The sequence below is a fragment of the Quercus lobata genome, chromosome 9 (assembly GCF_001633185.2).
Source record: "Quercus lobata isolate SW786 chromosome 9, ValleyOak3.0 Primary Assembly, whole genome shotgun sequence".
Taxonomy (NCBI): Eukaryota; Viridiplantae; Streptophyta; class Magnoliopsida; order Fagales; family Fagaceae; genus Quercus; species Quercus lobata.
This window is the reverse complement of record NC_044912.1, coordinates 42,234,380-42,378,558: the sequence shown is the minus strand read 5'-3', so window position 1 is coordinate 42,378,558 and position 144,179 is coordinate 42,234,380. Positions and strand designations below refer to the sequence as shown.

The 144,179-nt window shown below is 35.3% G+C and overlaps 9 protein-coding genes across 18 annotated transcripts; 6 read left to right on the top strand and 3 right to left on the bottom strand.

Moving 5' to 3' along the window:
* The first annotated feature begins 15,147 nt into the window (after window positions 1-15,147).
* On the top strand, window positions 15,148-35,886 carry LOC115959702. 3 transcript variants are annotated; one of them, XR_004084969.1, is made up of 20 exons: window positions 15,148-15,359; window positions 15,636-16,331; window positions 18,811-19,011; window positions 19,823-19,906; window positions 20,107-20,166; window positions 22,144-22,188; window positions 23,083-23,282; window positions 23,414-23,917; window positions 24,250-24,346; window positions 24,452-24,631; window positions 25,057-25,146; window positions 28,133-28,195; window positions 28,373-28,447; window positions 29,668-29,718; window positions 30,403-30,480; window positions 30,986-31,120; window positions 33,598-33,705; window positions 33,838-33,903; window positions 34,909-35,299; window positions 35,444-35,886. XR_004084969.1 is itself a non-coding variant. In XM_031078211.1 (19 exons), exons 2-19 carry the CDS (start codon window positions 15,963-15,965, stop codon window positions 34,981-34,983), a joined length of 2,481 nt encoding a protein of 826 aa, XP_030934071.1. In that variant the 5' UTR covers window positions 15,148-15,359; window positions 15,851-15,962; the 3' UTR covers window positions 34,984-35,439. The 3 variants fall into 3 exon arrangements, 2 of the variants coding, with proteins under 2 accessions (XP_030934071.1, XP_030934070.1); XM_031078211.1 differs by lacking the exon at window positions 35,444-35,886 and having other exon boundaries at window positions 15,851-16,331; window positions 34,909-35,439; XM_031078210.1 differs by lacking the exon at window positions 35,444-35,886 and having other exon boundaries at window positions 34,909-35,439.
* A 17,908-nt stretch (window positions 35,887-53,794) lies between these two features.
* On the bottom strand, window positions 53,795-58,242 carry LOC115960643 (WD repeat-containing protein 70). Its single transcript, XM_031079586.1, has 8 exons — window positions 57,712-58,242; window positions 56,846-57,058; window positions 56,527-56,727; window positions 55,627-55,734; window positions 55,322-55,459; window positions 54,955-55,206; window positions 54,297-54,617; window positions 53,795-54,189 (listed from the first exon to the last, which is right to left on the bottom strand). The coding sequence occupies exons 1-8, from the start codon at window positions 58,213-58,215 to the stop codon at window positions 54,016-54,018; spliced, it is 1,911 nt and encodes a 636-aa protein (XP_030935446.1). The 5' UTR covers window positions 58,216-58,242; the 3' UTR covers window positions 53,795-54,015.
* A 5,606-nt stretch (window positions 58,243-63,848) lies between these two features.
* LOC115962146 (trimethylguanosine synthase-like) lies at window positions 63,849-66,941 on the bottom strand. The gene is made up of 3 exons (XM_031081031.1): window positions 66,771-66,941; window positions 66,262-66,677; window positions 63,849-63,989 (listed from the first exon to the last, which is right to left on the bottom strand). Exons 1-3 carry the CDS (start codon window positions 66,808-66,810, stop codon window positions 63,864-63,866), a joined length of 582 nt encoding a protein of 193 aa, XP_030936891.1. The 5' UTR covers window positions 66,811-66,941; the 3' UTR covers window positions 63,849-63,863.
* A 9,526-nt stretch (window positions 66,942-76,467) lies between these two features.
* LOC115959212 (trimethylguanosine synthase-like) lies at window positions 76,468-86,477 on the top strand. Of its 7 annotated transcripts, none has more exons than XR_004084801.1 (9): window positions 76,468-76,638; window positions 76,732-77,147; window positions 79,420-79,511; window positions 82,197-82,320; window positions 82,523-82,599; window positions 85,272-85,349; window positions 85,444-85,470; window positions 85,576-85,601; window positions 86,120-86,205. XR_004084801.1 is itself a non-coding variant. In XM_031077528.1 (7 exons), exons 1-6 carry the CDS (start codon window positions 76,599-76,601, stop codon window positions 85,579-85,581), a joined length of 705 nt encoding a protein of 234 aa, XP_030933388.1. In that variant the 5' UTR covers window positions 76,468-76,598; the 3' UTR covers window positions 85,582-85,601; window positions 86,120-86,205. The 7 variants fall into 7 exon arrangements, 3 of the variants coding, with proteins under 3 accessions (XP_030933388.1, XP_030933387.1, XP_030933386.1); XR_004084802.1 differs by having other exon boundaries at window positions 85,253-85,349; XR_004084799.1 differs by lacking the exon at window positions 85,272-85,349 and having other exon boundaries at window positions 86,120-86,464.
* A 7,445-nt stretch (window positions 86,478-93,922) lies between these two features.
* On the top strand, window positions 93,923-94,519 carry LOC115961782. The gene has a single exon (XM_031080704.1). It carries the CDS (start codon window positions 93,923-93,925, stop codon window positions 94,517-94,519), a length of 597 nt encoding a protein of 198 aa, XP_030936564.1.
* Window positions 94,520-94,569: 50 nt separating this feature from the next.
* Window positions 94,570-95,019, top strand: LOC115961781. Its single transcript, XM_031080703.1, has one exon. The coding sequence runs from the start codon at window positions 94,570-94,572 to the stop codon at window positions 95,017-95,019; it is 450 nt and encodes a 149-aa protein (XP_030936563.1).
* A 13,816-nt stretch (window positions 95,020-108,835) lies between these two features.
* On the top strand, window positions 108,836-112,285 carry LOC115959867 (calcium-transporting ATPase 12, plasma membrane-type-like). The gene has a single exon (XM_031078502.1). The coding sequence runs from the start codon at window positions 109,022-109,024 to the stop codon at window positions 112,046-112,048; it is 3,027 nt and encodes a 1,008-aa protein (XP_030934362.1). The 5' UTR covers window positions 108,836-109,021; the 3' UTR covers window positions 112,049-112,285.
* Window positions 112,286-112,619: 334 nt separating this feature from the next.
* LOC115959869 lies at window positions 112,620-140,804 on the bottom strand. 2 transcript variants are annotated; one of them, XM_031078505.1, is made up of 3 exons: window positions 140,596-140,804; window positions 115,332-115,438; window positions 112,620-112,925 (listed from the first exon to the last, which is right to left on the bottom strand). In XM_031078505.1, exons 1-3 carry the CDS (start codon window positions 140,717-140,719, stop codon window positions 112,881-112,883), a joined length of 276 nt encoding a protein of 91 aa, XP_030934365.1. In that variant the 5' UTR covers window positions 140,720-140,804; the 3' UTR covers window positions 112,620-112,880. The 2 variants fall into 2 exon arrangements, with proteins under 2 accessions (XP_030934365.1, XP_030934364.1); XM_031078504.1 differs by lacking the exon at window positions 140,596-140,804 and having other exon boundaries at window positions 115,332-115,682.
* LOC115959868 (calcium-transporting ATPase 12, plasma membrane-type-like) lies at window positions 135,286-138,798 on the top strand. Its single transcript, XM_031078503.1, has one exon. It carries the CDS (start codon window positions 135,455-135,457, stop codon window positions 138,479-138,481), a length of 3,027 nt encoding a protein of 1,008 aa, XP_030934363.1. The 5' UTR covers window positions 135,286-135,454; the 3' UTR covers window positions 138,482-138,798.
* Window positions 140,805-144,179: the final 3,375 nt, after the last annotated feature.

Genomic DNA, 144,179 nt, shown 5'->3' with positions numbered 1-144,179 from the left:
AGTCTATATTTTTAGGTTGATATGGACCTCCTTTGAGATAAACTCGTCAGATTCATCTTATTTATTAATAGGAAATTCACATATTTGTTTACGTGATCCTGGATCACAATCTATCTCTTCAGATTGAATTCTTGAATATTTGGAAGGGTGTTTATTAGGCATTGAAGTATCAACATTTATATCTATAACCACATTTGTTTCTACAACCATAGGTGTCCTAAATTCTAAATTGCTAACATCTTTTTTCTTAAAGAATGCATCAATTATTTTTCGTTTGCTCATAATTCTTTAAGTTTTAAGAATATAACTCAAAAATTAACCTGAAAAGAACTTAAAAAATAAACTCTTAATTAGAAATTTTTACTTAATTATATGGATGTTATTCGTACTTAAGAAAAAAAAATTTTCCACTGTAATTTAAATAGTCAACCTATCATCATTCCTATTATTAATTATATGGATGTTATTCATACCTCCCCATGCCTTCAATCATATATTTCTCTAAAAATCTATGAAAAATTAAAGTGCATGTAAATATTTAAGTAAGCGTATATAGTTGAGAAGAAGAAAAAAAAAAACACTAAAAAAAGAGATGAAGGTGTGCTGAAGAAAGAAAAGAAAACTGAAAACTTATCCTCTGAATGATTTATTTTAAGAAAGCAAGAAGAAAGAAAATAATGGTCAAGTTTTTTTTTTTTGGATCGTGAGGACTGAGTTTGAAAGGAGGGCTAAGCTGAGGTTTTGTTTTGTTTGGGGGCTGCTGGTACTAGTGGAGTGGGCGGTGGCGTGTACACTGAAGACAAGAAGAGAAATGATATGTCTACAATATTTTTATAACATTTTTACAACAAATTCTAAGTGGCAAGTTGTTATTGATTGTTATTGTTGGAGCAAAAAAGTAATCTTAGTGTTAGATTCAAATTTGAACCAATAATAACTAACCACTTATGATTTGTAAAAATACTGTAAAAATTTTGTAGATGTAGCAACTCTCTAAAAAAATAGCAAAAGAAAGGGTTCTAATTTTGAGATTGAGAATGGGTGATAAAATGTTAATTTGTTGAGTAGTGCCTTTGGGTATTTAAATATAAGAGGGCTATGTTTTGTTTTATTAGAAGATAAAAGAAGCCTACAATTGAAACTAAAGCTGCTTGGGTCTGGGAGTGAAATGAACAGAAAAGGGAGGGGGGGCCGGATGTAAATAATTGGGGGGGCCCAATTAAAATTTCAATATAACCTGCTGGACTTTTTTTTTTTTTTTGCAGGGGCCACGGCCCCCCCAAGGGGCAACGTGGCTCCGCCCCTGAATGTTAGAGGTATGTGTTTCTCTTTTTTTTCTTTTTTCTTTTTTTTTTTCATATAAGAAAGGCACTTCAACGTCCATGGGTTGGACTATCTTGCTCACAAAAAAAAAGACCTAACAGGTAATTTTGATTCTACATAATGCATTGCTATTTTCATAACTATCACAAAAAATTTGATTCTACATAATACATTACTATCTTCATAACTAACAAAAATTACTAAAGCCAATACACTAAAAGATAGAGGTGGTGGGAAAAAATGGGCAAACCTAATATTGATTAATATATTATTTAGATTTGACACATTGTATCAAGAGATAATATTTTAATTAATTTTTCAACAAATATTTTTATGCAAGAGGGAGAAAATATATTATTTTTTTGGATATATTTGTGGAGGCCATTATTAGAAATATATGTTATATATAATGTTGTATATAATGTTATAGACATTATAATTATAGACATTAAGAAAAATGTTAGTAAAACTGTACAAGTTTAAAATTAATTAGTTTTAATAGCTAAGTTTATATTTTCTTAGTGTCAAAAATTTTATTTATATCTTCTCAATTAAATTAGAAGTCGTGCATATTATGAGTGATGAATATAATGAAATCAGTAGGCTGAATGTCTCAGGCATCAATGATCAGAGAGCACTTGAAAGTCCTGAAAAAGCAAACACAAAATCAGAGGCGACCGGAGAAGACCGGCCAAGAATCCTTCGATGGTAAAGTTAGTATTTCTGGGATTCCAATTTTTGTGGAAGTGTCTGAATGACTTATCCTCTCATGGATGAATGCTTATATAGCACACACTTTGGGACAATTACTTGTTTAGTAACTTCTCCTATCATTGAGGAATTCGGAAGACTCAGAGGTAACTTTCATAACTACTATGGAAGTTACCTTATTTGGGCTTGTTTTCCATAACTGTCATTGGAAACTGGCTATGGTAATGAACCTTGACCTTTGCGTTTCGGGCTAATTGAGAAGCTCGTCCTAATCTTGAATGGGAAGAGGCGTCAAAAATGCAGGAAGGTCGTCTAGGTATTTCTTTGGACGGATGACCTCATCGTGGATGAGCATACTATAATGCAATTCATCTACATTTGCTTCGTTTGCCTTGTTTTCCTTGGATGATCTCAATGGACGAGTTTGGAGTTGGTGTATTATTATACACCATCAATGAGCATAATATATTTTCTTTTTCTTCTTGATCACTTCTTCTATACTCTATTGATTCTTTTGACCTTTTCAGGTAGCTTCCTTGAGCATTACATCAGTTCTTTATCTCAAAGATGAAGCTTCCATTATTACCGGATCGGTATATATGTAACCCTTGCAAGCATACATGAATTTTTTTTTTAGAAGAAAACATACATGAAATTAAAAGTTATTCCAAAGTGTGCTCACACAAACATGCTCTCACTCTTAGTCATACAATATCATTATATTGCAGCTCCATTACATGCACAACTCATATAGATCACCAACTATTATGCATGTGTAAACATGATATATAAGTAAGTAAATTATAGCTATCTGTAAAATGAAAAATAATAATCTAATTATTTTTTCTATAAAGTTTTTATTAGATTTTTAAAATATATATATATATATTGTTCTTATCCTCTTCTCCTATAATTTCTAAGTTGATAAAAATTTCAATTTGAATACAATCCAAAAATTCTTCATCTAATCTTTTTATTATTAATTTATCTATAATTTCTAAGTGATTTATTTAATTAGCAATAGGAGATTTATGAGTTCTAGCATTCTAGGGGATTAGAATTTTGGTTTCACACTAATAGTTCATATCAACGTTAATTTAATACACGTATACAACTACTAATATCAACCTTTAATTTTATTTTTATTTTTTTAAAACACCTTATTGATAAACACAAAATTATAATTGTTCTTATTGATTTTTTTTTCTATACATCTCTATCAATTTTTTAGATAAATATAAAAACTTAGTTGTCATTATCTTTTATTTAAGTTACATATGATTTTTAATTAAACCATGCATTGCACGAGCATAATACTAATAGGGTAAAATTATTTGTCCTTAATAATAATATCCAAAGTTTAAGCTCTTTAGTCTTTACTTTTTCTAAAAGCAGGGGAAAAATAATTGCGTGTGAGTTACCCTTGCAAGAGAAGTTAAAAACTAGGGGTTCATGTTTGAAAGGAAAGGGGGTTTAATTAACGTGGGTGGTGGAACACGTTGTCACTAGTGTTTCACTGTTTCCAATCTCCAAAACTTTATGTTGGGGAATCTTTCTCCTAAAGTTACCATACGCACTGCCACCACTTTGCAAATTCTTTCTCCTCCGATATTCATTCCACTTCCACAGTTAAAAAAAAAAAAAAAAAAAAAAAAAAAAAAAAAAAAGGAACACTTATCGATAAGTGGACGGCGACTATGCCATGTGCATGTCAGCATGTGCAACCTAGGAGGAATTTCCGCATGCAATTGGTGTTATCCACCCGCGCGTTGCAGCCACCGCAGCCTTCTCCGTTTTACTTATTTGCCTTTTTCAAAATATATAATTTATAAAATATATATATTTGGGAAAAGGCAAAAAGCTTTTTTTGTTTTTTTTATCTTCATTTTTTTTTTCAAATAATCTTACTTTTAAACTTTTTTTATTAAACAAAAAAAAAAAAAAAAGTTAACTTTTAGCTTTTTGTCTTATATTAAACATAAAAGTTATAAAAATCTATATTTTTTTTTATAAATACTATTCAAATAAATAACCTAGTGAAAATTGCTAAATAAAAAATAAAAAATAAAAAAAACTAAGACAAAATGTAAAAAGCTAGAAAGTAAAACGTATTTTTTGAGAAGCTAGACACTAAAACTTAGTTACACTATTAGTTGTAGTAAATTAGATTAATCACTTAAATTTAAGCTAGTTTCATCATACATGGCATGTGCGTGTGAAGAGACTTTTTTTTTTTTTTTTGGTTTAGTATCATTCATCTTTTTTCATGCACTGAAAATCTATGGTGAATTTGAGTTTGTAGAATGCCTATAGATTTCTCTGTAAAATAAAAAAAAAAGATAAGACACGAGGAGCAGTGGTGGTTCTAAGAATATTTTTCAAAGTGTCATTAAGAAATTTAAATTAAACAAAATTTAATAAAAAGATAATTTGAATATATTGAGTTATCGACCAAAAAAACAAAATAATTGCAAAAAATTGAAGTTTTACAATTTCATTATACGGGTTTTCATAATTTGAAATTGCCACATAGTAGTTTATTATTAGTTATCATTAGCTATTGTCAATGTGGGTAAGTATAACCGATTTATTTTGTTAAGTTATCTTTATTATTTTTATGAAATTTCCATTATCTTTTTCTCATTGTTTTTATGAACATATTTTAAACTAAATGACAAAACTCAACTTACTTGCACTATATTAATTATTGACCCACATAGTCACACTTGTCCATATATAAATAATACACTAAGTGTCTATTTAACCAATCAAATTTTTGAATAATCATTGACTTTATAACAAAAAGTTATTATAACATAATAACAATATACACATGTGTAACAAATCTTCTATATTTTCTAATTATTAAATTATATAGAAGGCGCGTTTGTTTGAATTTCAAAAAAGATAAAAGATAAGGAGATTGTAACCAGAAAGTGTCAACTGAGTTACAAAACTTTTGACCACAATGTATAGATTTTTAAGTAACATTGAATGTCAAACTTAAATTTAGTTCAGTAATTCCCCAGTTGTAGTATTTTACAATTAATTCATTTATGTGGTTGTATTGACTAATACAGCACAAAACAAAAGCTAATATTTTTCTTCAATTACAACTAAATTCAAATATATGACTCATTTGGCAATGTAATAACACGGTTAATTTAAAAAAAAAAAAATTTTGAAAGACTGTAAGTAATGAACTTAGTTAATTTCAGATAGGATTTTTACTCCATATTAGTTTAGAAGAACGTTCATTCAACTAACTAGATAATAACTCAAAAGACTATCCACCGATGCATGTGAATGACCTTATATAACAAATTGGAAGAAATTCCTCCGTTCCAAAGGGGAAAATCTTGTATAATACCTTAATTACTGTACATTAAGTTCTCCAATTAAATTCAAAGTCCTAGATGCATTGAATTTAATTATTTTTAAAAATGACAACAATATTTGTATTTTATTAGATAGTGTAACTAAGTATCTATATCTATACTACTACTTATGGGGCTTCCAAATTGTTTAAGCTGTGGAATCTAAGTCTTGGATATCCCAAAATATCTCTTCCTTGCTCACTGTCAAGTCAGTTAAAGGAGACAAATTCGTAAAATAAAAGCTCACATTTTAAAACCTCCCACTTATCTCACGTTCTCAGCAGTTTACAATCTCCTTATCTTTGAAATTTAAACAGACGCGCCTTCTATATAATTTAATAATTACAAAATATATAGGGTTTGTTACATGTGTGTATATTATTATAACATATAAGGTCATTCTCATGCATAAGTGGATGGTCTTTTGAATTATCATCTAGTTAGTTGAATGAACTTTCTTCTAAACAAATATGGAGTAAAATCCTATTTGAAATTAACTAAGTTCATTACTTGCAATATTTCAATTTCTTAAATTAAATTAACCGTGCTATTACATTGCCTAATGAGTCATGTATTTGAACTTAATTGTAATTGAAGGAAGATATAACCTTTTGTTTTGTGTTGTATTAGTCAATATAACCACATAAATGAATTAATTGTAAAATACAACATCTGGGGAATTATTGAACTAAATTTAAGTTTTACATTCAATGTAATTGAAAAATCTATATATTGTGGTTAAGAGTTTTATAATTCAATTGCCACTTCTTGATGTTTCCAACAGAGTTGTCTAAGGTTAAAATCCTTCATACCCATTCTACTATCAAATTATAAAAAATAAAATAAAAAATTTATACATTGTGCACAATGAATTTCTTGAATAGGGTTTAAACAATTTGACAACTATTGTTTATATTGAGGTAGTTAAAATAGTGTGATTCGGAAGTTTTATACTCTAATTTCATCTATTAATTAATAATATTATAAATACCATTTCCTCAACCTCATCTATTAATTAATAATTAAAGATGTGGGTTCCAGATACCTCAACTAATAAAATCTCTTGTTATTGAATAAGAGATCTTTCTATTTGCATCCCTTTGCCTCAATTAGTAGAAGAAGTTGAGGCATTGGTATGTTGCAAAGCTATTTGGTTTGCACTGGAAATTGGATCAAGGGAGATTATATTTAAAGGTGATACTATTGCAATGATTCAAGTACTAGAGAAAGAAAAAAAAATAGAGTGTGTCTATTTAAATTTATATGAAAAAAGATAAGACATAAGGAGCAGTGGCGGCTCTAAGAATATTTTTCAAGGGAGGTCATTAAAAAACTTAAATTAAACAAAATTTAATAAAAAGATAATTTGAATATATTGAGTTATTGACCAAAAAAAAAAAAACTGCAAAAACTTGAAGTTTTACAGTTTCATTCTACGAGTTTTCATAATTTAAAATCGTCACATAATAGTTTATTATCAGCTATCAAAATCTATTGTCAATGTGAGTAAGTGTGACCATTTTATTTTGTTAAGTTATCTTTATTATTTTTATGCAATTTCCATTATCTATTTCTCATCGTTTTTATGAACACATTTTAAACTAAATGACAAAACTCAACTCACTTGCGCTATATTAATTATTGACCCACATAGTTACACTTGTCCATACATAAATAATACACTAAGTGTCTATTTAACCAATCAAATTTTTGAATAATCACTGACTTTATAAGAAAAAGTTATTATAACATGATAACAATATACACATATGTAAAAAATCTTCTATATTTTCTAATTATTAAATTATATTGAAGGCACGTCTGTTTAAATTTCAAAAATGATAAAAGATAAGGAGATTGTAAACCGTCGAGAACGTGGGATAAGTGGGAGTTTTTAAAATGTGAGCTTTTATTTTACAAATTTGTCTCCTTTAATTGAAAACTTGTAAGTAAGCAAGGAAGGGATATTTTGGGATATCCAAGACTTAAAGTCCACAACTTAAACAGTTTGGAAGCTCCTTAAATAGTAGTATAGATATAAATACTTAGTTACACTGTCTAATAAAATACAAATACTGTTGTCATTTTTAAAGTTAATTAAATTCAATGTATCTATGTGTTTGAATTTAATTTTAAGGTATTGTACAAGATTTTTCCCTTTGGAATGGAGGAATTTCTTCAAATTTGTTATATAAGGTCATTCACATGCATAAGTGGATGGTCTTTTGAATTATCATCTAGTTAGTTGAATGAACTTTCTTCTAAACAAATATGGAGTAAAATCCTATTTGAAATTAACTTAGTTCATTACTTGCAATATTTCAAATTTTTTAATTAAATTAACCGTGCTATTACATTGCCTAACGAGTCATTTATTTGAATTTAATTGTAATTGAAGGAAGATATAACCTTTTGTTTTGTGTTGTATTAGTCAATATAACCACATAAATGAATTGATTGTAAAATACAACATCTGAGGAATTATTGAACTAAATTTAAGTTTTACATTCAATGTTATTGAAAAATCTATATATTGTGGTTAAGAGTTTTATAACTCAATTGCCACTTCTTAATGTTTCCAATAAAGTTGTCTAAGGTTAAAATCCTTCATACCCATTCTACTATCGAATATAAAAAATAAAATAAAAAATTTATACAGTGTGCACAATGAATTTCTTGAATAGGGTTTAAACAATTTGACTACTATTGTTTATATTGAGGTAGGTAAAATAGTGTGATTCGGAAGTTTTATACTCTAATTTCATCTTTTAATTAAATAATATTATAATTACCATTTCCTCAATCTCATCTATTAATTAATAATTAAATATGTGGGTTCCAGATACCTCAACTAATAAAATCTCTTGTTATTGAATAAGAGATCTTTCTATTTGCATCCCTTTGCCTCAATTAGTAGAAGAAGTTGAGGCATTGGCATGTTGCAAAGCTATTTGGTTTGCATTGGAAATTGGATCAAGGGAGATTATATTTAAAGGTGATACTATTGCAAAGATTCAAGTACTAGGGAAAGAAAAATAAATAAATAAATAAAGTGTGTCTGTTTAAATTTATATGAAAAAAGATAAGACATTAGGAGCAGTGGCGGCTCTAGGAATATTTTTCAAGGGAGGTCATTAAAAAAATTATATTAAACAAAATTTAATGAAAAGATAATTTGAATATATTGAGTTATTGACCCAAAAAAAAAAAATTGCAAAAACTTGAAGTTTTACAATTTCATTCTATGAGTTTTCGTAATTTAAAATCGTCACATAATAGTTTATTATCAGCTATTAAAATCTATTGTCAATGTGAGTAAGTGTGACCATTTTATTTTGTTAAGTTATCTTTATTATTTTTATGCAATTTCCATCATCTATTTCTCATCGTTTTTATGAACACATTTTAAACTAAATGACAAAACTCAACTCACTTGCACTATATTAATTATTGACCCACATAGTTACACTTGTCCATATATAAATAATACATTTTTTTAGAATACTAAGTATTTTTAACACACACTTGGGGAGGGGATATAAATAATACACTAAGTGTCTATTTAACCAATCAAATTATTGAACAATCACTAACTTTATAATAAAAGGTTATTATAACATGATAATAATATACACACGTGTAACAAACCCTCTATGTTTTGTAATCATTAAATTATATAGAAGGCGCGTCTGTTTAAATTTCAAAGATAAGGAGATGTAAACTGCTGAGAATGTGAGATAAGTGAGAGGTTTTAAAATGTGAGCTTTTATTTTACGAATTTGTCTCCTTTAACTGACTTGAAAGTGAGCAAGGAAGAGATATTTTGGAATATCCAAGACTTAGAGTCCACAACTTAAACAATTTGGAAGCCCCATAAGAGATATAATACTTTCACTATATTTTCACAACAAATTATAGGTGACAAGTTGTTATTAATTCTATTGTAGGTCTACCATTGAATTTACTATTTTGCCAATCAATAACAGCTAATAACAACTTACACTTAAGATTTGTTTTAAACAATAATGTTGATGTAATACTCCCTCCGTCTCACTTTGTTTGTCCTTTATTCCATTTTAGGATGTCCCAAAATGTTGTCCTATTTCTAAAAATAAAAGTCATTAATATGCCAATGTTTCTATTATACCCCTATTAATTTACTAATTCAATTTTTTGATAAATTTATTTAAGGGTAGTTTTGAAAACTTATACATTTTTAAAAGGTAGACAAGACAATAAATAATGTTTCCTTAAAAATTTTGACTTTTCAAACAGGACAAACAAAATGGGACAGAGGAAGTCCTTCTCTAAAAAGACTCATATTAACGGGTACCCTTAAGACATTTATTGATTGATAATTAAAAAAATTAATATTACTTTTATTAAGAAATATAAGAAGTGTAAAAAAAATTAATTATTATTTTTATCCATAAAAGTTTCTAAAAAAATGCAATCAGACATTAAAGCGTGTAAGAAACGCGCTAGAATTGACAGTGACATAATCAAATTGTGTGTCCCTATATATGCTTCAATGCATACAATTCACATATGTCACTATCTGATTTTCCTATTAAGAGCATTTGTAGCAGTGGAGCTAAATAGCTATAATGCTATTTTAGCTCCACAAAAATACCAAAAAGGGCCACGCAGCAGAGGAGGTAAAGCAATAATTTTTAGATGAATCGCTACAGTGCACATCTATCTATAGATGTGCACTGTAGCAATCATCTAAAAAAAATAATCATTCTTTATTCAGCACCCCAATTAAAATAATGTTTGGTTGTTTATTTTTTCTCATTCTTTTATTCATCTCAGCGCCCTCTCTCTCATCACTCTCACGCTCCCACCTCTCCATCTCACCTCTCTGAAACTCCTCGGTTCACTCTCACCGTCTCACCATCTCACCATCTCTCAAGCTGACCGGCGCCGGATCCGGTTCACTCTCACCATCTCACCATCTCTCAAGTTGACCGACGCTGTCCCAGCCGAGGCTCTACCCACCGCCGTCCCAGCCGAAGCTCGACCCACCGCCGTCCCAGCCGCCGATCGCCTCAGACCTCACCATCCCAGCCGCCCATCTCTCTCAGACCTCGCCGTCCCAGCCAATCCACTTCAGGTCAGTGAATTTTTTTCATCTTTTTTTTTTTTTTTTTTGATGAATTAGTGAATTTTTTCATTTGGGTATTCGTTGTTTTGGCTTAATTTTTCTGGGTTTGTGTCATCATTTTTGGTGTTATTTTGTGGTGAAAAATGTTGTGTTGTCGGGTTAGTGAATTTTTTCATTTTTTTTTTTTTGATGAATTAGTGAATTTTTTCATTTGGGTGTTCGTTGTTTTGGCTTAATTTTTCTAGGTTTGTGTCATCATTTGGTGTTATTTTGTGGTGAAAAATGGTTTGTTGTTGGGTCAGTGAATTTTTTTTTTTTTTGATGAATCGGTGAATTTTTTCATTCAGGTGTTCGTTGTTTTGGCTTAATTTTTCTGGTTTTGTGTCATGGTGTTATTTTGTGGTGAAAAATGGTGTGTTGTCGGCTAAACTTGGTGTTATTTGAAAAATATAGCTATGTGATATGGCGTGTTGGCAGTTGGCATTATTTTGGATTGTTTGCAAGGATGTTGAACTGTGTGAGGAATGTGATTTTTGATTTGGCACTATGGGATTTTTTTGCTGTTTTTGCTGGGTATAACATCTGAATGGACAGATTGTATTTGTATTGGAATGGACAGAATGTATTTGTATTGAAATGTATTGGGAATTTTCTATTTGCAAGAATTTGTTGCGTAGTTTTCTTATAATAGAAGTGCTTGTATTCTCTGTAATTTGTGCAGCAAAGTTTACATTTTTTGTTGTCTCTGTAATTTATTGTGTTGCACAAAACCACAAAGAGAAGCACACAAAGGATTTCTTGTGGTCATTTTAATGAGATTAAATAACATGTCAAGTTTTGATATAAATGTTAGTTTGAGAATTTTCTGTGTGCAGGGAAATTTATATATTTTTTTTTCTAATTTTATGGAGTCGCATGGCGGCGGCGGCGGCAGCAGTGATGGTGGCGGTGGAGGTAGTGGCGGCGGCGGTGGCGGTAATGGTGGCAGTTGAAGGTGGTTGTGATTTTTGTTTATTGTATAGGATATATTATTTTATTCTAGTGGATATATTATTTTATTGTAATGGATATATTATTTTATTATGTTAAAAACTAAAATAGATCCACTGTTGTAGCATGTATGTAGGTAAAATAGATAAAGTAACTTTTGGTGGAGCTAAAAAGCTAAATTTTTAGCTCCACTGCTGTGAATGCTCTAATGTCATAATGTTAAACACCCACGTTACACGTGCCATAAATGCAGATCCAACGGTCCAGAACTAACTATAAGATTATAAATAGGCTAAGAAGAGAAGACGACAGACGCAAATCAAAAGATTTTAATAATTTAAAGAGTGGAGCCCACTGGGAAAAAAGTTCAGGCACGGCACCTGACCCCCGACATACTGAATTTGAAAGTCAAACTACTTTCTCGTTATTGGAAGTTATTCATTCGTATCACCATTCCCTTTTTTATTTAAGTTTATCTAATACCACATGTTCCAAAATTCTTAAAAGTGTTTTATATAGAAACTCCCTCAAGTTTTCATTATATCATTTCCCTCCCCTCTTATCTTTGATGATCAATAAAAGTGCAAACATTATCTAACTTTTTTTTTTTTGGGGGTATTTTAAGTTTTAACTTTGAGTAATGCTGGCGTTACATAAAATAGCACAACTTGTGTCACAATTTGTCCATGAAGTGTGATGGTGAATCAATATGAAGACATACTTCTATTACTCACAATTCGCCATGTAGGCGAGTTGTGCCATTTTTTGTGGCATCAGTATTATTCTTTAACTTTTATTTGTTTTCGATGTAGATTTTTCTATCCTCTTTGTTGAAGGGGTTGTTGTTAAGGGATTCATAATTTTGGATTCCATGCAATAATTTTATGGTGTAATTACCGTGAAATTGTGAGATGTAAAAGTTTTAAAATAAAAAAATTGAAAGGTTAAAAAATTTTATAATCTTTGAATTGAGATTAAAAGTGAAAATTTTAACTTTTAATCTCGCCCATTGATTCACTATTGCATGGCTCTAGATCCACCGTTACAAGTTTTCAAATGATGTAATTTTAGCATTTTTTAAAAAAAAATTTCAAAACAACTTTTTTAGGACACCTAACAACACAATGTGATGGAATTAGACAAAAAGACTATATTAAGTAAAAGTTATAAAACTAAAATTAATTAATTAAAAATTGCATTTTAATCTTGCCCATTGATTCACCATTGCATGGTTCTAGATCCACTGTTACAAGTCTTCAACTGATGTAATTTTAGCATTTTTTTTTTTTTTTAAAATTTCAAAACAACTTTTTTAGGACACCTAACGACACAATGTGATGGAATTAGACAAAAAGACTATATTAAGTAAAAGTTATTAAACTAAAATTAATTAATTAAAAATTGCAAATTAAACTGAATTTCATGCAAAATAGATGATGTAGTATGTAATTAAAAAAATATTTATATTTCCAGATTGCATGAAAGAAATTGCAATTCATCACATCATTAATTAAGACTACCATACCATCATTAGTCACCAATGGATCTATATGTGTGTGTATATATATATATATTTTCCGTATATTTGTGTGAATTAATCATTGCCAATACGCATGCAACATTAACATGGAAGTGATTTTCTAATTGCTTACGAATAGAAGTTTGAGCATATCTTGAGCACGATACGTAGTGTTGAATTTTAAAATAGGCACTTTAGTTAAATTTGTATTACACTCTTTTTTAGGTCTTGATGAATTTGAATTATGGTATTTACTATTTTTTTTTCTCTGAATATGGTATTTACTATTTATATGCCAAAAACAAAAATCTATGATATTTTCAACTTTTTCAAAGCCAATTTGCAGTATTTTACTTCAAAATTGTTGATGAGGGCCTTAAATAAACTTAGACTTGTTATGTTTGTCAACTAAAAATGAATTGGACGGTTGGACCACATAATGTGAAGATTGAAACAATCGAGGCAATTTCATAGTGCAATTGAATGATGGTTTACACATGATGGTGTGTCCAGTTTCAGACAGATAAATTTAAGGTAGAATGTAATTTGGGAAATGAGCTGATTTTAAGGATCTAAGCTTTTCTTATAACACCTCTGTAATCAGTATACTAATGCATGAGATGAATCCATACAGAGTGAGTTTTCATGGGACTGCCTCGAAAAAATCATTTTGCCAATGCATGATAGTCAATCACGGAATAATATAATACTTGTCAGTTATCATACTCAAGCTTGTGGATTACGAAAAGGGAAAGGGGTAACTGTTAGATCACACACTTTATTGTATACATGGCATATAATTTTTAAATTAAAAATCATTACTTTAAGTCAAAATTTTAGTTTAAAAACTAAAATATAGCGTGGGTTCAGTTAACTTCACTGATAAAGTCCTTAATGGTTGAATAAAAAATCTGAAATTCAATTCTCACTTATAAAAAAAATTGATTAATGTCTTAATTTGATGATAAATAACTATCATAAAAATAAACATCAAATTAAAACTATTAAAAAAAAAAGAAAAAAAAAGGGCAGCATAATTCTTGGCCTAACAAATTCCACGTTGACTTGAAAAGCCAGTTTTAAGTTTGAATCTGCACTTCAATCCAAAAACTCTCATAATTGACAATGCCTTGGAAATTTCAATAATGTTGAATATAGATGGAAGTTAGAGAGACAAAGGGAGAAAGCAGGGTTTGGTTGGTCGGATTTGTCCTCGGAATGGTGCACATCAAAATTGGACACTAGTGGATGTTGCTGTGAAAATTTGGGCTGGGTTTGCTCAAACATCGGTATTTTCCATTTCAAATATTTGAATGGACAGATAGATGCAATATTTATAACAAATCTTAAATTATAGGTTGTTATTAGTGAGAAAAAAATAGTTTTAATGATAGATTCAATTTATAATCAATAATAATAAGTAACCACCTATAATTTGTTGTAAAAATATTATGAGAATATTATAAACGTAACATAATAACATGACTCATGTCATCGTTATTGTATAATAAAAGTGATGGTTGCTGAGAAACTATTAAAATAATGTTGTTCAAATTACAATAAATTAGGTTAATAATTAAGAAAAATATTGTTTCCTTAATATTATTTTTTACTTAGTAACTTTGATACAACTTTGGGCAATTTTTAATAATTTCAAGTTAAGTTGAGGGATATTATTGTTATTTTAAAAGAAAGTTAGATTGAGAGACAACGATAGGGATGTGATTTGACTCCAAAGGCGCAAAATTTATATGCATGTGCACATTTTTATTTTTATTTTTATAACATATGCATGTGAACTTGAATATAATTTATTTATTTAAGTACTTAAGACTAATATGAATATAATTGCAAGTTTGAATTTAGTTAAAAAATTTAAGGGGTAAATTTCCTTTTGTCTTTTTTTTGCAAAAAAATCTGAACATGATACTTTGAGACCTATCCATTCAAATATTTGAAGACTGCTAAATAAATTTAATATATATAGACGTGGTTGTAACTTTCAAATTTCCCAGGGTGACCAATGGTATTTATGAAAATGTTGGGGAGGTGACTGATATTATATATGTTGTGCTCTTCCATTACAGTTTTGTTTCTTATTACAAATTGCTATTCCATTCCATTCCTATCTGACTGAGAGTTGTGTTGAAAAGATTATACTATAGAATTATATATAGTTGTCTCTCAACACTAGCCACAATCTCTCTCCCTCTCTCTGTCATGCCAAACTTCCTCTTACTTTTTGGCCAATCCCATCTCTATTTTTAGTATCTCTCTCTCTCTCTCTCTCTCTCTCTCTTGTGAAGAACAAGACCGGAGAAACCCAAAACTGGTACAAATATATCACAATTTTGACTCTCAGATATTTTGTTATGCTTTCTTTGCTTTAATATTTCAATTTTCTGGTATTTGTTCTCTTCATGCATTTATTAATCTCACCGGTCGTTATAAATGTTCCATTTCGGTTTTTATATTGTGATATCTTTAACATTATTATGAAATGTTTGGAAAAACCAGTGCTTTATTTTCTCTTTTTTGGTCTCTACTTTATTGATTTGTATTGAAAGTTTGCAAATTTCTGTGCTGTATTTGTTCTTTTTGCCAACAGGGTGACAACTATATGCATTAAAAGGTTTGAATTCCATTTATTACACGTGACAAAGGGAGAAAAAGATAAATTTGTGGATGTCTTGAGCTTATTTGAATATTTTGTTGATTTGGGTATATTCATGGGTAGGATCATGAAGAATTAAAAGAGAACCCATCTGAAATTTGGACTTGTTTTTTCATTTGGGTCTGCCTAACTAGACTGATATCTTGTAGATTGGGTCAAATTCAATTGAATGGTGTGAATGTTGGGGTGGCTAGTGTAATGGGGTGGTAGTTGTGATTTATTGGTGGAATGAGCATAATAGGATGAACAAAGTTGTTAAAAATGGATAAAAAGGAAGATGCAGAAGTGCAAGAAGAGAATTCGGCATCACCAGTTTGGGTGTTGCAGCATTTATCTGCGGAGGTGGTTAGAGTGGCCGGTGATGCACTGCATAATGTGTACCCAGTTAGTCCGAACTTCCAACCATTGAGGCCGGAGCCGGGGCTGGGGCAAGGACACAGACGCAGTCAGAGTGATGTTGTACCGAAATTTAATGGTCGTACTAATAGCTTTCAGAGATTGAAGACGCGGATGCAGAAGGCTTGGAAATGGGGTAGCAATTCTCAGGAAGAAGGTAATTGGCGGAGTTTCAATCCTGAGGTCTTGGCAAACCAAAAACGCCAGTGGTATCAGCTTCACTCAAAATCTCTGGTATTCTATCTTAATTTTCTCTTCTTTTTTTTTTTTTATTTTTAAGTTCATTTAGTTAGTACTTTGTTTATATTTTTCCTGAGGTGGTAAAATGTTATTCAATATGATGTTTTACGGAAACACCAACTGTTTATACAAATTCATTATGACACAGAAAGGTTACTAGTTATAAATGAGACACGGCCTTGTAATTACGAGTTTCATCTTTTTGGCTCAAAAGATGCAGAATCTGTCATCACTCAATTTCTGCATCCTCTGTTCATTTATGCAGTAATGTATAGGCCTTGTGACTTTGTTACCCAGAGGAGCGTGTTCTGCATAATTTATCTCAGAGACCTCTGACCTAGGAAGCTGAATACGTACTTGAGTAAATTTTTGGTAAATAATAAGACCTTATTAGAAAACTTGAAGAGGGCATAGCTCTAGTACATGGGAGGTATATTATTGTTCATATACTATTGCTCAATAGATTTTAGTGATTAGGCTATTTGAAAATTCTTCTTATCAATAAAAAATGCATTTTCTGGCTAAAAGATACTAATAACCTAGCCATATCTGTTCTGCCTGCACAAGCAAAGACTGCAAACCATAAAACATTTGGTCTCCTTTTGTTTATCAGTTTTCCTTGAAGGTGAAGCATCAAGAATAATTAACATAACTTATCTCTCCGCTTCCCACCCACCCCACCCAACAAAAAAAAAGAAAAAGAATAGAAATACAATAATCCTTATTGAATATGATTATCACATAAAATATATTACCGAATGATGTTATGCTGTCTCAAGGGCATGAAAAATACTTTGTCCATTTGAAGTGGAAGTTTGTAAGCTTATTTGCTTCCTATGGTTTATTTGGAAGGGGAACTTCACTAGAGTGCCAGGTTTGTCAAAGCTAACTAGGAATGAATTATATGATGCCTTTCCTAATTTGGAATATGTTATGAATGATTTTGGTAATATAAGAGGATGTGATGTGATGAAGATTACATAAAAGCTTGAGACCAATAAAAAGCCACAATTTTGTGGTTTGGTCGTCTCATGAGGTTCTTCAGCAAGGTTAGAGCAATGCTTTCCCTTGGCAAAATATTTGTGATTTGGGGTTCCCTTGAACATATCCTTCTTAGGTTCATTAAAGCTTTGTTGTATATCCTTATGGTGGAAGTATGATCAAGAGAGGTCATTTTATCACTTGTTGGTGTTCCATGCATTGAAGTGATGTTTTGTGCCATCTTTGGGTCCACTCTACAGTTCTAGGAATTGTTTTCTCTCTTTTTTGTTTTGGTGCCTGTGTCTGTGGCAATATACCTAGATCACTGTTGGATTTGGTGGCTAACTACAGAGGGAGGTCCTTTGTAGTTGGTATGGTGTATATAGAGGAAGAGGGAAAAGCTGCGCTTATTGAGGGCAGGGAGCTTCCTGTTTACTGACTTGAGATGGTGCTATAAAGGTCCTTTTTTAATGGCTTTTGTTTATCTTCTTCTTCCTTTTTATTTTTATTTTTTATTTTTTATTTATTTTTAAATGGGTAAGTCATACACGACCCAATGGGTTTTGAAACCACAACCTCACTATCCTCCTGCTTTTAATGGCTTTATGCCACACCTGACTTCTCTTTTCTTATTGTTTGAGGAAACCTTAATTTGACTGGAGAAAAATCACTAGCAATAGACTGGTAATGCTTCAAAAAATGCAAGGTGGAAAACCCATGCTCATCTGATACATATAATGACAACCCCAAGGCAACCTGCGGAACACAAGCTGATAGCTATACTATAGTCTTTTTGTGGTCTATGATTATGTTTTGTGTAGGCTACATATATTCTGATGGGAAAAAAAATTTCAGCTTGTTATATGTTTTTAGTTGTGTGTGTAGATTTGAATTTTTTGATTGCGTATTGATTAAGTTATTTCTTCAAAATTTTAAGGGTATTTATTAACGCTTTAACAAAAAATTTAGGGTTGGAAACACCTTTTATATGAATTATTAATGTCTGTTTAAAGTTAATGCTCCATAATATTTCCAAATTCTTCCATCCTTTCTCTGTGTTTTCACAAAAAGTTGAACTTTTTCTTTTTTATTCCACCGTATTGATTTTGTGGCAAAGGACTACTTAACTAAGGTCATTGTCACTTTGTGTTGAGCATTTGAACTATTAGTACTTATTTTTTTAATTACATTTTCAAAGTTCTTATTTGTTATAATAATGGAAACCTGCTGTTTGGAGATGCATCATACAAATTTTTCTACTCTCATAGATACAAGTTTGCCCATATTGAGTGCAATTTACTTAAAAGTGTGTGGATTGAGGATTTTTCTAAGTTGATATGTTCCATTATCATGTAAGTTACACAGTCGGGACATTTTTATTCTGAAGGTAACAATAGTGCTTGCTTTAATTATGTCTTTTAATCTGTTCTCATGCCAATTATTTCATTTTTATTTGCCTATTTAAGTAAGTTATCTGAGAATCTTATTGTAGGACCTCACTAAATACAAGGAGCCTACCTCACTCTTTGAACACTTTATTGTTGTGGGGCTTCATCCAGATGCTAATCTTGAGATTGTGGAGGATGCATTTGCTAAAAGGAAGAAATGGCAGTTACAAATGGCAAATTCTGAAATATTAGAATATAAAAAGCTGCAGCATCGGGCGCCTTCAATTCCAACATTGGAACCTCAGGTTGACTGCATGACTAAATTCTTTCCTGGAACCATTTTATATTTTTTCTATTTTCAACAGTATATGATCTGATCTACTGGGTCATTTTATTTATCACACATATGCATTCAGGTTCTTTTAAAAAAAAGTATTTTAACTAGCTATCTTCTATGTTGCTTTATTACTCGCCTCATTTGATATTCTAGTTCTATAATTTTTTTCAAGATCTTTACTTGTGGCATTTGTACAGTGATCTTGTGTCTGCTTCATGTGGCACATGATTTTATAGGCACTGCATTAATAAACAGTTAATTTGCTGGCGAGAATTTTTTGCCGTAATTCAAATTTTTTATTTTTATTTTTATTCTTTATGGGAAGGCTGGTTTGGTTGTCATCAGAATGGTCATATCTGGTTGGTTATCCATCATTGTTTGATGTGGTGCATATGGAGGGAAAGGAATAGTAGGAGTTTTGAAGACATGGAAAGTTCTATGCCTAATCTCAAGTTGTTCTTTTTTAGAACATTATTGGATTGGCTATCAGCCATGAGGAGCCTTTCCTTTTTTTCTATTGTTGATTTATTAGATTTATGCAATTTTGTAATTGATTGTTTACCCCATTATACTTCTTGTGTACTTGGGTGACTTGTTTTCTTGATTTATATAATTTTATTACTTATCAATTTTTATTTTTATTTTTATCTGTTGTGTTTTCTGCCCTTTTAAACTCTGATGATTTATTGGTTGGTATATCTTGAATAATGAGTTTTTGGTCCTCTACTCATATTGGCTGACATAACTATTGTTTTATCTTTCATCTTCTCGGGTCATAGATACTTTTTAGATACCCTCCTGGAAAGAGGTTAGCCATTCGTCTGAAGGATCTAGCAGCCTTCTGTTTTCCTGGAGGTGTTGAGGTATGATCTTTCTTATTTTCTATGGTGCTATGTGCAGCTCCCCCCCCCCCCCCCCCCCCCCCCCCAAAAAACCACAACACTCACACACACACACACAGCCTCTCCTAGACCCTGTAAAAGTAGGAACTTCTTGCATTGGGTACAACCTTTTTATTTATTTATAGTGACGCTTGTCTCATTCAATGATTATCATAGTACAGGCACGTTTGTTGGAGAGGACACCATCACTAAGTGAGCTAAATGAACTTATTTATGGACAGGTATGCCAAACCAATGTCTTGTCTTGTCTTCTATGATATAAAATATTCACCACATTTGCAAAATCTTTTTGTTCCTAATTATCTTCTTTCTGTTAACAAAACATGTTCTTTTCAACAAGGCACATTAATAGCAGTATGTTAGATGTTGTGGTGTATCTAAGGTAGTATAGGTACTAAAAAATATTGAGAAACCATAGAGCTATATCTTTCTTCTCCTGCCTTTTCTCATCTTGTACATGCAAAATCAAATTGGTCTCAAAGCTGAGGAAAGTTACATTTATCAGGTTTTATATCTCTTTTGCTCCAAGAGACTCCTTTTTTTTTTTTTTTTTTTTTGGGGGGGGGGGGTGGTGTTTGTTTGTAGGGTTAATACTATCCAATCAGATCCACAAGTCATTTTTCTTTTATTATTTTTCCCCCTTTTTATAAGTTGTTCATCTGGTTTGATTTTAGAGATTATACTAGGAAATTTTATACACAAGGCTAATAATTAAAAGAAGGAAAAGAATGTTTAACTTGTTTGTCAGTTATCCCGTGCAAGTTCAATGCTCCTTGGGCACTGGAAACTGACTTGGTAATGGATTAATTCCTGCTTCCCCACTTTCTCTCTAGAAGCTGTAGCAGCTTTGCAAATACCTCCTATTCTGGATGTTCTTCAACATTATCCATCTGCTGCACCAATGACAGCAGCTGTTATTCAGTTGTTCTATATAATAATTCTAACACTCTCTCACGTGTGGACCTAAACTCCCCCTTAATAAGTGGAGCCTAATACGTGGAATTTTAATATTTTAAATGGGTGGTAGAGTAAAGCTAGGGATCGAACTTAGAACCTCCTGCTTTGATACCATGTTAAATTACCAATTCTCCCAAAAGCTTGAACTATTAGGAAATGATGAATTTAATGATTTGACCATAATTCTAACACTATTGCTGTCTCTCCTTCATCCCACTTCCACTTAGAGGTTTGATGACGAATTATTTGGTTGGAGAAGTATGGGAGGGTTTCAAGTTGTGGGGGGAGATGAAAATGAGATTTGTCAAGATATCTTCTCTGGGGTCTCAATTTGTCCTTATATCACATCTTCATAAACTTCTTTTTAATCTGTATTACTTATGGCTTTTTAGATGATTTATACTTAAGGAGTTAATTTCTGTCCTTCTATTTTTTTTTTTCCACTTTCTTTCTTTTGTTTTCTTTTTGTGTCTCTAAGACAGCATTGTTTATTCTGCTTTTGTACTTGGGCTGTTCCCCTTTTTTAGGTGCCTTTTAGTTTTATTGATAAGAGACTATCTAGCAAATTTCAAAATTTTAGCAATTAAAAAAATAGTTGATAAATTACCAATTGTCCCAAAAGTTTAAGTTGTTAGGAAATGGTGAATTTAATTACTTAACCATAATTCTAACACTTCCTCTCATGTGTGGGTCCAAACTCCCCGTAATAAGTGGAATCCAACACATGAGATTTTTAACATTTTAAATGGGAGGTAGAGTGAAAACAAGGGTCGAACTCATAACTCTTGCTTTGATATTGTGATAAATTACCAATTATCCTAAAAGCTTAAATTGGTAGGAAATGATGATTTTAATCACTTAACCATAATTCTAACAGTACTCATACATAAAATTATTTGGATTTGTTAGGGGAGCCTATATTTATGTTTGTCATCCTTGTTCTGAGTTGTCATTCATAATGTACTTAGTTTTTTAAGATAATCTTCTGCAGTCATCTTCATGTAGAAATTTGTTGCAAGTTTATTTTTATTTATTTTAAGATTGAGAGATCCTTGAACCCTGGAAACAAACCCCACATGAGGGGCGGAATGCCATCAGGCCATTGGCATATTTTGTTGCAAGTCAATATGTTAATTTTATGTTTTATCGCCATTATATACAAGTAATTAAACTATTTCTTTCTACACTGTCTCTCTACCTTCCACCAAATAAATGATTTTTTTGTTATATATTCCCAACAGGAGCATTTAGGCAGAGATGATTTAGCATTTATTTTTTCACTTAAGGTGAGTATTGCTTTTGTTTCTCTGTGTCATATGTATATCTAAGCTTTTCTATTGCTTTCACAATATGCTTACTTACTAGCCTTGTGTTATTCATTCACTGTGACATTAATTTACACGACTTGGATTTATGACATATTGTGCTGTCAGTTTTAGTGAAGCGGAAGCCTTTTGTTTATCCACTTTGTTCATTTTAGCCTATGAAATGATTTTCCCCATGCACTAGTATTTCTCTGTTCCTCATTTGTGTCTTGCACATTATTGTTTGACAAATATATGATCATACATTCATGCTTTGCAATACTTTTTGGTAAGTCTTGGAAAGTGTGTTTGGGTAAATTAATTTACCCTAACACACATGCTTGGTATTTATACTAACAACTTTAGTACATTAGTACAAATTTACAACATGTGAATGCTACTAATAACACTCCCCTTCAAGCTGGGACATATAATACTGACTTGTTAAGTAGTTATTTAATCTAGTTTTGCAAAAGGGTTTAGTAAACATATCCAAAATTTGAGCTCATGTAAAAACATTTGGGGCAGCAATTACTCTATTTTCCACTTTTTCCTGAACAAGATGGCCATCCATCTCCGGATGCTTAGTCCACTAATGAAACACACATTTCAAAGTAATATGAATTGTCATCTGGTTGTCACAACACATATTCAAAGGTAACTTTGCATTAAGTCTCAACTCCTCAGTAGGTGCTTTATCCACCTAAGCTCACATGACGTATGAGCCTAGCTCTATACTCAGCTTCCTGCACTAGACTGGCATACAACACTCTGCTTCTTACTTTTTCCACTGTTTTGAATTTATTTGTTGTGCATTATTTTCTGCCAGAACCAAGAGAAGGTGGTTACTGGAAAATTTCATGTTTCCTTTGTCAGGTGGCAGGCAATGCAACACTTTATGGTGTTTGTTTACATGTTCCTGAAATTGTTCAAAGGTCACCTGGTATCTTAGGCACCTCATCACCTCTTTCTCATTCATCTGGAGGATACAAGCGTTTTTTGGTTTCTGCCCCTCGTTGCTATTGTTTGCTTACAAGACTTCCTTTCTTTGAGTTACACTATGAGATGTTGACCAGGTTAGCTGAAATTGGTGTAAAACTTAGAGACATTGGTTCTCCTTGAAATTTAACCGAGATGTTTAAACATAATGTTTTTTTTTTTATTTTATTTATCTAACAATTCAATCTGTTTTACTTATCCAATGCAGTATCATTGCTCAGGAGCGTCTGAATCGAATAACACAGTTTGTCAGTGAATTGGCTCTTAATGCTTATGTCCCTTCAGTAACCAAAGTACATGATCAAATGAATGGGAATGTTGACTCCCCTGAGAGGGAGTCTCTTAGTGATTGGATGGCTTCTGCCATACCTGTTGATAGTGCACTGGCCCTTACTGCTGCTGCTGCAGGAATTTCTCATGATGAATTCATCTCACCCTCGTCATTGAAGATATGGGAGCCTCACTCCCCTGAAAGTGTTACCACCAGTGAGGCTTCAGATTTTAGCCAAGTAAAGGAAACAGACAAAGATAGTAGTAAGAATTCACAAAATTTTGAAGAATGTACTTTTGAGGCCTCAGAAACTTGTTCGCAACCTTCGGAAAGAATGTGTGGATGCTTTGAAAATGATCAAATTTCTCCAGAGGTCAGGACATCATTCACCTCTAGGAATCTTGCACTGGGGCATCTTGGGAGTTCTGAATCCCTATTCAGGTGGTAGATTTATTGTTATATTACGATTATTTGTGTTGTTTCATTTTAGATAAGACAAACATCAGTGGAATTTTGTTGTATTGTGTTCAGATATGTTTCTTACATTGCTAGTACTTGATAAATCGTTGCAACTTTGATTTAAGTAAATGCTTTTCATCTTTGTTCTAATTCTTCTGTTTTGTTTTTACTGTGTCAGATAACTTGATAGTTATGTAATGCACTTTGTATTGATTTAAGTACTTGCTAGCATCTAATATACTCCCTCCCTTCCTCCCCCCCCAAAAAAAAAATCTCTGGTATTTGTCTCAGTAATATATTGTTATTTTTGGCAGTCCAGTTAGAAGCATGGAATCAGAGGATTATGATGATGAAATTTTTGCGAATTGTGATAAAGCTTTTGGGGATGACCTAATAATGGAATGGGCCAAGGTTAGTTTATAATTGCCAATATTTACACATTATTCAGTGTGGGTGGTACTGTGGTAGTATGATTGTCATTTGATTGTTTTTGTTTTTTTGGTATTCTTGTGATAGGAGAATAAAAACGATTTGCTACAGATAGTTTGTGGATATCATGCTCTGTCTCTTCCCCCAAGAGGAAGTGAACTACTTTTCCAGCCTCTTGAGCATTTACAGGCTATTGTGTATATGCGGCCTCCACTTGCTGCCCTTGGCTTTCATGAAAATAATTTAGATTCCCTTGAAGTTGCTGAGGTATTTATTTGTTAATGATCATCTAGGAGGCATGGACATATACACAGCATCATGCACCCACACACACATGTTTTGAGTTATTATGGAATCTGATTTTTAAATCTTTATATATATTTGAAACATTCCTCACCTTTCCAAATTACTACCAAAGGCCGTGTATTTTAACAAGGGAAGGTATAAAATGATTTCAATGTGTTGCAATTGTGTCCAATCTGTGTTTAATAAGTGTCCAATATGCCTGTAATGATTTTTCCCCCTAAAAGTATTATCTGAACGTTTGTCAGACATGCACTGGAGGTATGTCTAATGCCTTTTGTGTCCAACAGTGTCTATCAGACATGGGGAAACTCCATTTCTAGCTGTTTATTGTTAGGCTCTGCTCCGTCATAGATTATTTTCTTACTGTTACTGAACTTTGATAAAAGGTTGATGCGAAGTTGGCTGCTGCTGAGGAAGCTTTTGCGCTATCCATATGGACAACTGCAACAATTTGTCGAGCGCTCTCCCTCGAAAGTGTAAGTATGACTGTCTTGGGATCTTTTCCCAAATCTGTTTTGAGTAGTTCTTTGAATATATCTTCTTCTTCTTTTCCTTTTCCCTTTAAATTTTTTTAGGAAAATATACATGTTTTGGGGCTGTCATCATGTGAATTGTGTGTGTTCTTTTCTTTCTTCTTCTGATCAATATTTCTTGGGAATAAGGACCATAATTGGCAATTTGCTATCCACTAAGGAGTTTGTTAAAAAGGGTGAAAAGCCTTCAATGAAAAAAACTTAGATATTACTCGAGAACCTATACAGCTTGTTGGACTAAAGATCAAATGCAGCCCTTCATTATGCTTGAAGTCTCATCATTGTTACAATGCAAACATTTTAAGCCAGAATTTTAAATAAGGAAGCAGAATTGGATACCTGATCTCATAAATAATATGGTATCACATCTTCTGAGAAGCAATTGATGCTTGAATTAATAAAGTTAATCTTCTGTTAGAAAACAAGAAGCTTATATTGTAGCTAATGTTTGGAATCAAATTGTAGAATCATCACCACAGTTACACCTAAGGTCATAAATGGAATTTGCATTAACTTTTGTGATTTTTAAGCCCACTGATTTTCTTGTCAAACACCATAGATTTGTCCTTTTGTTACTTCTTAAATCAAGGATGCAATCAAGTGTATTTAAATTGAGTTCTTCAATGGATAATTGGATACTTCTTAGACCTTTGGTTGGCGATTCTTATCTAGGAAGTCTTGGTGTGGGATGATATAGCTTTTTCAATATTTTCTTATACTCACTTAAATAGTATTTCCAATCTCAAGGAGAAAATAACTCTTTCCTCATATTGCTTCATTTGTTTTTTTGGTGTGGACGCAAGATATAGGCCTCCAATTACGTAGACTTATGGACATAGACACAAAAAGAAGATGACCCACTTGTGGCCTTATGCATTGAGCCTGCAAGTAATTGGGCCTAAGGCCTAAGCCCAATCAATTGATGTTTAATATTTATTTATGTAATTTTATATTTTATTTTCCAATATGGTTTAGGAATTTAACTCCTTTTCTTACTAGGTTAGCAAATTTATTTTCTATTACTACTAGGATAACAACTTTTGGACTCTATTTAAGGAATTCAGGGTTAGGTTTTGTTTTCACAGTTTGGTTGATGAATAATTTTTCTTTTGGAATTTTTCCAATCGTAACTTCCTAAGTGCTGACTTCTAAATTTGTTCTTTCTTGTTTGGTGCTAACTCCAAGGAAGCCTAATTGCTGAGTTCTAGGTTATCGATTTTTTTATTTGTTGGTAATTGTCTCAAATTCCTATTTGCACTTGGTTTCCTATTTAGCTTTTCCTGGTGTGGAATTAAAGTCTATTCCTTGTGAAATAAGTAATTATTATTTCTTGTACACCAGGGAATAGGATTTGAAAGCTCATATATAGACAATACAGTAAAGGGTTTGGTGGCATTGGCTCAAGGGTCCTCCCATACTCTTAGAAGAAGAGTTTCTCTTGATAGAATAGAAGCTTCTTTGAAGAAGAGTATTTTGATAAATCTTTTTAGGGTTGAAAAGATACCTGTGGTTGAGAGCTATGTTAGAGAGATTAAGCATGTAACTCTTATTGAGTATAGTGGATTTGATCTCTCTCTCTCTCTCTCTGTGCCAAACCACATAAATTCCTGTGTTTTCTATGTGTGTGCTTGTTGATTTATTTTCCTTTAGTGTTATTTGTTCAAATTCGTAAATGCTATTGCACAACAAGTGATATAAAAGCTTCCGCTATCCCAAAACTTGTTATTAGAGCTAATACTATCACACAAAAAGTGGTATCAAAGTTCAAGGTTGATCCTGGTATAATTAGAGAGAAGATTTGTATGAGTTTGCAATTGGTTGATATATGTGCGCAGCAGATTGAATGTGCAAATGATGATCATTTGCTTGAAAAGACATGTTCAGCTTAACATGGAGCTATCACAATAAACAAGGAAAATTGCTTAGTAGATTTTGAGTCAAGGGAGAGATTTGTTAAAAATTGTCTCAAATTCCTATTTGGACTTGGTTACCTATTTATTTGGCTTTTTTTAGTGCCGAAGAAAAGTTGACTTGGTTACTTTTTTAGGGTTTTCTTTGTGTGGAAGGAAAGTTTATTCCTTGTCAAGGAAGTAATATATTCTTTGTCAAACAGGTAATTAATATTTCCTGTCCACTAAGGAATAAGATTTGAAGGCTTCTATTTAGATAGTACAATAAAGGGTTTGGCGGCCTTAGCTCAAGGGTGCTCCCGTAGTATTAAAAGAAGAGTTTCTCTTGATAGAGGAGAAGATTGGAAGAGTAGTTTGATAGTTCTTTTAGGTTGAAAGGACACCCATGAGTGAGAGCTTTGTAAGAGAGGTTGAGTGTTGTAATCCTTATTGAGCTTGGTAGATTTTCCTTTCTTTTCGTGGAGGAAGGTTGTTTTCTGAACCACATAAGTTCCGTGGGTGTTATTGAACAAACAATGTAAAGAGGTTCTGCTATCCCAACTATTGATATTAGAGCTTCTGCTATTGCACAACATTATTTTTCTGTTTTTCAATTGTGGTGTTTTATCCATTTTTGTTTTGTCCTGTGTTACTTTCTTTCTTATATATAAATGAAATACACCAAAAACTTCCAAAGGAATGGGGTGAAAGTGCAAGTGCAATCCTACTGGCAAATACAACATAGAGTGATTCACTAGATGTACACTATTTCTTACTAAAATAAGAAAAGAAAAGCAATTTGTGAGAACATAAATCATTTTATAAATGATCAGTTGCAGTTCTTGTTGAACTTTTGATGATTATTTATGTATAATTTATCAAATTTTTTTTTTTTAAATTTTACTCACCAACCTTTTGTTATTGTTCTGCTGATTGATAGGCTTCCATGCTAGTATTTAGCCATTAGTTAAATGTGCTGACCGGTAGTGTTGTGGATTTTGGTAGTGAGTTGAGAATATGATGGATGTTGTTTCTTTCAGGTTTTGTCATTGGTTGCAGGTGTATTATTGGAAAAACAAGTGCTGGTAGTGTGCCCAAATCTGGTAGGTTGATTCATTATTGAAAATAATTGTCTAATTGTCAACCCAGAGATCAGAAAGATGCTTGTGATTATGTTTTGTACTTAGCTGTTTATTTGCAGCTGTTTCCCATTCTTGATGACTAGAATGGGGTTCTTCTCATTTGAGTCTAGGCTTTGACACAAAATTCAACCAATGCAGGGTGTTCTATCAGCTGTAGTGTTATCCCTTGTTCCCTTGATTCGCCCATTCCAGTGGCAGAGTTTATTGCTTCCTGTAAGTATGATGGCATTTGGCTAGTGCTCTGTCTTGGAGCAATCATAGCCAATATAAAGAATTTTGGATATAGCTAAAATTTGAAATCAGCCATAATATACCATTGATCATTTTTTACTGGAATATTTTTAAAATCCTAAAGTTTCTGATCAGTTTGTGAAAATAGTTTAATCTGCTTCACTCCTTGTTGGTGTTCTACATTCTACAAGGTGCATATGCCTTAAAGCATAAGGACTTCAAACCATTTTGTTTCATTTGTGGAAGTATGTTTATCTATCTATATCTATATGTGGGTCTCTGCACAAACACACAGAGAGCAGGTTACAAATTGCTTTTCAAATATCAACACTATTTTCAGCCACAAATTTTTGTAAATGATTTAAAGTTACTGATTTTCTACACCCTTTATCGACGAATGTTAAAAGACTTTCAATATTTTGAAATTTTCTGAAGTGTTGTAATTGAATCCCGAAAGTTCCAATTAATTAAGGGTGGTGGTTGGACATCCTTATTGAGTATAGTGGATGTTAGACTTATGGTTAAGTGATTAAATTCACCATTTCCTAACAGCTTAAGTTTCTGGGACAATCGGTAATTTAACAGTGGATTCATAAACTCAGTCCGATTAATAAAATAGGAGGCAAGAAGTTACTTTTCCATTAAAAATTGAAAGGTTGCTAACATCATTCTTGATAGCCAGTCATTCAATCAACTACCACCCTGCTATCACCATCATGACTACCACTTCAACACTGCTAAATCACTGGAACTGGTTCTGCCACCACAATTACTGCTGTCTTCACAACCATCAACATAAATTATTGCCACCATAACAATCGCTGTTGTGGCCACCCACACTTCCACTATATTGCCACCATCGCTCACCATTGCCGTCATGCAGTTTTTTCTCCACCACATCCATGTCTTTGCCAGCATGCTTCAACTCCAGAACATACTTTATAATTTGTAAATTGGAAAAAAATTAAAATAAATGACTGTTTCCTGTTTTTATAAACAAAAATTGCAATATATACGAGCCTTAACTTCATGTTTTGGTCCTTTAATCAGGTAACTTGTTTTGATTTTCTTTTTTAGTTTGTAAAAATGTTTTCAGATCAGTGGGAAATTGTTTTTAAAATGTCTTTTATGTAGGGCATTGATACTTATTTAAGGATTTGTCTGCTTACTCTTTACACTGAGCTTCTACTGATTTTTAACAGGTTTTACCAGGCAGGATGCTTGATTTTCTTGATGCACCAGTTCCTTATATTGTGAGTTTCATATACTTATTTCAGTTATATGTTTAAGTAAATATAAACAACATAAAATTGTGTAGAAATATTCTTGCAGATTACTTTCTTTCATGAGTTTCTAAAACAAGTTTGTTTCATCTATAGGTAAGATGTTACGGCAAGTTTTATGTTTTTAGGGTATACATCATAAAAATTCAGTAAAATAGTGTAATAGGGATTAGGGAGGGTACTATTAGAATAATTGTTAAATGATTAAATTTGTCCACACGTTAAGGGGAGTGTTAGAATAGTGATAAATGATTAAATTCACCCTTTTCTAACAGCCTAAACTTTTGGGACAAGTGGTACTTTATCATAGTATAAGAGTAGGTGGTCCTAAGTTTAAACACTATCTCCACTCTACGTCCCATTTTTAAAGTTAAAAGTCTCACATCCCCCACAAATTAAGGTGGAGATGGACCCACACGTGAGGGGAAATGTTAGAATAATGGTTAAATGATTAAATTCACCATTTTCTAGTAGTTTAAACTTTTGGGACAAGAAGTGGCAGTTTATCAGTTACTATGTGAAGTATTTTCCAAGAACTTATGTGCTTTAATATTTTAAAATTGAATATTGAGCCTTTTTGTGATAATGTTATATAGGAAATTAAGTTAAAATGGAAGAGTTCACAGAACTTTGAATTGTTGTTATATGTTGCAGGTTGGCATTCAATATAAACCAGTTGATTTGAAGATGAAAGCATCAAATGTTGTTCATGTTAACGTTCTCAAAGACGAGGTTGGTTAGGGCTTTCTAGTTTTGTTCTTTTTATATTTTCAAATTTGCTAATTGAGAAGTATATTGGCTTCAGTAGTATAACTGGGAATGGCACCTCTGGATTTTGTCATGCTAGAATCAGAATTTGACACTATACCTGATTATTCTATTACGATTAAAAAAAATCTTGGTGGCTTTTGTGCGTGTGTTGTACCGCAACATGTTGAGAACTTGAAACTGTAATGTAGGAAAAAAAGAGCAAAAAAGAACGGATACGTTAGTCTGCTTTCCTAGTTCCCCACTTTCATATTACTGTATTTCATCTTGTAAATATATCATGCATTACAACGAGCATCATTAGGACTAAGAAAGTTGATATCTCCTATGTGGTCCTATGATAGAATAAAAAAAATAAAAACTTAGGCATTTATTATTCCATTATATACAAGTTAACTGTTGTTTCAAGTTTTTCAATCTTTTAAAGAAATTTTAACATTTAGTTATTGTTACTTTGTTGTTTGTGCAGGTGAAAATGTGTCACCTGCCTGCACTTCCCCGGCATAAAGAGCTTGTTTCTGAACTGGGGCCAATCCATGCTAGATTGTCACGTGAAAGTTCGATTGCTAAAAGGCATCCTGTTTATAGGTGCAGCGATGTGCAGGTTATGATGATATGCCATGAAAAACATTTAATGTTTCTTCCAAGTCTGATTATTTTCTTGTTAGACACTTCATTGGTGGCATTAGAAAACAGAGGCAAACACATCTATCATGACAAAAAATCTAGTGAAATTTTACTGAATTTTAGACTAAGAAACTCTCTTTATTTGTTTAGCTTTAAGTCATATAATCAGTATGAAAATGATTGAAGGATACAGATGCAAAGATGTAATACTGTTTGAACAATAACTGCTTTGATCACGTAATTCTGTTATCAAGAACTTGTAAATTATGTATGATTCAATTGCAAGTTACTGGTTTCTCCCTGTCTTAGGGCAAGTCAAGACTTTTTAAGTCTTACAAAATCATCAATTATAGATTTAACTTGAATATGGTTAAAAATAGAATTTTAGAAGGTGGCTAATGAGTTCTAATTGTAAACATTTTGTGGTAATGTCACTTGGTACATTTATTCTACATTTTCTTATGGGGGAATTGGGTTTCTAGATGATTTTAGGAGTTTTGTAGAGGATAATCCACTAGTGTGAACTTCATACCTCTGCTTCCTATGGAAGAAATTTACTGCATCTAAAGGTTTACCCCATTAGCCTTGAAAAGAGCTTTTATGAAATCTATTTCAAAGGTTCAATAAGATTTTTGAATAAACTATACATTTGGTATGTTTTTTCACATGTTCATATGTCACAATCTTCCACTTGGACTGATCCATCTATAAACATGACTCCCCTTTGCTGATGAAAGGGCACTTCTGGAAAATTTATATATATTATTATACATATAAAAGTAGAGACTTCGTGCGAGAGTATGAGGTGCTGCCATGTGGCGCACTATTAAAGAACTCTTTCATTTATCCTTCCACCTCATCATCTTCTAATTACCACTGTGTCACTCTTTAGCCTTCCACCTAAGCAAAGCTTTAAATGAATGTAACCTTCCACCTAAGAAAGATTTTAATTATCTGTATAATTTTAATTATTTATTTGTATTCAACAATAAATAACATTAGTGAGATATTTTGAGAAAGCTTTGTGCTATATTGTTCAATCATTCTTGTCATTTTACAAAACATGTTATACTTTGGGTATGTCCATATGAATCCCGCAAATTCATTTTCATTGATAAAATGGCAAGAATGATTGAACAATATAGCACAAAGCTTTCTCAAAATATCTCTTGCATTATAAATGGGTGGTGATTTGATATTGCTAATCTTGGAGGCAATAGTTAGTTCTTTTCGAGACTAGATTCTTGGAGCTGCTAAGCCTTGGGCATGGTAGATCTAGATTTGTTGTTGAGGTTGCATATCCTAGAGAGGATCGTAACCTTGTGTTGATCCATTTGGAGTTTTGAAATATATATATGTATATTTGGAGACACATTATTTGTAGTTGTATCGTTTGTAATTGTGTTATAGAGCTTTGACTTATATTACGAAGAATGTTAATAAATTATCATATAGATATATTGTTTCCTTGATGAAGAAAAAAAAATCCCTATAGATTTTCTTGAGGTTCGTTTTCTTATGCTTTGGACCCTTTTGGGCTTGGGGCATGACATTGAGTGTCTTAGAAGTTTATTTCTTATCTTAAGACATTAATTGTAAAGTTAAGTGCAATTATGAGATTCTCTTGAAGGGTTATATGAACAGACAGAAGACTTTGTTTATCAGAGAATTCCTATACCGCGCATAGCAGGGGTTGTTTGCCTAGTTTTAAGCAAATGTAGAATGAGGTGGCCTTCTGGATGGTAATGTCAAATGCCCCTTTTGTGCCTTATTGATGGAAAGAGGTCTAGACCTTGACATCATGTTTTCAACAGACTTGTTACAGATGATTCATTTATGGTTTCTTGTTGGTCCAAAAACTTGTTTCAAGGTTCTTAGAGATCCTGAAATTTTTATTAATATATTTTAGTTTTATCCTCTGAAGTGATTCTTGCTTCCCATGAATTGATGGCTAACAGAAGACCTTAGGAGGTTCTATGGATCAGTTTTATTCTTGTATCATGTACTTTGAATAGTAAGGAGGCTGCCTTATTCTCATGTATTTTTTGTGCTTTTTTCCACTTCCTTTCTTATTTATATATATATATATATATATATATATATATTTAGGGCTTTAGCTCACGTGGCACTTCCTTCCCTTCTATAAACAAGGTGGAGAGAGAAGTTGTGGGTTCAAGATCTACTGGGTGCATGATTTAACCTCCTCCCACCCCCCTTCTCTCAAAGGAAAAGCTTAATGAAAACTTTGTAGCTTCAAACCACTGAAGGGCAACTCTATGATTCTCTGCATTCTTCTCAATGCTAGTTACTATAATATGCATATCATAATAAGTATCTTTTGCTTTTTACCACCCTAAAGCAAATAAATTTGTAGCATCAACCCACTTAGGTCTTGTTTTTTCCTCATGCTTTGTGCTTCAGGAAGCAACTAATACCTGGATTACTGATTTGTAGGCTGAAGCTGCAGCTGAGTTTTTGAATGTTATGAGATGCTACTTGGAGTCACTTTGTTCAGACCTGAAGTCTCATGCAATAACTTGTGTACAATCAAACAATGACAGGGTTAGCGTTACTAAACTCATTATTTGCTAATATTCATGTATATTTGTCAATGACAAAACACTGCAAATACCTTAGAGTGCCTAGCTTGTTATACTTCTTTGACATTTGAATCTTTGGTTATCATCTTTCCAGGTTTCTTTACTTCTTAAAGATAGCTTTATTGATTCCTTTCCTAGTAGGGACCGACCTTTTATGAAGGTAATTTTTGGTTTTTTAATTTTATATTGGGGTACTTATTCAAATTATTGTTACATTTTAACATGTGGCCTAATCTTCTCCATTTATTATTATCAATTGTAACTTTTTGAGATTTGTTCTACCATAAAATGCGTTTTAGTTTGTAGATTCCATGTGTAGATGATTTGTCATGCATTTCAACCTTGAGATAGTATGAAGACTCCCTAAGTTGTGGTTTATATGCTGTCCCCATCTGTGTTTATTGAAAATGTAAGACACAGGCAGGTGAATTTTCATGGAATTAGAGCAATCATGTGTTTGGGAAAATTGTGGATGCATCGGCTAACATGTTATCGTTCAGCAGGAACCACTGCTCATTTTGATTTTTTTTGGGGGCAAAATATTTTTCATTAGTGCAACTGCACTGCAGTGGCAGATATGTTTACTAAGACCCATGTTTTTTGCAGTACATATTTCTAACAAATCCATTGTTCTTAGTTCTGAAAAAAGAATCCCAGTGTTGTTACGATCTATCTGAAGGTTAGCCAATTGGGAATAGAAATTTCTCCAGCCCTTTACGATTCTCTCCATGAGCAACCAATTTAGTGCTAGACTTTTTCCCTTTGATATCTATTCTTTTCTTCTTCTTTTTTCCCCTTCTTTTTGGCGCTATGTTCTCCTTAGTCCTTTCCATTCGTCTGTGGAATGAACTGTTAGAGAACTTGTTAGCACTAAGTCTTAGCTTGTTTGTTTCGATATGAGCCTCTTTTTGTATACACTTTAGGTGTTATGAGCAAACTGTGTATACTTACATAAGCAAACTAAATTTCTGGATTGGTGATGTTGCCTTTAGATTGGTTTCTATCTGACTCAAAACTTTATAGCATGAAAATTGACTTTGTAATAATGTAATTGACTGGAAGCTAAGTCTATCTACATCTGCAATCTTAATTTTCAGATTAGTTTGAAGTCGAATGGTCAATGTGAATTTTATTGCCTAATGCATTGGTTGTTCGGATTTTGCAGCAATTTGTAGACACACAACTGTTCTCTGTTCTGTCAGACACTCATTTGTCCAGCTTTGAGAACGGGTACAGTTAACATAATCCCATTAGAATTGCCATGCATCAGTACATAATTCCTTGGTGCAAATGGAGATCCATCAGACTAATGATTAATTTTGAAGGATAATGGTTCTCTCACTGTTGGTGATGACCCCTCAATGAATTTTGTCAATCCAATGGTTTGGAGCCATCAACTATGAACTGCCATATTGCTGAAGCTTCTGACAACGAGTTTCTAACTAATGTTTTAAGTATAATCTCAAATACTACACACCAATATCTGTTGTGCAGTCTAGCAGAAAGGATCATTATCCCAATCTTTTATGGTGGATCTGATGCTGGGCTTATTATAGGTTTGTGCTCCAAATTTTTGTAAATAACTAATAAAACAATTTACAAAGAAGATGCTTTTACTCCTGATTATAAAGTGTTTGATGTAATACTGATAATATATATCAATTTATAAGGTAAATGATACTCTTTATCTCTCAAATCAGATGCAAGACGAAGTTGATTTAACTATATTAAATGCCAAAGACAGCTTCACATCTTATATGCGTGTGTGGCTTCACCATATTCTCACTTTTTTTTATTTTTTTTACCAATACATCAATTTATGTATCTTATACCATGAGTTTTGTCCAGTCCATTGGGCCAGTAGCCTTCATCATCAGCTGTTAGTTCTTGCAATCTAGCCTTTTTCTTCTATTATTGTTATTTCAGTCAATGGGTGCAGGCTGACAAGTTAAGTTCAGTCAAACAGTATGGATCTATATACGCGTGTATGTGTAAATGAATTGAGTAACAACTTGGTTTCAACTCAAGAAAAAGTTTCTTTATGTTCGTTTATTTTGCAATTAAGTCTGTTGTTCCAGTTCAACTCAAGGAAAAGTTTGTTTATGTTCGTTTGTTTTGCAAGTAAGTCCAGGTCATGTGTTTGTAAACAAGCTTGTAAGAATGTTATGATCCTTGTGTTCCAAATGAATTAAGTATAAACTTAATCATGTGTATATAAGCTCTTGGGTGCCCTCTCCTTGCAAGCCTGATTCAAAGGTGAGTTTTACTTATGAGTTTGTAACAAAGAATATGGTTCGCTTTAAGTGTATATGATATTATATACTTATATAGACTTGAGATTGCATCTTGTAAGTTTATAAAAAAGTTCATAAGATATTAAATTATTATTTTTAATTTATTGATAATATAAAAATTTCAATTTGTAGTAACAATATATGATTGGTGAATCTAATTTTTATAAGTTTGTAAACGAGAATCATTCTATTTAATTAATTAATCAAATAATATAATTTCAACTATATTTCAGCTATTATTATTTTTTTGAGTAAAAGATAGAATAATTTAGCTATTAATTATTAGTATAAATGTGTGAAGGTGTAAAAAATTTAGTTGTAGTAATTCATAATTCTGTTGGTAAACAATAATACCACGTAACATCATTTATGGTTTCCTCATCGTTGTCGCAGATTGCACATACCATTTCTAGTTGGCAAATATCCTTACACGTTCTTCACTCAAAGGTTTTCATCTCGTTTGATACTCTTGCTTACCATATTGACTTCCAAACCCTGGTTCTTGCTTCTCCATTTGAACTTTTCGAGGTCTTCTTGTTGAAATTAAGAGTCACATCATTTGCACAGAGAAAATCTGTCATGCGAGTTGCGTATCCATAATCATATCATTTGGTCAATTGGTAAATTCTTGCTCAAAGGAATTCTTTTTTTCACCTCCATTTCACGATGCATAACAATATTTTTTACTCCAAATCTGTCATGCGAGTTGCGTATCCATAATCATATCATTTGGTCAATTGGTAAATTCTTGCTCAAAGGAATTCTTTTTTTCACCTCCATTTCACGATGCATAACAATATTTTTTACTCCAAATTGCACTCATTTTTACCAAATCAATGAGTTCCCAATTCCTGCCACCTCATCTAAGAGGCTTCATGGCGAAACCAATGTTTGTATTGGGCCATGTGCTTAGGCCGTTAGGTGCCCATGTGGATAGCCTAGTATCATAGAACACTTAGTTGTAAGATTTACGATAAAAAGTTATTAAGCAAACTTTTATAGACAGAAAAAGTGGTTCAAGAAAAGAGGTGCTCCTCATAGTTAGCCATCTATAGAGGAAAAACCTTAACTTCATTGCACTTTCTCCTTAGCACTCCTCTATTCTAGGATTCCATCATTGAGAATGACTCAGTAATGGGCCATGTGCTTAGGCCTAATAGGTGCCCATGTGGATAGCCTAGTATAAGAGAAAACTTAGTTGTAGGATTTACAATAAAAAGTTATTAAAGCACACTTTTTAAGACAAAAAAGTAGTTCAGGAAAAGAGGTGCCCCTCATAATTAGCCACCCACCAAAAAAAAAAAAAAAAACCCTAATCTCCTCTCACATTCTCCTTGGTACTCCCCCTCTATTCTAGGGTCCTGTCGTTGAGAATGACTTAGGTTGTGAATTATTGTTGGTGCTCATATCATGCAGTTCCTATGTACTGATAAATCCCCAAAGTTCATAGGAGTTGTGTTCATTATCAAAAGTTATGGAAAGATGTTGTAATTCAACATCCTTTAATTGTTCACACTTGGTTGTAAGGGTTTGTAAATATTTAGAGGTACTCAAAATTGGTATTGATATGACCATGGCACATATTTCCTTGTATTTTTTTCAACTCGTGGGTTTTGGGTGTGGAAAACCGTCCATCTTTCCAAATATTAACACTCTTGTTTTCAATTCTCCATCTACTTCCATTTTGGATGAATCCCTTGCCACGAGGATACTTCTCCTTGTGTACAAACTTTTTTTTTTTAATCTATATATATTTAAATGCTGAGATGTAGAATTTAATGTTATTATACTCTTGTTGAGTCACTTCATCAGCCACGTCATACTTAAAAAAAAAAAAAAAAAAAACTTCCTTTATGATTTTTTTATTTTATTTTATATAAAATAATTAAATATAGTTTATGGACAAACCTATGAATGCTCTCCATTACTATTCAACATGTTACTATTCATTTGTTTTAAATGCAAATATTTGACCATTCAGCTACCCAAATTGGTTTCAACTTTTCATTTTTTTCTTTCTAATTTCAAGTAATTGTTAAAATTGAACAATTCATTATCTTTTTAGTGAATATATGCACATGTTTGACCATTCATTAGATGCAAATGTTTCATTATATTCAACTATCCAAATTGATTTCAACTTTTCATTTTCTTCTTTCTAATTTCAAGTAATTATTAAAATTGAATATTTAAACTTTTCATCTTCCTATTCTAAAAAAAAAAAAAAATTCTTTTTCTCTTCCTCCAACCTTTCCCCTCTGTCTTTGTATCTTTATCTCCCTACTACTTTTTACTTAACCGTTAAACTTCCTTCATCATTTCCTCTTTCTTATATTTTGACTCTTCTTCTCCCCATCTTATTTTATATAAATTTAATATCATCCATTCCATTCAATCTATATTTTTTCCACACAAAAACTGTGAGTACTCTCTCTCTCTCTCTTTCTCTCTCTCTCTCTCTCTCTCTTGCTTGATTTTTGTTCTTTCTTATAATTCTAATTTTGGTTGATGGTTTTTTTAATTTAATTTTGTGTTGGATTTTTTAAATTTCCTGTCACAAATCACTCTTATAGCTTTTGTTGAATTTTGGATTATCTGGTAGGCTGACTTGACTCTGTAGTCTGTATTGTGACAAAAAATGAATAAAGTTGTTTTATTTGTAGAGTATCAAAAAAGTCAAAAAATATTCGGTGTAGTAATTTGTATTGTTGCATCCCATGTGTTTGGTTAAATTTCTTTTAGAAATATTATGTGTTTTTCTCAAATCTATTTGTTATTTTTATTTTGGTCATTTTATTACAAATAATTAGCATCTACACCATCAAATTTTTAGTTAATTTGAACTTTCTTGATAAGCTTTTAATTTACTTAGCTGATCATCTTTATTGAAAATGTCAAAAAGAGAATAAGATAAAATATAATTTCCTCTAGAGCATTATTATGCTATTAATGTTTTTATGTATAGATACTTAAGGAATTTTTTTTTTTTTTTTTGCATTTTATTTTATTTTATATTTCCACTTTATGATATAAGATTTATTGATAATGATATACTGCATAGTTATCTTTATTTACTTTTTCACTTAGTTTCAATTGTGGGGAAGAAAGAGATGTGGATCTATGTTTTGGAGAAAAATATATTTATAAGAGCTAAATCGCATACATTTGTATAGTAATAAACAAAGTATACATAGTTACAACTTGGTCTAATAGTTCTCACACTATTAGTTAAAAAAAAAAAATTAATTGCATTTTGTTTTCATACATATCTCACTATATATAATACCTTATTACAAAATATATTTGATTACACTACAAAAAACTTCTAATTTAAAACATAATTTCAAATAACACATATTGAATTTTTGAAAATATACAATCTAATATATTATTTCAATAATTATCTAATAAAAAACAATCATATCAAATTTTCCCACGCATCGCGCGGGTGTGCGACTAGTTTATATTTATCTTTGCCTCCATGTAACTGCTAGCTGATTAGTATCTTGCCTTAAGCACGCACCCCTTTTTAGCTAATAATGAAGGCTTGGAAATCTTTATGCCCATTCCTCCTCTCCACTTTGATTCGCACAAGCTATCACAATTGATCCAACAAATTCTCTTTTCTTTGTGTTTATGATTGTGCCAAAGCTCACTAATCATTGCATTGAACTCTATACACCAATTCTCCATCTACTCCCTTTTTGGATGTGACATGATTGATTTTTATTCATGTAATTTGAAGTGTTTAAAATTTCAAAGACCAACAATATGTTATCTATGACAAGTCTCCTATAAACAAAAGAACTATAATGACTTAAGACAAGGGGGAACAACAAACTCTGATTTTAAACACCAAGGCAATCTGGTATAGCTTGGGTTTTGAAGGATTATGGTTCGGTATTGGTGGAGAATAGACTATAAAACAATAGGGATTATAGAGTTTTCAAAGGGGACAAGGATTAATAGGGTTTGGGAATGAAAACAAATGTGAAAATCAAGATTTGGGTTGCTATGAACAGTGATGTGTAACCATAGTAAAATTAAAGAAAATAGATAAATTCTAGGAATCACACCTAGAATTCCTAAGCATCACACCTAGGGTTCCTTGGCATCACACCTCGGAGAAGGTTGCATCACACAACCGTAAAAGAAGGCATAACTCTTAAATTCTGAAAACATTCATTAATCTTTGCCTCAATAGAAAACACCAAAACTCTTTAAATAGAAGACTAAACCTAATCCTAGTACAACTAGGAAACCAAATAAGACTAGAACTTGGACTCCTTGGGCTCTAATACTTAGCCCAAATTAAATAACTAAACTTAAAAAATAAAACTAAATAAAACCCAATGGACTGATAATACAGCCCATTCCAGAAAACATAAAATTACTAAAATACCCCTAACACAAAAAAATAATTAAAAGTCTTAAGACGCCTTTTATATGTCTTCAACGGTTGCTGACATAGTCCTCCATCATCTCTCCCCGGCTTAAAAGAACTAGACCCCGATGAGTTAAAAGCATGGAGTCTATCATAAAGATCATGATCAAGTGCAAGAAGTTCTTCATCTATGATCCATGTACAATTTGAAAGCGGATGCCCTTTCCATTTCACAAGATACTTTTCATAACCCCTACTCCTAGTAGAAACCACTTGATGATCAACAATATTTTCAATCTCTTCTTTCAATCTTGGGGCTGGTGGAAGACGTACTATTGTTGCATTAGCAGACTTATCATCATCATGACCATGATACATAGTAAGATCTTCAACATTAAAGACATTGCTTATTCCCATATCTTTTGGCAAGTCAAGGACATAGGCATTAGAGCTGATTTTCTTAAGAACCTTATATTGACCAATACTCTTTGAATGAAGCTTCTTGTAGGTGCCTCTATGATAGCGTTCAGGCTTGATCCGTACCATAACCATGTCTCCCTCTTCAAATTTAGCAAAACGCCTCCTCAAATCAGCATTTGTCTTATAACTTTCAATGCTTGTTTCAATTCTTCTTTTAATCTCATCATGTATGTCACAAATATACTTAACAAAAGCATCAGCTTCAACACTAGGATGGGCCGTGTTAGGTAGAGGAACTAGGCCAATTGGTTTCTTAGGGAGTACACTTGTCACACATTCAAAAGGACTACGGCATGTAGATCTGTTTACTAAGCTATCATAAGTAAACTCAACCATAGGAAGAATCTAGTCCTAACTAGCAACATGGTCTCCCACAAGACAGCAAACAATATCACCCAAACTCTTATTAATTGTTTCAGTTTGACCATCAATTTGTGGGTGGAACGAAGAAGAAAACTTCAGTTGTGTATTCAACACTTTCCATAAAGTATGCCAAAAGTAACTCATAAATTTCATATCTCGATCTAGGACAATGGTTTTAGGCAACCCATGAAGGCAAAAATCTCTCTAAAGAAGAGTTTAGTAATATGGATAGCATCTGCAGTTTTAGAACATGTAATGAAGTGAGCCATTTTTGAATAATGGTCTACGACAATGTAGATGGAATCATGACCTCGAAGAGTCTTAGGCAAGCCTAAGACAAAATCCGTACTTAGATCTTGCCATGGCTAATGTGGTATAGGAAGTGATGGAGATCAAGGCACCGCTTCGAAGGATCTCGTTCAAGTAACAATTGGGCCGGTTACAAGAGCACGAGCAAAGAAGTTCAAGGATGTACTCAACGGACTCATCCAAGAGTTATGGGCTCAAGCAAATTCGTGGAGGCCCATTGAGCATGATCCATGTGGGCAACAAAAAAATCGTCACCTTGATTCAAGTTCTAGAAGGATCCGGTCAAGACTAAGAATTGGCATGAAATATTTTGGGTCTATGTAAAAAACGTTATTCTAGATTTAGGTGATTTATTTCCTTGTTTTTAGGTGCATTTAATGCTTTTTAGGTCAAAATTTATTCCTAATATGGTTAGGTATCAATTAGGAGTTATTTTAGAATATATTTTCTTGTCTGTCAAGTTTTAAGGAGCCCTTAAATAGTCATCTAAGTCTGTAAACGTTTTTCAGATTATTATTGATAAAACTTGTGAGGTTTATTCTCTTTGGTTCTTTGAAGAACTACTCGAACTTATCGGGAATTCCCGTGGCATTCATCTCAACTTATCAAACGGAGTTTCCACCACCGTTTGTGGCGTCTTCCTTATACCGAGGTTCTTGTTTGTCATAAACAACAGGTTGAGGTCTTCCATTTGAATCTGTCCATAAAACGATTTTGGGTTCCCTTTCGTTGTTAGGTCTCGTTATTCTTGACGGGGTTCACATCATTTGGTATCAGAGCACAGTTTCTAGTTCAGGTTTGCCTATCCTTTAACATATTTATCTCTTCTTAGCCGAATTTCCTTTACCCTATTTGTTCAATCTTTGTTTGTCTTGTTGATGTCTAAACTATTGGTCTGGTCTCACATCTTTTAGTTATTTTTCGAAATCTTATTTCATTATTCTTAAAAGCTAGTTACTAATCATAAAAAAAATAAAAAAAGAGAGAGAGAGAGACTCGAAGAAGAAGACAGAAAGGAGTCCGAACAAAAAAAAAAAAAAAATTCACTATTCTGTGCTTCCAAAATTCCAAAACAGCCATATTCCTTCTAATTCTAATCTGAAAATTTCCATATTCCTTACGTTCAAATCTGAGATTCCTTGATTAGTTCTTGGTGAATTGTTGCTGGAAATTTTGAGTTGTTTGTTTAGTTTCAAAAGAATTGAAAGAGAATTATTGAGTGGAAAAAGGCAAGAGTGGTGAGAACATCAGAGGGTAAAAGCCATATTATTTTGAGTGAAACACGAGTGGAGAGTGATCCACATTCTTGAGTGTAAACACGTAAGGGAGTGATTCGTGAGGTTTTTTTTTTCTTTTTTTTTCTTTCTTTTAACCTTTGTTTTGCAGCAATCATGTCTCACGATAGTGGTAAGAGCATTGCCGAAGATGATACAAAATTGGCTGATCCAAAAATGTTTTTGGAGGCCATGATGAGTGAGATGAGGCGTGTGATGAAGATGGAGATGACGCAGGTTCACGAACGGATAGATCAGATGGAGAATAGACGTGAGGAGCAACCACAAAACGGTCGTAATTTGCATAGAAGGGAAAGAGTTCCACCAAGGGAGGAGGATGAAGAGCGTTATGGGTCTGGTTTTGATGAAGAAGAAGATCGGGATTCCATTGTTAGCAATAGGAGACCTGGAGGAAGATTTAGAGAAGCTAGGAATCGCAAAGATAACAACTTGGGTGGTATTAAGATGAAGATTCCGTCCTTTCAAGGTAGGTCTGATCCTGAGGCATATCTTGAGTGGGAGAAGAAGATGGAGTTCGTGTTTGATTGCCACAATTACTCCGAGACAAAGAAGGTAAAATTAGCCGTGATTGAATTTTTTGAATATGCTATTACTTGGTGGGATCAGCTTGTGATAAACAGGAGGCGGAATAGAGAACACCCAATAGACACATGGGAGGAGATGAAAGTAGTGATGAGAAAGCGATTTGTTCCAAGTTACTACTACTGAGAGTTGTACAAAAAGCTACAAGGTCTTAGACAAGGGAGTCGAAGCGTAGAGGACTACTATAAAGAGATGGAGATTGCTATGATCCGCGCTAATGTAGAGGAGGATCGGGAGGCTACAATGGCTAGATTTTTGCTTGGCTTAAACCGGGAGATCCATGATAAGGTAGAGATGCAGCATTATGTGGAATTGGAAGATATGGTGCATATGACTATCAAAGTGGAACAACAACTTAAGAGAGGGAATGGGACACGTGCAGGCCATAACTCTAGTTCTACCTCTTGGAAATCGAGTCATGCTAAGCCGTTGGACAAGTCACAAACGCCCAAACTCGAGCCTAAGTCCTCGACCACCGACCACGTTCCTCAAGGTAAAACCGAAGCCTCTACCTCTAGGAATCGTGATATTAAATGTTTTAGATGTCAAGGCAGGGGCCACATAGCAAGTCAATGTCCAAACAAGCAAGTCATGGTGTTGCAAGCCAATGGTGAAATTGTGACCAATGATGAAGATTTCGACACCGACGACATGCCGCCATTAGAGGATATTTCTAAGGAGGAGTATTTAGCCCCTGGCGCATTGACATTGGTGGCGAGAAGAGCATTGAGCTTGCAAGCAAAAGGAGTTGATGAAATACAGCAGGAGAACATATTTCACACTAGGTGCTACGTTAAAGACAAGGTATGTAGTGTGATTATTGATGGTGATAGTTGTACTAATGTTGCAAGCACAATTATGGTGGAGAAATTGGGATTGCCCATTGTAAAGCACCCTAGACCGTGCAAGTTGCAATAGCTAAATGATAGTGGTGAGATCAGGGTGAATAAGCAAGTGTTGCATTTCGAATTGGTAAATACGAAGATGAAGTGTTGTGTGATGTAGTACCGATGCAAGCGGGATACTTATTGCTAGGGTGTCCATGGCAGTTCGATAGGCAAGTGAAGCATGATGGCTTTACGAACAAGTACTCTTTTGTACTTAATCAACGATCAATCACTCTTGTACCATTGACACCGCAGCAACTATACGAGGATCAAGTAAGATTACAAAAGGAGAGTGATCAAAAGAAAGAGAGTGAGCAAAAGAAAAAGAGTGAAAATCAGAGAGAGGCCGAGAAAAATGAGGGAGAAAAAGAAAATCAAAGTTCGGCCCTTGAGAGAAAATCAGAGAGAAAACAAAAGAATTTCTATGCAAAAGTGAGTGAGATCAAGCGAGCAATGTTTTCAAATAAGCCGATGATTGTACTTTTGTACAAAGAGACACTTTTAAACACTAACGAACTTGACCTTACTTTGCCTAGTTCTATTGTTTCTCTTTTGCAGGAGTATGAGGATGTCTTTCCCGAGGAAACACCACATGGGTTACCTCCAAACCGAGGGATTGAACATCAAATTGATTTTGTTCCCGGTGCAACCATTCCAAACCGACCAGCTTATAGGAGCAATCTCGAGGAGACAAAGGAGCTTCAACGGCAGGTAAGTGAATTGTTGGAGAAAGGGCACGTGAGGGAGAGCATGAGCCCATGTGTAGTTCTGGTCTTACTTGTACCTAGGAAGGATGGGACGTGGAGAATGTGCGTTCATTGCTGAGCCATCAACAACATAACAGTAAAGTATCGTCATCCTATCCCACGCTTAGATGATATGTTAGATGAGCTACATGGTTCTTGCATATTTTCTAAGATTGATTTAAAAAGTGGTTATCATCAAATTAGGATAAAAGAAGGAAATGAATGGAAAACCGCCTTTAAAACAAAATATGGTTTGTATGAATGGTTAGTTATGCCTTTTGGTTTGACTAATGCTCCGAGCACCTTTATGAGACTTATGAACCATGTTTTGCGTGCATTTATAGGCAGATTTGTTGTTGTCTATTTTGATGATATACTCATTTATAGCAAAAACATAGACGATCATGTAGTACATTTGAAATCCGTTTTAGATGTGCTAAGGAAAGAAAGGTTGTTTGCTAATTTAAAGAAGTGCACTTTTTTCACCGATAAGCTTGTATTTTTGGGATTTGTTGTTAGTGCACAAGGTATACAGGTTGATGAAGAGAAGATACGTGCAATCCAAGACTGGCCGAGTCCCACAAGTGTAGGTAATGTTCGTAGTTTTCATGGACTTGCTAGTTTCTATCGGCAGTTCGTGAAGGACTTCAGTAGCTTAGCCGCACCGCTTACCGAAGTGATCAAGAAGAACGTTGGATTTCGGTGGGGAGAAGAACAAGAGAAGACATTTCAATTAATCAAAGAGAAGCTGACTAACGCACCTTTGTTGTCTTTGCCTAACTTTTCTAAAACGTTTGAAATTGAATGTGATGCTTCAGGTATTGGTATAGGAGCCGTTCTTATGCAAGAAGGACGATCAATTGCTTACTTCAGTGAGAAACTCAACGGGGCAGCCTTAAACTACCCAACTTATGACAAGAAGTTGTATGTATTGGTTCGGGCTTTAGAGACGTGACAACACTACCTATGGCCTAAGGAATTCGTAATTCACACCGATCATAAGTTCTTGAAACACTTGAAGGGCCAACACAAGCTAAACAAAAGGCATGCGTGATGGGTGGAGTTCATAGAGACGTTTCCATACGTCATTCGGTACAAGCAAGGTAATGAGAATGTAGTCGCCGATGCACTTTCTCGTAGGTATGCCTTACTCTCCACACTTGATGCAAAATTGCTTGGTTTTGAACATATTAAAGAATTATATGCTGAAAACCACGAATTTTGTGAGGAATATCGAGCTTGTGAGAAAATCGCCTCTGGTAAGTTCTTTAAGCTTGATGGATTCCTATTTCGAGAAAATAAGCTATGCGTGCCTAATTTTTCTATGAGGGAGTTATTAGTGCAGGAATCACATGGTGAGGGATTAATGGGACATTTTGGAGTTGCAAAGACTTTAGCTATTTTGCAAAAACACTTCTATTGACCTCACATGAAACGAGATGTCGAACGGATTTGTGGTAGATGTGTCACATGTAGGCAAGCTAAATCCAAAGTGTAGCCCAACGGTTTGTATACTCCTTTACCAATTCCTAGTGAGCTTTGGATTGATATTTCAATGAATTTTGTGTTAGGATTGCCTAGGACTAAACGTGGAAGAGATTCAATTTTTGTGGTCGTGGATAGATTTTCTAAAATGACACATTTTATTCCATGTCACAAAACGGATGACGCTTCACATGTTGCTGATTTGTTCTTTAGAGAGATTGTGAGATTACATGGCATGCCTAGGACAATTGTTTCGGATAGAGATGCTAAGTTTTTGAGCTATTTTTGGAAGACTTTGTGGTGTAAGCTAGGTATTAAGCTATTGTTTTCCACTATTTGTCATCCACAAACTGATGGTCAAACTGAAATAGTAAATAAGAGTTTGTCTACTCTATTGAGAGCAATCATTAGAAAAAACATCAAAACATGGGAAGAATGTTTACCACATGTTGAGTTTGCATATAATAGAATTGTTCATTCTGCTACCAAATTTTCGTCATTTGAAATTGTGTATGGGTTTAATTCTTTAACTCCATTGGATTTATCTCCTTTACCTTTGACGGAGCACGTTAATTTAGATAGCAAAAAGAAAGCTGACTTTGTGAAGCAGATTCATGAGAAAGCAAGACTCAACATTGAGCGAAAAACGGAGCAATATGCCACACAAGCCAACAAGGGACGTCGTAAACTGGTTTTTGAACTCAGAGATTGGGTTTGGCTGCATATGAGAAAAGAAAGATTCCCTGTGACAATAGGTAATCTTTTATTTCACATCGAACTATATTGTTGTAATAGGTTAAATATTTATTTCACATCAAATTTTGTTGATGTAATAGAGGTGAGTAATTGAGTAGTGAGAAAATTAGGGAAATTGACGCTATTTTATTTTTATTAATTTCCTCTCTCTCACCCATGTCTATCCCTTTTTTTTTTCTTTCTCATCTCAATTTCCCACTTTCTCTCACCACATCTATCTTCTTATTTTCTCTCATCTCAAATTTAACTCACACCCACGCCTATCTTTTTTTTTTTAATTATAACGGTTTGTATCGACTTTTTTATAATTGCAATAACACCTATTGCAACGAGATTTTCAAAATAAATCATTGCAATATGTGAAACTTATTGTAACAAAAATCTAGTGTTGCATAAACTTGTTGCCTTGAAGTTTATTACAATGGCTTGCATCGATTTTTTTTATCATGGCAATAACACCTATTACAATGACATTAGTTGTTATTGCAACAACTTATTTTGTTGTATTAAGTCTTTTTTCTTATAGTGTCAACCATGACTATGGTTTTATCTCTTCTAAAATGCCCTGCTACTCCACCAAAGTGTAGTTCTCAAGTAACTTCTTCGCGTATAGAAGTATTAGGCAAGCAAAGATGAGTACCCTTAAAGAAGTTACCATCATGCAATGAGAAATCCAAATATTCAGCATGCTATCTAGCCACCAAATCAACATAAATAATGCTAAAATCCTTACAAGAAGGATAGTCCCTCTTTAGTAAATCAAAACCCACAACTTAGACCGCCATTGACGAAAGAATGAATACCACTCAACTAAGTATATCAACTACTTTGTTTTCTGTGCTAACCATATGTTGGATAACAGAACTATATGATTGTAAGAAAGAAACCCATTTACCATGTCGATAGTTTAACTTTCTTTCAGAGTTAATGTAATTGAGTGCCTCATAGTCTAAGTATAACACAAACTCCTTTGAGATCAGATAGTGATGCCAATGGCAAAGCGCTTGAAGCACAACATAAAACTCCTTATCATAGGTAGAATACTTCTACTTTGCATTGTTAAGTTTCTCATTGAAGTATGCAATTGTGTGTCCTTCTTGATTACGTACACCTCCAATGCCCACCTAAGAGGCATCACAAGCTACCTCAAAAACTTTAGAAAAGTATAGAAGGCCTAAGATAGGAGTTTCAATCATCCGTTGCTTAATTTCTTCAAAAGCCTTCAATGTTGCATTTGTCCAAACAAACTGACCCTTCTTCAAACAACTAGTAATTGAAGCCATAATAGTGCTGAAATTTTTAATAAAGCACCTATAGAATGTAGCCAACCCATGAAAACTACGAACTTCATTCAAAGTAGTAAAAATTGGTCAGTCTTGAATAACTAACTTTATCCGGATCTACCTCCACACCTTTAGAAGAAACAACAAAGCCCAAAAACAAGACACTCGACTTCATAACAAAGCCATTCTTTATGTTCACATGGAGTTTCTCTTGATAGAGAACTCATAACTAGTTGAAGATGAAAAATGTGTTCCTCATTTGTCTTACTATATATTAAAATATCATCAAAATAGACAACAAGAAAGTGACCAATAAAAGGCTGGAAGATTTGGTCATGAATCTCAGAATGTGCTTGGTGCGTTGGAGAGTCCAAATGGCATGAATAGCCACTCATAGAGATCATCTTTGGTTTTAAAAGCAGTTTTCCACTCATCACCATGCCTTATACGTAATTGATAATATCCACTTTTGAGATCAATCTTGGAGAAAATAGTAGAACCAGCCATTACATCTAGCATATCGTCAAGTCAACGAATTGGGAATCAATACTTGATTGTAATCTCGTTAATGGCATAACTATCAACACACATACGCCAAGAACAATTTTTTTTAGGCATAAGCAAAGCTGAAACAGCACAAGGGCTCAAACTTTCTCAAATAAATCCCTTGGATAGTAGCTCCTCTACTTGTTTCTTAGGCTCATCATGTTTGCTTGGATTCATGCGATAAGCTAGAAGATTAGGCAATTAAGATTCCAGTACAAGATCAATTGCATGTTGGATGCTACGTAAAAGAGGAAGCTCATACCCAAGCCACAAGAAAAAGAAATAAGGCATCTATGAGTTATCGGAATAGAAGTGTTGTCTATCCAAGCCACTTTGTATGGTTGAGGATGAGGTTCAACAAAACACTTAAGGTGTTCAACCGTGGAAGATGACACAACATTCATGCAACTTCCCCCATCAATAATAAGCTTCTTTGCTTGGTTTCCACATCGAACTAACATCTAAAAAATTGAAATTCGCCTCCAATCCTCTTTCTCTACTTTAGGGGCTGCTAAGATACGTCTCACTAAAAATAGAAGAGAAGTATCCACTTCATCTTCCTCCAAGTCATCCACAGTAAATGCTCCATAATCCAATGTGTCTTCCTTATGATCTTCGTCTTGTTGTATTCCTTCTTTTTCATCTTCAACTCCAATGTGTAAGCTTCTCTTCTTTGGGCATTGATAAACCATATGACCTACTTCACCACACTTGAAGCATTTAATTTCCTTTCCACTAGAATTATTTGACATGACTCCTTTACCTTTAGATTCAGCCAAATTGGTAGATGGTTTTGATCCATTTGACTGATTAAATGGTTTAGCACCATTACTTGACTCAGCAAACTTTTTAGATGCTAACTCCTTGGTTTGCGATCCAATTTTCCTAGGAGCTAGATACCTCAAGTATTCCTCCATGTCTAAAGCCACTTGGAATGCATGTTCCACATTATAGACAAGTTGTCTAAGCATCTCCCTTTGTATATCAGCCCTCAAACTAGTCTTGTATCGAGCTAGTGTTTGGCAAGGCTCTTCGACTACCTAACTCCTAGTCTTAAGTTCATTAAATTTTTGTATATACTTAGCTACTGACATGCTGCCCTGTTTCAAGTTAGAAAGTTGTTCACACAACTTATTTTGATACTAAGCAGGTATATATTTTTCATGGAGCTTAGCCTTCATATCTTGCCAAGTGCGTATAGGCGGTTGGCCTATTCTCCTTACATTGTTTTCGACACTAGACCACCACACTTTTTCCAAGCCTACAAGCTTCATCTTAGCAAACCTTACTTGCCTATCATCTACCATATCATACCAACCAAAATACTCCTTAATAGAAGCAATCCAATTTGAGAATACCGTGGGATCAACTCTTCCTTCAAAGTCTGGAACTTCTGTTCTTACCTTCTTTGTGATATCACTAGCTGTATCATAAGGTTCATCTCACATTCTTTCTAATATATCTCTAGCCCACTCAAGAATTGACTCTTGTGGTACTCTTTGGGTACGATACCCCTTCAATTTAGATCCTTGATTGATGTAGACACGTTTTGTTGCTATTTGTTCCTCTTCCTTCTTATCTTTCTCACCCTTATTGGCTTCGGATGTTTCTCCTACTATAACAGCAACTTCTTGATCATTAGGTTTAGAAATTTGACTCTCTAAAATTTTCAATCGAAGGTTAAATCCATCAAGTTGAGCCAAAATTTTAAAAATAAAATCATCGTGCTTACCATCACTCAATCTTCCCCTAAACGATTTCCCTGATTGTGTAGACATGATGTAAAATCTTTGCTCTAATACCAAACTGACGTAGGACAAGGGGGAACAACAAACTCTGATTTTAAACACCAAGGCAGATCTAGTATAGCTTGGATTTTGAAGGATTATGGTTAGGTTTCGGTGGGGAATAGGCTATAAAACAATAGGGATTATAGGGTTTTCAAAGGAGACAAGGATTAATAGGGTTTGGGAATGAAAACAAAGGTGAAAATCAAGATTTGGGTTGCTATGAACAATGATGTGAACAGTAACCATAAATAGTAAAATTAAAGAAAATATATAAATTCTAGGAATCGCACCTAGACTTCCTAAGCATCACCCTTAGGGTTCCTTGGCATCACACCTTGGAGAAGGTTGCATCACACAAACCATGAAAGAAAGCATAGCTCTTAAATTCTGAAAACATTCATTAATTTTTGTCTCAATAGAAAACACCACAACTCTTTAAATAGAAGACTAAACCTAATCCTAGTACAACTAGGAAACCCAATCCTAATACAACTAGGAAACCGAATAAGACTAGAACTTGGACTCCTTGGGCTTTAATACTTAACCCAAATTAAATAATTAAGCTTGAATAAAACTAAATAAAACCCAATGGACTAATAACACAGCCCATTCTTGAAAACTTAAAATTACTAAAATACCCCTAACACAAAAAAGAAATTTAAAGTCTTAAGACGCCTTTTATATGTCTTCAATGGTTGCTGCCATGGTCCTCCATCATATAGCTTTCTAAAGTAATTTGAAGGAGTATGGTCTTAAGAATGTATTAGCTAATGCTTTTAATATCAGTTTATGAACCGCATAACAAAGACTAGTTGTCTAAGAGTTTCTTTGGATTTTTTATTTTTGGAATCATGGATATATATAATTTATTTTTCTAAGCATATAACCAGAAATAAGAATGGATGAAGAAAATTTTGTTAAATCGTCCATATTAAAAATACCGAAGGATTATATTATATTTCACACTAATAAACTACGTATATGAGCGCTTTTATATAAGAGATATAAGAGTGTTGTATACTTGTATTACAAGACTTATAAATGTAGTATAAATATGTGTGCCTGCAAGAGAAAGAGAGTGGGCCTAGAGCCCAAATGACCTATACACATACAATCTCCAACTATGCCCATAATAATTTTTGGAAGAGAGTCTAGGCACAAAAAATTTGATACCTGATTAATGTGACAAATTAGTAGTGATAGGTAAAACAGTAATGTTATTGATAGGTTTAGATAAAAATCAATAAAAAATTATTAATTCAATTATTGTGATTTTTTTTTTTTTTTTTTTTGGGTGTTGGTAGCATTGCTCTTTTTGGAAAAAGAAAGCAGACAGGCTGCTTGTGACTTGATACTTTGGTCGGATACATCTACTAAAGCACCCATGCCACATTTTCGACTCTGAACTCCTGTCTACCACCCCTATTATTGGGTCAAGTGTCTGAGGTCGAGAGTTTTCAAAAACGGTGCTAAAATACTCCACTATTATAGCTCCTCATTTTCCCGTTCTTATTTGCCATCTAGTGTTTGTTCTTTCTATTGAGTTGCTTTTGCGTGGAAGAATTTTGTTCATTTATTATTTCCTTGAGTTCTTGTATCTCCAAATGCCCATTTTTACTTGTCATGCCCTCCTCAATTTCATGCAAATATTGTCTTCTTTGCTTTAGTCTACTTTGCATATTTCCAAGCTTTGTCCTACTCCAGTCCAGTGTAACTGTTGTTTCTTGCATTCTTTTATCTTCATGCCAACCCAAAACATATTGTTGCCTTCGTATTCCTCCTATCACACTCGTTTCATAATATCTTTATAATCTTCTTTTTGTGCCCACATCGCTTCAAATTTGAAAAAGATAAAAAGTTTTATTTTAGGTTACCGTACATAAATAAGAGGCCATTGCTATCCATTAGAAGTAATTTGTGGTCTGAAGCCGAGAGACACTGGTATGTTTAATGAGCACCTCCTTGTACATGTTCACCCCATATTAACCAGTCAAGTGTCACAATTTTTTTTCCCCACAAAATCTTGATGAGTTGTGAATAGTAGATAATAAAGTGGTATTAATAATAAGTCTAGATAAGAATTAGCAAGGGTAAAATTGTTACACTCAAACAGTTTTACACAGCTCAAAAAACAACTAAGCATGCGTTTGGATAAGAATGAAAAATTAAAATTATTTTACTATTCAGCTTATTTTTACTACTATTCATGAATCTCACTGTACTTTTTGGTACTATTCATGAACCCCAACTATACTATTTCAACTAACTTTTACCTTTACTTACAATACTTTCAGCAATAAGTTTTCAGTTTCAACAAAATAAACGGTATTCAAACAGACCCTAAAACCGTAAAACCATGACATGACTTAAGTCACGGTTTCAATTGTTTTTTGTTTTTTGGGATGTGTAGAACAATTTAATAACTTGACAACTCAATAGTTGTGGAAGTTGTCAAAAATAATGTTTGTAGAATTGCTGATTCCATATTTCCCACCATTCAATCTAGTCACCCTACTAAAAAATTATCATCTTGTCATTAGTTGCTTCATGTGAAAGCAGAGTCTATGAAAGCAAATTTGATTTAAGGACCTCGAACAAATTTGTTCTTGCATAACTACTGAAATTGTTAAGTAAGGGTAATCCTATCAAGTGCAAGGATCTCATCAAAGAATTAGATTCCATATTATAAGGAGGCAAGCAGGTCTAAGGGTGAAGACTGAACATAGCTCAATTTAATGTGAACCAATATGGCTATGGCTAGCTACGACACCCATGCACACACCCTGTAATACGAGCCCACACATGCATGAGAAGAAAACCTACAATGTTAACTTGATCTTAGGGAAATCTCTTCTCTAGCAAACTTTTTTTTTTCTTTCTCTATTAGATCAAATACTATTATATTCAAATGTTACAACTGTTAATTCAAAGAAAGGGAAGGGGGTAGGAAGGTCAGAAAAGATACAAGGCTATGGGACTATTAACGTTTTCACCCCAACCGGCCTTAACTGTGTGCTCTTTGGCAACAGCTATCCCCAATAATGGCAGCTATTTAGAACCATAATCAACAGGTCATTTCTCTTTCTCTTCATCATCAGAATCTGACTTTGCAAAAACAGGTTCAGGCTGGGTTTGTGCATATGCTGGAGCAATGAACTTTGGATCTTTTGCAGCAGCATCAGCATACTTCAATATAGCTTCTCTTGGATCTTCATCCATCCATGTCTCCTTGATCATACCCCCTTGCTGCAATGGAACTCAAATAAGTCTCTTCCACTTGTTTCATTTCTGGAGTATGAAAAATTGAAGGGAAAAAACTGACAAAGGAGTGCTATAGAGGGATAACAGATTACCTTAAGAAGATATTGGGTCAATAAGCTGCCTGCACTAGTGCCAACTCTTCCACCAAAGCCTGGTCCTGTTACTGGGAGTTCAGGCTTGTGGGACTTCATTGGGTCCTTCAATTCTTTCTCTCGCTGACGCTTGCGACTTGGCTGATCTCTAAATAAAGGAAGAGCATGAGGATTGTGAATCATAGGTTTTGCCTCAAAATCATCAATAGACTTCTTCCGTGGGGCACGTGCAACACAAACAAGAGCCCCTCTCTCACTGATGGTTGGATCATATAATAGGTGAGTTCCTCCTTGGCTTTTATCTCCAGCTGTTGCAAAGATCTTCCGAAACAAAGAAAAGAATGAATGAAATGAGTACATTTCCTCCTTTTTTACTTCACAACTGTGTTAGTCCGCAGCCTTTTCAAAGAGAGAGAGAGAGAGAGAGAGAGAGAGAGGGAGGAAAGCAAATGTCCTTTCACATGTGCACTACTAAAATAACTTATCCACAACAAAATAGCTATGAGACAGGAGTTCAATTAATTTACAAGACAGACATGGTTATGACCAACTATCATGTTTTGGAATAAAAAAAAAAAAAAATCATGTTCTACTGCATATAAGATGATTTTAGAATAATTTCAGAAAATAAAAGCATGTTATGTGATCTTTTCTTTACCTGATTGAGCTTTGGGTGCCAAGCACATTGCACAACACTACAAGTTGGGGATATCCCAACTCTGGAAACAAGTTCAAGTCTGGCTCGATCATAAAAGCATAGCAAACCTCCAGTTGTGCTTTCCCTTTCAACTGATGTACCAGTTAAAAATAATTGCTCATCCGGACTGAACGCAATATTAGTTTGAGCATAGTGGTTTGGGAGATCCTCAAACACCTTAAGTGGCTGTTTTATTTGGCGCAAATCCCAAACCTGCAGTGCATTTCAGATATTAAAAGGAGCATACAAGCTAAGACAAATATACAGAATAAGATACAAATCCAATGGAAAGTGAACAGCAATAGGATTTGAACACATCAATAATTACCTTCAGTGAACCATCAAAGCTTCTTGAAAGTAAAATTCGTCCGTCGCTTGAGAACTTAAGTCCAGTAATATCATCTGAATGACTTTTTTCAACATGTATGTCTGGCCTGCTTCCCCATCCAGGCTTAAGGTTCCATATCTGTAAAAATAAATCAAGCACCAAATGTAAGAAGTTGATGCAAAGTTCATTATGTCCAAGATCCACAGAAAAAATTATCAGTTGATGCAGACATTAAATAAACCTAGAGATCTTCTACCCTATTGCCATCAATTGGCAGAGAGATATCAGGAAACATCAACAATTACCTGTATTGAACCATCTCCTATGCCACCAGCAATGCATTTTCCTTCACAATCCCAGGTGCACGTGGTAACTGGAACCCTCCCAGGTCTTGCAAGCTTTGGTTTGATGACCTATACATCAAATAATTGAAGCATTTAGTTTAAGGTTATTTCAATTCCTAATAGCATATCAACTTTGATAAATCAAATTTTATGATAGCAAAATGTATCCATGTGGCTAAAAGCATTGAAAAAAGTGCAAAAGCACTCTAGGAGCCACTGCAAGCTCCCTTTACTGTAACATTAAGCACTAACAACTTCTCCTAAGAATAATTTCTAGCAGCTCAGAATCATATATCCCAAAGAGCTATAGTAAATTTCATGTCATTTTGCTCAATATATAAAAACCAAACAGCAACTGCTCATAGCTGTTAACACCTTCCATACAAATTTTTTTTTTTTGATAAGTAACACCTTCTATACAATTTTAACTTTGATGCAGAAGTCCAACCCACCCCACCCCCAGAAAAAACAAAAGAGTAAACAAAAATTATGCATGACAATGAACCCTGGATTTTTTTTAAAGGGCCAGTGGTAAACACATATTGGCATTGTTGTTTTAAACAAAATTTCCACATTCACCTCCATGTTTTTATTTCTTGGTGGGGGAGGGGTTCTCCACAGTCTTATTTTGTTAAATGACACTTAAGTTCAAAGCCGTGACAAATCATAGGCCAAATGCTTCTGCAACAGATTGAGAGAAGGATTAAAAAAGGAGGTGGGGGTGTGGATCAAGAAAAACCTAGCCAGTTTTTTAAGTTAAGATAATTGACAAATTATGGAATCATTCCACCGAGCATATTTCATCACGAGGCAGTTTTAGCATTGTTAATGAAAAAAAAAAAAAAAAAAAAAAACACAAACCTGCTTCTGACTTTTGAAGTCATTTACATCCCATATACGCAATGAACCATCCTCTGACGATGTTAAAATTGTCTCTTTAGCTTTAGGGTGCCACTCTCCGCAAGTCAATCCAGTTATGTGGCCCTTGGTATTCTTCAGGTCACGAATATACATATCTCCCTTAACAAACTCACCTAGCGTAAGTCCATCACGGTCATAAATCTGAGAGACAAGGAAGACGGACATGAGCTGGGCTGCAATGACTCTAGCTTTAAAGCAAATACAACAAGGAGGAAAAAAAAAAAAAGAAAGAAAGAAAGAAGAAGATAGTATGCAGTACCTTAGCTTGAGCTGAGCCAGTCACACACAAGAAACGGTCTGCTGTTGGACTCCAGCTTAGATTACGAACTTGATGACCTTCGGATGGTTCCAGCTGTCTAAATGATGCCAAACGAGAATTCATCCCTTGAAAGTCATACATACGTACTGTATAGTCATAACTGCCGGAAAGAACCCTAGACCCAGAGGGATCAACAGCAAGAGCTGATACAACCTGCCAAAGATCAGCATGAACAAACTCATCAACATAAGCTACCAGCCTAAAGTTACTCAACAAAACACACTTTAAAATCAAGATAATCGTTTACCCTATATCTCGACTAGATGGTTTTTTGCGTGAAATTTCTGTGACCACAAGGGTCTTGACTCTTGAACCCGCGACCTCTCCCTCCACCTAGAACTTACACAGGGGAGGAGGTGCCAATTAAGCTAGAGCTCATTGGTGCTGGGTGCATAGTTCTAAATCTCTTAAAATGACACATTATATCTTTCCCAAATATATTTCCTCATGATTCTTTTGGTGTAAAAGTTCTATCAACTTATTGAAATCATTCTTCTCAAAAAAAAAAATTATCTTTTTCAAAAGAAAATATTCTAAGTTACAAACAATATCCATATTTTCTAAAACAAGTATTAGACATTTTATCCCTTCAGCAATAATTTCATAACTAAGCTACTAACAACATATTATGACTTGATACACAAGTAAATAATCTCAACCAAAAAGAGATGTCACTAGTGAACCAGACAAGAACCAATGAAAAGCTGCTAACTCAGATATTATAAAAACTGTTGTGAAAAATTATTGCAATTAATAGCAATTTTTCGAAAAAGAAACAAAAGCTAGAGAGAGAGAGAGAGAAATACCTTGGTGTGGCCTTTGAGAACAATCTCATTACTAAGTGGAATTCGAAACTGATTCTCAATTTCTTCTTCTTCGTCCTCTGAATCGCCGAAACTCATTCCAGGCGGCGGTCTCGGCGGCCCAACCATCTCTTCCTCCTCCTCCCCCTCATCAATAGACTCCAATTGGGCCGCAGACGGCCTCGGCGGCCCAACGATCGGCCCAACATCTTCGTCCTCGTCATCGGGAGGCGGTCTAGGAGGGCCAATCAAATCGGCTTCGTCTTCATTGGTAGAAGAGTTAGAGTTAGGGTTTCGGAGAGACGAGAGCCAGTCTTTGGAAGAGGAAGAAAGAGAAGGCAGCTCATCGGTCTTGTTTGTGGTGGCGGTGGCGGTGGCGGGGGTGGTGGAGGAGCGACGAGTGGTGCTGTGGATGGCTTCGAGAGAGGTTTGGGGCTTTGATTGCTTGCCGAATGAAAGAGGGAATTGGGCTCGGACTCCGTCGTAAATCTCAGCCTCGTCCTCCATTTTCGTTTGATTTCTCTCGACTTTGCAGCTGCTTCTTTCTTCTTCTTCCACATTGGATGGATCATGGTGGGCCGGCCCACACCATTCTGACCTTTTCTCCACTATGGATTTCGAGTTTGTAAGTCCAGCCCAGCCTAATACTCAATGCTTTTCCATTTACATTAAGGGGTTAAGTGGAATACAACTTATTTTGCTGAAAATTAAAAATTTATTACTAAAAATACTGTAGCAAAATAATTTTTAAAACGTAACAGTGCTGCCATGGGTCTGTTTCCTACGTTTTTCATTTGTTGGCTAGGTCATGAACAGTGTTATGAAACCAACACTTAGTGTGGGTTTGGATTCAGCATTTCCGCTAAATCCTGCGTCGCGTTTTCCCTTCTTTTTTTTTTTTTTTTTTTTCACACGTTTAAGGGAGTGACAAAAGTTACTGTTCATGAGACATGTCACTGTTCACGCACTGTTCATACACTATTTAGCACTGTTCACAGATTAAAAAATATATTAAAAATGGGTCCCACGGTACTATTCACACATTTAAAAATTATTTTGCTACAGTGTTTTCAGTTTTCAGTTTCAGTAACAATAAGTTCAATCCAAACAGACCCTTAAAACGCAAAACGCAGAATAAGTGTTACGCAAACGCACGCTAAAAAGCTAGTAAAAGTTACTTCAGTTTTAGCCTATTACTAATTTTGGTTCATAAAAATTTGCTTTTAAATCCTAACAATTTGAACCAATCTTTTTTTTTTTTTTTTTTTGGGTTACTTTTCTTTAATAAATGGTAGAAGTATATTAGGCAACCTTTTTAAAATTTATATATTAATTATAAAGGTTCCAATTAACTAATGCTCTTAGGGCACCTGTAAATGGACTATTTTAGAAAGAGAAATGATATATCTACAATATTTTTACAACAAATCTTAAGTGGCAAGTTATTACTAGTTGTTATTGTTGGGGCAAAAAAGTAATTTTAGCGTTAGTTTGAAATTTGAACCAATAACAACTAACCACCTGTGATTTGTTGTAAAAATATTGTAGACGTAGCATCTTTCTTTTAGAAATGTTTTAATACTATTTTTATGAGAAATATAAAAAATTAATTGTTTTTTTTCCATAAAAAATTTATAAAAATAATTGCTAAACCAATACCCTTATGTGGCGTTTGGTATGAGAGAATCCATATTACTCCTGTCATCTAGATTCCTGAGAATGTGATTTTTTACAATCTGGATGTCTACGAATGTAGTTATTCCTATGTTTGGTTTCATTAGGAATCTTTTAAGATTCTTAGGAATAAATAATTAAAAACAAAATATAAACTATTAATTATAACAAATTCATTAAAACTGTAGTCTAACATTTCAAAGTGACAAGTGTGGGGTACAAGAATTTAAATAAGGTATTGGCGCCACGTGTCATACCCATGGCCGAAGAGGCCATCATCGCGCCAAGGAGGTCACACACTCAGACAATAAAGCCATGTCAGTGACACGTTACCAAAGGAGGTTATATTGCAAAGAAAGAGCTTCAGAGAGGGGGTTAACCTCGACATGACTGAAGGAATGGTGGCTATCACCACATTTAATGCATCCCACCAAACCTCCTAGCTGCATTTATGTGGAAAAGACCCTTGAACAGTGCTGCCTTGGCTACCCTAACTCATAAGGGGTTTGGGAAGGTATCTGATAGGACAAGCACTCGAGTAGTGGCTTAGATGATTAACAAATGAAGGGCCAAGTTCATCTAAAGGAAGCTATATAATGTAAGAGACCCTCCAGGGAGAAAGAGAGAGGGGGGGGGGAATCTGGAGAAAACACACTATAGCAACAAAACTGAAATTGCATCTAACTCCAAAAGAACCATATTCAAGAATCATTCTCCTCGAACTTCATCGAGGAAGGATTTCCTTGCTTAAAACTTGTCTTTCTTTACTTTCTTAGTATCTTTAATCCACTATGCACGTTGTCTGATCCATTGAAGCCTAGCTTTTAAGCCTACTCTCTACAAATTCATTGTATTGGGCTCTTTGGGCCTTAATTCATTCCTCTTTTGGGCTAAGGACCAAAAACTTGCCCTTACAACAAGTACAATACAAAAATAACTATTTAATTTGTTGAGCAACACACAAAACAGTAAAAGTGAATACCTAGCAATAATGGAGGGTCCCCTTTAAACTTTTTTTTTCCCCCACATGTGAAACCTAAATAGAACTTTGTTAAAGAATATATCAATAGAGTTGTATATCCTGTTTATATTGTTTTGTTGAGAAAAGATAAAGACAAGGGAAAAGATATTGATGATTTGTTTTATGTTTTATGTTTTATATTTTATCTTAATTGCTTAAATGATAAGGAAAAAGAGTTAAAATTGTCAATTTATAAAAAATACAATTTTCTTTAAGTTTGGGAATTTGGATACTCACTTGTTTTAAAAGGGAATTCACATTCCTATTGAGAGGGGTTTAAAGGGGGAATCTAAATTCCCTTGGCATTTGATTTCCTAACGTAATTTGCAACCAAACATGGGAATCTTTAAACATTCCTAGGATTCCTAAAACATTACCTTGTACCAAATGCCACATTAGAGTATTTGTTAACTTTTCCCATGTGTGTGTATGTGTTAAGAATCACGCTTATAATAAATTGAATGTAATTATTTTTGAATTTTTTAATGGATGCTTTAAGTGTATTCATTTAGGAAATACTGTTATAAACTTTTTGTGATAAAGGGAAAAAATAACTCTTTTTTTTTTTTTTTTTTTAATTTCAATTAGTTATATTTTCCATCAAAACAGTATCAAAATTTTCTTCAAATGGTTTACTAACAAATGTCCTAAAGGCATCTGTTAATTGAACCAATCATTTTTATTCCCTAATGTATTTAGCATAATGCTCTTCCAAAAGGAAAAAAAAAAAGTATTTGGCATAATGATGACATGTTAGTTTTTAGTTTGGTCATTTTTTAAAGTGATTAAAAAAGAAACCACTTTAAATCAGAGAAAATTTAATTACAAATATAGTTGTAGTTAATGGCTACAGTTTTACTTAATATCTTTTTATTATAAATAAATTTTGACAAATCTGTCGTTGGATTATATTTTCTTCTTATATTCTCCATACTTGCAAAATTTTCAAAAAATCAAAGATTAATAGCTATGTCATCAACCAAATATTTAAATTTCAAAATTTTGTAGTCTAAAATTATGCAGAAAAAATAAGTTTATGGATTGAATAGTAAATAACATTTTATTGACACAAGATTTGACATGCTTGTTAATAACATAATGAACACACAATCCAATGATTAGATTTTCAAAATATGTAGTCGTGTTAATTTTTTTAGTGGAAGTTGTAGCCATTGTCCCATTAAATTGGGGATGACAAAATTAGCTCACCCTACTTGATATGCTCTATCTTGTGTGATTTTTTCTCACTCATAGAGGTAATGGAAAAATGATGAGTTTTACTCATCCTGACCCACCCTAAATATATATAAACATGTTTTGTTTACTATATATTTAAATTATTTATGCATATAATTTAATCTTGGGATAATTACAGTAAACCCACCTGTGGTATGACTTGTATTCACTTTGCCTACCTGTGGTTCAATCATTTACACTTTGCCCACCTAAGGTAACTTTCGTTAGCCTTCCGTAACCCACCTCTCCATTTGCAGTTAGAAAAACACATTTTTAGGCAAAAACAAATATAACAAGGATAAAAAAGCTAGGGTTTTGATTGCTTAAGAACTTCTATAAGAACAAAGTGGAGGAATGGCACAAAAATCCCACTCTGATCTTGGCTTATTTCCCCACTGTGGCTGGGATTCAAAGTGGGTTTGAAATTGGAAATGGGGGTGGGTTTGCTACTGTGGTTGGGTTTCATTTGAGCTACCTCAAATGAAACTCCATGGCTAACCCTTCAAGCTTGTTTTCCTCAATCATCGATGCCACCTCAGCGGCGAGCTCCTCCATCGGACCTCCATGGCCGACCTTTCAAGCTCCCACAATAAATCTCACCGAGCGCTCTCTCTCACTCTAAACCTGAGCTCAGTCTCTCTAAGCTCTCGGCCTGAGCTCTCTTTAAACCCTTGTTCTCTCATCTCTAAAACTCTCTCAAACGAACTCCATGGCCGCCCTTCTTAAGCTCACCCCCTCACATCAACGTCGCCACCTCAGGTGGCCTCGCCTCATCAGACCCTTACCGAGCCCTCACCAAACCCGAGCTCCCTCTCTTTAATCTCTGAAACCCTCTAAGGCCGAGCCTCCCACGGACTTCCAAGGTCACCCATCTCCAATCATCAACCACCACCACTCCATGGTGGTTCCTCTACTATTTGCATCTCGGCCTAACTCGGGTTTTGGGGGTTTGTTAATGATGGGTTTGGGTGAATTTTCCAAAGGGTTTTCTTTGTGTTGGATTGTGAATTAAGTTTTGGTTTGATAAAGGGGTTTGATTGAAAGATTGGTCCAGAGGGTTTGCTAGATTTCTCTCCCTATCTTACATTCCGATCTAGCACCTAGAAGCCAACACCACGACACCAAACCCATGGCTGATCTACCATGATCCAAATCCACGGCTGGATTTTTTTATACCTCACACTTCAGTTGTTGGCTTATCTCTATCTCACTCTCTCTTTGTTGATAACGTTGCCGGTTGTTTTGAGATGTTGGTCTTCTTGTAAAATTTGGTTCAAAATTTTGAGTTGTTGCGAAATTGTTGATATTATTATAGATTAAAAATAATTTCATTGAGCCATTTGATTGGCGTGTTGTTCCTCCACTTTGTTCTCATTGAAGTTTATGAGTAATGAAAAACCCTAGCTTTTTTATTCTTGTTATATTTGTTTTTACCTAAAAATGTGTTTTTCTAACGGCAAACGGAGAGGTGGGTTACGGAAGGCTAATGGAACTAATCTCAGGTGGGCAAAGTGTAAATGATTGAACCACGGGTAGGCAAAGTAAAAACAGGTCATACCACAAGTGGGTTTACTGTAATTATCCCTTTAATCTTTGTATATGTATCCAGGTCATAATTTAGTTTTCTATACACATTATATATTACAATATTCAAAGTACTTTTCTATCCTTCTCACTAAGTATCCAGGTCATAATTTAGTTTTTTCTATACACATTATATATTACAATATTTAAAATACTTTTCTATCCTTCTCACTAAGTATTCTGACAATTGCCTTTTCCTTTTCTATTTCATTTTCATTACATCAGTGTTGGAACCATCTCATCAAGGTTAGTAAAATACCTTTAAGGCGTAAATTAGCAAAATTCCTAATCAGGTTAACTAGTGGCACCAAAAGGGTATCCGGATGGGAGAATGCTATATTGATTACATTATTTTCATAACACCAACAATAAGTAAACTAAACATAACTTAGTAGTGATTTCTTCTTAATTCTATATATTACATATATCTTTTTTTTTTTTTTTCTTGCACGAAACAATGTTAAGTTTTAATAAATTAAAGTCAAAGTAACTGAAAGATGAAACTCAAGTTCAACATTGACCAGAAAGAAAGAGGAAAAGCCACACATATAATAAGAAACTTCCTATTTTTATTTCTTAAGACATACTAATATATTAGCACCCTATTCTCTGGACTAACCAAAATAAATTTATAATCTGCTTATGTTTGGGAAACAAACACATCTACCACATACCCATTTCTTGGCTTGAGAAAATCAAGTGTAAAATTTTCAATACTTTTGTATGATGGACCTCCCCATGGTGGTGCTAAAAACACTATGTCCCCCTAAAAAGAAGAAGCAGAAATAATTAGAATATTAAACTAAAAAATATTAAAAGAAGAATATTTTCCATCTCAAGTTAAATTATTAACTTTAATACAACATTATCAAACATGTAATTATAGTTTAATTTACTACCTCAACTTGATAACTAAATCAGGTTCTAATATCATATTATGCAGATTTTGTTAGATTCTAAAATGCTTCCAATAAAAGGCAACGGCAAATATATTTGACAAGTGCAGTGTATTTATAGAGAGATTTTCCACTTATTAATGCACAATTGATTACACTAAAATTTTGTTAGAGATAACTTCATAGACTAAATTCAAATTTCATCATCCTTTTATATTGTCTTAAAAGCACTTTTTTCAACTCTGTTGATACAGCAGCCTGTCCTTGTAAAAAAGAAGTTACTACAAGTTCTCTATCTTTTTTTTTTGAGAAAAACAAGTTCTCTATCTTTATTATTAATTTTATAATTTCTAAGGTGGTTCCTTTAGTACACCGCCAGTGTACTTTAAGTTAACTGACCTTCCCCTTGTTTACTTATTTAAATAAATTGTGACTTAAAAAAGAAAAAGTATCAGTTCTTAAAAACAAGCCTTAGAATCCCTTTAAAATAGTATAATTTTCACATCTACTGATGGAAACCAACAAGAAAAGCTAAGCGTATGCCAATTAATTGGTGCAAAAATACTTGGTCCTTTAAATATTCTTTATTTCTAGTCCCACTGCACAAAAACATATCAATCCCAAAATTTCACATGGACATGCAACCTTTGCCCCATTAGTAGACTTCTTAAATCTTGATGAAAATATACTAGGGAAAATTCACCAATGCACTGTCTAATATTCACAATACACCACATAATATTTGCTCCACTTCCCAAGAGAGCTCTAAACGAGTGAAAAACTACCAAATAGTTGAAGAGTTAAAATCCCATCACTAGAGTAAGCTTCTCACAATAACATGCCAAAGACAGAGGAATACCATTTAGTATTACCACACCCTAGTCCTTATAATGGGTCACTAAAATGAAAGTAATTAAGAACAAGGAAAGTAAGCATCTGTTTTTTAAGTATCCCCGCCTTTCACATTTTGTATTCTCAATCAACTTTTTTCCCTAACAAGTATTGGATAAGCTTGGAACAAGTTCAACATATAAAAAGGTAAAACTTAAATTCAATTTCTTAGGCGTTATATCCTAGGTTCTCTAATTAAATTCAACCATGTGGCCTTGGAAGCTGCAACCATAAACAAGGAAGTGCATTGGCCACATGGTTGTGTTGCATTGGCCAATAAGTTTGTATGATTGAATTTAATTGGAGAACATAAATATAGACAATACCTAGTTTTACCCTATGTAAAAACCTTGCCTATGAACCAACCTAAACTGACCTTAGCAAGGCCTGTGTTCACAACCCAACTTGCCTAAAAATTTCCCCAATGAAGTAGGTTTTATGAACAAGAAACGAAATAGAAAAAGATAATAAGATTCCATTTAGTTACCCACTGTCAAGCATCCTGATCCATATTCTTAAAATTTTAAAATTTCATCCGATCATGCACTAATCAAAACGACTAGGCATGATATATATGGACCAAAACAAATATGTGCTATTTTTGATAAGTAAAAGTATCTGATCTTGTGTTAAAATATATCGTTTAACCCACTTGTCTAATTTTGTCATTTGTGCCATTTGTGAGGGTAGATTTGTAATTTAAAAATGACAGTTTAAGAGTAATAAAATTAGTGATGCAGTAACTTCATGCCTTAGCATGATGTTGAAGTTTGCTGCAAGTAGCAACAGCAGGTTATGCAGCATCAAGTCTAAGCATTGTGCATCAAGCAGCCTTAGTGCAGTACTTTAGAACCAGCACGCGCAGCCTATTGTACCAGCAGCTGTAGTTGAGTTTAATAGTCCAATTAGTTTTTAAAGATCATATGTTTGTGAATAGCCCATTGCTGTACTTGTAACTCAATTTTAGATGAAAATACAGTTTTTAGCCTAAGTGCAAGTTTCCAAGAGAGTGCTCTCGAAGAGTTGAATTCCCATTCTTGTGCTTCTAAGCAACTTAGCCTTTGATTTCATCTCAATTCATGTTTAGTTCAAAATTCAACAAGAACCGTTTGACGCCAAGAGCCAATTGAAGTCATGAAAGCATAAATTGAAGCAAACGCAAAATAACACAAAGTAAAAGCTATAATCAGCAAATCAATCCACATGAAACGAAACCATTTTCAAACAAAATTTTCAATTATTAACAATTACCTTCAACGACGGGGCGAGTTGGAAGAAGTCCCCAACTATGAAATCGATACAATGTTGGACCCCATAAATTTTGGCATTGTTAATAGCCAATTCAAGTCTTTTAGGATCAATGTCAATGGCAACAACATAACAGCACATTCTAGCAAACTGAATGGCATTGCCACCAACCCCAGCAAAGCAATCGATAACAACCGGATTGGGTTTGGCAGTGGCAGCGACACACCTCAGAGCGTGTCGAATCGCAATCTGTTCGGGCGTGACGGAATACCATCCTTCCTCGTCCATTGTGATACCCTCGTCGTATTTGGAGAAGAGATTGTACCTTTGAAACCAGTACTTCTCAACAACTGGACTCACGTTTTGTGCTGCTTTTTCCCTAGCCCTAATAATATGCTTCCCCTTCTTATGAGCTTTGACTGAAACAGAATTTTGAAATAAATAACAACATGTTAATAATATTTTCTACATGGAATGGGAAAAGGGAAAGTGAATTGATGGAGATTGTGTACCTGAAATGTTTTTCTTTTTTCTCATTCTCTTCTTCTTCATCTTTCTCCGTTTAGTAATTCAAAATGCTACGTGGTTGTGCTGCCTGTTTCATGATATATTTATAGCTTTTATACTTCTGCTCTTTAAAGAGCTTCTCTTTTCAGAACAGACTTTCACTAGTTCAAAACTACTTCTACTTCTACGCTTAAAGTTCAAGCAAAAACAAAATATGAGGATAATGCTGTAGCTAACTCTTACCCAAAACATTTCCTATTAAGGTAGAATCCCTCTCCCACTGACCTATTTATTCAAACTATCTCCAGTTTTGAATGGATTTTTAAACAAAAATGTTTTCCTACAAAATAAGATCACTCTTCCACTAACCCACTTATTCAAAACAACTTTATGTCTAGTGTTTTTTTAAAATAGAAAAACAAGTTAAACAACCCAACAATTGTTGTTTTTTTTTACTATAAAAATAAAATAAAATAACACTCTTAAGTTTATCCCAAAAAAAAACCAAATCTATATCTATATTACTATTTAAAGGGTTTCCTTTATTTGGATTCCTACTTTTGGATGCCCAGAGTATTCTCAAATCTAACTATTTAAAAAGTTCAAATATTGTTCCTCAAAAAAAAAAAAAAAAGTTCAAATATTAAGGTTAAAAATGTAAAAGTATTCATTCAAACTCCTTTTGGTTGGATGGGTGGAAAAGTGGGAGGATAAAAAATGGTGAGAGGAAAGAAAAGTGGGATGATAGAAAAAATTTTAAGTTATGTTTGATAACAGTTTTTTATTCCTATTTTCAAAAACTTGTTTTGGGGAATATAAAGAAAAAACAATTTTCTTGTATTTTTGAAATCAAAAACATGTTTGGTTAGTTGAAATTAAAAATAGAGGTTTTTGAAGAAAAATTTAAAAAAATACTAAAATATGTTGTTCCTAAGATTTGAACTCTAATTGCTAACTCATTAAATAAGACAAATTCATTAAATTAAATGCGTGATTTCATTAATTTTTGAAAATTAGAAACTAAAAACAGTCTTTTACATGTTTTCAATTCCCTTCACAAATCAAGTTTTGAGAACAGTTTTTGTTTTCTGTCTATTTTGGGTTGCCAAACAAGTTTTCTAGTTCTAAAAATAGAAAATTATTTTTGGAAATAGAAAATAAAGGGAAAAAACAGTTACCAAACATACCCTTAATTTCCCTCCTTTTTGTTTGGTTGAGAGTGAAAAAGTGGAGGGATGGAAAAGTGTGTTTGCATAAATTTACTTATATATCCTTGTTAAAAATGATGCAGAATTAAAACAAAAAAAAAAAAAAGTTACTAGCAACTAAAAAAAAAAAAAAAGCAATGACCCAAATTATATTAAAAAATAAAAATCATGTCCACGAAAAAAAAAAATCAAGTCTAGTTAAAAAAATAAAAAAAATAAAAAAAGAGGCAAATGCCTAGTGAAGTAAAAAGAATCAGCAACGTGAAGCCAAAAGCTTAAATTAAAAAAAAAAAATTAAAAAAAATACAACAACAACTTTAAGCCCATGTGCAAGTTGCACATGGGCATTTTAGAGGTTGTTTGGATGCAGTGAGTTTTGAGTGATATGATCCTGTTTTCACCACTCATCATCCAAAATTGGTGGGGTCCACGGAAAACATTTTGTTTGGACTCATCACTCATGTTTGGTGATCCTGTTTTGGTGATTCTATCACTCAAAAAAATGAGTGATGAAGAGGGAAAGTGAAAACACATTTCACCTGTTTTCATAACTCATTTTCCATTACTCAGTGGCAAGTTTGTAATATTGCTGAGATTGTGGCCCCTTTGTGGGACCCGCATCAGGACATGTCTACATCAAGTCCTCAGCACCAACGACTTTCTCTTTCTCTCTTTCCCCTTTCTCCTTCTCCCAGCAACAAACTAACATTTCTTCAAAAACCTAGCAATTGTGAAGAATGAAACACAGCAACCAAAGACTACCCTCCACCGGATTTGCAGAGTTCTCTGTATCTCCTTGGCAAGATCAAAATTTTTTGAAGGTGAAGAAGCTGAAGAAGCCGCCGATAACTTCACCCACCACCAGTCCACCGCTCCCTAAATTTTATTTTACAAAACCTTAAAAAATAAAAACCAAAAAAACCAACCCCACAATAGACCAAGAACCCAGATTCCAAAAACCCATATGCACATAACCCAGATTGGAAATCTTTCTAACCCACATGTACAAAATTATGAAAATTAAAATAGTAACTTACAGAGGTCAGTGGGTTCAGGAAAAAGAAAAAAATAAAACTCGAAGAATCCGAAATTAACAAAAATGAAGAAAGTACAGCGTCAACAAAAATTTACAGAGCCAACAAAAAAAAGGGAAAAGGAAAACGAAGCGTTCAGTTGCCGAGTCAAAGAATCGAAGATCAGTGTGAATCTAGAACAGCGATCAAAGAGCTTCGAATCCGAAACTGAGGGCAGAAAATTAAGCGGCGGCGGCGGCGGATCGGCGGTAGAGCTTACTGAAGACGTGGAGCGCAGTGACGAAGCCGATGAAGCAGAGGCTCATGACGAGCACGACAGTCAGCGAGATCTTCAGGAAGGAGGATGAGCGGATTCTATGTTGGATTTTGGTGGTATCTCCAGAGGTTTTGGGCGGCGTCTCCGACGGCTGGGCTGAGTCCTAGCCAGTTTGAAGGTTTGGGTATTTGTGGGTTTTGAAATGAACATCTGTTGGTACTGAAGGGTAAGAAAATGAAATGAAGAGAGTGAGGGTAAGGCGAGTAGGCTAACCGAATTTATGACAAGTGCTCAGGCATGGTCCCCAAAAAGTAAAAAAAAAAAAAAAAATTGAATGAGGGGAAACTGAAAATACGTGCCAAACAGGTGGGTGGAAGAAATTGGGGTATTTTAAGTGATGAGTGATGGGTGATGAGTGACGAAAATTGAGTGATGAGTGATGAGTGATGAGTGACCATTTTTTTAAACCAAACAAGCCCTAAGTCATTCAGTTATCATATTTCTCCTACAAAATTTTCTCTCTATTTTAGAGAGAAAACTTTTTAGTAGGACTGGGGAGAAAACACCTATTCTCACCATTTATTTTCCTTTCCCACCCAATCAAACACACTCCAAAAAAGTTTCCCTTCTTATTTTCTCTCCAAAGTTTTCCATCCACCCTATTTCACCTCCAAACAAACACAACCTTAAAAAATCCTAAATTTTAGATAAATTTTAATAAACAATTTCTTCCATCCTGGGTCCTCCCACTCCACCACATATCGTAACCCTCCAACTATTGGGAAAAAAAAAATGCACTTGTCTTTGAGGATCAATGTTGGACCCCATAAATTTTGGCATTGTAAATGGCAAATTTCTTTTTGAGGATCAATGTCAATAGCAACAACAGAACAACACATTCTAGCAAACTGAATGGCATTGGTTTGAGGATTTAGGGCATATAAATTGTTAACAATGATATAATTTATATTATGAATATATTGTCTAAGTGAATTCACAAATATTTAGTTGATTTGACTAATTTAAGTGTATAATAATTTTTGAAAATTCTTGATTGCATGTGCTATTAAAGTTTTTTTTTTTTTTTTTTGGTTGGGTAAGTGCTTATGCAGGAGCTAGAACCCTAAGCTTAAAGTCACTAGGATGACTAGTTACCACTTGGGCCAGCAGGCCCGACATGTGCTATTAAAGTTATTTTATTATTTGGTTGATTTTTGTATCAATTATTGCCAAAGTAATAATCCAAATCTTTTTTTCTTTTGTTGAAAGTATTCCTAATTAATTATCAATGATATAAATTTTAGAAAATAAAGATTTAAAAAAAAAAACATAAATAGTTAATCTACCATTTCTAGTTTTTTTTTTTTTTTTGTGGTAATTTGAAGTTATAATGGGGGAGTGAGAATTTTGAACAAATTGGCAATGAATTTAAGGCAAATACATGTTTAACTTAAAATTAGAACGCAAGTGCCTTTTACGCCCTAAAAGATTAAATAGAGATGACAATTGGGTTAGAATGGGTTCGAAAAAAAGGTTGCCATGGTTTTTGCTTAAATGCCAAGTTTAAAATAAATAAATGCACTTTTAGTCCCTACATTTTGGCTTTTTTCCATTTTGGTCTCTACATTTTAATTTTACCACTTTTAGTCTCTAAATCAATTAACGCGTGTTATTTTTGTCTTTTCCGTCAATCAACCGATGGAAATAGCTAAGGTGGCAGTCGGAGGAATTAAAATATTATAAAAAATGCCACATTAGCATCTAATTTTTTTTTAAAAAATAATTTATCAATTTTAAATAAATAAAAAAAGAAAAACAGAATTAAAAACAATAAGAAGAACACAAAAACAAACCCAGAACCAAACACAAACTCAAATTTAAAAACACAAAGAACACAAAATCAAACAAAAAAGAAGGAATTCAAAATCCCAAAATGGCAGAACACACAAGAGTACAGACCCAAAAAAATCATACATTCTCAAACCTTCCTCTCTCTCTTCCAAACCCAGAACCAACCCTTCCAAAACATTCTCAAACCTTCCTTTCTCTCTCTCTCTTCCAAAATTCTCACAAATATCTTTCAAACTCCATGGCTGGCCTCCTTCACTCATCACTGCTGCCACCACCACAATCGGCAGTGGTTTTTTCTTTTCTTTCTCTAACCGACCCTCTTTTCTATATCTCTCGATTCACTCAAACTCATACCCAAATGGCTCAAGGTCATCCTCTCTAGATTCTGTCTCACAGATCGGTGTCTTTCTCTCTTAAATTAGTGTTTTTCTCTCTCAGATCAGTGGGTCTCTGTCAAATCGGAGGGTCTTTCTCTTTCATCTCTCTATCTCTCTGCTCAGTGGTGGAGATCACGGTTGAGGTTGATATCTAGTCGTGTATTCCGATGGTGGGTTTGTGGGTTGTGAGTTTTATTGATCTGGGTTTGTGGGTTGTGATTCTGATGAGTGGGTTTCGAGTTGGAGATTTGGGTTTGTGGATTTGTGGCAGATTGGTGGGTTTGTGGGTTGTGATTCCAATGAGTGGGTTTTTGAGTTGGAGATCAGTGGGTTTATGGGTTTGTGGCAAAATGGTGGGATCTAGAGGATGGTGGAGATCAGTGGGTGTTCGAGTTAGAGATCAGTGGGTTTATGGGTTCAAATTTCTGGGTATGCAGATCTTGAACGACACTTGATCCACAAAAATGAGATATGGAGGTTAAAAGGCAAAACCAAGGGATTGAGCTAGGTTTGTGTTGGTATGGTTGAGCTAGGTTTGTGGTTGAGCAATCGATTATAATATTACAATATTCTAGGTTTGTGTTTGGTTCTGGGTTGGTGGTTGAGCTGAGTTTGTGTTGAGCAATCAAGTTTTATTACAATATTCTTTTATGATTTTTCTGTGTTTGATTTTTGGGTTTGTATGATTTTTTTGGGTTTGTGCTCTCGTGTGTTCTGCCATTTTTGGATTTTGAATTCCTTCTTTTTTGTTTGTTTTTGTGTTCTTTGTGTTTTTAAATTTGAGTTTGTGTTTGATTCTGGGTTTGTTTTTGTGTTCTTCTTATTGTTTTTAATTCTGTTTATTTATTTATTTATTTAAAATTGATAAATTATTTAAAAAAAATTAGATGCTGATGTGGCATTTTTTATAATATTTTAATTCCTCCGGCTGCCACCTCAGCTATTTCTGTCGGTTAACTGACGGAAAGGACGAAAATAACATGCGTTAATTGGTTTAGGGACTAAAAGTGGTAAAATTAAAATGTAGGGACCAAAATGGAAAAAAGTCAAAATGTAAGGATTAAAAGTGCATTTATGCTTACTTTTAAACTTGCATTTAAGCAAAAGACATGGCAACCTTTTTTCGAACCCATTCTACCCAATTGTCATCTCTATTTTAATCTTTAGGGAGTAAAAGCACTTGCGTTCTAAATTTTAAGTACTAACCATGTATTTTGCCTTAAATTCATTGCCATTTGTTCAAAATTCTCACTCCCCATTATAACTTCAAATTACCCACAAAAAAAAAAAAAAAAAAACTAGAAATGGTAGATTAACTATTTATGTTTTTTTTTTTAAATCTTTATTTTCTAAAATTTATATCATTGATAATTAATTAGGAATACTTTCAACAAAAGAAAAAAAGATTTGGATTATTACTTTGGCAATAATTGATACAAAAATCAACCAAATAATAAAATAACTTTAATAGCACATGTCGGGCCTGCTGGCCCAAGTGGTAACTAGTCATCCTAGTGACTTTAAGCTTAGGGTTCTAGCTCCTGCATAAGCACTTACCCAACCAAAAAAAAAAAAAAAAAACTTTAATAGCACATGCAATCAAGAATTTTCAAAAATTATTATACACTTAAATTAGTCAAATCAACTAAATATTTGTGAATTCACTTAGACAATATATTCATAATATAAATTATATCATTGTTAACAATTTATATGCCCTAAATCCTCAAACCAATGCCATTCAGTTTGCTAGAATGTGTTGTTCTGTTGTTGCTATTGACATTGATCCTCAAAAAGAAATTTGCCATTTACAATGCCAAAATTTATGGGGTCCAACATTGATCCTCAAAGACAAGTGCATTTTTTTTTTCCCAATAGTTGGAGGGTTACGATATGTGGTGGAGTGGGAGGACCCAGGATGGAAGAAATTGTTTATTAAAATTTATCTAAAATTTAGGATTTTTTAAGGTTGTGTTTGTTTGGAGGTGAAATAGGGTGGATGGAAAACTTTGGAGAGAAAATAAGAAGGGAAACTTTTTTGGAGTGTGTTTGATTGGGTGGGAAAGGAAAATAAATGGTGAGAATAGGTGTTTTCTCCCCAGTCCTACTAAAAAGTTTTCTCTCTAAAATAGAGAGAAAATTTTGTAGGAGAAATATGATAACTGAATGACTTAGGGCTTGTTTGGTTTAAAAAAATGGTCACTCATCACTCATCACTCATCACTCAATTTTCGTCACTCATCACCCATCACTCATCACTTAAAATACCCCAATTTCTTCCACCCACCTGTTTGGCACGTATTTTCAGTTTCCCCTCATTCAATTTTTTTTTTTTTTTTTACTTTTTGGGGACCATGCCTGAGCACTTGTCATAAATTCGGTTAGCCTACTCGCCTTACCCTCACTCTCTTCATTTCATTTTCTTACCCTTCAGTACCAACAGATGTTCATTTCAAAACCCACAAATACCCAAACCTTCAAACTGGCTAGGACTCAGCCCAGCCGTCGGAGACGCCGCCCAAAACCTCTGGAGATACCACCAAAATCCAACATAGAATCCGCTCATCCTCCTTCCTGAAGATCTCGCTGACTGTCGTGCTCGTCATGAGCCTCTGCTTCATCGGCTTCGTCACTGCGCTCCACGTCTTCAGTAAGCTCTACCGCCGATCCGCCGCCGCCGCCGCTTAATTTTCTGCCCTCAGTTTCGGATTCGAAGCTCTTTGATCGCTGTTCTAGATTCACACTGATCTTCGATTCTTTGACTCGGCAACTGAACGCTTCGTTTTCCTTTTCCCTTTTTTTTGTTGGCTCTGTAAATTTTTGTTGACGCTGTACTTTCTTCATTTTTGTTAATTTCGGATTCTTCGAGTTTTATTTTTTTCTTTTTCCTGAACCCACTGACCTCTGTAAGTTACTATTTTAATTTTCATAATTTTGTACATGTGGGTTAGAAAGATTTCCAATCTGGGTTATGTGCATATGGGTTTTTGGAATCTGGGTTCTTGGTCTATTGTGGGGTTGGTTTTTTTGGTTTTTATTTTTTAAGGTTTTGTAAAATAAAATTTAGGGAGCGGTGGACTGGTGGTGGGTGAAGTTATCGGCGGCTTCTTCAGCTTCTTCACCTTCAAAAAATTTTGATCTTGCCAAGGAGATACAGAGAACTCTGCAAATCCGGTGGAGGGTAGTCTTTGGTTGCTGTGTTTCATTCTTCACAATTGCTAGGTTTTTGAAGAAATGTTAGTTTGTTGCTGGGAGAAGGAGAAAGGGGAAAGAGAGAAAGAGAAAGTCGTTGGTGCTGAGGACTTGATGTAGACATGTCCTGATGCGGGTCCCACAAAGGGGCCACAATCTCAGCAATATTACAAACTTGCCACTGAGTAATGGAAAATGAGTTATGAAAACAGGTGAAATGTGTTTTCACTTTCCCTCTTCATCACTCATTTTTTTGAGTGATAGAATCACCAAAACAGGATCACCAAACATGAGTGATGAGTCCAAACAAAATGTTTTCCGTGGACCCCACCAATTTTGGATGATGAGTGGTGAAAACAGGATCATATCACTCAAAACTCACTGCATCCAAACAACCTCTAAAATGCCCATGTGCAACTTGCACATGGGCTTAAAGTTGTTGTTGTATTTTTTTTAATTTTTTTTTTTTAATTTAAGCTTTTGGCTTCACGTTGCTGATTCTTTTTACTTCACTAGGCATTTGCCTCTTTTTTTATTTTTTTTATTTTTTTAACTAGACTTGATTTTTTTTTTTCGTGGACATGATTTTTATTTTTTAATATAATTTGGGTCATTGCTTTTTTTTTTTTTTTAGTTGCTAGTAACTTTTTTTTTTTTTTTGTTTTAATTCTGCATCATTTTTAACAAGGATATATAAGTAAATTTATGCAAACACACTTTTCCATCCCTCCACTTTTTCACTCTCAACCAAACAAAAAGGAGGGAAATTAAGGGTATGTTTGGTAACTGTTTTTTCCCTTTATTTTCTATTTCCAAAAATAATTTTCTATTTTTAGAACTAGAAAACTTGTTTGGCAACCCAAAATAGACAGAAAACAAAAACTGTTCTCAAAACTTGATTTGTGAAGGGAATTGAAAACATGTAAAAGACTGTTTTTAGTTTCTAATTTTCAAAAATTAATGAAATCACGCATTTAATTTAATGAATTTGTCTTATTTAATGAGTTAGCAATTAGAGTTCAAATCTTAGGAACAACATATTTTAGTATTTTTTTAAATTTTTCTTCAAAAACCTCTATTTTTAATTTCAACTAACCAAACATGTTTTTGATTTCAAAAATACAAGAAAATTGTTTTTTCTTTATATTCCCCAAAACAAGTTTTTGAAAATAGGAATAAAAAACTGTTATCAAACATAACTTAAAATTTTTTCTATCATCCCACTTTTCTTTCCTCTCACCATTTTTTATCCTCCCACTTTTCCACCCATCCAACCAAAAGGAGTTTGAATGAATACTTTTACATTTTTAACCTTAATATTTGAACTTTTTTTTTTTTTTTTGAGGAACAATATTTGAACTTTTTAAATAGTTAGATTTGAGAATACTCTGGGCATCCAAAAGTAGGAATCCAAATAAAGGAAACCCTTTAAATAGTAATATAGATATAGATTTGGTTTTTTTTTGGGATAAACTTAAGAGTGTTATTTTATTTTATTTTTATAGTAAAAAAAAACAACAATTGTTGGGTTGTTTAACTTGTTTTTCTATTTTAAAAAAACACTAGACATAAAGTTGTTTTGAATAAGTGGGTTAGTGGAAGAGTGATCTTATTTTGTAGGAAAACATTTTTGTTTAAAAATCCATTCAAAACTGGAGATAGTTTGAATAAATAGGTCAGTGGGAGAGGGATTCTACCTTAATAGGAAATGTTTTGGGTAAGAGTTAGCTACAGCATTATCCTCATATTTTGTTTTTGCTTGAACTTTAAGCGTAGAAGTAGAAGTAGTTTTGAACTAGTGAAAGTCTGTTCTGAAAAGAGAAGCTCTTTAAAGAGCAGAAGTATAAAAGCTATAAATATATCATGAAACAGGCAGCACAACCACGTAGCATTTTGAATTACTAAACGGAGAAAGATGAAGAAGAAGAGAATGAGAAAAAAGAAAAACATTTCAGGTACACAATCTCCATCAATTCACTTTCCCTTTTCCCATTCCATGTAGAAAATATTATTAACATGTTGTTATTTATTTCAAAATTCTGTTTCAGTCAAAGCTCATAAGAAGGGGAAGCATATTATTAGGGCTAGGGAAAAAGCAGCACAAAACGTGAGTCCAGTTGTTGAGAAGTACTGGTTTCAAAGGTACAATCTCTTCTCCAAATACGACGAGGGTATCACAATGGACGAGGAAGGATGGTATTCCGTCACGCCCGAACAGATTGCGATTCGACACGCTCTGAGGTGTGTCGCTGCCACTGCCAAACCCAATCCGGTTGTTATCGATTGCTTTGCTGGGGTTGGTGGCAATGCCATTCAGTTTGCTAGAATGTGCTGTTATGTTGTTGCCATTGACATTGATCCTAAAAGACTTGAATTGGCTATTAACAATGCCAAAATTTATGGGGTCCAACATTGTATCGATTTCATAGTTGGGGACTTCTTCCAACTCGCCCCGTCGTTGAAGGTAATTGTTAATAATTGAAAATTTTGTTTGAAAATGGTTTCGTTTCATGTGGATTGATTTGCTGATTATAGCTTTTACTTTGTGTTATTTTGCGTTTGCTTCAATTTATGCTTTCATGACTTCAATTGGCTCTTGGCGTCAAACGGTTCTTGTTGAATTTTGAACTAAACATGAATTGAGATGAAATCAAAGGCTAAGTTGCTTAGAAGCACAAGAATGGGAATTCAACTCTTCGAGAGCACTCTCTTGGAAACTTGCACTTAGGCTAAAAACTGTATTTTCATCTAAAATTGAGTTACAAGTACAGCAATGGGCTATTCACAAACATATGATCTTTAAAAACTAATTGGACTATTAAACTCAACTACAGCTGCTGGTACAATAGGCTGCGCGTGCTGGTTCTAAAGTACTGCACTAAGGCTGCTTGATGCACAATGCTTAGACTTGATGCTGCATAACCTGCTGTTGCTACTTGCAGCAAACTTCAACATCATGCTAAGGCATGAAGTTACTGCATCACTAATTTTATTACTCTTAAACTGTCATTTTTAAATTACAAATCTACCCTCACAAATGGCACAAATGACAAAATTAGACAAGTGGGTTAAACGATATATTTTAACACAAGATCAGATACTTTTACTTATCAAAAATAGCACATATTTGTTTTGGTCCATATATATCATGCCTAGTCGTTTTGATTAGTGCATGATCGGATGAAATTTTAAAATTTTAAGAATATGGATCAGGATGCTTGACAGTGGGTAACTAAATGGAATCTTATTATCTTTTTCTATTTCGTTTCTTGTTCATAAAACCTACTTCATTGGGGAAATTTTTAGGCAAGTTGGGTTGTGAACACAGGCCTTGCTAAGGTCAGTTTAGGTTGGTTCATAGGCAAGGTTTTTACATAGGGTAAAACTAGGTATTGTCTATATTTATGTTCTCCAATTAAATTCAATCATACAAACTTATTGGCCAATGCAACACAACCATGTGGCCAATGCACTTCCTTGTTTATGGTTGCAGCTTCCAAGGCCACATGGTTGAATTTAATTAGAGAACCTAGGATATAACGCCTAAGAAATTGAATTTAAGTTTTACCTTTTTATATGTTGAACTTGTTCCAAGCTTATCCAATACTTGTTAGGGAAAAAAGTTGATTGAGAATACAAAATGTGAAAGGCGGGGATACTTAAAAAACAGATGCTTACTTTCCTTGTTCTTAATTACTTTCATTTTAGTGACCCATTATAAGGACTAGGGTGTGGTAATACTAAATGGTATTCCTCTGTCTTTGGCATGTTATTGTGAGAAGCTTACTCTAGTGATGGGATTTTAACTCTTCAACTATTTGGTAGTTTTTCACTCGTTTAGAGCTCTCTTGGGAAGTGGAGCAAATATTATGTGGTGTATTGTGAATATTAGACAGTGCATTGGTGAATTTTCCCTAGTATATTTTCATCAAGATTTAAGAAGTCTACTAATGGGGCAAAGGTTGCATGTCCATGTGAAATTTTGGGATTGATATGTTTTTGTGCAGTGGGACTAGAAATAAAGAATATTTAAAGGACCAAGTATTTTTGCACCAATTAATTGGCATACGCTTAGCTTTTCTTGTTGGTTTCCATCAGTAGATGTGAAAATTATACTATTTTAAAGGGATTCTAAGGCTTGTTTTTAAGAACTGATACTTTTTCTTTTTTAAGTCACAATTTATTTAAATAAGTAAACAAGGGGAAGGTCAGTTAACTTAAAGTACACTGGCGGTGTACTAAAGGAACCACCTTAGAAATTATAAAATTAATAATAAAGATAGAGAACTTGTTTTTCTCAAAAAAAAAAGATAGAGAACTTGTAGTAACTTCTTTTTTACAAGGACAGGCTGCTGTATCAACAGAGTTGAAAAAAGTGCTTTTAAGACAATATAAAAGGATGATGAAATTTGAATTTAGTCTATGAAGTTATCTCTAACAAAATTTTAGTGTAATCAATTGTGCATTAATAAGTGGAAAATCTCTCTATAAATACACTGCACTTGTCAAATATATTTGCCGTTGCCTTTTATTGGAAGCATTTTAGAATCTAACAAAATCTGCATAATATGATATTAGAACCTGATTTAGTTATCAAGTTGAGGTAGTAAATTAAACTATAATTACATGTTTGATAATGTTGTATTAAAGTTAATAATTTAACTTGAGATGGAAAATATTCTTCTTTTAATATTTTTTAGTTTAATATTCTAATTATTTCTGCTTCTTCTTTTTAGGGGGACATAGTGTTTTTAGCACCACCATGGGGAGGTCCATCATACAAAAGTATTGAAAATTTTACACTTGATTTTCTCAAGCCAAGAAATGGGTATGTGGTAGATGTGTTTGTTTCCCAAACATAAGCAGATTATAAATTTATTTTGGTTAGTCCAGAGAATAGGGTGCTAATATATTAGTATGTCTTAAGAAATAAAAATAGGAAGTTTCTTATTATATGTGTGGCTTTTCCTCTTTCTTTCTGGTCAATGTTGAACTTGAGTTTCATCTTTCAGTTACTTTGACTTTAATTTATTAAAACTTAACATTGTTTCGTGCAAGAAAAAAAAAAAAAAAGATATATGTAATATATAGAATTAAGAAGAAATCACTACTAAGTTATGTTTAGTTTACTTATTGTTGGTGTTATGAAAATAATGTAATCAATATAGCATTCTCCCATCCGGATACCCTTTTGGTGCCACTAGTTAACCTGATTAGGAATTTTGCTAACTTCAAAGATTTGATGAAGCTAAAATCCTAAACTTTGTCTGGAAGCCTTTATGTCATATTCTTGTTCATTCAATTATTGAAACATTTGTTTGGGAATGGGCTCTACATTCTCATCAGGTAATTTTCATCTGACCTCAATCTAAACTTCATGTGAGGACACCATCAAAATGTAACTTCAAGGTTGGAATGTTTATGGTGTATTCTTGTTAAGTAAATGTCAAAACTTACTTGAACTTTAGTCGAATTAAGGAATTTTAGTTTCTTAACAGGTCTAGGTAAAGTCATAGGCTATTTATCTTAGTAATTGAAGATGGTTCTTTCAGACTGGGTATTTTACAGACTTTACCTATTTTTTTGCTTTACTTGAGTAAAATTGTGTTTGTCTTTTGCATAAATTTTGCAAAATTTGGAAACATTATTTAATAAGAGGTTCACTAATATTATTGATTATCTGATAAACAATCCTTTTTTTTTTTTTTGGGGTTGCATTTAGAGTAGCGTCAGATTTCCATTTACAGTTGCAACTCCTGACTCTAAGCATAAATATTGTAGTTTATGTATGACTAAATGGACCTTATGCATGCTATTAGTGGTTAGGAATCTCAATCTTCCTAGTGAGATCTAGCCTTGATGATCAAAGATACACTTCTTCTTTTCCTGACTTGTCATGCATTTGCATATTCAGTTTCTTGTTGAATATGCATAACAGTATAGGAAGTAGAAGTAGAGAGAGTATTGCCTTCAACGAGTAGCTCTTGTACAGGATTTCCAACTTCTGTACATTCATTTTGCCAAACTTCCACCAGAACTTTAATAAAAAGGAAATGTTTGATAACATATATCTTAAACTAAAAAGAAAAGAAGACAAATGAAATTCATGATAATAAGGTGACAGACTTTTCTGGCTTTTCTAGTTTCAATTACCATACCCTTGCGCCAAAGGAGATTATGCTCTTGCTTGTCTTTATTATGGTGTCTTGTGCATAGTGATTAATATATGCAAGCAACTGTGAACCAATGTCCTGCAGGTAAATTTGTATGCTCAGAAACCCATATAGATATATGATCCATGCTAGTTGGCTAACTTTGCAAAAAATGATGGTTCGACAATGTAGTGTTAGTTTTTGGCAATATGGTGTCAAATTGCTTGATCACATGGATTTTTGGCCTACTAGATGTTCTTTATGATAGCAGTCAACTCATATTTTAATCAATTGTTGTCAATATGTCATACATCCTAGTAAGTGATTGATAAGCTTTTAAAAAATCATGGTGCTTGAGCTCCCTAAGCATCCATAACATCTTTGCTCATGCTTTCACTCTATTACTTACTCTCTAGTACAAGTAATAGTGATTTCGGTTGACAAGGATATTCATCTGCTACACTTGGCTTAATTACTGATATGTATACCTGCAGCCACAGTAGGGAAGACATGATTGGATTACATTATGTGCCTTTGACACAAAGTAGTCTATAAGAAACTGTGTTATGTTGCCTCCTAGGCATGAGGATAAATTGCTTAGCCTATCAGGGGTGAAAAGCCCCTGGATTACTCGGTAACTGGTTCTAGCAGGTGGGGTCAATTGCCTGTAGGAGTTTGATTAATAGTGAGAATTGTTGTATAGTATGCTTTGCGACGTGCAACTAATCTGAGTGAAGTTCTCCTATGTCAAAAAAAAAAAAAAAAAAAAAAAAAAAAAAAAAAAAACTGTGGTACATTGTTGCTGTAGTTAGTCTGTGATACATAGTCTTAGAAATAAAATATCTTCTTTGAATATGCTAATCTAATGGTAATTAGTATTAGGGATTCTTCATTGCACATAAACTGTTGGATTCATGACTTCTTGTTTTATATGTTTCTAATTTGATGGATATATTGTCTCATTTAGTCATTTTATAACATGTGTATCTTTTCGTTATTATTGATAGACAAGTTTTCAAAATGCTGCTAAAATTTCTAGCTATCACAAACTACTGATGCATAACATGCTAACGAATCTTTGCCCTTAATTTCCAACATTTTCAATTGTGAAAATATTTCAAATGAACATAATGTTAGTTTCAGGGAAAATATGAAAAATGCCCTCCGTATACTTTTGGTTAACTGAAATATTAATTTTTGGGAACTCTTGAATAGGTAATTGTCATAATTATAATTGATCCCTACATTGCATGCAGTTTTTCAATTCAATACTCAAAATCTGATTCCCTTGTTCTTGTCCTTTTTTCTTCTTTTAGTTTATATATTTGTTTACCTGCTGATTTGCAAGCACCTATGTGCAGCTTCACCATATTTCAGTTTGCTCAAACAATAACACCTAACATCATTATGTTCTTACCTCGGAATGTGGACTTGCAACAAGTGGAAGAACTGTCTTGGTTGTCTTCTCCTCCTCTAGAAGTTGAGGTACGAAATCCTTTACATACTAGACTTGTGTGAGATGGTAAACATCTATAGTAAATATCCCACTGTCTTCTTGCAACTCTTATTGTCATTTCCTTTATTTATGCGCGAGTGAGAGAGAGTGCACTTCTACTTATAAGATTTTCGGTCCAATTGAAATGACATTGCGATTCTTCACATGTTACAATCAATTCCACATCTGCAGATTGAAGAAAATTTTTTGCAAAACAATGTAAAGGGTGTAACCGCGTACTTTGGAGGTGCAGCATGCCATTAACTTGGGTAGAGTATTCTTTCTCTGTCACAGCCTTCTATATTTTAAAAGAAAATCCACTGGTTTTGTTTTATCCATGTTGATTTGTAATGTTTTATTAAAAACTTAAACTTTTCAATTATATCCACCTTTTGTCTTTTCCATTTTTGTCTAATCGGTCCAGTGACAAATTGAAGGTCTTATGGACCAAGAGGGGGAGGGGGCTGGGGAGATATGATTAAACTCTTTTTTGGGGGTTAAATTACACTATTAACACTTTGGAATCTTGTCTTATCTTCCAATTGCATTAGATCTCTCTCTCTCTCTTTCACACTTTTTTTTTGATAATTAATAAGAATAGTATTAATCAAGAAGAAAAAACGAATAAAGCAAATACAAGGTGTTCATTATGGTGAACACAAGAAAAAGCAACAAACAACGACAAAGATAGAAAAAGCAACTTAAGGGACAATTCCAAGGGAAGAAAGAAACCTATGAAGTATGGGTGCATTTCCGGATTTGGGTGCAGGTGCAGGTGTGGGTGCGGGACTCGGCAATTTTTGAAAAAGTAGGGTGCAAGTGCGGCGATTAAAAAATTATTAAAAATATTTTTATATAGTGAACTTAATATTTTTTATATAAAAAAATTCAAATAAAGGGGTAGAGTTTATTATTAAAAAACAATTATTTATGATTTGTTTTTAATAAAATCAATATTTTTGGTAATTGTAAACAAAAAACCACATTTCAAGAAGTTTCTTTTACTCCTTTTCCAATTCCCAGGCCTATCCACTTGAAATAATGACTTTCTCACCTACTTAATTTATATTTTTTTGTTATATACCTTTATCCTTCTTCCTCACCTCTTCTAAGTTCTAACCATTTCTTTGTGTCTTCTCATCTTCTTCTTCTTCTTCTTTTTTTTTTCCTCTCACATGACCACATGAAGCAAAAGAATGGCGGCCAGTGGCCATATTGGCTTGTTTCGGCTGGAATTGGATCATTTCAGCCGAAATCGGCGCAAATAAAAAAGAAGAAGAGGTGAATTGGTGCATCAGACGCCGAACGCCGCGTCGGGACGAGTTTGGTGCGGGTGCGACGGCTTTGGAGCCGCACCCATGCTTTCTTGAAAGAAACTCAATGATGGAAGAACAATTCGAAAAACCCCAGAACCTAGACTAATCAAAAAGAGTTCTCTAGCATAGAGTTTGTAACTGAACAAGTGATTTCTCTTTAGCCTTAAAAAAACACCGATTTCTTTTTATCCAAACAATTCACATCAAACAATTAGGAACCATATTCCATATGTTTGAATTGAATTTCCCTAGCCAATAACTCCAACAAAACACCATACTCTCCCCAAAACCTGGCATGACCCATTGGATCCCGAATACTTGTAACATTTGCACCCACAACGAGTGAGCTACTGGACAATTTAGGAGAAAATGATCTATAGATTCCTCATTATAATAGCAAATACAACACCAATTCTCCAAAGAGAGACCTCGGAGCATCAGATTATCCAAGGTAAGTATCCGACCATGAGCTGCTGTCCACATGAAGAAATTCACCATTTTAACAACCTTAACTTTCCAAATACCATTCCAAGGGAAACTAGGGATAGAAGCACCCTAGATCTTATTGTAATAGGACCAAATATCAAACTTACCATTTCCATTAAGACACCAATGGGAACTATCACACCCAACACCCCTAGGAATCCGAGATTGAATGAAATCAAGGAATGAGAAGGAAGCTTCTAATTTCCTATCGTTAAAGTCCCTATAAAATCTCAAATTCCAAATTCTATCATTTCCACTCTCCTAATGACACAATACATTAGAAATGCAAGCTTCCTTATCATTTGACCACGCATATAACTGAGGATAGAGCATTTTAAGTGAGATATCCCTAACCCACCTATCATGCCAAAAAAGAATACGAGAGCCATCACCCACCACTAGGGCCAAATGTTTGGAGAATCTCTTTCAACTTTCATTAATACCACGCCAAAGACTGCACCCGTGGGCCCTTCTACAGACTTTAGTATTCCACCTCCCTTGACCCTCTCCATATTTAGTGGCAACAACCCTCCGCCAGATGGTTTCTTTCTTGTCCAAACCTCTATAACCATTTTCCTAATAGGGCTTGATTGAAATGCACTAACTTCCTAATCCCTAAACCACTCATCTCTAAAGGTGAACACACCTTCTCCCAAGACACCAAAGAATATTTGAAACACTCCATTTATATAGGACTTTTCTAAGGTTTTTCTAGCAAGGATACAGACTCACCAAGTGTGTTGGGTCAATTTTTTGAAAATCATACCTTGGTTTTTCTAAAAGTAGGAAACAGACTCCCCAACCCATTTAGTATTATTCATTTATTGATCTTTTCTCAAATTTAGTCTTAGTGTGTGTTTGGCATCAACATGTTTAGTTTTTTGCTGAAAAATGTGCTAAAATATACTTGTACAGTTGTACCTTGGAATCTAAAGAGCCTAAACCAGTTTAAAACTGAGTTGAATTGTGTTAAGTCTTGGAGAATGCATTTGATTGAAAATATGTGAAGTCTTGGAAAACTCTTGAGATCCTTTTGCTGCTAGACATGCTTTTGGCCTTGATTTTAATTTTGTATAGTATGATATGGCAAGTATCTTTCACTCAAAGTGACAAGTCGCAGGTTTGAATTTTGTAATCAGCTTCTCCAATGGATTGAGAGTAAGGCTACTTAGCATGATCTCTCCCAAACCCCCCAACCCTCCAAAAGTGGGAGTTATGTAGGGTGACTTTTTTTCATTTTTATTTTTATTTATTTATTTTTTTAAACTTAGTTTTTATTTATAGCTTAATTGCTTTATTTTTATGATGTAGGATGGAATATGGAGGATAATTTTTAAGGTCCGTTAATTTTTGAATTTTCATGTAATTTTAGGCTCATGGTTATTATTTTGTGCATTGGATATGCCTCTTTTTATAGCTTAATTGCTTTATTTTATGATGTAGGGCTGAATTGGGGGATAATTTTTAAGGTATGTTAATTTTTTTAATTCTCATGTAATTTTCATAATTTTAGGTTTATGGTTATTATTTCCTTGATTTTTGGTGTACTTAATGGTTTTCTAGTCAAATTAGGGTCCTATTATAGTAGGGTATCAATTAGAATCTTTTTTAGAATATTTTTACTTGAGAAATAAGTTTTCTAGTTCTTTGAAATAGGCCTACAATATGTAAAATGAAAATTAGAACTTGAATATTAATAATATTTTCCAAAGAGTTTTTTCTATTTTTTGTGGATTTCAAGATTTTTCTTGTGGATTCAAGGAACCCTTTATGAATTTAAGGGTTTTGTTAAGTTAGAACGAGGTCTAGCCCTCATATCAAGCTTTTAGTTCTGTGTCAATTGGTATTAGAACTTGTTAGCATCTTGATACCTATCCTATTGCGTTTCCGTTCTGCGTCAATTGGTATCAAAGCTTGTTAGCATCTTGTTATGGCAAAAGGTGATGACAAAAGCAACCACCCTATTAACAATAATCATGGGGTGCAGGCCTTCAAGGCAGCAATTCAAGCTCATGATGAGAGGATGGCTTGTGGATTTCAGGAGGTTTGCAAAGTTAAGTTGTTCTTTATGCGTGTACTTTGAACTTATGTTTGGTTAAAGTTGTTTTTTAGGCTGTTCATGGTGTTGTGTGGTGATTGATGAAATCTTGGGAAATTGCTGTCATTTGAAAAGATTTTGCATTTGTCTATGATATAGCACCCTGTACCACATAAGATGCTCAATATTACCAAGCAAATAATGCACACATAAATCTTTGGCTTTGGCATTATAAAATACATCCGTAACAAATTCAACTGAAATTTTTTTTATATAATTATCATTCCACAAGCATCCATATTAAAGAAAAAATTAAAAGTCTTCATGGTTTCGGTCTAGTATTGATCAATTTGTTTTGGACGTTATTGAATACAAGGCATGATTCAGTGGTGAGACCTACACCTTCGAACCTCTCGGTAGGACTCACTGTCCGGCATTTCAAGATTTCTTTAAGTGTCCATGTTGCTGTGATGGTGGTGGACGTAGTGGGCAATCTCTTTGAGTGTTGAGTAAATACCTTTTGAATCTTGTTTTGAGTGACTGTCACCTGTTACCAAAATGCAAAAATGGTTGTTGCTCTTGGTATATATAAAATTATAAAAAATAAAAAAAAGGACTTGAGGATAGGGATGAGGATTGGATAGTTGTAGGGCCTATTTTTAAGGGTGAGGGAGGAGAATGAACGTGAACATAAACAATTAACTGGGAGCAGGTTTTTTTTTTTTTTCATAAAAAAATTTAAAATTAACGTGAGATTAGAGTAAGAAACTGCAAATTAAAAAAAAAATGGATTTTTTTTAAAAATGTTAAAACGGCTCTTCGATTTGGGTTTGAATACCAAAGAAGATTGTGTTAACAATAGGGATAGCTGTTGCGGGGATATAGTTTATGGGTAACCTATTGGTAAAGCACGATTTCTTTCATGATATTCATAAGGATTATAGATTTCATGAAAGAATTACAAAATTTAATGGATATTTTTATAAGGAAGATTTGTTGATTGGATACTTGATTTGGAGGATTTCTTTGATTATATGGATGTTCTTGATGAGAGAAAGGTTAAACTTGCTTTGTATAAACTTTGTTAGTATGCCTTAGATCAGTGAGAACAAAAACAATTTCATAGAATCCAACGAGGTAAAGACAAAATTCTTTCCTGACTAGGGATGAAAAAGATGCTTGCAATTGAATTTTTGTCTTGAATTATGATGTAATTTTGTCATATACATAGAAAGATTATTTATTGAAAAATTAAGACTTAGAATTATATTGATTAACTTTGCATTCAACCATCAAGAAGAGAACATTGGGAATCAACAATATAAAACCAATTTTTGAGGAAAATCTTGAAGTACTTGAAAAATATCAAGTCTTACAACAGATTTGACGAATTGAAGCAAGAAGATAATACTTTCTCAAGAAATTAATGAAGAGGCAAAGAGAAGAAAACTCAGTTAATTGAGGAGATTGTCAAAAATTATAAGATGTGGAAGATCCAATTGAAGTCAAATGTGATGGTGAGCCCATAACCCAAAATTCCCAAGATCCAATTGATTTTCTAAAGACCACTACAACTCAATATATTGATTTTTTAGTAGTAGAAAATTTTTATTTTGTCTTCAATTCATTTTTAATTGAAGTTTTAAATAAATGGAAGGCCAATGGGAAGAAATTTTATGCTACAATATCTTAAGGATAAGAGTTTCAAAGTTGGATCAAGTAATTGAAGTATTTGAAATATATGTTTATTTGAAGAGAAAGGTTTCAATTTTCAAACGAAAACTCAAAGGCAAGTTTCATTCAAATGAAGGGATCTGATGTAGGACAAAATATGAGGAATAATATTTATGGTCTATTATTATTTTTAATTTTTATGTAATTTTAGATATATGGTTATTATATTATCGTGTACCCTTGGTGCGGTGGTCACTTCACAATTATAAGTGCTTATGGGGTATGGGGGGCAAGGGCTGGGGTTCAAGTCTCCAGTAGGGAGCTTCACACATATATACACTTATATTAGGTTAGAGTATAAATTCTATGTTGTATAAAAAAAGATATACGGTTATTATTTCCTTGATTTTAGGTGTATTTAATACTTTTCTTGTCAAATTAGGATTGTATTATGATAGGGTATCAATAATATTTTTAAGAGGGGGTTTTTCTCTTTTTCTAGTGGATTCTAGACATTTCCTTGTGCATTCAAGGAATTCCTTTTGGATTTAAGGGTTTTATTAAGTTAGAACTAGCCCCTTTCATGCTTTCTGTTCTGCATCATTTCAACGTATTCCGCAAGATCCTAAACTTCTACACATTCCACAACAAGAAATTCCAACTCCCCTCGAGACATCAATGGCAGCTTCCCTCATTAAATTAGCTCAAAGTGGCCACAGATGCAGCCTTTGATTCTACAAGAAAAGATTGGTGCTATTTCATATGTGATTAAAGATCATAATGGAAAAAAATGGCTGCTGTCAAGGACTTCTAAAATATGGCTAATTCGGTGTTAGTGTTGAAAGCATTGGCAATGGATGAACCTGTTTTTCTACAACGTACACTTCACATGCTAGTCATGCACTCCTTAAAGCAGACCAAGAAATTCATAATAAAGCTTCTTATAATGCTCATTGTTCAAGGGAAATCAAAACTTTTATGGCCTGTTTGGATGCAGGGGGGAAGGAGGGGAAGTGGAGGAGAGTAGAGTAGAGTAGGTTAAAAATAAGCTAATTTTGAACTAAATTTACTCTACACTCCCTCCTTCTCCTTCAATCCAAACAGATCATTAAGTAATGACATTCTGCAGCTCACTAACAATATCATGCCTATCAAATCAAGTAACTCATAGGATTGCTCCTACATCAAAGAAAGACTTAATGCCTATAAGGTGGATTTCCATCCATCCAGAGGGCCTAAAGTAATGTCTCTCGAAGATTTCTCTTGTCAAACGGGCTTTTTTTTTTTTTTCATGTACATGTAGGTGTTGAGTCCCAGGTAAGGTAAAATGAAGAAAGTGATAAGTTCAAATTCATAGACCCAAGTTCATTTGGTCTAATCTTTTGGTTGGAGACTTGGAGTGGTGTCCCAGCATGTAAATGGGTGGGCATGATTGTTAGAATTGCGATCTAGTTTGTAGGATCGTATGATCTTATGATCCCATTTGATCAAAACAATTAAATTATACCGAAATTTACTGATCCCACTAAAAACTAAAATTTGATTAATTTTATCATCATTTTGAGTGTTCTATATGAATTTTGATCATTTTAGGCATGAATATATATTGCCAACCTAAGGTGTTTGAACTTTGATAATTCTTTTTTTTTTTTTTACCGAATTGATAGAAGTATATTTGATGAAAAGAGAAATAAAAAAGTGGGTGTGTCTGAAGAGCTAGGACAGGAAATGGACCAGCGTAGGCTGGTACCTAGCTTCAACAGATGGAAAGATAAAATAATAAAATAAAAGAATACAAAGTATTAGTTAGCCTAGTGGTTTGACCCATAGGCTTAATTGGGAGGAAGAGAACTAGCTAATCTCTGGTACTCTTCGAGAAGCGAGGTGGCTGATTGGACAATTGCAATAGGGTGGGAGTGCCTTTTGTCAAATTGAGCCTGATTTCGTGCATTCCACAACGACCAGCATATCATTAGCCATTGTTCCAACTCCCACTTAGAAAGTCTATCCATCATCTGTGCTGTAAGGTCGAAAAAGTTCTCTGCACTGGAGCTACTTTTTTGGATCTTTCCACGTACTAATGCCCGTATATTCCGAGCCAGGGAGCATTGCCATAGGACATGACAAATCGTTTCATCCTGTTGGGTACAAGTAGTGCACTTGGGGTCTACCTGAATCTTTTTACGGGCCAAGTTTACTTTCGTGGGTAGAATGTTAGAGCAGGCCCTCCATGTAAACATGCGAACCTTGGGAGGTATATTTAGCTTCCACAACTTCTTCCAAACCATTCTATCCCTTCCAACCCGTGAATGTTCTGCTGCATTTGGCTGTTGAAGTTGAAGAGCGACGTGTTATGCTGACTTCACTGTGAACTTATGGGCTCTATTTTCCGTCTAGCAGAGCCTATCTCTTGTTTGCATGTTACCTAGCTTAATCCTGAGGATTTCAGTATGTGTACTGTCATGAAATGTCTCCTGGATTATTGCTCTGTTCCATTGATGAGCATCAGGGGTGATCAAGTCACTAACCCGTAAGCTCCGGTTTGCACCAGGATGAAAGCTAGGGGGGTGGGGTAGCCATTTGTGGCTCTCTATTCCGATTGTACAGCCATCACCAATCTTCCAAGTGCTACCTCCTTGATTATGTCTTGAGCTTGAAGTAAGCTACGCCATACAAGGGAGGGGCTCAACCCAAGTCTAGCCTCTATAAATGAGCTCGTGGGGAAGTATCTGGCCTTATACACTCGACAGAACAATGACTGCGGCTCCATGATGTGTCTCCAAGCCTGTTTAGCGAGCATCGCTATATTGAAGGCATTGATATCCCTGAATCCAATGCCTCCCTTTGTCTTCAGTTTACATAGTCTTCGCTAATTGATCCAGTGCACCTTCTTCTCAGATCGAGTTTGCCCCCACCAATATTTCGATAGCGTCGAGTTAATGCTATCACATACAGTCTTGGGTATTTGAAACATGCTCATCGAGTATGTTGGGATAGCCTGTGCGACGGTCTTAATCAAGATCTCTTGGCCCGCTTTAGAAATATACTTTTCTTTCCACCCATTGACCCTTTTAGTGATGCGTTCCTGAAGTTCATTGAAGGTTGAAATTTTTGACTTGCCTCCAATCATGGGTAGACCTAAGTACTTCTCACAGTCAGTTATCACCTGTGCTCCCAATAACCCTCGGATGACTTCCTTAGTCTCTGGGTTAGTGTTTTAACTGAAGAATAAGGTGGTTTTCCAGAAGTTGATTGCTTGTCTAGAGGCAACCTCATATCGAGCTAGCACTGCCATTAGCTCTCGGCAGTCTGATGGGGTTGCTTCACAAAACAATAAGCTGTCATCGGTGAACAAGAAGTGGGAGATTGGGACTCCTCCTCAGCATGATGTGATAGCATGCAATTTATTCGATGCAATGGCCTGTCTTAGCAAAGAAGATAACCCTTTAGCACAAAGCAAAAAAAGATATGGAGAGAGTGGGTCACCTTGTCGGATTCCACTTGTGGGGGTGATGTAGCCTCTCGGTTCTTCATTGAAGAGTACGGAATAGGTTGCTGTGCGTATTGTGTTAATGGCAAGATCCACCCATTGCTCCGGTATCCCCAACTTGAGCATAATTTGCTCGAGAAAACACCATTCAACTCTATCGTAGGCTTTACTAATGTTTAACTTCACAGCCATATGTCCAATTTTCCCCCGTTGTCTATTCCTCATCTGATGCAACATCTCAAAGGACACTGTGGTGTTGTCTGTAATCAATCTATTCGGGACGAATGCACTTTATGCATCGGAGATAATGTTTGGCAGAATGTTCTTTAACCGGTTAGCCAAGACTTTCGAGACCAACCGAGAGATAACATTTGCCAAGCTAATGGGTCGATACTCCGTGATGTGCTGTGGCTCATTCTTCTTGGGAATAAGCAGTATATAAGTAAATTTCATTTTCCGTAGGTTCTTGCATGAATGAAGAACTGATAGCATGGTTGAGGTGACATTCGGTCCAACAATGCTCCAGAATTGGAAGAAGAATAGGGACATCTTGTCCGGACCTGGTGCCTTTGATGGGTGCATCTAGAAAAGCGCTGTTCTCACTTCCTCAGCCGTGTAGGTTTGGAGCAATGAATCTCTCATGTCATCGGTGACCACCTTGTTAATTGAGTTCAGGATGTCCTCCAGTTGTGTAGGGTGTCCATAGTTAAACAGGTTCTTATAGTATTCTTCAGCCATGTTCGAAAGTTCACCTTCGTCCGTGTGCCAGACCCCTGCCTCATCTTGTAGGTCCTCTATATGGTTCGTCTGTCTACGTTGATTGGTTCTTTGGTGGAAAAATCTCGTGTTCTTATCGCCTGCAGGTAGCCATAATGCCCTAGACTGCTGTTTCCAGAACACTTTTGTGGGGACTAATTATCTAGAAGGTACAATTAAAACAATATGAATTGGGCCTATGGCCCAATCCAAGGATATTAACCAATCTGAGGATGGTCAAGTAAAGTTATAGTGGGAATGGTATAAGAAGAAGAAACAAAGATTGTATGTGATAGTCCAAAATACGTCCGAGGAGAAAAGTCATCTCGGAAATGGAGATCTGAGGTTAGTAAGAACATCTTATCATCCTAGACATTCTTCAAGGTTGCATCATAACTAGGAGTTGGACATTGGATAAGGGATGAGCAAAGGGAGGCAACAAATATCTTCAAAAGCTGCTACCTCCACATTAAATGTCTTCCAACTAACTCTCTAACCGTATTAATGTGAAAGTGATACTTGAACAGTGGTCAAGCAGCCTTACAGCTACTAGTTGATGGTTCTGGGAGGTGTTGGATGGGATAAGAAGGGATTCCTAGAATGTAACCTACACGTGTATGGTAGAGATGATACCAAAATTGCAGTATATAGCATGAGAAGGTGGCCTAAAGAAAAGGGATCGAAAAAATCAAGAAATCATTGTAATAATACTTTGAACTTTTGTAACTTTGTTCATCAACAAGACATTATAACATAGCTCCTCAGGCCGTGCTGAGAGTAGATTTTCTTATCTCATTTGTGTTTAATGATCTTTAATTAGCAACTTTTCTTGTCTTTCTTTTGGAGTAGAACTCGTTCTTTCACTCAAGCTTTACAAATTCATTGTTTGGGCTTGTTGGGCTAAAACCTAATCCTATACTGGGTCCAATCCAAATTTAGTCATTACAATTGGTGCCGTTTGTGGGGAAGACTTGATCTATTCTGAAAGAGATTCGAGTACAACGTTTAAGATGGAAGAAGCAGGTTCGCATCAGGCAGCGACAGGACTACACTAGGTGGATGCTAATCTACACCAAGCAGAGTCAAGGGGGTTTCAACATAGCAATCCATGTAGGAGCCTCGAATGGAGAAGAGATCGTGAGGGAAGTATGCACACAACTCATACTAGTAAAAGCCAGTCTTGAGGGAAGAGCTGTGTTTCCCATGCAAAGAATGATAGAGACATGCAACGTGAAATCGATGAATTGAAGAGGGAATTGCACCACGCACAACGAAGACATTCATTGCCCAACTCCGAGCTGTCCTCTGAGGAGACAAATGGTGCTAGTTATAGATGGAGATCCAGAACTCCACCCAGCGAGACTTTCTCCTACGACGAGGAGTATCACCATAGATGTAGATATAAGAGCCCGCCTCGCAGAGGCCTAGGGAACGATGCCATGAACAAGGCGTTGAGTCAGGTTTCTAAGTCACCCTTCACGCGAAACATAAAAGGTGCGAGTTTTCCTCGGCGATTCCATCAGCCCACGTTCACCATTTATAATGGTTGAACAGATCCGGTGGAACATGTCGGTCATTTCAATCAAAGGATGGCCGTTCATTCTAAAGATGAGGCTTTGATGTGTAAGGTCTTTCCATCTAGCTTGGGCCTAGTGGCGATGAGGTGGTTCAATGGTTTAAGGGCGAATTCTATTGACTCCTTTAAGAAACTCACCCGGGTCTTTAGTGCTTGCTTTATCACTTGTAGTAGGATTTCCTCGGCTTTTAGGATCCTTGTTATCTATGTCCATGTGGGAGGGGGGAACTCTGAAGGCTTAGATAGATACTAGGAGATGTTTAACGAAATAGACGAAGATTATGATAAAGTGTCCATTAGTACTTTTAAGGCTGGCCTCCCAGCCGAGCATGACCTGAGGAAATCTTTGACTGGTAAGCCTGTTACCAGTGTGCGCCAACTTATAGATCGGATTGACAAGTACAAAAGGGTAGAGGAAGACCAAATACAGGGGAAAGGAAAGTCTAAGGTGATCCTTCAGGAGAGGAGGGATTTTAGGTCGAACCGGTACAATAATAACCGACCTCGGAAAGATTTTGTTGGGCAGTCAGGATCTGCCAACACCCAGGTGGTTAATGTCGTATTTCGAGAACCGGTACAACAAGTTCCGGAGAAGATTAAAAACGAGCTGTTCTTTGAATGGCCGAAAAATATGGCAGGAGATCCTATGAGGCGCAATCAAAACCTTTATTGCCAATATCATCAGGATCATGGACAAACTACCGAGGATTGCAGAAACTTGTGGGACCATCTAGACCAACTAGTCCGGGAAGGGAAGTTAAAGCAACTTTTGCATCATTCCAGTGGTCTGGAAGCCAAACGGGTTCGAGGTTTCGGAAAGATGCTTCTTCAAAACTCCCTCTTGGCACAATAAATGTCATTTTTGCTGCCCCAGGGAGGACTGAATCTTGTCCTTCCAGAGTGATGTCAGTATCTCGTTACTCAGCTGAGGAATCCAGCTCAATGCCTAAGAGAGTTAAGATGGGCGTCCCACTGGTGTTAAGTTTTTCAGATGAGGACAAACTTGGAACCATACAGCTCCATGATGATGCTTTAGTGGTTACACTTAGAATTTGTGGGTACGATGTGAAAATGGTGATGATTGACCAAGGCAGCAGAGTTGAGATAATGTATCCTAACCTATATAAGGGACTAAATTTGAAACTTGAAAACTTAATAGCCTACAGTTCTCTTCTAGTGGGGTTTGAAGGTAAAATGGTCATTCCGAAAGGTCAGATCAGATTACCTGTGCAGACCGGCCTGGATGTGGTGGAGGTGGACTTCATTGTTGCAGATGCTTTCTCTCCATACTTGGCCATTATGGGCAGACCCTGGCTTCATACCTTGGGGGCCATCTCCTTTACTCTTCACTAGAAGATGAAGTACCCATCAGGAGGCTAGGTCTTGGAGATATTAAGAAATCAGTCTATAGCTAGAAAATGCCTGGTAGCGGCCATCCAACATCGGCCTGAGATTGAAATCTCGGCCACTGCTGATAATGGCTTATAGCAATCAGAAACTCCGGCATTGCCCTTCAATGAACCAGCCGATGAAACGAAATGTGAAGATCTAGAGAGGGTAATTGTTGGTGATGATCCGGAGAAGTTCTTTCATGTTGGAGCTCAACTGCCTTTGTAGGAGAGGGAACAATTGGTTGAGTTCCGTAGAAAAAATGTTGATGTGTTCGCATGAAGCGTGTATGAAGCCCCGGGTGTAGATCCAAGTTTTATTTGTCATCATTTGAATGTTAACCCTTCCATTACTCCGAAGAGACAGCCACCTCGGTGTTAGTCAAAAGAGCACACCGAGGCTGTCAAAAATGAAGTAACAAAGCTCAAACAGGTAGGGGCTATCAAGGAAGTTTATTATCCTTAATGGTTAGCTAACACGGTGGTGGTGAAAAAGAAAATTGGGAAATGGCGTGTGTGTGGACTTCACGGACCTCAATAAAGTTTGTCCCAAAGATCCTTTCCCTATGCCTCGTATAGATCAGTTGGTGGATGCGACGGTAGGTCATCCTCGGATGAGTTTTTTGGATGCCTTTCAAGGATATCACCAAATACCATTAGCACTGGACGATCAGGAAAAGACAGCTTTTGTCACTTCCACTGGAAACTATCACTACAAAGTGATGCTCTTTGGTTTGAAAAATGTAGGGTCTACTTATCAACGGATGATGACTAAAATATTCGAACCATAGTTGGGAAGGAGCATTAAAGTCTATATTGATGATATGGTTGTAAAGAGCAAGGTGGTGTCTGAGCATGTGGGAGACCTTGCTAACATTTTTGAAATTCTGAGAAAGCACAAGTTACGCCTGAATGCTTCTAAGTGTTCGTTTGGTGTAGGCTCGGGAAAGTTTTTGGGCTACATGGTGACTCACAGGAGAATTGAGGTGAACCTTGATCAGATTAAGGCCATTAATAGCTTGCAACCACCTCGGAACCCCAAGGAGGTCCAAAAATTGACCGGGATGATTGCTGCTTTAAAACAATTTATTTCTAGATCAGCAGATAGGTGCAGACCTTTCTTCCTTCTGTTGCATAAATGGAAGGGATTTGAATGGACCAAGAAGTGCGCTGTAGCATTTCAATAGCTCAAAGAGTACCTATCTCGGCCGCCCATCATGTCTAGTCTTGAGATGGATGAGGTCCTATTTACCTACTTGGCGGTAGCCTCCCATGCTTTGAGTTTTGTTTTGATACGAGTAGACAATGGCATCCAACGACTAGTCTATTATGTAAGTAAGTCATTACATGAAGCTGATGTGTGGTATTTACCATTAGAGAAGACCATCTTGATAGTAGTGCATGCTACACGAAAACTCCCCATTATTTCCAGGCACACACCGTGGTTGTTCTAACTCAATTACTGCTCAAATCAATACTTCGGAGTGTGGATTATACTGGGAGGGTTGCCAAATGGGGCATGATTCTAGGGGCTTTTGATATCAAGTATATGCCTTGTACCTCTATAAAAGGCCAGATCCTTGTCGATCTAGTAGCCGAGTTTGCTGAATTTCCTGAAGAAATAAATATGAAGCAGCATGGCATGGATGAAAAATTAGTTGGTCTAATCTTCGCACAATATCCCTTACCCTGGAAAATATATGTGGATGGAGCAGCAAACCAGCGGGGATTAGGAGTGGGGTTGGTTTTGGTATCTCCTGAGAAGATCACCATTGAAAAATCTTTGAGGTTGGGGTTCTCGGCTACAAACAACAAAGCAAAATATGAAACTTTGTTGATGGGAATGACGATGGTTTAGAAAATGGGTGGAAAGATAATGGAAATGTTCTCAGATTCAAGATTGGCCATAGGCCAGGTAAAAGGGGAATTGGAATCTCGAGATACAAGAATGCAGGAATATTTGGGCCAAGTTAGGCGTATACAAATAAAGTTTGAATTCTTCGACTTATCGCATATCCCCAGAAGTGGAAATACCCATGCAGACTCCTTGGCTACCCTTGCCACCTCCTCGGCACAGGATTTGCCCTGAGTGATACTTGTCGAAGACTTATGCACCCATACCCCAATAAAGAGAGACTTGCTCCAGGTCCATCAAATCAAATTAGGGCCGAGTTGGAAGGATCCTATACTGCTATTCTTTGAAAGGGATATATTGCTTGAGGAGAAGTCAGAAGCTGAGAAAGTACGGAGGAAAGCTTCTTGATTTTGGATGTCTGAGGAGGAAAGCTTCTTGATTTTGGATGTCTGAGGACAAAAAGTTGTACAAATGTTCTTTTTCTGGACCATATTTGCTTTGTGTACATCCCGATGCATCAGAATCACTCCTAGAAGAACTACATGAAGGAATTTGTGGAAGTCACACAGGAGGAAGATCTTTATCTCACCGGGCCATTACTCAAGGATACTGGTGGTCGGACATGCAAAATGAAACACAAGAATATGTTAGAAAATGTGATCAGTGTCAGAGATTCGCGCCAAACATTCACCAACCTGGAGGAGTTCTTAATCCTCTTTCCAGCCTTTGGCCTTTTGCTCAATGGGGTGCAGATATCATAGGCCCTTTCCCTAAAGCACTAGGAAATAAAAAGTATCCACTGGTTAGCACAGATTATTTCACCAAATGGGTCGAAACTAAACCTTTAGCTAATATTAGAGATGTGGATGTCAAAAGGTTTATCTGGAAGAATATCGTTACTCGATTCGGGGTCCCCTATATCCTCATCTCGGATAATGACCTTCAATTTGATAGCAAAGCCTTTAGGCAGTACTGTTCTGATCTGGGGATAAAGAATAGATATTCCACTCCAGCCTATTCGCAAGGAAATGGGCAAGTTGAAGCTGTCAACAAGGTTATAGTGAATGAACTTAAAAAGAGGTTGGACGATGCAAAGGGAAAATTGGTGGAGGAATTACCACATGTCCTTTGGACGTATCGAACAACGCCTCGACGGTCAACAGGAGAGACCCCTTTCTCAATGACATATGGGGCCGAGGCTGTAATCCCTCTGGAAACACATTTCCCGACATTGAGAACAAATGCATTTACCTCGGACGACAATGATGAGTTGTTGGAAAAAAATCTAGACTTGATTGAAGAGCGAAGAGAGAATGTAATGGTCTAACTGGCCTATTACTAGCACAAGCTCAAGTAAGGTTATGATACCAATGTAAAGTTAGGACCGTTGGCCCTAGGAGATTTGGTGTTGAGAAAAGTTTTGGAGACTACCAAGAATCCAGCTTGGGGAAAATTAGGGCCTAACTAGGAAGGACCGTATCGAATCACTTCGGTGGCAGGAATAGGTGCGTACTATTTGGAGGATCTAGAGGAAAAAATTGTACTCCATTCTTGGAATGTAAACAACCTAAAGAAGTATTATTATTAATAAAAATAGCCCTGTTTAGTTCTTCTTTAATTCGTCCCAATCATGTATCATGTGTTCCCCTATCTATTGAAGTATTAAACAGAAGTTAAGTCATGTCAGGTTCCTCGGACCACAGACTTGGTGGAAATTAATACCCTTTGACATCTATTGAAGTATTAAACAGAAGCTAAGTCATGTCAGGTTTCTCGGACCACAGACTTGGTAGAAATTAATTGACATCTATTGAAGTATTAAACAGAAGCTAAGTCATGTCAAGTTCTTCGGACCACAGACTTGGTGGAAATTAATACCCTTTGACATCTATTGAAGTATTAAACAGAAGCTAAGTCATGTCAGGTTCCTCGGACTACAGACTTAGTGGAAATTAATACCATTTGACATTTGTTGAAGTATTAAATAGAAATTAAGTCATATTAGGATCCTCGGACCACAGACTTAATGGAAATTAATGCACTATAGTACCTATTAAAATGCTAGTCCAACATGAAGTTAAGCATTTAAAGGAAATAAACCCCTGATTCCCTTTCTCGGATCACAAGGTTTGTTATCACCTAATAAAGATATAGACTGTAGTAAGCCCATGAGCATCACTTAAAGTATTTTGGGGTGCCCTGGACTTAGCCTTATTTAATCAAACATTAGAACATTTTCTTGAAGTTAAATTTGTTAGAATTGATAGATTCAAAATGTGTCTTAATAGTACTACGGATTCAATGGTTACAATCCACCCTGATTACCAATTAAAAATATGTGTAAATTTTGTTTTTCTCGTGTAAGTAACTTTGTACTTTCTTGGCATATGATTATATTCAAACAAAGGACAGTCAAAATGAAAATTACTTAAATATATAAATATATATATATATATATATATATATATATTTATATATATAATAAAACAAATAAAATAAAAATAAAATAAATAACAACTCATACAAATTTGAGAAAGTAAAAATGTATATTTCATTAAAACATGTCTTGGAAAAAACAAATTCCATTATAGAAATCATAATTACATTACAAAATGAAGATTCAATGTTTCAATTTTATTTGAAGCTTGTCCTTGGAAGTCTTGTTAGCTGGTTTATCCGCTTTAGTAGGAATCGTTTTTTCCTTCTCTTTGGGGGCTCCCTTGGCAGGCATAGTAATTGAAGTTAAGGCCTGTTCAAAACCTTAGGAAGCTGCCCCATCTTATGGAACCTCTGTGGCTTTGTCCGAGGATTTTTCCTTTGAAACTTCAGGTTCCTTTGATTGCTCCTGCTAATTGGGAGGAAGAGGGTCCTGAGACTGTGCTTCCTCGATCGGGTCAGCAACTGTAGAGGCCACCTTACCTTGAGTGGAAGGAAGGTCCGAGGCTCGTATGGCTGGTGGGAAGTAGATGTTTTCTGGTCTTCTCAGCTCAAAAGAAGCCTCAACCCTGGCTCGGTTGAGAGCTTTCTCCCAAGTTTGAGCACAATAGATTCGACATACGACTGGGACCTCTGCCTGGAAGGTATCCTCGGTCTCGGCTATGCCGACGTCGTAACCATGCTGCTCAGCCTCGTCTTTAGCCCTCTCAGCCTCTACTTTTGCCTTCTCGTCCCATGTCCAAATATCTTTTGAGGTTGAGGAAAACTTCATTTCTCCTGATATTTCACAGCTCAGCCATATCATTTGGGAGCAACAGAGCCCCCTACAAGGCTGAGGCAACATGGCATCCAATACCCCTATTGAAATCCCTAAGTTTTGCATCATCCCTCAAGGGTTCACCATTGAGCATGGGTGCTGGAGGCCAAGCCTGAGGCTCTGGAGGCTGATTATCTCCCCTTTCTACACCTCTCAGCGATGTATGGCTAGTCCTTTTCTGCTTTGTAGCTCTCTGGGTCTCATCTTCATGAACAGGACGAGACCTCCCAGCATCCACTACATCTTTTCCCTTCTACTCTCTCTTCCTTTTCGGATCAGCAAGATCAAGTCTGGATGACAGAGATGGTTGAGGAAGAGGAAGAGGAGATTTGGGAGGAGGAGGAGAAAGCTTTGGCTGTGCGGATTTCCCCAGTGCACCATTTCCGGGCTGGAATTCTATTAATTCCATCGAACTCTTTTGGGATTTCCTCTGGATACCCATTTCGTCCGAAGTGGTAACTTCTGCTTGATGTTGGAAGTCAACGTCAGCAGATATACCCTCGGGAGATGTAGTTTGGTTAAACACTTCAAAATCCTCTGAGGAGTCTGACAAATCTACGATCTCCTCTGGACTTTTTTCTTCTTCTTTTTCTTTTTCTTCTTTTTCCTCTTCCTCAAGAACGAGTTGGGATGAGGATGCTCCTACTGAAAGGGTGGCTACAAAGAGTGGTCGAGTAAGGGGTGTACCTTCAGGAATGGGAATACCCTCTGGAACGATGAATCCTTCGTAGGCAACACTAATATGGTGAAGTCGAGGATCGTTGGCCTTTATCACGTACTGGGGGGCTTGAAATGCGAGAGAAATGGGTGTGTACCCAAAAATTAGGTGCGCTGCTCGTAGTTGACCGTTGGCTTTGTTTACGTACACCTCAGACTGTAAAATTCTATCTAGGCTCTTTCTGTTGACTAAGCTGAGTTAAGGTTTGGTAGAACGTTTATCTGCAAAATCATTAAAATGGAAGGAAAATTTTGTCAGAAGCAGAGATAGTGGGTAATAAAAGAGAAACACAAGCCAAGACACATAAATTTAGGGCTATACCCCCACCTGGTTCTCCCTCCTTAGTCGGACAGGGTAGCCCATCATGCCATTCCCCATAAAAGATTAAAAAGTCTTCCTTTAAGCCTTTGTTTGATGTAGGGAGGCACTGGATTAACCTTACTTCGGGATATCTTGACTTAAGGTAATATCCCTGACCCGTCAAATGATGTAGGTTGTATACTCAATTCACATCATGATGGGCAAATTTAAATTCATTCTCTCATTTAGAGCTTCTATACTGCCCGATACCCTAAACATATTTGGGGCGCATTGTGTGGGAGATAGCCTAAAGAACCTAAGATAGTTCCTAGTGATGGTACCTATGGGAATGGTCATCCCTCCCTCTATGAAGGCGATCATGGGGATGATCACCTCTCCTGTTTTCCTAGCATCTACCCATTCTCCCTGGGCAGCGTATTTCATGCCCACTGTTGGTGGGATCTTGTACTTAGCCCTAAACCTTTCCATACCCTCCTCAGACTCAACTAAACGCTTGAACTTACCCATTTTCTAAGAAGTTTTGAAGAAAAATTAACAAGTTTGAAACAAAAACTAAGAGGGTTCAAGGAAACTTACAGGTTTGAAAAGAAGATCCTCAGACAAATTTTTAGTATTTGTAGACGCACAGGGAAGTGAGAGAGAGTGACAGGTTCAGTGTATAAGCTCTAGGACTGTGTGATTGTTGAAAGTAGGAAAATGAATTAATTTGAAAAGTTATTTATAGTGGCGCAGAAGTTACAAGCGGGAAAATTCCTGCTTGTAAACCTAAGAAAATCCTCCACCATTGGATTTACATCTTGCTATTGAACATGCGGGACAAGGGAGCCGCCAAAATTTAATGATGGCACGCTCTGGACGCCGAAGCATCAAGAGCGTGCCTTGAGCAGGTAAAAAGGCATTTGGGAGTTCAGGTAAATAGGGCATAACCACGAACGGGATGGATTGAGGATATCAAAATCCTCCTTTCCTCCTGAGGAGTCGAAAAACAAGATTTTGAGGGGCTATTGTAGGGGCCAATTATCTAAAAGGTACAATTAAAACAATATAAATTGAGCCTATGGCCCAATCTGAGGATATTAACCAATTCGAGGATGGTCAAGTAAAGTATAGTGAGAATGGTATAAGAAGAAGAAACAAAGATTGTATGTGATAGTCCAAAATACGTCCGAGGAGAAAAGTCATCTCGGAAATGGAGATCCGAGGCTAGTAAGAACATCTTATCATCCTAGACATTCTTCAAGGTTGCATCACAACTAGGAGTTGGACATTGGATAAGAGATGAGCAAAGGAAGGCAACAAATATCTTCAAAAGCTGCTACCTCCACATTAAATGCCTCCTAACTAATTCTCTGGCCGCATTAATGTGGAGGTGATACTTGAATAGTGGTCAAGTAGCTTTACAGCTACTAGTTGATGGTTCTGGGAGGTGTTAGATGGGACAAGAAAGGGTTCCTAGAATCTAACCTACACGTGTATGATAGAGATGATACCAAGATTGCAGTATATAGCATGGGAAGGTGGCCTAAAGAAAAGGGATCGGAAAAATCAAGAAATCATTGTAATAATACTTTGAACTCTTGTAACTTTGTTCATCAACAAGACATTATAACATTGCTCTTTAGACTGTGGGAAGGGTAGATTTTCTTATCTTATTTGTGTTTAATGATCTTTAATTAGCAACTTTTCTTGTCTTTCTTCTGGAGTAGAACTAGTTCTTTCACCCATGCTCTACAAATTCATTGTTTGGGCTTGTTGGGCTAAAACCCAATCCTATACTGGGTTCAATCCAAATTCAGTCCTTACAACTTCCTCGTGGTGTAGGAGCTCATTCACTTCTCTTTTCACTGCATTAATCCATTGCAGGTTATTACCATAGTCAACCCCCATGAGTTCTTGTAACTCCTGTTGTTTTCATTTAGGCGAGTGTGAGTGTTCCCAAATTTGCTCCAATTAATGAGCTTCATACGACAGGCCTTTGTTTTTTCAACTAGGAAAAACATTGGGCTCCCATTTACTTGGGTTCGGGTACATGAAGACTGAACTCTTTCTTCACATTCGTTTTTAGAGACCCAACGTTCCTTAAAGCGCTGTAGTTTTTTCCATTGTCGTTGTTGATTCGTGGCAGCTGTGGTGGACAGCATAATGGGGTCTTGGTCTGAGTAAGAGAGTTGGAGGTGGGTGATTTTGGCCATGGGGAATCGTTCTCTCCACTCTGTATTTGCACATGCTCTGTCTAGTCGCACTTCAACAAAGGCGTGCCCTTGCCTACCGTTGTGCCATGTGAAGGGGTACCCTTGATACCCAAGGTCAGTCAATCCACAATCGTGCAAAGCATCATGGAACATCTACATGGGGCCTGACGGTTTGGAGGTGCCACCATTTTTTTCCCTAGAGACAAGGATTTCATTGAAATCTCCGATGCATAACCAATGTAGAGAAGCTCATGCATGGAGGTGATAGAGTAATCTCCAAGTTTCTGTTTTTCGCTGATCTTCTGGGTGGTCGTACACACTAGTCAATCTCCATCAGTCTCGCACATGGGAAACAATATGCACATCAATATGGTTAGGCGAGGAAGTCTGATGATGGACCTCAATTTCATTTTTCCACAGAAGAGCCAGACCACCCTTCCTTCCATCACACGAGACAGCCAGCATGGATTGGAAGTTTAGTTCATCTCGAATCGGTATCATTTCTCTCACAGTCAATTTTGTCTCCATGAGAAACAAAATTGTGAGCGCTTTCCTTCTCACCAAGTCGGCGAGCACTTGAACTGCTGGTCGATTCCCAAGCCCCCGACAGTTCCAGCTTATCACAATCATTGGGCTCAGCGGGGCTGGTCTCTAGCCTCCACCGTTGTAGGCGAGAGAGCATCAACTGCCTTTTCTGTCTTGGCTCGTTTCTTGGTGTCAACATCTAATTCTGTGTTGTCTTGCCACAGGTCTACGTTCTTCCTTTTGTGATCCACTTTAGATAAAGGAGTTTCTACATGTGCCGAGGGCTTAGTTTTGGTGGGCCGCGTGGTTTTTTTCCTACTGCCAGTCTTCGTAGGAAGCGTGCCTTTGCTAGTGTCCATGTGTTGAATAGTGCCATGCAAAGCATTCTCTCCTATGGCCCCACTTGATGAGTCAGCGTCTACTACTGCATGCAAGTTTTCCATGTGAAAAGCACTTTCCATATCCATCTCCAGGTCAAGCTCTCTATTTTTGGTTTGATTATTCAAATCAGGAGGGCCCGCAATTTTCGGCTGTGATTTTTGAATCTCCTCATCAAGAAAATCCAGATTTGGCTCCTTTCCATGAATATCGCCACTCCTGGTCAACTGTGCATTCCTGAACTTTGCTAATCTTAAAGCTTCAATTTCATGTATCAGTTGGTCATATTGACATAATCTAATTGTTTCAGAGTTGCTAGTGTTAGTTATTAGTTTTTGTTGTTTGTATATTAGAGGGGAAAAAATGGGAATTAACTTATGTATAATATACAAATTACTTCACATTGATGCAAATCTTTGTATTTTTATTTATTTTTTTATTTTTTATTTTTTATTTTTTTTATAGATGAATTCATAATTTATATAAGAGTAAATTCCACAAACCTACCCTGAGATTTGTGATAATACCAGTTAGGTCCAGAACATTTTAAAACCCACTGATTTGGTCCTAAAAAGACAACTTTGCCCCTAAACATACAAACTCTCTATTCTCTCTCGTCTCTCTCACTCTCAAACCTCTCTCTGACCGAAAATACCCAACCCAAATCTCTGAATCCAAAAGAACAATACCAAAATCCCACTGAAGGTCCCCTGAAAATGCTACAAAAAAGCACATAAAAATCACTCTTTCAAAACCCATTAATCCGCTTGTAAACCCCATTGAAATCTCCAGAAAAACCCAACAAAAATCGCCAAAAACTAGAAAAAATCCCAACCAAACACAACACAAAAAATCAATACAAAACCACCCAAGACCCCATTGTAAACATCAAAATAGAAACCAAAAAAAAAAAAAAAAAAACCCACACCACGAGATTGGGTCATCATCCCCTGAAGAACACTGCCCAAATTTGAAATCTAAAGCCCATGCCGAGATCCATGCCGCCGCTGCAAAGACAATGGAGAGATCTAGATCGAAGCACCATCACCACCACCACCACCACATGGGTTCTGATAAGAGAGAGAGGGGCGAGAGTCTGTTGATGGCATCAAACTTCATGGGAATCGAGAAGGCCCTTGCATGGTGGTGTTGCTGACACCGATGACCGAGCTTATGGGTTTCGCCGGTGACCAGATTGAAGCACCATCACCACCGTGTGGGTTCCGATTTGAGAGGGACGAGAGTCCGTTAAATAGCACTGATGGCGTCAAACGACTCAAACCTGCGGTGGGAATCGGGAAGTCCTTTGCTAGGTGGTGTTTCTGGTAACCAAAACTCATGGGTTTCACGGGTTAGAGAGAGAGTTCTAAGAAAGAGAACTCAGAGAAGAGAGTTGACAGAGAGGGAGAGTAACGAGATAGGAGAGAGAAAGAAAAGATAATAAAAATTAGGGACAAAATGGTCTTTTAGGATGAAATTGGTAGGTTTTAAATTGTGTTGGACCTAGTTGGATATTATGACAAACCTCAGGGTAGGTTTGTGAAATTTACCCTTTATATAATTATTCAACCTATAAAGTCACTATCCATGTTTTTTTTTTTTTTTTTTTTTTGCTTTAAATCAGAAAATAGTAGGACCATGATTTCCGCCTATTTCTTTTATATTCACATAGGATCCCGACTTTGACAATGGCTTTTTGGTGGAATTCGTAGTCACATCTCTCTTTCGTTCCTTTGTTTCTTCTGTAACCGAAAGAGAAGAGAAATTGCAAAGCTTAAGTAAAAAGCTTTACAAAGAGGAAAGTCCTTCTTCCTTCTTTATTCTTTATAAAGATACACTGGATTCAAGCGGAGTGCCTTGAAGTCAAAAGAAATTACTTACGGATCAAGTTAAATCCATGCAAGCCGCCTTAAATCTTGCATAACAAGCGATAGAAATCCAAATTTATTATTATTATTATTATTATTATTATTATTATTATTATTTAATGTGTGCGTGTTTCTTGGAGAGTTCAAGTTAAGTCAACACAACAGGCCCGACTCCTATATATTCAAATATTGATTGATTGACGTGCGAGCTTCTTGGAGCTCAAGTTGAATTGCGATATGGACTGGACATTGCCTTTCGATGTCATCATTATTAATGGATTGGCTGATGGGGCTTAATTAAGTACTCTGGATTGACTAATTAATTACTTATATGCTGGAATATAAATGCATGCTAAACATTTGGATCTACAATGTGATAACACAATGATGAAGTATCAAAGAAGATTATCATGTTGGATTTAACTTTCTTATTTATCAAAATATATCTACTCATTCAGTTTTATATTATAGCATATCTTCTTTTGAAAATGTATGATATAAAGTGAAGGAATTTATGCCCTACAACGTGAAACTGGAGATTAATTTTTTAATTTCTTTTTATTTATAGAAAAGTTTTTTCAAAAAGAGAAATGATATGTTCACAATATTTTCATAACAGATTTTATGTGACAAGTTGTTATTTGCAGTTACTAGTGCATAACTAGTGTATAAGAAAGTAATTTCAGTGGTGGATTTAAATTAAAAATCTGCAACAATTTGCCAACTGGATTTGTTGTCAACCTTCTCAAAAAAGAAAAGAAAATGATTTATTATGAAAATGTTGTGGATATAGTACTTTTCTTAAAAAAGAAAAGAAAAAAGGTGAGTAGAAAACATGAAATTGTGGCATAAAAGAATGCACGAATCTCACTGTGACCTTTTGTGATTAGCAAGATATTTTAATTAAGAGTGCTTACCAAATAGTTTGACATTAAAGTATATTTTCTCCACCTACTGGGTGAACTCATATAATGATTATTATTATTTTAAAATGAGAAAAAAGTATTATAGTCTAAGCTCTGAATGAATGGATGTGCTGTGTATCCAAGAGTTAAGCCCTTTTGAATATATACTACTGTTAGTTTCTTTAAGACTTTCTCTCATCTTCCTGAGTGTGTTAAAAATATTTAATATTATAAAAAAAGAAAAAAAGAAAAAAAAGAAAACCCCAAGCTCAAGACAAAGATAAAGTAGTTCACTAAAAAAAACCATATATAACCTAAGCTTTATTTATTTATTTATTTTTAAGAAACATATATAACCTAAGCTAGTGATTGCTATTTCAACAACTTATATTTCAATTGTGAAAGTCGTTCTTCACATTAAACTTAGTAGTTTGCAATTAATGTTGTATCAATTATATATTCTCTCAGGCATAATCTTTTAGCCAGCCAATATAGGCAATAGCCTAAGACCTCAAATGAAAGAATGCCCCTTATAAGGGAAATGCTAATGAGTGCCCTTAGGGTACTCGTTAACAATTCAGTTAAAGAAAGTTTTTATAGGAAAAGAAAAAAAAATTAATGTTTTGACAGCGTTTTTCATTTTCCATAAAAGTGATGTAAAAACTTTCCTAAAATGGATTGTTAACGAGTGCCCCTAAGAGCACTCGTTAACATGACCCTTTATATAATAGTAATAATTATGTTTATCTGTCTAATTACAATATAGAATAATAATAATAATAATAATAATAATAATAATAAGACCTCTCAATTGAAATTTTTTTAAGGTCTCCTTTATTAGCCAATAGAATGCATTATTTATCTATCTCATACTATAAAAAGTTAAATTAGGTAAATTAAGGCTGAAAATTTTAACTCAACAAAAATTACTTTAAAGAAATTATTCCCTCTTCTAATGTTGTGCACTATAATAATGTGTTTTATTCTATTTGTCATAGTTTAAAAGCAAAAAATTTCAATCTTTCAAATACATGAAAGGTGAACGAACTTCTCTCTTCTCTCTTTATCTTGAAGAAATAAGAATCGATAATTTTTTTTTTCATACAAATTTGTTAATTTCAATGCTCATAATGAAAAGTTAAATAAATTTTTATTTAATTAATGTTTAAATATAAGAAAAAGCTTACTTAAATTTTTTTGCCTTAGACCCCAAAATGTATTGGGTCGGCCCTACACTGTTTTCCCAAACAAGTCTAAACTAGCGATCACAAAGCAAGACAATCTAAAAATATGGTTGACATTCGCCCTCTATAAGTGAATGATTCCAAAAGGCGGCCTTTTGCTTCGAAACAACATTCCTTAAATCATATTGTAGTGAGATTGGTGGAATATAAGAGAAAGCATACTAAGGAATATTAACATGTTAAGGAATTTATCTCTTACTTTTGAACAAAACAAAATAGGCATTTTTCCTTGGTTATAAGTTATAACTAGGAATAACTTGCCAAGAACCGTGTACTTCAACTAATAGGCACTTCCTAGTAATTTTAATAGAGACAATTAAAGTTGAAATCCTTCTTTTCTTTTATAACTATCGAATTATAAATAAATATAAATATTCTATGAAAGTCTTGTACTCTAAGTCGGTGCTTTAATTTTGTTCCTTTTCCTCTTTGGAGAAGTTATAGCAAAGTTATTCTCAGACTTGGACCATATATAGTAGCATTAGTAGACATTTCTTCTATCGTAATTCATAAGTTCTTCAAACCTAATAACAACCACACATACAAATGAAATTGTTATAAGCAATACTCATGATTTTTTATACATCCCAAAACACATTGCTTCTCTCTTTGCACTTTGATAGTTATTTTTTCCATAAACGGCTAAACTCTCTTTGTGCTTTTTAGCCTCTATTTGCGCTCTCCTTCTCTCTCTACTTACTATACTCCATGGCCATGTCTACTTTAAGGTTTCGAAAACCTGACGAGATAGCCATATGTGATGAAGAAAACTGGTCAGTCCCAAAGACCCACAAGCGGAGATGGCGGTTGGCTTTCACGGTCATATACATCACCAGAGTTCTTGCTTCTTTGAACAAGAAAGTTTTTGACAAAGATGGCCCTCTCTTGCGCACCCTCTCTTACGTTGCCATTGACATGCATTGTAAATCCATTTCTTCGTTGCTCACTGTTGATACAAAAAAGCTTAGTGACACTGTAAGGGACAAAAACTTTGAGTCTTTGAGTCAGTTTGGTGGGGTTAAAGAAGTTGCTTTGATTCTTGAAACTAATGTAAAAAGTGGTATCCATGGTGATGAGGCTGATCTTATTCATAGACAGAATGTTTTTGGTGCCAATAAATACCAAAAACCACCAGCAAAAAGGTTTCTCAGTTTTGTGTATGAGGCACTTAAAGATACAACTATTTTAATACTTTTGGCATGTGCTGTACTCTCTCTTGCCTTTGGTATCAAGCAACATGGCTGGAAAGATGGTTGGTATGATGGCGGGAGTATCATTGTTGCTGTGTTTTTGGTCGTTGCTGTTTCAGCAGAGAGTGACTTCAAGCAATCTAGGCAATTTCAGAAGCTCTCAACAAAGAGCAGTGATGTAAAAGTGGAAGTTGTGAGAGATGGGAGGCGCCAACCTATATCGATATTTGATGTTGTTGTGGGCGATATTGTGTGCTTAAAGATTGGTGATCAGATTCCTGCAGACGGGTTGTTCTTGGAAGGGCATTCCTTGAAGCTGGATGAGTCTAGCATGACTGGTGAAAGTGATCACATTCAGATTGATGAAGGGAATCCCTTTATGTTATCAGGCACAAAGGTCACAGATGGCTTTGGTTTCATGCTTGTTACTTCTGTGGGCATGAACACTCTGTGGGGCAAGATGATGAGTTCAATAAACCGTGACTCAAATGAGGAGACGCCACTGCAAGCACGCCTCAACAAGTTAGCTTCTTATATTGGGAAAGTTGGGCTGGTGGTGGCTGCACTTGTTCTTGTGGTTATGCTCATTCGGTATTTCACAGGAAACACCAGAGATGACAAGGGAAACAAGGAATTCAATGGCAGTAAGACCAAGTTTGATGATGTGATGAATGCTGTGGTGAGCATTGTGTCAGCGGCTGTCACTATTATTGTAGTGGCTATTCCGGAAGGTTTGCCTCTGGCTGTTACTCTAACTCTAGCTTATTCTATGAAGTGCATGATGGCTGATCATGCTTTGGTCAGAAAACTATCTTCTTGTGAGACGATGGGCTCGGCCACAACAATTTGCACAGACAAAACGGGCACCCTTACACTAAACGAAATGAAAGTTATGAAATTTTGGCTTGGAAAGGAGGCCTTAGAAGATGACAATTATCCGAATTTGACAGGTAATATACTCAAACTACTACAACAAGCAGCCGGCTTAAACAAAACTGGTACAGTTTACAAACCAAATTCTACATTAGTTCCTGAGATTTCAGGTAGCCCAACTGAAAAAGCAATTCTTTCTTGGGCTGTATTTAATTTGGGTATGAGTATTGAAGAAGTAAAGCAAGATTGTCACATAATCCATGTAGAGGCATTCAATTCGGTGAAAAAGAGAAGCGGGGTTTTAGTGAAGAGAAACAATGAAAAGACCATTCATACTCATTGGAAGGGAGCTGCTGAAATGATATTGGCTACGTGTTCAACTTATTATGATAGAGCAGGGGTGCTAAATGTAATGGATGAGGAAGAAAGGTTGCAATTTGGGACTATTATTAAGAATATGGCACAAAATAGTTTACGATGCATTGCCTTTGCCCACAAAGAAGTCGCTGAAGAAAGTGGACAAGTTCTTCAGAAGCTTGAAGAAAATGGACTAACATTATTAGGCTTAGTTGGCTTGAAGGATCCATGTCGACCAGGGGTCAGTATTGCTGTGGAGTCTTGTAGAGCTGCTGGGGTGAATATCAAAATGATAACTGGTGACAATGTGCACACAGCAAAGGCTATAGCTTTTGAATGCAAGATTCTCAATCCTGATGAAGATTTGGATGATGATGCTGTAATTGAAGGGGTAGAATTCAGGAATTACTCACCCGAAGAGAGAATGGAAAAGGTTGATAAAATCCATGTAATGGCGAGGTCATCCCCTTTTGACAAGCTTCTGATGGTTCAATGCTTGAAGCAGAAAGGTCATGTTGTTGCAGTCACAGGTGATGGAACCAATGATGCACCTGCTCTAAAGGAAGCAGACATTGGACTTTCAATGGGAATCCAGGGAACTGAAGTGGCAAAAGAAAGTTCAGATATAGTCATCTTGGACGATAATTTTACTTCAGTGGTGACAGTATTGAGGTGGGGAAGGGCTGTATATACCAACATTCAAAAGTTTCTTCAATTTCAGCTCACAGTGAACGTTGCTGCCCTTGTCATCAATTTTGTTACGGCTGTTTCTTCTGGTAAGGTCCCACTAACTACAGTTCAACTATTATGGGTGAATCTAATAATGGACACATTGGGTGCTTTAGCATTAGCTACAGAGAAACCCACTAATGATCTTATGTCAAAGCCATCGGTTGGTCGATCAGAGCCACTTATAACCAAAATTATGTGGAGGAATCTCATGGCACAAGCCATGTATCAGGTAACCACCTTATTGGTTTTACAATTTAAGGGAAAATTCATATTTTGTGTAAATGAGAACGTTAAGAACACCCTCATTTTCAATACTTTTGTCCTTTGCCAAGTTTTCAATGAATTTAATGCAAGAAAATTGGATAGGAAGAACATATTCAAAGGGATACTTAAAAATAAGCTGTTTTTAGCCATTATTGGGATCACCATAGTTCTTCAACTGGTGATGGTGGAGTTTCTGAAGAAGTTTGCCAATACTGAGAGACTTAATTGGGGCCAATGGGGTGCTTGCATTGGGCTTGCAGCTTTGTCATGGCCGATTGGTTGTCTTGTAAAGTGCATCCCAGTTTCAGGCAAGAAGTAGGCAAACATCTTTAATATTTCTGCTTGTTTTCCATTTGTTATGTTTTGTTGGGTTAGGAGGTTATGTAATGCTGCAGCTCATGAGGTTGCTAAATTTGCTTTAACCTCCCTTCGGTCCTTTTCTTTCAATTCTGGTAATCTTCCGCCAGTTATAGAGTTTGTTTGTAAGGCGGATTACCGACCCTTTGTTTCTTCTGATGTTTAATGCAATTGAAGTTTATCAAAAAAAAAAAAAAAAAAAAAGTGCTTCTCCATTCTGAAAGACTAGCCAACGCCCCTCACCAAGACATTCTTCATATTTTCCTTTCTTTGGCGTTTGTGCCATGAAAGTATTAGGCACTTTTTTTCTTTTTGATAAGTAATGAAAAATTGTATCAGAAATTTAAAATACAATCATGTCAAAATACAATTATATACCTTAAAGACGTGTATGGTGCCTTTCTATTGTATTCATTTCAGTAGTTATGGTCTCAAACTTGAGATAAAGTCTTGTATTAAGAAGTAAACAGCTGCTTTCAATGAAGTTTATTACTTAAAAAAAAAAGAAAAAGAAAAAAAAAGATGTAAGCAGCTGCTACCTTTTGGAATAGTTATATTTTTTTCTTTCTTTTCTTTTATACATGCAAATATAGTAAAGAATTACAAACGATGAAAAGAGAGAGAGTGGATACATATCTATAATAGAAGTCAGGAAAGATGCAGGGTCAAAACACTCAGAAGATGAGAACACCTATGTAAAATTGTGACAAACTATTTTGTATTTACTTCCTCCAGAGAAATTTTCTATTCCTATGTTCAAATTCGTAGATGTACTTAAGAGCTGGATAAAGATGCTAGAAAGAAGAACTTGCAGCCTGCCTGATCGCGACATAGACACGCTGCAGATAAAAGAGGAATCTTTTTTACTGTGCAACTCATGACTTACTTGCAACTAGCTCAGAGAAAGAATTCCAGCACATTAATTTTTATCTTGGCCAGCTCAGTCATATAATCCAAGACTTGCACATTCTGGAAGTAGGATGTGGGAAACAGAGCAACGAGGCTTCATTCTCTCTTCTCTTTTCCTCTTACCATTGACGTATCTTAGAAAGGAGATTTTAACCATCACGTTCTTCAACATATTTGAGTGTTAGAGAGTTGATTGGTGTAGAAAACATTTGAAGCAAAACCACAAACCCAAGAGGACTCGGTTTACCGTTGGCCACTAAACCCGTGGACTCCGAAGACTAGGTGAACAAAGTACATGACGAAGTCAGTTGTTAGTAGAAGCTTGGAGGACTTGAGTATTTTAGGTAGCTTAGGCTTAGAGGGTCTTTATTGTAACGTTGTACTACAACTATTCATTAGAGGAAATTTGACAATGGTTTTGCGAAGAGGGTTTTCTGCCTGGGTGGTTGGGGTTTCCTCTTTGAAAATACATTTGGTGTTTTAGTGTGGTTTGCATTTTTATTCTGCATTTCATATTGCTCTATATGAAATTGGATAATCACTTACATTTGATGTAAATGCTGTTTAGGTTAAAAGTGATTAAGTCGTAATATTTGTAATTTGCGGTCTAAATATTTGCTAGGGTGTTAGTAGCAACCTTCCAATTTCCATTTATTATATGTATATATTATGTATTCATCTCAATGTGATGTATAAAGAACCTATCACTGATGTGTGTGTTTGTATGTGTGTATTACTGGTAAGTTACAATGTATGCAATTTGTTTTGAATCCACAACCTCACTCCCCACTTTGCTTTTACAAGAGGAGGAGGTCATTTGAGTTAGAGCTCATTGATGACCCCATCACTAACACATATTAGACATGGATATGCTTATTAACATTTAAAATTAAGGGGGGAAAAAACGAACCTACACATACCATTGAATGACCATTTGGTGTCTATTCCAACTAACCATAAGATGGTGGTGGTGACAATGAGCTCTTAATAAGTTTGCTTACATTTAAATCTAATATTTAACATGCATCAATTACATTGTATTTCTATTTATCATAGGAATTTTACAGTTTATCTCTATGGATTTTTGAAACTCCAAAAACAATGCAAACAAGGATAATTATAAGAGAAATGAAGATAATACACTTTCAAGATCTGTTAGCAGAAGGGAACAGACATGAAAAACATACAGGTCTGTATATCTCATACGACCATTTTAAAGGGTCAATCTTCATTTATTTGTAATAATAAATTATTTTTGGTTAAATTGACCATATATTGTTCGGTATTACCTTTTAAAAGTACAGACGGAACAATAAAACCTAAAACACATATACGCTGACTTGCATGCAAACACATACAGAGAAACACAGAGAGGGTGAAACAAAGGTAGCAGGAAAATCTAATATGAAAGTGTCCCAAATGCTTTTAGTTTCATTATTTTCATGGTTAGGTAAACAGATGAAACTGTACATCAGAAACCCTTTTTTTTTTTTAAACAGTGCCACTCAGCGATGTATTATACACATAGTAAACTGGCAAAGATCAGTTGAAGAGACAATTCAGAGTTTTGGTAGTGAGTGGTGTTTAGATTCCTTGCATAAATTGCTAGCATATTTTTTAGATCATAACAGATTAGTACTGTATAGCAAACCACGGCTGTAACATTAGACCATAAGAAGTGATTTTGTAATCATATCATCCTTGCAAGTTCATACCACTGCATGTTGAAGAAAAGGGCTAGCTGCGTGTGTGTGATTTCTGACTCAAATCTGGTTAAACTTTATAGGAAAATAGCAAAATAATTATGACATTTGAAAAGAGAAGTAAGCTTTGAGATGGACATTCCTCCAATAACTTGCATATTTTGTTGAAACGATCAAAGAATTATTTTAATGCTTTGAAGTTTCATCTATGGTGCAGAAAAGAATAGATAATTGATAGCATGTTTATTCTTTCCATTATTATAATGGAAAATACTAGTGCTACCTTAAAGTACAATTGACCTATACTCAGATTGTTCCTTTATATTGCAAGTTGAGACATAAACATAATACCTAACACAAAAAAGAGGGTTGCAGCAGTAGAGTTAAAGCGAAAAATTTTAGCTTCTCAGCTACAGTGCACAGCTATCTTTAGCTGTGCACTAAGCAGATTGTTCCTTTTAGCCGTAAATAATCACACACTATCCCAACTATCTAACATATGAAACTCAAGAATATAAATAACAGTACATATTGTGGTAAGACAGTAATGAATAAAGATAGATAATAAAGTGATGTACTGTGGCCTGGACCAAAAAGAAAAAAAAAAAGTTATAGAAAGAGAGAGAGTGATACCTTGGTGTGGGCTTTGAGCACAATCTCATTACTAAGCGGAATCCGATACCGATTCTCTTTTTCTTCTTCCTCTGAATCCGAATCACCGAAACTCAGCCCCGGCGGTGGTCTCGGCGGCCCAACCACCTCTTCCTCCTCCTCATCAACTGAATCCAATCGCCATGGTTGGGTTTCGGAGCGATGAGAGTCAGGCTTTGGAAGAGGACGAAAGAGAAGGAAGCTCATCGGTCTTGTTTCCAGTAGTGGTGGAGCGACGAGTGGTGCTGTGGATAGCTTCGAGAGAGGTTTGGGACTTTGATTGCTTTGGATCATGGATCATGGGCCGACCCGCAGTATTCACACTGACTTTCCCTTTTCTATTGTAAGTCTAGCCCAACCCAATACTCTGCTTTCTTTCTATTTAAAACTCACTTCAATTTAGCCCATTACTTTTTTTTTTTATTTAATTAAAGGTAGAAGTTTCTATTAAGCAAATTATTTTATTTTATTTTTTAGGGATTTTATTAGGCAACCTAAGGTGATCACTTTACATTTCCAATAAACTTAAAAAAAAAAAAAAAAATTTAAGAATCACGTTTTTAATAAACTTAATGTAATCATTTTTAATCTCTAGTGTGTTTAGCGTAGTGTTCTGAAATATATATAAATATATATATATATATATATATTGTTTGGATTCTTTGGAATAATGATAATTTTTTAGTTTTTAGTCTTTTCATGTTTTGTAAGTCATTAAAAGCAACCACTTTAAATTAGGGATGCCAAAATCACCCTATCCCACACCCCCTTGTCCTCTGTGAATTTCCCTCGCTCAAAGAGGTGACAGGGCAAAAATGAGTTTTACTTGTCCGGCCCCACCCTGAATGTATATAGATATATTTTATTTAATATATATTTGAATTATTCATACATATAATTTAACTTTTGTATACATACCCTAGTTATAATTTAGGGGGTGTTTGGTACTATTGTTTAAACAACAGTTTTCAGTGTTTAAACAACATTATACGTATTTTTACATATTTTTTCACTCACATATATTTCCACAAAACAACAACAATATTACTAGAAATCTCTTACCAAACAGGCCCTTAGTTTTCTATACACATTCTATATTAAGATGGTTAAAATGCTTGTCTATCCTTCTCATTAATAATCACATTCTACCCAATTGTCATCTCTATTTTAATCTTTGGGGAGTAAAAGCGCTCGTGTTCTAAATTTTAAGTACTAACCATGTATTTTACCTTAAAATCATTGCCATTTGTTCAAAATTTTCACTTCCCATTATAACTTCAAATTACCCACAAAAAAAAAAAAAAAAAAACTATAAATGGTAGATTAACTATTTATGTTTTTAAAAAAAAAAAAAAAATCTTTATTTTCTTCCTCTGAATCGCCAAAACTCATTCTAGGCGGCGGTCTCAGCAACCTAACCATCTCTTCCTCCTCCTCATCATCAATAAACTCCAATTGGGCTACAGACGACCTCGGCGGCCCAACATCTTCATCCTCGTCATCGGGAGGCGGTCTAGGAGGGCCAATCAAATCGGCTTCATCTTCATTAGTAGAAGAGTTAGAGTTAGGGTTTCGAATCGATGAGATCCAATCTTTGGAAAAGGAAGAAAGAGAAGGTAGCTCATCGGTCTTGTTTGTGGTGGTGGTGGTGGAGGAGGAGTGACGAGTGGTGCTGTGGATGGCTTCGAGAGAGGTTAGGGGCTTTGATTGCTTGCTAAATGAAAGAGGGAATTGGGCTTGGACTCTGTCATAAATCTCAGCCTCGTCTTCCATTTTCGTTTGACTTCTCTTGACTTTGCAGCTGTTGTTTCTTCTTCTACATTGGATGGATCATGATGGGCAGGCCCACACCATTCTGACATTTTCTAGCGAAAATTGGGAATTAACCCTGTTTGCCAAACAATATAGTTAGTAGGCGAAGTTTTGAAAGTATATATATTATTAACATCTCGAGTCTAAGAGACTCGATTTAGGGCTTATAAACCGAGTCTTTGAGGCTTGGTTTTCATGTTCTGAATAGGTTTGACTTGGCCCTTTTCCACGTGACGTCCACTTGGAAATTGAGTCTTAGAGACTCGATTTATATCTCGACCCTTAAATACTCGATTTATATGCTCACCTGCATCCATGTGGACTCCAGCTAGATATCGAGCCTTAGAGACTCGGTTTTTAAAAAGAGTAATCGAGTCTTAGAGACTCGATTTACAAGGTTTGGTCCACAAACGTCCACGTGGTTAGGGTAGCTGGTTGTCCTTAGTCCTCATTGAAAGCTCGAAAATGTATTAAAAAACACAAGAGCTGTTTAGACCCCCAAATAAAAGTTACAGCTCGATAGATTTTACACTAACTAAATTCTAAGTGCAGAATAATGTAAATGCGAGTGGATAAACAAACAAGCTATTCTAACACATATTCATATAATCACAACAGTAAAATGAAATGTAAAAGAGTAGGGAAGAAGAATGCAAACACAGATAATACGCTGATGTGTTATCGAAGAGGAAACAAAGAACTCGGCAAAAAATCTCTCCACCGCCCTCCAAGCGGTAATCGATCTACTAGACAATCAGTTGAGATACATGGGTTAGCAAGAGACCCTCCAAACCTAATCTACTCACTGTACCTAAGCCCTCCAAGTTCCTACTTCAACAAGGCTTCTCAGAACCGTGTCTTGTCTAACTCTCCGGATCCCGCAACAAGCTCCATGTTGCATCCACCATCCTTGGCTTCTTCCAATACTTCCCAGCAGCTCCAAAATTTAATGGAATATTTTTATAAGGAAGATTTTGTTGATTGGATACTTGATTTAGAGGATTTCTTTGATTATATGGATGTTCTTGACGAGAGAAAGGTTAAACTTGCTTTGTATAAACTTAGTTAGTATGCCTGATCAGTGGGAACAAAAATAATTTCATAGAATCCAACGAGGTAAAAACAAAATTCTTTCCTGGCTAAGGATGAAAAAGATGCTTGCAATTGAATTTTTCTCTTGAATTATGATGTAATTTTGTCATATACATAGCAAGATCATTTATGGAAAAATTAAGACTTAGAATTATATTGATAAACTTTGCATTCAGCCATCAAGAAAAGAACATTGGGAATCAACAATATAAAACCAAAATTTGAGGAAAATCTTGAAGTGCTTGAAAAATATCAAGTCTTACAACATATTTGACAAATTGAAGCATGGCGATAATACTTTCTCAAGAAATTAATGAAGAGGCAAAGAGAAGAAAATTTAGTTAATTGAGGAGAATGTAAAAAATTATGAGATGTGGAAGATCCAATTGAAGTCAAATGTGATGGTGAGCCCATAACCCAAAATTCCCAAGATCCAATTGATTTTCTAAAGACCACTACAACTCAATATATTGATTTTTTAGGAGTAGAAAATTTTGATTTTGTCTTCAATTCATTTTTAATTGAAGTTGTAAATAAATTGAAGGCCAATGAGAAAAAATTTTATGCTACAATATCTCAAGGATACGAGTTTCAAAGTTGGATCAAGTAATTGAAGTATTTGAAATATATGTTTATCTGAAGAGGAAGGTTTCAATTTTCAGATGAAAACTCAAGGTCAAGTTTCATTCAAATGAAGGGGTCTTATGTGGGACAAAATATGAGGAATAATTTTTATGGTCTATTAATTTTTTTTTTAATTTTTATCTAATTTTAGTAATTTTAGATATATGGTTATTATCTCCTTGATTTTAGGTGTATTTAATACTTTTCTTGTCAAATTAGGATTGTATTATGGTAGGGTATCAATATATTTTTAAGAGAGGTTTTTCTCTTTTTCTAGTGGATTCTAGACATTTCCTTGTGGATTCAAGGAATCCCTTTTGGATTTAAGGGTTTTATTAAGTTAGAACTAGCCCCTATCATGCTTTCCGTTCTACATCATTTTAACTTATTCCGCAAGATCCTAAACTTCTACACATTCCACAACAAGAAATTCCAGCTCCCCTCGAGACATCAGTGGCAGCTTCCCTCATTAAATTAGCTCAAAGTGGCCACAGATGCAGCCTTTGATTCTACAAGAAAAGATTGGTGCTATTTCATATGTGATTAAATATCATAATGGAAAAAATTGGTGGCTGTTAAGGACTTCTAAATTATGGCTAATTCAGTGTTTTTTTTTTTTTTTTTTTGATAAGAAATACGTTAACTTTATTAAATTGAAAAGAAAGAAGATACATCTTGAGACATAGCGGCCTCAATAATGTTCGGAGTTTTCTCTATCCAAGTTACAAACAAATCTAAATTTTTGGCAAATTGTGCCAAAATGTGTGCTAGCCTATTACCTTGGCATCTAACATGTGAGAACTATATCGCTCTAAAATCTTGTAGCCATGTGAGACATGATGTTTGAGATAGCTAGCGAAGGAGTAGATGTACTACCATTGAGAGCCCCAAAAACCAGTTCTGAGTCGCATTCAAGAATAACTTCCTGGAGCCCCATGTCTCGTGCGAATATAATACTTTCCTCCATTGCTTTGGCTTTTGCCTCTAGCGGACCGAGTGGCACCCATAACTTCTTACTCATGGCTGCAAGGACTTGACCCTCATGATCTCAAGCTATTACCCCAATACCTGTAGCCTGCAACTGTTTGAAGATAGCACTGTTGGTGTTTATTTTGTACCACGAGTTGCTTGGTGGGGACCAAGTGACATTGTGTGGGGCAATGGGTAGCTTGATCTTGTGGTTTGCAATTTGATATTCTTCAAGGAGAAGCATTGCCTTTTGAATAATACTAGTGCATGTTTGCCGAGCTCCACCTATTCTAGCTGCGTTCCTATTGTGCCAAATGCTCCAAGCCAGAGTAATAATGATGCCTAGGAGTTCATCTCCAACGTGTTGGACTAACATCAAATGCCATATGAGGTCTATGAAGGCGTCAAACTGTAGCCCATGGTGTTGGATTGGAATGCTAGAAGAGACCCAGACTTCACGAGCATTTGGGCAGTCCCATAGTGCATGTTCGCTAGTTTCAGCTTCCACACCAGTACACCACAGATTTTGTAGGTTGGGTCATCGATGATTTTCCTACTACAGAGATTTGTCTTTGTTGGCAAGACATTCTTACATGCCCTCCATGCAAAAGACCGAATCTTGTTTGGGATATGTAAGCGCCAGAGTGTCCTCCAAAATACACTTGTATTTTTATTTGAGGGGCCACCGTGGGAGGCAAATGTGCTACCAGAAATGGAGAGTGCAACCTTATATGCACTACTAACGAAAAAAAGGCCTCTCGGCGTATAAGCCTAGACGATGGCTGAGTGGTATACTGAGGATGGCTTAGGCATCATGGGGTGGGAAAATTTCTTTTATGAAGCTTATCCTCCATTGCCAAGTCTCATGATCAATCAAGGAGCTAACCCGTGAGCTTGTAGGCAAGGGATGAGGTTGCGAAGTAATGCGTAAAGTAGAGCTAATGGGTAGCCACTTGTCTGTCCAAACCGAGACGGAGTCACCATTACCAACCTGCCATCGGTACCCCCATTGGACAATCTGTTGTGCAGCCAAGATGCTTCTCCAAGCATAAGATGGTGATGATCCTAGAGAAGCTGTAATGAAGTCTCCATCAGGAAAGTATCTGGCTTTGAAAACCCTATAGACTAAGGAGGAAGTGTGTGCTTGTAGGCGTCATCCTTGTTTTGCTAAGAGAGCTAGATTGAATGCCTTCAGGTTGCGGAATCCCAAACCTCCTTCTGTTTTAGGAACACAAATTTTATCCCAACTAATCCAAGCTGTCTTGTTTTTCCCATTTTTTTGCCCCTACCAAAACCGGCGCACCATGCTAGTCATATTATCACACAATGTAGTTGGAAGGGCGCACCATGCTAATCCAAGCTGTCTTGTTTTTCCCATTTTTTTGTCCCCACCAAAACCAGCCCACCATGCTAGTCATATCATCACACAATGCAGTTGGATGGAGAGGGCTGCCCTTTGGAGGCAAGTGAGAGTTGTGAAATATGGCTGTGGATGGGGTAGTTGGTGTACTAGGCCTACTAATGGTCCATATGGTGTTGGCTTGTGGAAAAATATTAGTCGGGGATGGCCTTCTTTCTCTCGCCACATTCTATATGAGATTGGGGATGGGTCTAGGGTGAAATTTTGGTAAGACCATTGGTGTGGTGAAACATCTCTTGCAGTCAGCTATCCTGAATTGTTTGGTTTTTGCTGAGATCAAGAGGTTAGTGTGCTTGAGGTTATGAAGTTTGATAACGGAATCCTGTTTTGGGATGTAAGTTTTTTTAGGGGTGTGCATGCTCGAGAGCTAGAGGCACTGGCTGGTTTCATGGATACCATATATGGTGCGTCGGTGAGAGGGCTTGGTGAGGATAAGATATGTTGGAAATTTGATAGAAAGAAGGGCTTCATGGTTAAGGGTTATTACAATCTCTTAGTGGGCTCTAATGACTATTGCTTTCCTTGGAAAAGCATTTGGAAACAGAAGATTCCTTCTCGAGTAGCTTTCTTTGTTTAGACTGCTGCTTTAGGGAAATGCTTAACAATTGACAATTTATGAAGAAGGAAGGTTTGGATATTGGATTGGTGCTATATGTGCAAGTGTAATGGTGAATCGGTTGATCATCTTTTTTTTCATTGTCCGGTTGCTATGGATATGTGGGCAATGGTGTTCAGGTTGTTTGGAGTGAGTTGGGTTATGCCGCAATCTGTAGTAGGGCTTCTAGCATGTTGGAAAGGCAGTTTTGGCCGTCAATTGAAATGGGTATATATGGCTGATGGTTCCCCATTGCTTATTGTGGTGCCTTTGGAGGGAAAGAAATAGTCGGTGACTTGAAGTTATTTTTCTCATGGTTTTAAAAACCGGTACGGTGAAAGAACTGGAATAGGGAGTGTTTACCGGTTTTATGGTCCGACCGAGGTTTGACCGATGGTCGAACCGATGATGTCATAAATAATAAATAAATAATTATTAATTATAAAAATAAATAAATAATTTTATAACTAGTTATTTTAACTAAAAAAATTAAATAATAGTAAAAAATTAAATATTAACTTACCAACTTTTGGACACCGCTTAACAAAATTAAAAAATAATTATTAATTATAAAAATGTCATAAATAATTATTAATTATAAAAATAAATAAATAATTTTATAACTAGTTATTTTAACTAAAAAAATTAAATATTAACTTACCAACTTTTGGACACCACTTAACAAAATTCAAAAAAAAAAAAAAAAAACCATAAAAAGGTAAAGTGTAACAATTACTAACCATTTTTAGTTATTTTTTAATTTGTCAAATAACAAAAAGTAAGTCACCAACGGGTAACAATATCATTGCCTACTTGATTTTTTTCCCACCTATACTACACTTACACGTGTATATCACACCCACCACACATTTTGAAACTCTACTATTATCCACACGTTTTAACGGCTTATTCAAACTTTCAAACAACAACTCTGAGGTCTGAACTTAGTTTCTTTCCTATGCTACTTTTTTTCTAAATTTTCATTTCCCTCTTCAATATTCTCTCCCTCTTTCTGTCTCTCTCATCAGCATGGGTATGTGCAAGTGCAATGCAACTGTGCAAGAGCAACAAACAAAGGCTGAAGCAGAAAGATCAAATCATTGAAAATTTGCTTCATTTGGGCTCTTTCCTCAATAAAAAGATGGAAGATCTGATGTTTTTAAGGTCATTGTTGGTGTCTTAGGCTTCACCACTTCAAGCTTAAGAGTATTTTCAAAATCAAAATCTCTCCTCTCAAATTTGAAACAAAGTCTCTCTTTCTCTTTTTTTTTTTTTTTTTTTTTTTTTTAACACAGCATCTGAAGTTTTAATGAAGAACCGCTAAAAATCGGTTTAACTGTATCGGTTTCTGGTTTCGCCGATTAAACCAACGGTTTCCGATTTTTAACAGTTTTTCTTCTATTTTTGGTTTTTAACAATAACCGGACCGGATTAGTGTCCGGTTCCTAGTTGAACCGACCGGCTCGGTCCGGTTTTTTCTTTCGAACTTTAATGGACTGGTTGGCTGCCTTGCGGAACCAATCTTTCTCATCCTTTCTTGATTTCTTAGATTCTTGCAATTTTTGTTCTTGATTGTTCGACCCCTTGTACACTCCCTGTGTACTAGGGTGTTCCACTTTTTTTGATATCAATAAACTTTTTACTTATAAAAAAAAACAATGTAGTTGGAAGTAAGAAGACACTCATGGTATATGTAGGGATAGCTTGAGCCACTGCTTTTATGAGAATTTCTTTGCCCGCATGGGATAATAATTTCTCCTTCCACCCAGAAAGCTTATTGTCCAACCTCTCTTTCAGATGCCGAAATGTATTACATTTGTTTTTACCCACCAAAGATGGCAATCCCAAATAGGTCTCATGTTGTTTGATGATCTCAGCCCTAAAACGATTTTTTATGGTGTATTGGATGTCTTGTGAAGTATTGCGACTAAAGAATAGTGCAATCTTTTCAAGGTTCAGCTATTGGGCTGATGAGTTTTCATAAATTTCCAGAATTTCCTCTAGGGTGTAGCATTTTTCAATTGTTGCTCTACAGCAGAAAATAAGGCTATCATCTGCAAAGAAGAGATGTGAGATTTTTGGACCCCTTGGACAAGCTGCCACACCAGTCAAAAGGACCCTTTCCACTGATTTTCTAAGCAGAGCTGATAGTCCTTTTGCACAAAATAGAAACAAAAAAGGGGAGAGGGGGTCGCCTTGGCAAATACCCCTAGTAGGAGTAAGATGGCCACGAGGCTATCCATTAGTTTTTATAGAATAAGTAATTGAAGTAACACATCTCATAACCATCTTTACCCAAGTATCATGGAAGCCCATCTTGTACATAATTTTTTTTAAGTAGCCCCATTCAACCGATCAAAAGCTTTACGCATATCAAAAGTTTTAAAGCCATTTCCCCAAATCTGCCAGTATTTTTTTGTTTGATGTAGTGCATAGTTTCAAAAGCTACAAGCACATTATCAATAATGAGACAGTCGGACATAAAAAAACTCTGATTTTCACTTATTATGTTGGGAAGAAAGCGTTTTAATCGATTGGCTAAAACTTTTGAGGCTAATCTAGACACAACATTGCTAAGACTGATGGGTCGGTATTGGGTAATTTTTTTTGGGTTTTTTACTTTTAGGATGAGTACAATATGGGTTTTGTTAAACTTTGGGGGGGGGGGGGCAATGGGGCAATACCATGATTAAGAAAATTGAGTATAGTATTTGTAACACAATCACCAACCAAAGACCAAAAGTGTTGGTAAAATAGAGGAGGCATACCATCAAGGCTGGGAGATTTTTTTGGGTGCATTTGCTTTAGAGCTCCGTGGACTTCTTCAGCTATGAATTCTTGGGTCAAGAAGTTTTTTATGTCAGTAGAGACAACTGGGTCTATAGCATCTATCAAACTGGTTGCATTTGTGGGGCCCTTTGAGCAAAAAATATTGGAGAAATAGTCCACTGTGATCTGTTCAATCTGGAAGTCATCCTTTTGCCAATCCCCATTTGCATCGCATAAGCCATGCATAGTATTGCGTTGTTTGCGATTGATAGCCTTTGTGTGAAAAAAACTTGTGTTTTGATCCCCTTCTGTGAGCCAAAAATTCCTTGAGCGTTGTTTCCACATGGTGTTCTCGGCATCCAACCAAACATTCAGTGCACTACAGACTTCCTCTAATTTCAGTGTCAGTTGCCAAGTTACTGGGCAACAAGTCCAGCACTTGTAGTCTTTTCTGCAAACTATCAATCCTTTGTCCCACGTGTCCAAACTTAGATTTGTTCCAAGCCAGCAGCCTATCTTTATAGCTCTCAAGGCAATTTGTCATCGTATGCCCATCAGGTTTATATAGATCTTAATGCCAAGAATCTTCCACCACCTTTGCACAACGAGGGTCTCATAACCACATTTCTTCAAACTTGAAGATTTTCTTGTATGGCCTTCGGCGATGATGATAGTTTCAAATGCGAAGAGAAAGCATGCAATGGTCTGAGGTTGAAGATGAGAGATGATGAACAACGGTCCCTTGGAATAGCCGTTTCCATGTAGTAGTCGCAAGTGCTCTATCTAGACGAATGCGTAAACGGCCTTGTGATCCATTGTTTTTTGACTAGGTGAAAGGGGAGCCAACAAATCCCAAGCCATGGAAGCCATAGTTGTCACGACCCAAACCCGATACCCGGATTTGTGACCATGACCGGCATGCTAATATCAAGCCTAAACCTGATATTAACAAGAACCAACTTAACTTTTACAAAACTTTTACCAACAGCTTCCCTCTTACTTTTCATCCTTGTTTCCTTACTTAAATGATATAACTTTTCTCTTAATATTCAGAGCATCTACATTGTACTCAAAGATTGACATAATCCACTAATTGTTCAAATTCAGAATTTCACATAATACATCTCTTAATACTTTAAGGTATACACTTTCATTAGATCCTAAAATACACAATGCTACAAATCTAAACATTATATTGTTAAATTTAGGATCTATACATATAAAACTAAAACCAGCTCCTTCCAAAACTCGACTAAGGCTCTCTCTGCTCCAAAATAAAACCTGCTAACTGAAAGAGTGGAAGGGGTGAGCTACACAGCTCAGTAAAGGTAAGATATATGAGAATTCAATAAGAATGCATGTAAATCAAATCATTTCATTCTATGAATATTCGAACAGGAGAACATCTTTTCATGCATAGTATTTTATACTATTCATTATAATAGCTTATATGCTCTTCATAGAAAATAATTGTTCTCCTTTTTCTTATCGGTTTAATATTACCAAAACCTTTCGGATTAAATTTCTTTCATTTCCTACAAAGTCGCCATATATATATTCTCATTACAAAATAATTATTTTAACTTAAATCAGATAATGGGCAACTTTGTATTAAATTAGAAATATCTTGACTAATAAGAAAACTTTTCTTTATAAACTTCTTCTCATGAAATTCTATATCTTTCGTGGTCATAAAACTTAACGTTTCGTAAAAACAGATATCTGATAACTTTTAAACGTAAACTTGTACTTTCATCAGAAACTTTATCTTTATAGTACAACAGAACTTTAGAAACTTTTATCTTTAATGAATAGCTTTTCTTTTTATTAGAAACTTCTTTTCATGAGAGCTTTTAACTTTTCATAATGCATTTAAACAAAATCATTCTCTCATGATTAATAACATAATATAACTGTTCATAAATAACTTATTGGTTAGCCCATATCTGATAAGTCTATACTTATTTGGGAGGCTTCTAGCACCACGGTGCTAGGCATCCAGCATTCTCCACAATGCCAGGTATTCCTAGGATCACATCATAATACATATCTTCCAACCATGGGAGTATGTTGGTTTCCCCCACAAGTTGGCTGTAACCAACAAGGGGCGGGTACAGCAGAGTCAGTCCCACTTAATGGCCAATCATATAACATTTTCCATGGAAAACCAGTAATTAACCCCTACCGACAGAGTTCAGATTACCAGAGGACATAACCCGAAAACATTTCGTACTTTACATTATACTGAAATTTCTTATTTTGCGTAACATCTCATAATAATAGCATTTCCATTCTTTTCATTAAACATCATGTTCGTGGAAATTAGTAATGGCATCAATATGCCTAAATCATATACATAAGTTTTTCGAAAGCTCACGAACATGTCTTTGTCAGAATAATGATTACATGTCATATCTCTAATCAAAAACATTTTAATGCATAATATACTTTAAAATAACCTCATGACTTACCAAATGCCCATATAACTTATCCCTTACCTGAAAGCAGAGGAACTGAGAGCCTACAGTCGAAGGAGCTTAGACTTGGATACTAGTAACACCTAAACCATAAATCGAAGCTTATTACTATCCATAATTTCTTTGTCATAGACTTACACATTCATCTCAAAGCCTATCTCTTAAAATCAAGGAAATCCTAATCCCACCTCAACGAGGTTCCCACAAACAAATATACATTCATCAAACAACAGGTACAAAATCCTAGAGAAACCAACATTCTTATATTAATCCTATATCTTTAGAAGAGCCAACTTTATTTCAAAAGGCGCTTTGAGGTTAGGGCAATAATGCATGCATAAATATAAAATCCTTTAAGCATGGTCATGTAACTATATACATTTATATACATTCATATGGTAACATACAACACGTCGGACAAAACAGCTTCATAAACACCACTGTCTCATGGTTTAGAACCCCTCCTTTGAGTACTAAACCTCAAAACAAGTTACACAAAAATTAATCTATGATCGAGACATACCAAAAGATAAGCATATTAAATTATATCTCAAAAAATTCACCCTAACTTTGGAATTAAATCCTCAAAGTTAGGCATGTCCCTTCCTGTTCATTGTTTTATTCCAGCAGCGTATGCCTCATTTGTAAAATACAAACGGGCTGTTCACGCACATCCAATTGTTATGAAATGTTACAGAACCACTCCCCTATATGTTCAGTATCTACCATAAAAATTTAGGAGTCAAAGAATAAACCCATGATTTACTAAAAATCACACAAGACAGCATACTCAAATCTGTCCTGACAGATTTTCTTGCAACTTAAAAAATTAAACCATTATTTTTATGTTCATCCAAATTCTGTGAGATCACTTCCATAACAACCATGTGTGTCTTAGAATTCATAAAAACTACTCCTAGCATCCTAATTCACAGAATATGATTTAATACATATTTTTCTTGTTGTAAACATCAAATCTGTCACAGAGACAGCTTCAGTACATATTCTTACAAAATTATCATAAAATTAGCAATAGGCCTTAATTTCATTTGGGTATTTTTATACCTATAGTATACATATTAAAATATGTTAATAAGCATTCAATTTATCAAAATATCATCAAACTTTCAATCACTAACACAGAATCATAGTTCAGCCTCTAAAATCAGGATAGAGGATAAAGAAGTAAAAATAAATAAATGAAGTTTTGATTACTTGCCCCCAACAATTTGAAGCTGAAATTTTAGTGTTAACCCTTTAATTTCTTCTTTAGAGAGGGGTATTTTGCTTTAGTGAGAGACGGAGGGCTGCCATGTAAGAAGGGGAGAAGAAAGAAACAAAGAACAAGGAAAAGAGTAGGGAAAGAGGGGCTGGAATTTTGATCTGATGCAGCCAAGAAAATAAGGCAAGGAGAAGACTTTTGGGGCAGCAAAAGAGATAAGAGATGTGGAAAATTTGGGGTGGATACGTGTATGGCTAGGGAAAGAAAAATCACACCCACTTTTCAACTTTCTTGCATTCACACTCAAACTTTCCTACAAAATAATTTCTTGCATTCACACTCACACTTTTCTACAAGAATAATATCACTTTGCATATACATATATATATATATATATATATATCCTTACCTTTATAAAGTTATATCCATCATATTAAAAGATGATATATGTTCTAATTACTTTGAGAGAGTATGAAGAAGAAATAGGATGGAGTCTTGTCTTTCTTTCAAAGTGTGGACCCATGGGTTTGACAAAAGGAACTTAAGAGAGTTCCTAGCACATTCCTTAAGAGAAAAGAGAGTAAAGTTAGAGGTGAGAATTCTGATTTTGCATGGACCAGTGGAAATGGAGAGGCTTCTTGGATGTTTGTCCTGACAAAAGTCAAGGAAGGAGTAAGGTGGAGCTTGGTGATTGCATGGCCAACCAAGTCTTGGTCTTTGGGTTGTCAACATGCATGAAACTTTGGCATTACGTGTTGAATTCCCATTGGTTGCATGTGGGTGAAATTTCTACCATACTATCTCATGCATCATGCTTAATTAAAATACCAACTATGTATGTAATAACTTAACCCACTTAATATATTTTTGTACATACTAAGTATATATTTATAATACAAATAGTCATTTCAATTATTTATAATCTTTACAATTCTTATTCAAGAACATTATAAAATAATATGTTTATTAAATACTCTTATATTAATTTTTGTAAGTAAGTGGCTTAAAATATTAATAATATTTAACCACTTAAACACAGTTTAATTATAAAAATTGGGTTGGGGTGTTACAATAGTGATTTATGACTTGGTGGAATCGGTCAAGTTGCCTGGCTGGATGAATACGACATCCCGATGTTTCTGCTTGACTGATAATCTCATTGTAGTCCCAATACATAGCCAAGAGAGGTGGTTGAAATGTCCAAGAGATTCAAGGATAGACGATGTTTCTTCACGCCTACTTGTGTTTGGTTGTTTGTAAAAGGTCGTTAATCTCCATGTTAATCTTGTAATGGTGCATGTGACATGAGCATCGATGTGCTAGCATGAGAAACCTTGAACTGCTACCTTCGAGTCCGGTTTCCATAGAAGTGCTAGGCCCCCGCTCTGACCATGGCTAGAGACTGCTAAGCCTTGTGTGTATTCTAGTTCTTGCTGTTTGTACTTCATCGCTTCTTGTGACAGCTTCGTCTCCATCAAAAAGATGAATTGGGGAGCTTCCTTCTGTAATGCTCGCTTGAGAGCATGAACTGTGCAAGGGTTCCGAAGCTCCCGATAGTTCCAGCTGATGGTACTCATTGGACCTGACGATGTTGCGTAGCAGCCACTGTTGATCCTAATTGTTTAGCAAAGAGCTTGCTTAAGGCCATAGTGTCTTCATCCACCTTTTGTTTCTTATCTGGGTTCAAAACTGCTTCAGATGTGCTTCCACTGGGTTTGCACCTTGAGCCCAAACGGGATATGTCTGTTTCCATGGGGGTAGTTATGCGTTGGGCTGAACCTTTTCTTGTCGATGTACCTTTCAATTGGGTCTTCATGGTTGGCGCAGTAATAGCGGGCCCATGACTTGGCCTAACAACTTTGACCTTGTCTGATGTTTTAGCTACTTCCATATCGGTCTTGGCAGTAGTGAATTGAGGCGGCTTCACATGAAACTGTTTCGCTGAATTCAATGTTTCCATGTCTGGTTTTGGCATGCCAGTTGTTAGGAGTTCTTGTCCAGCAAGTGAAAGAGTGTTAGTTGAAGGTAACGGTTGATTTTGCGGAGGGATATTCAATGCTTGGTCTATCCCATCAAGATGTGAACAGAAAAGATCAGGGTCATTTAATGTCTCCATACGTGTCAGGGCATGTTGGCTAGCATTAACTTCCGAGGTTTATGGATGTTTCCGTACTTTGTTGATTGTGCTGGTAGATTCGCCAGCACCGGTGGTGGTGGCTGCCACATTGGTTGAGGCTTCCTGGATTATGGGTTCTCGACTGACTGGCATTTGGGGAGCAATGACAGAGTGTTGTTGGGGCCGTTCTAAATTGGCTTTCAACCACACACCGTATTGCTGGTCTTCCTTCTGTAGGGTGCCCTTACTACGGACCCAAAGTTTGCAATCCCTTTCATCATGACTTAACAATCTGCACCAGTAACAAAATATTGGCATACGCTCATATTGGAAGGAAACCCATTGGGGAGATGATTCTCCAATGTTTACCTTGATACCTTGACATAAAGTTTGACCAATATCAATGTTAATACGAATGCGGAGACATCTACCCCGACAGTCCCCCGTTGGAGAAGCATCCACCTGTTCAATGAAACCCACTGAGTTACCAATAGCCTTTGCATTCACTTTGTTCGTGTGTTGAATTGGAAGGTCGTGTATCTGAACCCAAAAACTTCTGTGCATTCTTCACTGATTTGTTGCGCTCTAACTTATATAAGCCAAGTAGATACTTGTCAAAAGACCATGGGCCACGCATCAGAATGTGGTTGAGGTCGTATTCTTCATCGAAGAGGATCAAGACCATATTAGAGCCGAGATCACGGATGTCAAAACTCTTTTCAGTCTTCCACATACTCTAGCGTGTGTAGGATTGCCTCCATATTAATCTGTCTCTTGTAAAGAACTTTGCCACTAGGACCTTACTGTTCCCCGTGACTGTGGGAGTGAGGGAAACAGTTTAGTTTTCAGTCTGATTTAATGATATTCTATACCATTTACTTGTAATATCTTCCATAGTGAGAGATGTAGGATTGTGCAGGAGGGAGAGGATGAAGGGGAGGAGTGAAAAGTGTCCCACCAGAGGGGAAGATGCCTATCTGAAGATAGGAAAATATTTCACCGTTCTATGGTTTCCAAAGAAAACCTAGAGACGGGAAAAAACCCTCTCACGTGTAGATGTATGACACTCCCAGATATGGTCCCAAATTACACTCTTTCTGGTGCTTCAGTGTTAGTGTCGAAAGCATTGGCAATGGATGAACCTGTTTTTCTACAACGTACACTTCAATATGCTAGTCATGCACTCCTTAAAGCAGACCAAGAAAGTCATAATAAAGCTTCTTATAATGCTCATTGTTCAAGGGAAATCAGAACTTTTAATTAATGACATTCTGCAGCTCACTAACAATATCATGCCTATCAAATCAAGTAACTCATAGGATTGCTCCTACATCAAAGAAAGACTTAATGCCTATAAGGTGGATTTCCATCCATCCAGAGGGCCTAAAGTAATGTCTCTCGAAGGTTTTTCTCCAGTCAAACTGGCTGCTTTTTTTTTTTTGGTTCCTGTTCCTGCTCGTACGTGTGCGTATTGAGTCCCAGGTAAGGTAAAATGAAGAAAAGTGATAAGTTCAAATTCATAGACCCAAGTTCATTTGGTCTAATCTTTTGGGTTGGAGATTTGGAGTGGTGTCCCAGCATATAAATGGGTGGGCATGTTGTCAAAATTGCGATCCACTTTGTAGGATCGTATGATCTTACGATCCCACTAAAAACTAATTATTTTATTTTATTTTATTTTATCACCATTCTGAGTGTTTTATATGAATTTTGATCATTGTAGGCATGAATATATATTGCAAACACAAGGGATTTGAACTTTGATAATCTTAAATCTTCAATTTCATGTATCAGTTGGTCATATTGACAAAATCTAATTATTTCAGAGTTGCTTGTGTTAGATATTAGTTTTTGTTGTTTGTATATTAGAAGGAAAAAAAGGGAATTTACTTATGTATAATATACAAATTACTTCACATCGATGCAAATCTTTGTTTCTTTTTATTTTTTATTTTTATTTTTTATGGATGAATTCATAATTTAAATAATTATTCAACTTATAAATTAAGTCACTATCCATGTATTTTATTTATTTATTATTTTTTTTTTACTTTAAATCAGAAAATAGTCGGACCACGATTCCACCTATTTCTTTTAGATTCTACTTAGGATCCTGACTTTGATAATGGCTTTTTGGTGGAATTCGTAGTCATCTCTCTTTCGTTCCTTTGTTTCTTCTGTAACCGAAAGAGAAGAGAAATTGCAAGGCTTAAGTAAAAAGCTTTACAGAGAGGAAAGGTCTTCTTCCTTCTTTATTTTTGGTGGAATTCGTAGTCATCTCTCTTTCGTTCCTTTGTTTCTTCTGTAGCCGAAACCGAAAGAGAGATGACTACGAATTCCACGCGAAAGAGAGAGAGAAATTGCAAGGCTTAAGTAAAAAGCTTTACAGAGAGGAAAGGTCTTCTTCCTTCTTTATTCTATTAAAATGATACGCCGAATTCAAGCGGAGTGCCTTAAAGTCAAAAGAAGTTACTTTCGGATCAAGTTAAAGCCATGCAAACCGCCTTTAATCTTGCATAACAAGTGATAGAAATCCATATTTTATTTTATGTGAGCATGATTCTTGGAGATAAGTCAACACAACAGGTCCTATTCCTATATATACAAACATTGACTGATTGACGTGCGTGATTCTTTTCTTGGAGCTCAAGTACTTGAATTGCAATATGGACTGGGCATTGCCTTTCAATGTCATCATTATTAATGGATTGGCTGATGGGGCTTAATTAATTACTACGGATTGATTAATTAATTACCTATATGCTGGAATATAAATGCATGCTCAACATTTTGATTTACAGTGTGATAACACAATGATGAAGTATCAAAGAAGATTATCATGTTGGATTTAACTTTCTTATTTATCAAAATATATCAAAATCTACTCCTGCAGTTTTATATTATAGCATCTCTTCTTTTGAAAATGTATGACATAAAGTGAAGGAATTTATGCCCTACAATGTGAAACTGGAGATTACTTTTTTTTTAATTTATAGAAACGTTTTTTCAAAAAGAGAAATGATATGTCCACAACATTTTCACAACATATTTTATGTGACAAGTTGTTATTTGTAGTTACAAGTGCATAAAAAAGTAATTTCAGTGGTGGATTTAAATTAAAAATCTGCAACAACCTGTCAACTGGATTTGTTGTGAACCTTCTCACAAAAAAAAAAAAAAGATTTATTGTGAAAATGTTGTGGGCGTAATATTTCTCTTAAAAAAAAATGTTATGAAAACAGGAAATTGTGGCATAAAAGAAAGCACGAATCTCACTGTGACCTTTTGTGATTAGCAAGATATTTTAATTAAGAGTGCTTACCAAATAATTTGACATTAAAGTATATTTTCTCCACCTACGGGGTGAACTCATATAATTATTATTATTATTTTAAAATGAGAAAAAAGTATTATAGTCCAAGCTTTAAATGTGCTGTGTATCTAAGAGATAGATCTTTTTGGATGTACACTACTGTTAGTTTCTTTAAGACTAAAAATATTTAGTATTCTAAAAAATATTTAATATTTAATATTTTATTTTATTTATTTTTAAGAGACATATATAACCTAAGCTAGTGATTGCTATTTCAACAACTTATATTCAATTGTGAAAGTCGTCTTCACATTAAACTTAGTAGTTTGCACTTAATGCTGTATCAATTATATACTCTCTCAGGCTTAACCTTTTAGCCAGCCAATATAGGCAATAGCCTAAGACCTCAAATGGAAGAATGCCCCTTTTATATAATAGTAAATATTATGTTTATCTGTCTAATTACAATATAGAAAATAATAATAATAATAATAATAATAATAATAATAATAATAATAATAATAATAATAATAATAAGACCTCTCAATTGAAATTTTTTTAAGGTCTCCTTTATTAGCCAATAGAATGCATTATTTATCTATCTCATACTATAAAAAGTTAAATTAGGTAAATTAAGGCTGAAAATTTTAACTCAACAAAAATTACTTTAAAGAAATTATACCCTCTTCTAATGTTGTGCACTATAATAATGCGTTTTACACTATTTGTCACAGTTTAAAAGCAAAAAATTTCAATCTTTCAAATACATGAAAGGTGAACAAACTCTTCCCTTCTCTCTTTATCTTGAAGAAATAAGAATCAATAATTTTTTTTTTCATTCAAATTTGTTAATTTCAATGCTCATAATAAAAAGTTAAATAAATTTTTATTTAATTAATGTTTAAATATAAGAAAAAGCCTACTTAAAATTTTTTTCCTTAGACCCCAAAATGCATTGGGTCAACCCTACATTGTTTTCCCAAACAAGTCTAAACTAGAGATCACAAAGCAAGAAAATCTAAAAATGTTGTTGACATATGCCCGCTATAAGTGAATGATTCCAAAAGGCGGCCTTTTGCTTCGAAGCAAGTTTCCTTAAATCATATTGTAGTGAGATTGGTGGAATATGAGAGAAAGCATACTAAGGAATATTAACACGTTAAGGAATTTATCACTTACTTTAGAACAAAACAAAATAGGCATTTTTCCTTGGTTATAAGTTATAACTAGGAATAAGTTGCCAAGAACTGTGTACCTCAACTAATTTTGCACTTCCTGGTATTTTTAATAAAGACATTTAAAGTTCAAATCCCTCTTTCCTATTATAACTATCGAATTATAAATAAATAAATATATTCTATGAAAGTCTTGTACTCTAAGTTGATGCCTTAATTTTGTTCCTTTTCCCCTCCGGAGAAGTTAAGTTATAGTGAAGTTATTCTCAGACTTGGACCATATTTGTAGCACTAGTAGACATTTCTTCTATCATAATTCATAAGTTCTTCAAACCTAATAACAACCACACATACAAAAGAAATTGTTATAATAAGCATCACTCGTGATTTTTTATACATCCCAAAACACATCGCGCCTCTCTTTGCACCTTGATAATTATTTTTTCCATAAACGGCTAAATTCTCTTTGTGCTTTTTAGCCTCTGTTTGCACTTTCCTTCTCTCTCTACTTACTAGACTCCATGGCCATGTCTACTTTGAGGTTTCGAAAACCTGACGAGATAGCCATATGCGATGAAGAAGACTGGTCAGTCTCCAAGACCCACAAGCGGAGATGGCGGTTGGCTTTCACTGTCATATACATCACCAGAGTTCTTGCTTCTTTGAACAAAAAAGCATTTGACAAAGATGGCCCTCTCTTGCGCACCCTCTCTTACGTTGCCATTGACATGCATTGTAAATCCATTTCTTCGTTGCTCACTGTCGATACAAAAAAGCTTAGTGACACTGTAAGGGACAAAAACTTTGAGTCTTTGACTCAGTTTGGTGGGGTTAGAGAAGTTGCTTTAATTCTTGAAACTAATGTAAAAAGTGGTATCCATGGTGATAAGGCTGATCTTATTCATAGACAGAATGTTTTTGGTGCCAATAAATACCAAAAACCACCAGCAAAAAAGTTTCTCAGATTTGTGTATGAGGCACTGAAAGATACAACTATTTTAATACTTTTGGCATGTGCTGTGCTGTCTCTTGCCTTTGGTATCAAGCAACATGGCTGGAAAGATGGTTGGTATGATGGCGGGAGTATCATTGTTGCTGTGGTTTTGGTCGTTTCTGTTTCAGCAGTGAGTGACTTCAAGCAATCTAGGCAATTTCAGAAGCTCTCAACAAAGAGCAGTGATGTAAAAGTGGAAGTTGTGAGAGATGGGAGGCGCCAACCTATATCGATATTTGATGTTGTTGTAGGCGATATTGTGTGCTTAAAGATTGGTGATCAGATTCCCGCGGACGGGTTGTTCTTGGAAGGGCATTCCTTGAAGCTGGATGAGTCTAGCATGACTGGTGAAAGTGATCACATTCAGATTGATGAAGGGAATCCCTTTATGTTATCAGGCACAAAGGTCACAGATGGCTTTGGTTTCATGCTTGTTACTTCTGTGGGCATGAACACTCTGTGGGGCCAGATGATGAGTTCAATAAACCGTGACTCAAATGAAGAGACGCCACTGCAAGCACGCCTCAACAAGTTAGCTTCTTATATTGGGAAAGTTGGGCTGGTGGTGGCTGCACTTGTTCTTGTTGTTATGCTCATTCGGTATTTCACAGGAAACACCAGAGATGACAAGGGAAACAAGGAATTCAATGGCAGTAAGACCAAGTTTGATGATGTGATGAATGCTGTGGTGAGCATTGTGTCAGCGGCTGTCACTATTATTGTAGTGGCTATTCCGGAAGGTTTGCCTCTGGCTGTTACTCTAACTCTAGCTTATTCTATGAAGTGCATGATGGCTGATCATGCTATGGTCAGAAAACTATCTTCTTGTGAGACAATGGGCTCGGCCACAACAATTTGCACAGACAAAACGGGCACCCTTACACTAAACGAAATGAAAGTTACAAAATTTTGGCTCGGAAAGGAGGCCGTAGAAGATGACAATTATCCGAATTTGACAGGTAATATACTCAAACTACTACAACAAGCAGTTGGCTTAAACACAACTGGAACAATTTACAAACCAAATTCTACATTAGTTCTAGAGATTTCAGGTAGCCCAACTGAGAAAGCAATTCTTTCTTGGGCTGTATTTAATTTGGGTATGAGTATTGAAGAAGTAAAGCAAGATTATCACATAATCCATGTAGAGGCATTCAATTCGGCGAAAAAGAGAAGTGGGGTTTTAGTGAAGAGAAACAATGAAAAGACCATTCATACTCATTGGAAGGGAGCTGCCGAAATGATATTGGCTACGTGTTCAACTTATTATGATAGAGCAGGGGTGCTAAATGTAATGGATGAGGAAGAAAGGTTGCAATTTGGGACTATAATTAAGAATATGGCACAAAATAGTCTACGGTGCATTGCCTTTGCCCACAAAGAAGTCGCAGAAGAAAGTGGACAAGTTCTTGAGAAGCTTGAAGAAAATGGACTGACATTATTAGGCTTAGTTGGCTTGAAGGATCCATGTCGACCAGGAGTCAGTACTGCTGTGGAGTCTTGTAGAGCTGCTGGGGTGAATATCAAAATGATAACTGGTGACAATGTGCACACAGCAAAGGCTATAGCTTTTGAATGCAAGATTCTCAATCCTGATGAAGATTTGGATGATGATGCTGTAATTGAAGGGGTACAATTCAGGAATTACTCACTTGAAGAGAGAATGGAAAAGGTCGATAAAATCCATGTAATGGCGAGGTCATCCCCTTTTGACAAGCTTCTGATGGTTCAATGCTTGAAGCAGAAAGGTTATGTTGTTGCAGTCACAGGTGATGGAACCAATGATGCACCTGCTCTAAAGGAAGCAGACATTGGACTTTCAATGGGAATTCAGGGAACTGAAGTGGCAAAAGAAAGTTCAGATATAATCATCTTGGATGATAATTTTACTTCTGTAGTGACAGTATTAAGGTGGGGAAGGGCTGTATATACCAACATTCAAAAGTTTCTTCAATTTCAGCTCACAGTGAACGTTGCTGCCCTTGTCATCAACCTTGTTGCAGCTGTTTCTTCTGGTAAGGTCCCACTAGCTGCAGTTCAACTATTATGGGTGAATCTAATAATGGACACATTGGGAGCTTTAGCATTAGCAACAGAGAAACCCACTAATGATCTTATGTCAAAGCCACCAGTTGGTCGATCAGAGCCACTTATAACCAAAATTATGTGGAGGAATCTCATGGCTCAAGCCATGTATCAGGTAACCACCTTATTGGTTTTACAATTTAGGGGAAAATTCATATTTGGTGTAAATGAAAATGTTAAGAACACCCTTATTTTCAATACTTTTGTCCTTTGCCAAGTTTTCAATGAATTTAATGCAAGAAAATTGGAAAAGAAGAATATATTCAAAGGGATACTTAAAAATAAGCTGTTTTTAGCCATTATTGGGATCACCATAGTTCTTCAACTGGTGACGGTGGAGTTTCTGAAGAAGTTTGCCAATACTGAGAGACTTAATTGGAGCCAATGGGGTGCTTGCATTGGGCTTGCAGCTTTGTCATGGCCAATTGGTTGTCTTGTAAAGTGCATCCCAGTTTCAGGCAAGGAGTAGGCAAACAAAAGTGCTCTCCATCCTGAAAGGCTAGCCATCACCCCTCACCAAGACAATCTTCATATTTTCCTTTCTTTGGTGTTTGTGCCATGAAAGTATTATGCACTTTTTTCCATTTTGATAAGTAATGAAAAATTGTATTAGAAATTTAAAATACAATCAAGTCAAAATACAATTATATACCTTAAAGATGTGTATGGTGCTTTGCTATTGTTTTCATTTCAGTAGTCATGGTCTCAAACTTGAGATAAAGTCATTGTTATTAAAAAGTAAGCTGCTGCTTTCAATGAAGTTTATTAGTTATCAATTTTTTTTTTTTTTTAAAAAGATGTAAATAACTGCTACCTTTTGGAATTGTTATATTTTTATTTCTTTTCTTTTATACATGCAAAATAGTAAAGAATTACAAATGATGAAAAGAGAGAGAGAGTATACATATCTATAATAGAAGTTAGGAAAGATGCAGGGTCAACACTTAGAAGATGAGAACACCTTTGTAAAATTGTGACAAACTATTTTGTAATTACTTCCTCCAGAGAAATTTTCTATTCCTATGTTCAAATTCGTAGATGTACTTAAGTGCTGGTTAAAGATGCTAGAAAGAAGAACTCATGGCCTGCCCTGATCGCAACATAGACACGCTGCAGATAAAAGAGGAATCTTTTTTACTGTGCAACTCATGACTTGCAACTAGCTCAGAGAAAGAATTCCAGCACATTAATTTTTATCTTGGCCAGCTCAGTCATATAATCCAAGACTCGCACATTTTGGAAATAGGATGTGGGAAACAGAGCAAGGAGGGTTCATTCTAACTTCTCTTTTCCTCTTACCATTGACGTATCCTAGAAAGGAGATTTTAACCATCACATTCTTCACCATATTTGAGTGTTAGAGAGTTGATTGGTGTAAAAAACATTTGGAGCAAAACCACAAACCCAAGAGGACTGGGTTTACCATTGGCCACTAAACCCGTGGACTCCAAAGACTAGGTGAACAAAGTACTTGACGAAGTCAGTTGTTAGTAAGAGCTTGGAGGGCTTGAGTATTTATTGTAACCGTGTACTACAACTATTCATTAGTGGAAATTTGACAATGGTGCTGTGAAGAGGTTTTTCTGCCTAGGTGGTTGGGGTTTCCTCTTTGAAAATAAATTTGGTGTTTTCGTGTGGTTTGCATTTTTATTCTGCATTTCATATTGCTCTATGAAATCGGATAATCACTTACATTTGATGTAAATGCTAGTTTAGGTTAGAAGTGATTAAGTCATAATATTTGTAATTTGCGGTCTAAATATTTGCTAGGGTGTTAGTAGCAACCTTCCAATTTCCATTTATTATATGTATATATTATGTATTCATCTCAATGTGATGTATAAAGAACCTATCACTGAATTTTTGTGTTTGTATGTGTGTATTAATGGTAAGTTACTTATGTATGCAATTTGTTTTGAATCCACAACCTCACTCCCCACTTTGCTCTTGCTAGAGAAGGAGGTCATTTGAGTTAGAGCTCATTGATGACCCCATCACTAACACATATTAGACATGGATATGCTTTTTTACATTTAAAATTAAGGGGGAAAAAACGAACTTACACATACCATTGAATGACCATTTGCTGTCTATTCCAACTAACCATAAGACGGTGGCGGTGACAATGAGCTTTTAATAAGCATGCTTACATTTAAATCTAATATTTAACATGCATCAATTACATTGTATTTCTATATATCATAGGAATTTTACAGTTTATCTCCATTTAATGGATTTTTGAACCTCCAAAAACAACGCAAACAAGGATAATTATAAGAGAAATGAAGATAATACACTTTCAAGATCTGTTAGCAGAAGGGAACAGACATGAAAAACATACATGTCTGTATATCTCATACGACCATTTTAAAGGGTCAACTTCATTTATTTGTAATACTAAATTATTTTTGGTTGAATTGACCATATATTGTTCGGTATTACCTTTTAAAAGTACGGACGAAACAATAAGAACCTAAAACACACATATGCTGACTTGCATGCAAACACATACAAAGAAACACAGAGAGGGTGAAACAAAGGAGTTGTATAAGAGAATGTGAATGAAACTCAGCCCCGGCGGTGGTCTCGGCGGCCCAACCACCTCTTCCTCCTCCTCATCAACTGAATCCAATCGCCATGGTTGGGTTTCGGAGCAATGAGAGTCAGGCTTTGGAAGAGAAAGAAAGAGATGGGAGCTCATCGTCATTGGTCTTGTTTGCGGTGGTGGTGGAGCGACGAGTGGTGCTGTGGATGGCTTCGAGAGAGGTTTGGGACTCTGATTGCTTTGCCGCCATGAATGGAAGACATAAGATCATGGATCATGGATCATGGGCCGGCCCTCACTATTCACACCGACTTTCCCTTTTCTCTTGTAAGTCTAGCCCAACCCAATACTCAATGCTTTCTTTCTATTAAAAACTCACTTCAACGAATGGGTTTAGCGTAGTGTTTTGAAATATATATATATATATATATATATATATATATATATAAAATATTTATTGCGTTTGGATTCTTTGGAATAATGATAATTTGTTAGTTTTCGTCGGTTCATGTTTTGTAAGTCATTAAAAGCAATCATTTAAATTAGGGAGGACAAAATCATCGTATCCCACTTGAACCGCCTTGTCCTTTGCGAATTTTCCTCGCTCAAAGAGGTGACAGGGGAAGAATGAGTTTTACTTGGCTGGTCCCATCCCAAATGTATATAGATATATTTTATTTAATATATATTTGAATTATTCATACATATAATTTATTTTTTGCATACATACCCTAGTTATAATTTAGTTTTCTATACACATTCTATATTAAAATGGTCAAAATGCTTGCCTATCCTTCTCATTAATAATTCTTAGTACTTTCTTTTTTCTTTCTATTTTATTTTTTTATCTCATTAATGTTAGAACCATCCCATTAAGGTTAGTAAAATACCTTCAAACTTGCCTTGAACCCAACTTGCCCTGCTCTTGACCCTTATGGAATTTCCTTGCCTTAAAGTTGGGACAAGGCAACCATGATCCAAAGGCGCCCTGCCCATTGCCATCCCTAATTTAAATTTTAGGGAGAAAAATCATTCATGTTCTAAAATTTAAAAACCAACCATGTTTTTGCTTTTAATTCATTACCATTTGTTAAAGAGGTAAATTAATTTATTTTATGTATTAATTACCTATAGATATTGTAAGGACTCAATTTGTAACGATCCTAAACTGGTCTTGGGTTCGTACACTAAAGGCCCAAACAATAAAATTTGTAGAGTGTGGGCTGATAGGCTAGGCCTTGATCACCGGACAGTGGTTAATCGTGGTGTTCGTGGTGGACGCACAGAGGTTAACTAAGTTTGTCCATGGATCTTGTCCATGAAACTTCCTGTCCCTAGTCTTCCTTTTTTCCTTCTTTTTGTTTTTTTCTTGGGTACCCTGGTTTTTGGCTCCCCTTTTTTGGCGCATAAGCCTTTACATTATATAGCCCTTCTCGGTTGATCCTAACCCTTCATCTGTTGAACAGGCAGGTACCTACTCGAGTATTTGTCCCATCAGCCGCCTCCCCCTACTCTCTGTAAGTTGCAATAACCGAAGCCACACTGTTCATGAGTCTTTTCCCATCAATATCGCTATGACGTTCGTTGGTGCGTTCAATGCGGAGGTGACGTCTTTTCCTTGAACCACTCCCACTCCGTACCCCCATGTGAGTCTCCTTCTACTCACCTTTTCTTCTGGGGGCGCTTTGGAGGCTGCCTTTGATGACATGTCGCTCTTCTGTTTTAAGTCTTGGGATGCCGAGGACGGGGTCATCCTAAGCTATATCTCTAGGCTATTTGGTCTTTCAATATTTGTCCTCGGCAACTACTCTCCTCGGCACAGGCCCTGGGTCCTAATGGAAAGTGGGCCGGGTCATAAGTTCTCTGGCCCCACAGATATAAATTTACTATTTATGTAAAATTATATATATATATATATATATTTTTTTTTTTTTCCAAAATTTATGTCATTAATAATTAATTAGGAATACTTATTAACCAAAAAAAAAAAAAACAATTTATTTGGAATATTACTTTGGCAAGAATTGAAACAAAATGCAACCAAATAATAAAATAGATTTAATAACACATGGCATGATTGATTATGCACTTAAATTAGTCAAAATGATAAAATATTTGTGAATTCCCTCAAGTAATACATTCATAATCTAAATTATATTGCTGTTAACAATTTATATTTCCTAGATCATTAAAGCATATGGGTGAAATAGAAAAAGGAACCACAATAAGGGTTCTTAGAAACCAATCAATGGGTGGGTTGAAGGCACTCCAATAGGTTAGTGAGTGAAAAGAACACACAATAAGCTTCAAGAAAAAATGAATGAAAGTAGAGAATAGAGAGCAAATGTCTTTCTGTCTGATTTATGGGATATTTCTAGGGTTCCCCTAATGGATTTTGGTGGCTATTTTACCATTCAATTAGATGGAGAACTTCACAACGCACCAACCCTTTAGTCGGATAAGGGGATCTAATCTTAAGAGGTCTTCCTTACAGATGTTAGGAGTAAGGTCCCTATCATGTTTTTTAGTAAATACAAACAATGGTAAGTGAGTCCTGATAAATGTAAGGGTGATGGTCTATCGTAAATTTTCCTTTCTAGGCAAACAAGGTTGGTAGCTAACCTCTGTGCAACCTTCGGGGTTTGGGCTAAAGTAGACCACCTTAGACAAGAGGTTTGACTATTCTAGGTGTAATTCAATTGCACTACACAGTTTTGACCAAAGGAGTAATGTTAGAGACACAAAAAATTTCACAATTTTTGTCATAACTTGCCAAATGGCAAGTTATGAGTGGTAGAGATGTGGATTTACCATTTGACCTCTACCATTTATAACTCGACACGTGGCAAGTTGTGGCAATAGTGGTGAGATTTTTTGTTTTCCTAGACTTTTCCTTGACGAAAAAGGCATGATTAAGGACTTGATTGGCTAACTAGCCTTGAGTTTAGAAAAATGTCTTCAAGTCAACCAAGAAGTCTAGTTTTGTGCCATACTCATTAGGCTTGGACTACTTGGATTGAGCCCCCTGAGCCTACCAATTCCAAGTTTGTGTAGTTCCTCTTTCTAAACTATTAGGTCTTTCAATTTCTCGAGACGAGTTAAGGAAGTGGAATCTTGTAAGTTTTAAGGAAGTGGAATCTTGTAAGTTTTGTTGGTAGTTCTTACTACTTCGAAGATTGGTAGGTTCCATTCATGGGAAACGAAGCTCTTTGTTCAAATCGCGGGGGCATGAGCCCTAATGGATAGATGATATTTTGAATGACGTTGCTTGGATTCCTTTGAAAAAGTTGCAGCTCATTAATAATCCGTCCAATTATCATTTCACACAAATTTTAAGGCATCCCCATGTAATTCAAAATTTGGTCCTTGGCCACTCATATTTCTATGAATATTAGTTCGTTTCCTTATAGCAGTACAAGTTTATAAAAATGTACACCAGTGTTCTCTCTCCCCCCCCCCCCCCTACTTTCATTTTTGTTGTTAAAGAAATAAACCCAGAAAACAAATTGGTCTATGTATTTTTTAAAATAATATAAAATTTGGGAAATTTTTTATTTTTTTTATTTTTTTTATATGGGATAACATAAAAAGCTTTAATTTATAAAAATGAGTATATTTATTT

Excerpts from the sequence above, each read along its gene's own strand:
- LOC115959702 (XM_031078211.1), top strand. The coding sequence starts at position 15,963 with ATGGATAAAAAGGAAGATGCAGAAGTGCAAGAAGAGAATTCGGCATCA. Across the intron at positions 24,347-24,451 it reads TAATAATGGAATGGGCCAAG|GAGAATAAAAACGATTTGCT; the intron begins GTTAGTTTATAA and ends TTCTTGTGATAG. Across the intron at positions 28,196-28,372 it reads TGGTAGTGTGCCCAAATCTG|GGTGTTCTATCAGCTGTAGT; the intron begins GTAGGTTGATTC and ends CAACCAATGCAG.
- LOC115960643 (XM_031079586.1), bottom strand. The coding sequence starts at position 58,215 with ATGGAGGACGAGGCTGAGATTTACGACGGAGTCCGAGCCCAATTCCCT. Across the intron at positions 56,728-56,845 it reads CTGGCTCAGCTCAAGCTAAG|ATTTATGACCGTGATGGACT; the intron begins GTACTGCATACT and ends CTTGTCTCTCAG. Across the intron at positions 55,207-55,321 it reads GCTTTGATGGTTCACTGAAG|GTTTGGGATTTGCGCCAAAT; the intron begins GTAATTATTGAT and ends AATGCACTGCAG.
- LOC115962146 (XM_031081031.1), bottom strand. The coding sequence starts at position 66,810 with ATGAAGAAGAAGAGAATGAGAAAAAAGAAAAACATTTCAG. Across the intron at positions 66,678-66,770 it reads AAAAAAGAAAAACATTTCAG|TCAAAGCTCATAAGAAGGGG; the intron begins GTACACAATCTC and ends ATTCTGTTTCAG. Across the intron at positions 63,990-66,261 it reads AACTCGCCCCGTCGTTGAAG|GGGGACATAGTGTTTTTAGC; the intron begins GTAATTGTTAAT and ends TCTTCTTTTTAG.
- LOC115959212 (XM_031077526.1), top strand. The coding sequence starts at position 76,599 with ATGAAGAAGAAGAGAATGAGAAAAAAGAAAAACATTTCAG. Across the intron at positions 76,639-76,731 it reads AAAAAAGAAAAACATTTCAG|TCAAAGCTCATAAGAAGGGG; the intron begins GTACACAATCTC and ends ATTCTGTTTCAG. Across the intron at positions 82,321-85,443 it reads CTCCTCCTCTAGAAGTTGAG|GATGGAATATGGAGGATAAT; the intron begins GTACGAAATCCT and ends TTTATGATGTAG.
- LOC115961782 (XM_031080704.1), top strand. The coding sequence starts at position 93,923 with ATGTTTAACGAAATAGACGAAGATTATGATAAAGTGTCCATTAGTACT.
- LOC115961781 (XM_031080703.1), top strand. The coding sequence starts at position 94,570 with ATGTCAGTATCTCGTTACTCAGCTGAGGAATCCAGCTCAATGCCTAAG.
- LOC115959867 (XM_031078502.1), top strand. The coding sequence starts at position 109,022 with ATGGCCATGTCTACTTTAAGGTTTCGAAAACCTGACGAGATAGCCATA.
- LOC115959869 (XM_031078504.1), bottom strand. The coding sequence starts at position 115,643 with ATGATCCAAAGCAATCAAAGTCCCAAACCTCTCTCGAAGCTATCCACA. Across the intron at positions 112,926-115,331 it reads TGCTCAAAGCCCACACCAAG|CGTGTCTATGTCGCGATCAG; the intron begins GTATCACTCTCT and ends TTTTATCTGCAG.
- LOC115959868 (XM_031078503.1), top strand. The coding sequence starts at position 135,455 with ATGGCCATGTCTACTTTGAGGTTTCGAAAACCTGACGAGATAGCCATA.